Source organism: Hordeum vulgare, chromosome 4H (assembly GCF_904849725.1).
Source record: "Hordeum vulgare subsp. vulgare chromosome 4H, MorexV3_pseudomolecules_assembly, whole genome shotgun sequence".
Lineage (NCBI taxonomy): Eukaryota > Viridiplantae > Streptophyta > Magnoliopsida > Poales > Poaceae > Hordeum > Hordeum vulgare.
In genome coordinates, this window is record NC_058521.1 from 537,916,071 (window position 1) to 538,060,249 (window position 144,179).

The window sequence follows — 144,179 nt, forward strand, 5'->3', positions numbered from 1 at the left end:
TGATATTATGGGTCGTGAGACCCTTACTGTGTAATATTATGTGCGTGGCTCTTCTGAGCCTCTTAAATAAAGCTTGTATGTTTATGGTTATGTTGTGATGCCATAGATGTATCTATACATATCGGTATGCCATGCGTACGTGTGTCATACTTGATATGTATGGGGTTCGATTACCTAGCCGTGAACTTTAGTAGCACTCCTTACAGGTAAATGCCCCTTTGTGATCCAACGAGCCATGGTAGCTCGCTACTGCTCCGGACACATTGGTTGACCGGCATGTGTCCTTCTTAGCTGTTGTGTTTGTCCCCTTTGGGGAAATGTCACGCGATGTCATGGAGTCCTTGTAGCTTGCTACAACTCGTCTACATTCGCTGGTGACCGACACCTGCTTTATTGGGTCATGTATGCCTGTCCCTGTGCGGTACTGCCACTTTGGTTTATGACTAGACTTGTCGATCCGGGTTCTTTGACATTGGAATGCTAGCGACACAATTGCATACGTGAGTCAAAAGACGCAAACGGTCCCGGCTAAGGTAAGGCTGCAGCCGTGGGGTTAACTGTGCGTGAGACCGCAAAGGGATGCGATGTGTTAAAGGCTTGATTCCTATGGCTTAGGATCGGGGTGCCGACAGCGTTGGTATCAGAGCCTGACTGACTGTAGGATTACTAAGCCAAACTGGTCGAAGTTGAGTCTAGAATTGCTTTAGTTATATATAAGGGAATTGTTTGTGGAAGGGAACGTAAGACTCTTGTTCCCTCCTCAAGTTATTCTATTCTGGTCATCCTCGTCTTTTCTGCGGGAATTAAGGACTAGGTTACTCATCTTCTTCTAGGCTCGTGTTTCTGATCGGTAGATTATAGGACTACGGGTCAAGAGATATTTGGGTTTCTTTCATTCCTAGGAAAAAGGAAGTAAGTTTGATGATCAGAGAATTGAACTTGATAACTGAGTGGTTACGCTATTCCATTTTGGGTTGTCTCAAAATTTGTTTTTGAGCATTTACAACCGTTATGCTGCCCAATTTTGCATTCGGAGCTCTAGTGCTTTTGCATTACTCTCTATTTACAGATGCCTGGCCGTCCTTCTCGTCAGGTGGTACGCCTGACCAGGTGCATTCATGTGCCGGGTCATAAGGCCATGCTGGTCAGGGTGATGTGAGTGTGCGGTTACCGCTGGTACCCTGAGTACACAGTGGAGGAACAGTACCGAGACTTCAACCAGAGCCAGTACATCTACACTGTTAGGATATTTCCAGACTACCCTGGAGCTGAGGAGCCAATCCATTGGTACTATGGGTTGGGAGTCACTGTTGACATGGCAGTACAAGATGCTGCCTATTCAATGCTGACCATTATGAGGGCGAGTCATGCACTCCTGCAGAATTCAGAATTCTGCTATGTTCTGGCCTCTTAGCCTGGTGAAGAGGGATACCTCAGCGGGTTCTATTTTGATTCTTTTATGGAGGATCCACTACTGCAGTCCACTGTTGAGATGCTAGAGAACAGAGATAGGGATGCTCGTGCTCTCCGCATGGAGCTTTATGCTACCCGTGCCCGTCTGTGGACGGCTTTGACGCAGCTGGCACCGGTAGTCCAGACAGGGTACGGAGATATGGATATGTTGAACCCTGTTAGGACCCATCTTCCGGCCCACGTTGACTGGCCAACTATAGGAGGAGTCACCCCTCTTCGGGGACCCCTCTTACCACCAGTCAGGGGACCAAGGCCACATCCGTGTCCTTATGGATCCCAGGGATCTCAGGCTAGAGTGTTTCTGATCCGCAGGTTGAGCTTCCAGGTCATGGAGGTAATCTCTATGAGATGTTCTATGCGGATGCCTGAGCTGTGAGCGGAAGGATAGTATGGTAGTAGCCGTACGTTCACAGTCCTGTGTGACTTGTGAAGTATGTGTGTGATGTGAAATGAATTACGGAGGCCTAGATAAATAATGTATAGGAAGATTGTAAGCCTCTGATGAGTAGTTTCATAATTTAAGTAGTTTGCTCTTCGGTTAAGGTTATACTGAACTATGTAAGGGTGTGTATGAACCATGGTGTATATATGGCAGTTGCTTGTTACCATGCTGTTCGGATATTCATTTCCGCATTCCGTGTGTTCAGTACATTCTTAATCCATAGCTAGTATTGATATGATATTGGTCTAAGCTGTGAGTTTGTTTGTCAGGATGGTGTTCACCAGGTTGAACCGTGCCCCTGCTCATGAGCAAGGCGAGGGTAGTCAAGCGTCGCAGGAAGACCTGCCTCACCCCCCCCCTCTCTGGCGGAAGTTATGCCTGAGGCAGAGAGAAACAAAAGGGAGACCAATCGACTGTTAGAGCGTATTGAGCAGAATACGGCTCGTCAGCCTAGGAATGCTGCAGTGTCCCTCAACGACTTTGTGAAGCTGAATCCTCCAAAGTTTCATCACTCCGTCGATCCCCTCGACGCTGATGACTGGCTGTGCAGCATCTCGCGCAAGATCCGCTCTGCGAATGTTTCTGAGGCCGACAAGGTGACCTTTGCGGCGTATTTCCTAGAAGGACCCGCCAATCTGTGGTGGGAGAACTTTGAAGCTATGCGTCCTGCTGAACCAGCAGCCACATGGGCAGACTTCAGTGCAGCCTTTCGTCTGCACCATATTCCAGAGGGCCTGATGGACAGAAAGAGAGAGGAGTTATGTGCCTTCACTCAGGGCAAGTTGACCGTGGATGCCAATAGCCGCGAGTTCGGTAACCTCGCCCGCTATGCAATAGAGTAGGTTTCTACTGATGCCAAGAAGCAAGCAAGATTCCGTAAGGGTCTGAGCCCTGAGCTTCGTCGTGATCTACGCCTCCACGAGTGTGCGAACTTTCAAGCCCTCGTCAACAAGGCGATCAGTGCCGAGACTGGTCATACTGACTTTGAAGCCACAAGGAAGCACTCCCGTGACTTTGGCTCATCTTCTGGTTCCGCGTTTCCCAAACGCAGGTTGTGGGTTCCGAAGAGTTCTCTGCCTCCAAGATACACTCCGAGGCCATCCTACGTGGCGCCTCAGACGAATCAGACCAACCCTCCAATAAAAACGTATGGTGGTCCAGCTAGCAATGCTGCACCACGTGCCAACCAAGTGATATGCTACAAGTGTGGAGAACCAGGGCACTACTCCCGTGAGTGTCCTCAAAATATGGGTGCCAAGCAACCTGGAAAGTCCGTCGGGCAAGGCAAGTCGGGCAAAGCTTACTATGTGAAGCCAACTCCTGCACGTGGCCGTGTGAACTATGTGTCAGCAGAAGAAGCTGCACAGGATCCCGACGTCATACTGGGTACGCTTCTTGTTAATCATCACCCAGCGTCTGTTCTCTTTGACACTGGGTCTTCGCATTCCTTCATTTCAGAAAGTTATGCACAATTGCATAACATGTCTTTTTGTGATATGCCAATTCCATTGGTTGTCCAAACTCCTGGTAGTAAATGGCAAGCCTCTAGGATAACCTATGACAATGAAATTCTAGTAGACAGGCTAGTTTTTGTAGCCTCATTGATAGCCTTGAAATCTTCGGATATTAATATCATCTTGGGTATGGACTGGATGTCAGCTCACTATGCCAAGATTGATACTTATTCTAGAAAGGTCCAGCTTACCCATCCCTCGGGTGAGATAGTCACTGTCTCCACTCGAGTTGACAAATGCCAACTCTATTCCCTAAATGCCGACCCTCTTCCGGAACTTGAAGACATTCCGATAGTCCGTGACTTCCCGGATGTTTTTCCAGAGGAACTGCCAGGAATTCCACCTGACAGAGATGTAGAGTTTGTGATAGATCTTGTTCCTGGAACCGTCCCAATAGCCAGAAGACCATATAAGATGGCACCCCTGGAGCTAGCTGAACTTAAGAAGCAACTAGATGAGGCCTTGAATAAAGGTTTCATTCGTCCTAGCTCTTCTCCTTGGGCTTGCCCCATCCTATTCGTCAAGAAGAAAGACGGAACGGATCAGATGGTTGTAGATTATCGACCAGTTAATCTGGTCACCATAAAGAACAAGTATCCGCTCCCCAGGATCAACGATCTATACGATCAGCTCGCTGGATCCTCAGTCTTCTCCAAAATGGATTTGAGGTTGGGATACCATCAAATCAAGATCAAGAACGGGGACATTCCCAAAACGGCTTTTGTTACTCGATATGGCCAATACGAGTACACCGTCTTGTCCTTCGGTTTAACCAATGCCCCAGCTACCTTCTCTCGTCTGATGAATTCAATCTTCATGGAGTATTTGGATAAATTCGTCATGGTATACCTCGATGATATTCTCATCTACTCGAAGAACGAACAAGAACATGCCGAGCATCTAAGGCTGGTATTGATGAAACTTCGAGAGCATCGCCTTTATGCCAAGTTTTCAAAACGTGAATTTTGGTTACCAGAAGTGACCTATCTAGGTCACGTAATCTCTGGTAAGGGTATTGCTGTCAATCCCGAGAGAGTTCAAGCTGTCCTTGATTGGACTTAACCTGAATCGGTTAAGCAAGGTAGGAGTTTTCTTGGTCTAGCGAGCTATTGTCGCCGCTTTGTCGAGAATTTCTCCAAGGTTGCAAAGACTCTAACTGAAATCCTCAAGAAGGATAAAAAGTTCGAGTGGACACCACAGTGTGAGCATAGTTTTCAGGAACTGAAAAGACGCCTGACTTCCGCACCTGTGTTGCTACCACCAGATTTTTCTAAGGACTTTGTTATCTATTGCGACGCCTCGTGACAAGGATTAGCTTGCAGTCTCATGCAAGATCGTCATGTGATCGCTTACGCATCTCGACAGTTGCGTCCACATGAGGATAATTATCCCACACATGACCTTGAGCTTGCAGCCGTGGTCCATGCACTAAAAACCTGGCGACATTACCTTTTGGGTAATCGTTGCGAAATATTCACTGATCACCAAAGTCTGAAATATATCTTCACCCAGCCGGATTTGAATCTCAGGCAAAGACGGTGGGTTGAGTTGATCTCGGATTACGGCTTAGGGATAACTTACACCCCGAGGAAGGCCAATGTTATGGCCGATGCACTAAGTCGTAAATCTTATTGTAACAATTTGATGCTACAACAAGGTCAACCACATCTCTATGAGGACTTTCGGAAGTTGAATCTTCATATTGTTCCTCAAGGATTCCTTTCTACCCTGGTGGCGAAGCCTACTCTTAGGGATCAAATCATAGCCGTGCAGGCTTATGATAAGGGTATATCCTGGATCAAGGAGAATATTGCTAGCGGTAACGCTAGGGATTTCTCCATCAATGAGAAAGGTGTTGTGTTCTTTCAGAACCGTTTAGTGGTTCCTAAGAGCAAACGTCTGCGGCAATTGATCCTTAAGGAGGCTCATGACTCTCCTCTCACCATTCATCCCGGTAGTACTAAGATGTATCAGGACCTACGCCAGAGGTTCTGGTGGACTAGGATGAAGAGAGAAATTGCTGAGTTCGTTGCTAACTGCGACGTTTGTCGTCGAGTTAAGGCAGAACATCAAAGGCCTGCTGGCACCCTTCAACCTCTAGCTATTCCTGAATGGAAATGGGATAAAGTTAGTATGGATTTCATTACCGGATTTCCCAAGACCAAGAAAGGAAATAATGCTATCTTTGTGGTCATTGACCGTCTTTCCAAAGTGGATCATTTTCTTCCTGTTCGTGAGAGTATCACAGCTAGCCAGCTAGCAGAGTTATATATCTCTCGAATAGTGTCTCTTCATGGTGTTCCCCTGGAGATTAACTCGGACCGTGGGAGTATCTTTACTTCCCGCTTCTGGGAAAGTTTTCAGAATGCCATGGGGACTCACCTATCTTTTAGCACTGCTTTCCATCCACAATCAAGTGGTCAAGTAGAAAGAGTGAATCAAATCCTAGAAGATATGCTCCGAGCTTGTGTTATATCGTTCGGTATGAATTGGGAGAAGTGCCTTCCATTCGCCGAATTCGCTTATAACAATAGTTATCAATCAAGCTTGGGCAAAGCTCCTTTTGAAGTTCTCTATGGACATAGATGTCGAACACCTCTTAATTGGTCAGAAACCGGAGAAAGGCAACTCTTTGGCCCGGATATGATCCAGGATGCAGAAGAGCAGGTTCGCATTATTCGTGAAAAGTTGAAAACAGCCCAGTCTCGTCAAAAGAGCCAATATGATCGTCATCATAAGGCTGTGACCTTTGAAGTTGACGAGAAGGCTTACCTTTGGGTTACACCTTTGAAGGGTACCCATCGATTCGGTATCAAGGGCAAGTTGGCTCCTCGTTAGATTGGTCCTTTTCGCATTCTTGCCAAACGAGGAGAACTTGCCTACCAGTTGGAACTTCCTCCGCATCTTTCCAAGGTTCATGATGTTTTCCACGTCTCGCAACTCAAGCGTTGCTTTTCGGATCCTATCCGTGAAGTGGACCACGAAACACTTGATCTCCAAGATAACCTTTCAGACCGAGAATACCCCGTGCGTATTCTTGATCAAGATGAGTGTACCACTCGACGTCGAAACCTCAAGTTTCTTAAAGTTCAATGGTCAAATCATTCTGAAAAAGAGGCAACTTGGGAAAGAGAGGACCGGCTCCGACTTGAGTATCCTGCGTTATTTCCGACGACCTCTAAATCTCGGGACGAGATTCTTTTGAGTGGGGGTGAGTTGTCACATCCCTGACACCTTAATCAAGTTAGCTTTGTGCTCATGTTTTCTTTGCATTGCATCTAGGAAATTTTCAACAAGAACAAAGTAAGTGGTGAAGGAAAATTCAACGAACCCTAGACACTTCTCAAATTAAGGGAAATTCCAAACTAGTTAAAATCAATGAACCCAAAATGGCCTCAAGAAAAGTTCAATCTTTCTGATAATTCTTGAAAACAAATAAGCAATAAAGGAAACCATTTATTTTATACTCTTGGCATTTTAAATAAATGCAAAAGCTACTGGTTTCAAGTTTTAAAATTGAAATGAGAAACTTTAAGTTTTCAAAAATGTTGAAAACTTTAGGAATGATTGGATACATTCCAACTAATATTTTGATGTGTTCAAAATATTTTTTACAAACTATTTTGGGAGCTGAAATAAATAGCAAATAAATAGTTGTCAAAACAGAAACAAAACAGAAAAGAAAAGAGAAAGAAAAGAGGAAAAACCTTACCTGTCGCCGGCCCAGCCCACCAGGGGCTCCCCGGTCATCTTCCTCCTCCTGCCAGTAGGCAGGGGAGAAGATGAGCACGACGGCCGAGCCCGGCCACCTCCTCCCTGCCTGCCCGCTGCTGGAGGCCTCCAGGAGCGCCAGCACGACGCCTGCGCCTTCTTATCCACCTCCCCGCGCCTCTATCCTGTCCCCTAAGCCTCGATCGCCTTTTCCCCTCTCGGATCTCTCTCTCCCCGAAGCTCCGGTCGCCGTCGATCCGTCGTCTCCCGGTCCTCCCCGACCCTGCCGGCAGCCTCAAAAGATCCGCCGTGAGCTCCTCTTCCTGTTCCCCCTCCTTTAACCACGTTAGCCGCCGGAGCCCGAAGGACCTCGTCGCCGGCCATGTCATTGCCGTCGTTGTGGTACTCAGCTCGCGAGGCCGAGCTCAGGAATGAGCTCCTCGAGCTCTGTAGATGGCGTAGGGCCTCTCTCCCAGCTCGCTAGTCCCCTGCATCAGCACTTACGTCGATGCCCGAGCCGCAGCCGCCGCTGACCTCATCACCGGCGTGGATTTCGGTGACCACCGGGTCCAGCTCCACTCCCTTTAGATGCGGCGTTTCACTAGCTGCCCGTAGCTCTATTCTGCGCCCAAAACCGACGGCCGTAGCGCCGTTTAGCTCTCTCCGGCGAGCACTCCTCCGCGCCCGTGGTCGCCGCCGGCCATATTCCGGTGGGGGCCGACGTGGCCAACCTAACCCAGTAGTTTAAAGTCCAATCACTCACTGACAGTGGGCCCAAGGCCAAGTCAAACTCAGTTAGGGGCTGGTCAGCGCGGGATTAGCCCCTGAGATGCTGACCAGTGGGTCCCCCCTATCAGGTTTGACCTGTACAGGTCAGTTGACCTGCTAATGTCAGGCTGACGCAATAAAGGGGTTTTCCAGTATAAAAATAATTCCAGAAATGTTTAAAACTTCTAAAATTCATAGAAATTAATATGTAACTCCAATGAAAATAATTTATATATGAAAAAGTATCAGAAAAATTCAAGGAATCTGAATATGTCATTTTCAAACATGTTTGAAAATGTTACGGAACCCTAACATGTAGGTTAATGAATAAGTTAATTCTTATAAATACTTTGTAGATGGAATTTGGAAAATATTTAAATTTAACTATAAATGACATGATCAAACACTATCCTAACTACAAACCAGCAACCTAACATGTCATCCCATGCATGTTAACATCAAGTTGATCTGAGCATCAGGTCGAATCAATTAAAATGGTATCCGAGAATACCTCGTTTGAAGTGGTATTTGAACTTGATTCAAATCAACTTCAAACCTAATACATGTTAGCTATAATAATTACCATCTTGCATTCTCATGCCATGCTCATGCATAATCTTGATTGCATATGTTTGATATTGGTTGTTGTCATTCCTTTCGGTAGGCTCCGCTCCCCCGGATTCCACCGAATATCCGTCTGACGGATATTGTCACTCCTCTGAGCAACAAGGCAAGAAACCATTTTGATCATCCCGATAAATCCCATGTTCTTGCTCCTGCACTTACTTATTGCATTAGGATCAAATGCTTCAAATGCTTTTGCCACGTTAGTTGAACCCACTTCCTTTGCATGACCTATCCTTGTCACAGTAAATAGATAAACCTTGCAACCTAGCATACCTGGTAGTTTGCTTGAGCCATGATGTACCGTATCCTGCTATGCATGCTATGCTTAGAGTTGTGTATGGTCTGTCATCTGGGAGATGAACATAATTGAGAGAATGTGTTCAGAAAGCAAAGGTTGTGTGTTGAACCTGATTTGGTAAAGGTACCGGTGAAAGGCTGTGTAGGAGTACATGACGGGTTGTTTCATTGGAACCGTCCTTAGGAACTGTGTTCCGTGTATGTAATCCAAGACTAGATACTACCACACGTTGGGATACTTAATTGACCCTCTCGACTTATTAATCGCTTAGTATTCGGTCCAGGAGTTGCAAGTAGTTTCTGGTGTTTATAATCATGCTGGAGGCCGTGCATAGCGCTGACCTGAGAGGTGGGCTGTGATGCAGTAGGCAGTGGCACGGTGTACCAAGTGGCACCCGGATGGTGGGCTTGGGAACCCTGCGCACATTGTTTGAGGCCGTGGCCGAAACCTCGGCCGGACTTCCGTACGGGTTACTCTCAGATAGGCGATAAACCTGGACTAGGTACTAGTGTGGTTAACGGTCGTGGCCGACTCCCTCGCTGGGCTTCCGCTTGAAGGTTGCCGAGGTGCATGACGTGCACATGGCGATAAGTGGCGAGAGCGTGTGTGACGAAGTACACCCCTGCAGGGTTATGATCTATTCGAATAGCCGCGTCCGCGGATATGGACTACTTGGAGACATATGTTGTTCATAGATAACTTAAATGGCTACTCATAAAATTGTCAAGATAAGCGTGAGTGTCGCGGGCAGCATTTCCGTATGGAGACGGAATGATTCCACGATGGAGTATTGTTATGGTGTTAGTGGACTCGTGTGCGAGAAATCAAGTTGTCAAAATTATTTAAAAATGCAAGTTGTCTAGCCACGAGTCAAATGCTGGCTTTCCGCATGAAACCCCACCATACCTTATTGATACATTGCATGAGTAGTTAGTTATCCTAAAGTCTTGCTGAGTACCTCCGTACTCATGTTTGCTTAATAAATGTTGCAGAGGTTGCTAATGACCCTAATGGTGGGTTCTTCATAGACATAGACGACGACGAGTAGCTGGTGTCCCAGCTACGATCTGGCCCTAGGTTGGGTCTGTAGTATAGTCAGGCCATGTGCCTTCTAGTTGCACCTGTCTGTACTCAGACAATTTTAAACACTTCTGCTGGCTTGTAACTGAATGACTGCTATTATGGGTCGTGAGACCCTTACTGTGTAATATTATGTGTGTGGCTCTTCCGAGCCTCTTAAATAAAGCTTGTATGTTTATGGTTATGTTGTGATGCCATCGATGTATCTATACATATCGGTATGCCATGTGTACGTGTGTCATACTTGATATGTATGGGGTTCGATTACCTAGCCGTGAACTTTAGTAGCACTCTTACAGGGAAATGCGCCTTTGTGATCCAACGAGCCATGGTAACTCGCTACTGCTCCGGACACATTGGTTGACCGGCATGTGTCCTTCTTAGCTGCTGTGTCTGTCCCCTTTGGGGAAATGTCACGCGATGTAATGGAGTCCTTGTAGCTTGCTACGACTCGTCTACATTCGCTGGTGACCGACACCTGCTTTGTTGGGTCATGTATGCCTATCCCTGTGCGGTACTGCCACTTTGGTTTATGACTAGACTTGTCGATCCGGGTTCTTTGACATTGGAATGCTAGCAACACAATTGCATACGTGAGTCAAAAGACGCAAACGGTCCCGGCTAAGGTGAGGCTGCAGCCGTGGGGTTTACTGTGCGTGAGACCGCAAAGGGATGCGATGTGTTACAGGCTAGATTCTTATGGCTTAGGATCGGGGTCCCGACAATAATATCATGAAAAATTATTCTCAATGGCACACTGAAAGGTCACTTACTAGTAAAAAAGTGCATGCTATGGAAGAAATTAACTCTTTGACTGCTAAGATGGATGAGTTAATGAAGTTGTTTGCTAGTAAAAGTGCTCCTATAGATCCAAATGATATGCCTTTATCTTCCTTGATTGAGAATAGCAATGAAAAATTGGATGTTAATTTTGTTGGTAGGAATAATTTTGGTAACAACAATGCTTATAGAGGTAACTTTAATCCTAGGCCTTTTCCTAGTAATCCCTCTAATAATTTTGGCAATTCCTACAACAATGCTCATGGAAATTATAATAAAATACCCTATGATCCTGAGAGTAATATTAAAGAGTTTATTAATTCGCAAAAGATTTTCAATGCTTCCATAGAAGAAAAACTGCTTAAAATTGATGACTTGGCTAGGACTGTTGATAGAATGTCTCTTGATATTGATGCTTTGAAATTGAGATGTGTTCCTCCCAAGATTAATATGGATCAAACTTTGAAAGCTATGCATGTTTCCATGAATGAGAGTAAAGAAAGAACCGCCCAAATTCGTGCTAGACATGAATGGCTTAAAAAGGCGTGTTCTCGTGATGAGAATCCCAAAGATCTTAAAGTGCTTGGTGTGACTCCTATTGAATCCTTGTTTTCTAATGTCAATCTTGATGATGATGGGGCTGGATGTGAATCCACTTTGGTTGAGAAACGCCCCAATGATTCGGATTCTATTTATCTTGATGTTAAAAATACTAAAAGTGGAGTAGAGGATATCAAAACTTTAAATAGTGATGAAATTACTACTTTGGATTTCAAGGAATGTAATTATGATGGTTGCTCTTTGATTGAATGTATTTCCTTGATGCAATCCATGCTAAACTCGCCACATGCTTATAGCCAAAATAAGGCTTTTACCAAACATATCGTTGATGCTATGATGAAATCTCTTGAAGAGAAACTTGAGTTGGAAATATCTATTCCTAGAAAACTTCATGATGAGTGGGAACCTACTATAAAATTTAAGATTAAAAATTATGAATGCCATGCTTTGTGTGATTTGGGTGCTAGTGTTTCCACAATTCCAAAATCTTTATGTGATGTTCTAGGTTTCAATGAGATTGATGAGTGCTCTCTTAATTTGCATCTTGCTGATTCTACTATTAAGAAACCTATGGGAAGGATCAATGATGTTCTTATTATTGCAAATACGAACTATGTGCCCGTATATTTCATTGTGCTTGATATTGATTGCAACCCGACATGTCCCATTAGTCTTGGTAGACCTTTCCTTAGGACTATTGGTGCTGTTATTGATATGAAGGAAGGGAATATTAAATTTCAATTTCCATTAAAGAAGGGCATAGAACAATTTCCTAGAAAGAAAATAAAATTGCCTTATGAATCCTTATGAAAGCTACTTATGGTTTGAGCACTAAAGATGACAGCACTTGAATCTATTGCCTTACGCCGAGCTAAGGGCGTTAAACAATAGCGCTTGTTGGGAGGCAACCCAATGAATAAATTTATTTTTGCCTTATACTTTCTGTTTTGTTGAGTCCACACCATCATGATTCTGTTATGATTGTGTTTTTAATTTATAATTAGTGTGTGTGCCAAGTAGAACCTTTATGATTAGTTTTGGTGATAGTTGTCTAATCATGCTGAAAAAAGACAGAAAACTTTGTCCTGACGAAATTATTTTTAATTCCTATCGAGAGAGAGATTTTGAGTTGATTATTTTTGCTTCTGATTCATATGAAAATTTCCCTAATTGTCATAATTGTTTCAGAATTTTTGGGATAGCAGAGGTATACTAAATATATAGATTGCTACAGACTGTTATGTTTTTGACAGATTCTATTTTTGTTGTGTTGATTGCTTATTTTGATGAAACTATGGTTAGTATCGGGGGGTACGAGCCATGGAGAAGTGAGAATACAGTAATATAACATCAATCTAAATGTAAATTAAGTTTACTACAGTACCTAAAAAGTTGGTGGTTTGTTTTCTTATGCTAATGATATCACGAGTTTCTGTTTAAGTTTTGTGTTGTGAAGTTTTCAAGTTTTGGGTGATTTTATTATGGACAATGGAATAAAGAGTGGAAAGAGCCTAAGCTTGGGGATGCCCAAGTCATCCCAAGCCAAATTCAAGGACACCAAAAAGCCTAAGCTTGGGGATGCCCGGGGAAGGCATCCCCTCTTTCGTCTTCAATCCACCGGTAACGTTACTTGGAGCTATATTTTTATTTACCACATGATATGTGTTTTGCTTGGAGCATTGTGTATTATAGGAGTCTTTGCTTTTTGTTTTATCACAATCATCCTTGCTGCATACCTTTTGAGAGGGACATGCACTCATCATGAATTTGTTAGAATACTCAATGAGCTTCACTTATATCTTCTGAGTTAGGCAATTTAGCTCCCATGTGCTTCACTTATATCTTTTGAGCTAGAAAATTTAGCTCGCATGTGCTTCACTTATATCTTTTGAGCTAGATAATTTTGCTCCCATGAGCTTCACTTATATATTTTGAGCTAGATAATTTTTCTCTAGTGCTTCACTTAAATCTTTGTAGAGCACGGCAGTGTCATATTTTGTAGAAATAAAAACTCTCGATCTTCACTTATATCATTTTGAGAGCGCTCTCTCTAAGTAACTTGGTAATTGGCGTGTGTTATGAAATTAGTCCTAAATATGATAGGCATCCGAAGAGGATATAATAAAAACTTTCATATTCAAGTGCATTGATTAATAAGAGAAGTTTGATTCCTCACAATTAGTTTTGAGATATGGATATGGTAATATTAGAGTTATGATAGTAGGGTGTTGTGAATCTAGAAATACTTGTGTTGAGGTTAGTGATTCCCGTAGTATGCACGTATGGTGAAGCGCTATGTTATGAAGTCGGAGCATAATTGTTTTATTGATTGCCATCCGTTGTGTGGCGGTCGGGATCGCGCGATGGTTAACTCCTATCAACCCTTCCCTAGGAGTAAGCGTTTAGCACTTTGTTTCAATTACTAATAAAATTTTCGCAATAAGTATATGAGTTCTTCATGACTAATGTGAGTCCATGGTGTAGATGCATTCTCACCCTTCCACCATTGCTAGCCTCTCTAGTGCCGTGCAACTTTCGCCGGTGTACAAAACCACCATATACCTTCCTCAAAACAGCCACCATACCTACCTATTATGGCATTTTCGTAGCCATTCCGAGATATATTTCCATGCAACTTCCATCGTTCTGTATCATGACATGTGCCATCACTTTCATATTGCCATTGCATGATCGTAAGATAGCTAGCGAGATGTTTCAATGTCATACGCTAAGCTAGATCATTGCACATCCCGGTACACTGCCGGAGGCATTTCATATAGAGTCATTATTGTTCTAAGTATCGAGTTGTAAGTAAATAAAAGTGTGATGATCATCATTATTAGAGCATTGTCCCATGTGAGAAATAAAAAAAGAGGCGAAAGATGCCCACCAAAAAAAAGAGAAAAAAAAATGAAATGAAAAAAGGAGGCCAAAGAGCCCATAAAAAATGAGAGAAAAAGAGAGAAGGGACAATGCTACTTTCTTTTTCCACACTTGTGCTTCAAAATAGCACCATGTTCTTTATTATAGAGAGTCTCTTGTTTTGTCACTTTCATATACTAGTGGGAATTTTCTTTATATAACTTGGCTTGTATGTTACAATGATGGGCTTCCTCAAAATTGCCCTAGGTCTTCGTGAGCAAGCAAGTTGGGTGCACACCCACTAGTTTTTATTTTTGAGATTTCATACACTTATAGCTCTAGCGCATCCGTTGCATGGCAATCCCTACTCATTCACATTGATATCTATTGATGGGCATCTCCATAGCCCGTTGATACGCCGAGTCGATGTGACCATCTCCTCCTTTTTGGCCCACAACCTCCACCACACTCTATTGCACCTATAGTGCTATATCCATGGCTCACGCTCATGTATTCCGTGAGAGTTGAAAAAGGTTTGAGAAAGTAAGAGTGCGAAAACAATTACTTGGCCAATACCGGGGTTGTGCATGATTTAAATTCGTTGTGTGGGGATGATGGAGCATAGCCAGACTATTTGATTTTGTAGGGATAACTTTCTTTGGCCTTGTTATTTCAAAAGTTCATGATTACTTTGCTAGTATGCTTGAAGTATTATTGTTTTCATGTCAATATTAAACTATTGTTTTGAATATTATGGATCTGAACATCCATGCCACAATAAAAAAGTTACAAAGAACAAATATGTTAGGTAGCATTCCACATCAAAAATTCGGTCTTTATCACTTCCCTACTCGAGGACGAGCAGGAATTAAGCTTGGGGATGCTTGATACGTCTCCAACGTATCTGTAATTTTTGATTGTTCCATGCTATTATATTATCAACTTGGGATGTTTTATATGCATTTATATGATATTTTATATCATTTTTGGGACTAACCTATTAACTCAGTGCCCAGTGCTAGTTTCTGTTTTTTCCGTGTTTTTGACCCTTTTCAGATAAGAATATTAAACGGAGTCCAAACGGAATAAAACCTTTGGGATGATTTTTTACATAACAGAAGGGATCCAGAAGACTTGAGAACGAAGGCAGAGGGCCACGGAGGAGGCCACGATCCACCTAGGCGCGCCCCAGGGGGGCGCCTAGCAGGCTCGTGGGCCCCCCGTGCCTCCTTTTCCCTACCTCTTTCGCCTATAAATTCCGTAAAATACCCAAACGAACATAAAGAGCCACAAAAATACTTTTCCGCCGCCGAAAGCTTATGTTTCCGCGAGATCCCATCTGGGGACCGTTCTGGTGCCCTGCCCGAGGGGGATTCGGACACGCAGGGCTTCTTCATCAACACCATTGCCTCACCGATGATGCGTGAGTAGTTCACCACAGTCCTTTGGGTCCATAGCTAGTAGCTAGATGGCTTCTTCTCTCTCTTGGATCTGCAATACAAAGTTCTCCATGATCTTCATGGAGATCTATCCGATGTAACTTTCTTTTGCGGTGTGTTTTGTCGAGATCCGATGAATTGTGGATTTATGATCAGATTATCCATGGATATTATTTGAGTCTCCTCAGATATCTTATATTCATGATTTCGTATCCTTGTAATTCTCTTCGAGTTATGGGTTTCGTTTGGCCAACTTGATCTATAATTCTTACAATGGGAGAAGTGCTTGGTTTTGGGTTCATACCGTGTGGTGTCCTCACCTAGTGACAGAAGGGGTAGCGAGGCACGCATCATGTTGTTGCCATGAAGGGTAAAAAGATGGGGTTTATATCACATTGCATGAATTTATCCCTCTACATCATGTCATCTTTCTTAAGGCGTTACTCTGTGTGTTATGAACTTAATACACTAGATGCATGCTGGATAGCGGTCGATGTGTGGAGTAATAGTAGTAGATGCAGAAAGTATCAGTCTACTTGTCTCAGACGTGATGCTTATATGTATGATCATTGCCTTAGATATCATCATGACCTTGCGCCATTCTATCAATTGCTCGACAGTAATTCGTTCACCCACCATAATACTTGCTATCATGAGAGAAGCCTCTAGTGAACACTATGGCCCCCGGGTCTTTTTTACACATTATATATTCAGATCTACATACAAAAATACCAAAAATACCTTGCTGCACTTTTATTTATTTTTTTATTTATATTTACCTATTATCACTATCAGATCTCACTTTGCAAATAATCATAAAGGGATTGACAACCCCTTTATCGCGTTGGGTGCAAATTTGTTTGTTTTTGCGCAGGTGCCTTGGTGCCTCATCTTGATACTCCTACTGGATTGATACCTTGGTTCTCAAACTGAGGGAAATACTTATCTCTACTTTGCTGCATCACCCTTTCCTCTTCAAGGGAAAAACCAACGCAAGCTCAAGAAGTAGCAGAGGTGGAGGCACGAAATGCCATAGAGATGTTAAAAACTGCGGTCGTCCAGCAGGCTCAATTCTCATACAGCCGCGATCGTGTGCACTCCACGCCACAGGAAAGCCGCACAAAGAGGTGCCTAGATGATCCTCCGGCGGTTTCTAGCGACGCCCGTCGACATCAACATTAGGCCAATCTGCCAAAGCCGCCAATTCCCAACGCTCGGGCGCTTGTCAACGCTGCCCGAGCCACCCGGCAGGCTGAGGCGGAGGCAACAGCGGTTCTGGCGGGTCAAGGAGTTCCGGGTTATGTTCAACCAGCCTCGGGACATGGTGGACAATGTAGGAACATTGGAGTCCCTTGCCTATGTCTTGCCTTGCGCAACGAGCGCATGGCCAAAGACTTCAAAGGTCCCCGTAAGGTGCCCAACTACACTCCTGATCTTGAGCCGGGGCGTGGGTGGAAAGTTATGAGCTGGCCATGGACATGCTCGATGCCAGTGATGTGGTCTGCGCCAAGTACTTCACCATGATGTTGGAAGGACCGGCTCGTACGTGGTTAAAGAACCTACCGCCAAATTCTATCAACACCTCGGCAAAACTCAAGGAGCATTTTGTCAAGAACTTTCGCGGGACTTGCAAGCGTCCGATGACTATTGTACATCTCCAGCACTGTGTTCAGTGGGCGGATGAATCTGCTCATCATTGGACCCGGCGGGTCGCGGAAATCATCCACTCCTTGGACGGTATCTTGGTCGCTTAGGGCGTGTTGATTTTGGAGAATAACTGTCATTTCAAACCCCTGGTGTTGAAGCTAGGCCGCCTCAAGCGAAAGGTGCAGGATATGGGCGAGTTGATGGATACCCTCACCAGGTATGCTGAGTCAGACGGAACGAAGGATGCCGGCTCTGATGAAGAGAAGGTTAGTGAAGTTAAAAGAGGTGAACGAGGCAAGGGCCATCACCAACACTCTGGGCGTAATAATAATCACGGAGGTCACGGGAAGAGGAGGAAGCAGGATGGCGTCTCCGATTTTGTTGCGAGAACCAATGCTGGACCACAATATCAACGACGGAACACACCAGGGCGGTTTTCAAGATCGAGGCTTTACTGGGAGGAAGCCACGCAATTATGAGGAGATGCTCAAGGGACCTTTCCCCAAACACAGTACTCCAAGTGCCCCGTCTACTCATTCTTGGGAAAATTGTTTTGTGATGCTGGAGTTTTGCCTTCAGGAGTCTCACGGACATCAAGGAGGAGTAGAAGATGCCCATCAGGATCAGTTTGGCCCAGGAGGGTCACATGTCTCTTCGTTCGGTGATTTTTCTAACCCGGGGGTTCAAGGGCGAGGCGGCTCACATAACAATGGTGGACAGTCATCTGGCCAAGGCAATCAGCAGTATAATGACCGGGGAGAATTCCAGCAGACAAACAACCAGGGCGGGTTCCAGAGCAACCCTAAGAAGGTGAATGGTGGACAATACCATGTTTTTACCACGAGCTCTTGCAAGAGAGACAAGAAGGTGAGGCAGAGGACTATCAGTATGACTGAGTCGGCGGTTCCCAGATACTTAAATTGGTGTGAGCAGCCTGTGACGTGGAGCAGGGCCGATCATCCTCCCCAAATTGATAACCCTGGTGAGTTGGCATTAGTGGAGTGTATACGCTTTCTAAGGTCCTTATGGATGGAGGTACCAGCATCAATATTTTATACTACAACACCTTCCAGCGGATGAACTTTAAGGAAGAGAACTTGATGCCCTCGACCACGGTCTTCCACGACATTGTCCCGGGTAAGTCGGCGTACCCTGTTGGGCGGATTAAGTTGAATGTGGACTTTGGTGATGAGTCCAATTACAGAAGCAAGTCATTGACGTTTGAAGTTGCCAAGATCAAGAGCCCTTATCACGCTTTGTTTGGACAGTCGGCTTACACCTGTTTTATGGCCCGACCTTGCTATGTGTATCTCAAGCTTAAAATGTCGGGTCTCAATGGTACCATCACAGTCAATGGAAGCCCGAAGATAGCCCAGGAATGTGAAGAAGGGGACGCCGCGTACGCAGAATCGGCGTGTGTTGCTGAAGAGCTGAAGTTCCACCAAGCCAATGTGGATCCAGCTGACACGAGCCAGTTGAAGAGACCCATGGTCGACTCTAAACCACCCCTTAAGTTTTAACCGGCGGATGATACCAAGTAGGTGGATTTTGTCCCTGGCGACTCTTTGAAGCAGTTCACCATTGGAACTGGCTTGGATCCCAAATAGGAAAGCACGCTCATCGAATTCATCCGTGAGAACCGGAACATCTTCGGATGGAAACCTTCTGACATGCCAGGTGTACCGAGAGAATTCGCTGAGCACCATCTTAATGTAGATCCCAAGATGAAGCCGGTTCGCCAATACCTTCATCGTTTTAATGAGGAGAGGTGCAAGGCGATTGGAGAGGAAGTCGCCCGACTCTTAGCTGCTGGTTTCATCGTCAAAGTTTTTAATCCTGAATGGTTGGCTAACACAGTGCTGGTTCTCAAGAAGAACGACACGTTTCATATGTACATCGATTATACGGACCTTAACAAAGCTTGTCCCAAGGATCCCTTTGCGCTGCCCCGTATTGATCAAATCATTGATTCTACAGCGGGTTGCGAACGGCTATGCTTTCTGGATGTGTATTCAGGGTACCATCAGATCAAATTGGCCAAGGAGGATCACAAGAAGACGACTTTCATCACTCCCTTTGGTGCCTTTTGCTATGTCTCAATGCCTTTTGGGCTCAAGAATGCAGGGGCGACTTATGAGCGTTATATCCAGAACTATCTGCATAGTCAGATTGGACGCAACGTCCACGCTTATGTTGATGACATTTGGTAAAATCACAGAAGAAGGAGATGCTTCTAGGTGATCTCAATGAGACATTTGACAACCTCCGGGTCTATCAGATGAAGCTTAATCCAATGAAGTGCGTGTTTGGGGTTCCTATCGGAAAGTTGCTTGGTTTTTTAGTATCCGAGCGTGGCATATAGGCTATCCCGGACAAGATTAAGGCAATTACCTCACTCGGGAAGCCGACCAATATTAATCAAGTCCAACGTATGGCGGGTCGCATAGCAGCACTTAGTCGTTTCATAAGTCGCCTGGGTGAAAAGGCCATTCCGCTCTATTAGTTGCTCAAAAAGACGGATCACTTCGTATGGACTGATGCAGCCGACGAAGCATTTGAAGCCCTCAAAAAACAACTTGCTGAGCCGCCCGTACTGGCAGCACCCGCTGACAAGGAGTCGATGCTCTTGTACATCGCCGCTAATTCTAAGGCGGTGAGCGTGGCAGTGGTTGTTGAGCGCAAGGAAGAAGGCAAGGAATACCCGGTTCAACGGACGGTGTATTTCATTAGGGAGGTGTTAACCTTGTCCAAGCAGCGGTATCCGCATTGGCAGAAGTTGATCTTTGGGATCTTTATGGCAAGCCGGAAGTTGAAGCACTATTTTTTGGAGCACCCAATTACCGTGGTTAGTTCTGCACCCATCGGGAACATTATACAAAATCGAGAGGCTACGGGGCGGATCGCTAAATGGGCGACAGAACTTGGTCCCCATCATGTGAAATATGCACCGCGTACTGCCATCAAGTCTCAGGCACTGGTCGACTTTATCAATGATTGTACTGAGCTGCAAGTTCCAGAAGACATGCCACATAATACCTATTGGACGATTTATTTCGACGGCTCTAGGCAATTGGGAGGTTCAGGCGCTGGAGTGGTGTTGACATCTCCAAGAGGTGACAAGTTTTGCTATGTTCTACAGCTCATGTTTCCTTTTACGAATAATGCAGCTGAGTATGAAGCTTTGCTCCACGGGCTCAGGATAGCTAAGGAGATGAATTTGAGTCGAGTCAGGTGTTTGGGCGACTCAGATTTAGTGGCTCAGCAAGTGTCATGTACCTGGGATTCCAAGGATCCATTGATGGCGGCTTACACGCGAGTGGTAACCGAGGTGGCGGATTATTTCCATGGATATAAGGTTGATCATATTGATCGTCGACAGAACGAGGCGGCTGATGCCCTCTCTCGGCTTGGGTCACAGCGTAAGCCTGTCCCTCCCAATGTATTCTTGGATATTTTACATAACCCCTGTGTCAAATTGCCTTCTGAAGAATACATAGCAATTCTTGACCCAGAGTCGCAATTTGTGGCAGCCCTCAGAGCAATTCCTGGTTGGACGATACCTTACATGGCTTATCTGGCTCGAGGTGAGTTGCCATCCGATGATGTTTCCGCCAGGCAGATCGTGCGGTGATGCAAATAGATTGGTTATACACAAAGGCGAGTTGCACAACCAAAGCACTTGTGGGATTTTCCAACGTTGTGTTTCGCTAGAAGAAGGGAGAGAGATTCTCAATGAGATACATGCGGGTGACCATGGACATCACGGCGGGTCACGATCTTTGGTGTCAAAGGCTTTTCGTCACGGTTTTTACTGGTTGACGGCTCATGCCAATGCTGAAGATATAGTGCGTCGATGCGATGGGTGTCACAAGTTCGGACGCCAGGCGCACGTGCCGGCTCACGAGTTGCGCATGATCCCCATCACATGGCCTTTTGCAGTTTGGGGGCTTGACATGGTTGGTCCTTTGAAAAGGTCTTCGGACAATAAGACACATCTGCTGGTTGCGGTTGATAAATTTACCAAGTGGGTTGAAGCGGAACCAGTCAGTAACTGCGAAGCAGAAATGGTGGTCAAATTTCTCAAGAAGCTGATCTTTCGTTCTGGTTACCCTCATAGCATCATCACCAACAATGGTACTGATCTGTCTAAGGGGGGAATGATGGAGTTTTGCCAACGAGAGCACATCCAGCTTGATGTGTCTGCAGTAGCTCATCCACAATCTAATGGTCAGGCTGAGCGAGCTAAGCAGGAGATATTGCGTGGGATCAAGCCCCGGCTCATGGTTCCTTTACAACGAACTCCAGGTTGTTGGGTTGAAGAACTTCCCTCTGTACTTTGGAGTGTCAGGACAAGACCTAACAGGTCTACTGGTTACACTCCTTTCTTCCTCGTCTATGGGGCAGATCGGTTCTTCCAAGTGATATGAAGCACGATTCCCCTAGAGTCGCCGCATACGTTGAAGTTGATAATGAGCAAGCACGTCATAATTCTTTGGATGCCCTAGAAGAGAAGCGTGATTTGGTTGCTGCCCGATCGGCGATTTACTAGCAAGACCTACGTCGTTATCATAGTCGACGTGTGAAAAGTCGGGTCTTTCAGGAGGGCGACTTGGTGCTTCGGTTGATTCAAGATCATACGGGTATGCACAAACTCGCACCCGCTTGGGAGGGGCCTTTCGTTGTCAGCAGAAATCTCCGCAACGGCTCCTATTATCTGATTGATCTATGTCGTGACAAGCCAACCACGGAGGAAGAAACAACTCGCCCGTGGAACATTGCTCATCTGCGGTCCTATTATACTTAGAGCCATTGGCTCCTTACTCATGTACATACTTAGGTAATTGTGTACTCTTGACATTACATCAATAAAGTTGGCGCCCATGAAATTCGGGGTATGTGTCGTTTCAGCCCACATTTGAGCATAAGTCTTCATTGATTATTAAAATAAGTCGGCCAACAGGATAAGTCGCCATTGGGGGACTATTCAAACATGGACGCTACTTATATCAAAGAGAGTAAGTCACCTTGATACGACCACTCAAACATAGGTACCAGTAAAGCCAAAGAGTATCAAGTGCCATGATGCACGGTTCAAACATAGGCGCCTATGTATGATCATGAACGATAAAAACCGGCTTACTTGGGGGCTACCAGCTCCCAAGTCGTTTAGCAGTAATAGCATTGTCTTTTGCTATCCTATGCCCGTTTTTTATTGGTCATAGGTCATTTGGGGGCTTCTGACTCATTGAGTCCCGCCTTAATACCCTCTTGGCCAGCGAAAAATTAACGCATTACTAAATGGTTATACTGGACTGTATGATTTGTGACTCGCCCTTAAGGCCCGTGTACTCTTGGCGAGTCAATCCAAGTATTGGACCCTAAACTCCCAAGGTTAAAACATTGAGGTACTTGCGAGAGCCAGCATACGGAAAATAGACAAACCATGGGTTCACTGAACCTTCTTCCCTGAAGCTTGACTTAAGCCTGATCAACAAATCCAAATACATAAAGGTTTTTGCAAAAACCTCTTTGGGTATGATTAGAGCCTTGCAAGCCCATCTACCCTCTGTGACTCACAGAACCGGCTCATTTTACACCTTATATGGTGACTATGCTTTCGAGCAGAAGATTTAACAACAATTACTACTTCATTCCAAGGGGTGATGGTCAAGGAAGGAGAATAATACTTCTTCAACTTGCCGAACCAAGGCGACTTCTATTGCAAGGTAATGTCATGAACATTTAAACATTGAAGTGTACAAACAAAAGCAGGTTTTGGCATGTCCCGAAGCAAAAAATTACATGGCTCATCGAGGCCAGATATTTTCTATGTTACAACCCGGTGGCAAGATTTCTCTGGGTTCAATCTCCTCTGCAGCTTGAAGCTTCAAAGAGTCGCCACGCCTAAGCCACTGCCAACTCACCCTGTGCTGAGATTTCGGGGCCTTGGATCTGGAAGTTGTCCACATCCCAGGTGCAATTGATTAAGGCATGAAATTCGGCTTCTTCCATCAAGATGGTTGACGGGTCAGTGTCAGAGGCAAAAAGGGGCTTACGATGCTGAGGCGTTAGGTCCAAAGATGCAAAACTGGGAATTGCCACGCGTTTCCCCTCGTCATCGTAAGCCGCGTGGTACTTCAGCAAATCGAGGTCTTCAACAAGGCGGCTTGTCGCAGGGAGCACGTCCTTCATGCATTTCGCGTAGTCTTCCTGCGTGAATTCTGAGTCGTCATCTTTGTATTCAGGGAAGCCGACGGATATTTCATCCGGCTTAAGCTCGGGAGCATAAGCTATTGCGTGGCTCATGGCTGCCATCACGCCCTTTCACGCGGATGATTTCCTTATCTCGGCTATATGTTGAGGAATGGTTGAAAGCCGCCACAGCATGTCCTTGATGTATTTCACCGTGTCTTTGTTTCCCATACGGCCTTGATGGTTAGCAAGCCGCCATCATACAGTTATTCTGTCAGAGTGTATATGGCCTTGCGCTTCAGAACCGGATCATCTTGAAGGTTGGCGGATCGAGGGTCTATAAAGGAACAAGAGGAGTATAAGTCCCCAAGCACCTTGTGTCCTTTGCAAGAAGTGATAACAGATTTTATGAAGGACTTGCCAAAGATAGCATTGGTCATTTGAGAAATATGACGACGTAGACCAGTCAATTCTGTTGTGGCTTCCGTCAGTTGACCCTCAGCTTTTTCCGCTTGTTTTTAAGGGTGGCTTGTTCCGCTAAGGTTGACTCCTTAAAGCTCAGATAGTCCGCCCTGACCTGTCCAAGTTCGGCTGTCGTAGCCCAAGTTTTTCTTCTACTAGGGCCCTGGTGTCTTGCTGGCAGCCCAAGCTTTTTCTCATTTCGCTTAGGGATACGTTAGCTTGACTGATAGTATCCTACACAATCAAGCAAGCAGGAGCAGTGACCTTATTATTATTTGGTTGTGTTGAAAGGCGGACACACAAGTCTCAAGCATATTGCCAGCAATACACTCGACACTTGGGGGCTAATGTATTTGCTTTTCTAAAGGAAAGGTAAGTTTCATTTTATTAAGCAAGACCCGGCTCATCTTTAAAAAGATGACCCGGCCCTTGGGGGCTACAGGTTGAAGCTTTTCATTTTATTAATCAAGACCCGACTCATCTTTAAAAAGATGACCCGACCCTTGGGGGATACAGGTTGAAGCTTTTCATTTTATTAAGCAAGACCCGGCTCATCTTCAAGAAGATGACCCGGCCCTTGGGGGCTACAGGTTGAAGCTTTTCATTTTATTAAGCAAGAACCGACTCATCTTTAAAAAGATGACTCGGCCCTTGGGGGCTATAGGTTGAAGTTTTTCATAGACAAATATACAAGACCCGACTAATCTTCGAGAAGATGACCCGACCCTTGGGGGCTACATGAGGATATATAAGGCGGTTTATCGCATACATACCTCGTATCTTCTCTTCATCATATTCACTAAGACGACTTCGAAATCCCGGCTCAACGCGAGGCGGTTCAAATATCCCGCGTGAAGTTCTTCGAAGTTTAACTTCTCAATATTTGGGAGGTCAAGTCCAGATTTGCCCTTCGTCATCTTGGTGGAGACACCCCCGGCAGTATGCTTCGCCAACACATTTCGGACACGGGTCTTATGACTCGTCCCAGTAATAACGACATCATCATCTTTGGAAGAACGCCTTTGGCTCACTTCATGGGACTTGGCAGCTTGAGTTTCTCTTTGCGACTCGGCTCCACCGCCATGTCATCATTTCTTGATGGGGGAGCTTGGGCAACAGGAATGTTACTCGCGGCCGCGCCTGATACGTCTCCATCGTATCTACTTTTCCAAACTCTTTTCCCCTTGTTTTGGACTCTAATTTGCATGATTTGAATGGAACTAACCCGGACTGACGCTGTTTTCAGCAGAATTGCCATGGTGTTCTTTCTGCGCAGAAATAAAAGTTCTCGGAATGACCTGGAAATTTACGAGGTTTTTTTGTGGAATATATAAAAAATACTGGCGCAAGAATCAACTCGAGGAGTGGAGTGAGGAGCCCACAAGCCTAGGAGGAGCGGGCCCCCCTGGCCACGCCTAGCAGGCTTGTGGGGCCCTCAGGGCTCCGCCGCCTCCAACTCCAGCTCTATTTAGTCCCTTTCGTCCGGAAAACAAATCAGGGAGAAGAGTTCATCGCATTTTACGATTCGGAGGCGCCGCCACCTCCTGTTCTTCTTCTGGAGGGAAGATCTGGAGTCCGTTCTGGGCTCCGGAGAGGGGAGATCGTCGCCACCGTCATCACCAACCTTCCTTCATCGCCAATTCCATGATGCTCTTCACCGTTCGTGAGTAATCTCATCGTAGGCTTGCTGGACGGTGATGGGTTGGATGAGATCTATCATGTAATCGAGTTAGTTTTGATGGGGATTGATCCCTAGTATCCACTATGTTCTGAGATTGATGTTGCTACTAGTTTGCCATGCTTAATGCTTGTCACTAGGGCCCGAGTGCCATGATTTCAGATCTGAACCTATTATGTTCTCATCAATATATGTGTGTTCTTGATCCTATCTTGCAAGTTGTAGTCACCTACTATGTGTTATGACCCGGCAACCCCGGAGTGACACTAGCCGGAACCACTCCCGGAGATGACCATAGTATGAGGAGTTCATGTATTCACTAAGTGTGAATGCTTTGTTCCGGTTCTCTATTAAAAGGAGAACCTTAATATCCCGTAGTTTCCATTAGGACCCCGCTGCCACGGGAGGGATGGACAATAGATGTCATGCAACTTCGTTTCCCTAAGCACGTATGACTATATACGGAATGCATGCCTACATTACATTGACGAACTGGAGCTACTTACATATCTCCCCATGTTATAATTGTTGCATGATGAATGTCATCCGGCATAATTATCCATCACCGATCCAATACCTACGAGTTTTTCCTACTAGTCCTTGCTACGTTACTTTGCCGCTACTGTTGTCACTGCTGCTACTGTTACTCTGTCGCTACTTCTGTCACTGCTGCTACTGTTACTGTTACTCTATTGCTGCTACTGTTGTCATTGCTGCTACTGTTACCATTGCTACTGTTGCTATCACACTACTTTGCTAGTGATACTTTGCTGCAGATACTAAGTCTTTCATGTGTGGTTGAATTGACAACTCAACTGCCAATACTCGACAATATTCTTTGGCATCCCCTTGTGTCAAATCAACAAATTTGGGTTGAATACTCTACCCTCGAAAACTGTTACGATCACCTATACTTGTGGGTTATCAAGACTACTTTCTGGCGCTATTGCCGGGGAGGCATAACTCTATTCTCTGAGTCACTTGGTATTTACGTCTGTTGATCACTATGAGGAATCTGAGAGATCGAGTCTTGCCCTCAACTACGAGGACAGGTAAAGAACTGCCATCTAGTTTTGCACTTGATTCACCTTGAGTTATGAGTAAGTTTGCGACACCACCTCCTGCTAGAAATTCTGATATATCGCTTGTGCTTGATGATGCTACTTCTGCTATCCATGATACTTGTGATGATGCATTGCTTGATACTGCTTTGCCACTAGGTGCATTCCTTGATGCACAAATTCCTAGAGTTGCTGCTGAATGTGATGATACTTCTGAAACTGCTAAGATTATTGAAGTAGAACCTGCTATTTCGCCTGTTAGAACTAGCTCTCCTAGATATGAATTGCCTGATATGGCCGAGGTTTATGTTATGGAGGGAGAGATAGCTGAGGACTTTCTTGCTTGTAAGGATATCTATGATCTTGAGAAATGACGGCGCAAGTGGAAAGAAAAATATTTGAACGCTAGGATGAAATACGACCTGAAGTTTGCTACTTCGCCTATCTTTGTGATCGATAAGGATTATGAATTCTCTATCGACCTTGAGTTAATCACTTTGGTCGAATCTGATCCTTTTCATGGTTATGAGTCTGAAACAGTTGTAGCACATCTTACTAAGCTGCACGATATAGCCACCCTATTCACGAGTGAGGAAAAGATTCACCATTATTATATCCTTAAGCTGTTTCCTTTCTTGCTAAAGGATGATGCTAAGACTTGGTTCACTTCTCTTGCTCCTGGTTGTGTACGTTGTCCCCAGGATATGATCTACTACTTCTCTGAAAAATATTTTCCTGTCCATAAGAAACAAGCCGCCTTGCAGGAAATATATAACTTTGCGCAAGTTGAAGAAGAGAGTCTCCCACAAGCTTGGGGGAGGCTTGTCCAGCTACTGAATGCTTTGCCTGATCACCCTCTTGAGAAGAATAAAATACTTGATATCTTCTATAATGGACTAACCGATGCTTCTAGGGACCACCTAGATAGTTGTGCTGGTTGTGTTTTCAGGGAACGAAGTGTGGAACAAGCTGAGATTCTATTGAATAATATCTTGTGCAATGAGAATGCTTGGACTATTCCCGAACCACCTCTGAAGCCAACTCCGAAGAAAAGAGGTATTCTATTCCTCAGTCCTGAAGATACGCAAGAAGCTAAGAAATCTATGAAAGAGAAAGGCATTAAATATGAAGATGTCAAAAATCTACCACCTATCGAAGAGATCCATGGTCTTGATAACCCGACACAGGTAGTAGAGGTAAATTCTCTTCGTAGATTCAATGAGAGTGATATTTCTTTTGATAAACCTGCTAGCTTATGCCTGGATGAATTTGATAACTTTGTTGCCAAACAACAAAGTTTCAATGATTATGTTAGCAGACAATTGGAACAGAATGCTCGTATGCTTAGTCATTTAAGTGCTTGTGTGGACACAAACGTCAATGATCTTAAGCTTTTGAGTAAACATGCCTCTATGGTTAATACTCAAGTAGAACAAGTACTTAAGGCTCAAAATGACTTGCTCAATGAGTTGAATGACAATTCTGTCAGAGTCGTCACTAGAGGCGGTAGAATGACCCACGAACCTTTGTATCATGAGGGTCATCCTAAGAGAATTGAACAAGATTCTCAAGGAGTTAGAACCGAGGCACCTATTCATACTAGAAAGAAAAAGAAAGATGATAGGAACTTGCAGGCTAGCAAACCTGTTGCTGTTACACCTGAGAGTCCAAACAATGTCTCTGTTTCTGATGCCGAAACACAATCTCGTGATGAACATGGGCCTAATGATAAAATCGATAGTGATGTTCATGATGATGCTCAACCTAGCAATGATAAGGATGTGGAGATTGAACCAGTTGATCTTGATAACCCACAACCTAAGAATAGGAGGTACGATAAGAACGACTTCATTGCTAGGAAGCATGGTAAAGAAAGGGAACCACGGGTTCAGAAACCCATGCCCTTTCCTCCCAAATCATTGAAGAAAAAGGATGATGAGGATTTTGAGCAATTTGTTGAAATGATTAGACCTGTCTTTCTGCAAATGTGTTTGACAGGTATGCTCAAAATGTCTCCTTATGCTAAGTACATGACGGATATTGTGACTAATATGAGGAGGATACCTGAGGTTGAGATTTCCACCATGCTCGCTAATTACACCTTCAAGGGTGGAACTCCTAAGAAACTAGGTGATCCCAGAGTGCCCATTATACCTTTCTCCATTAAACGAAACTACATTAGAACTGCTTTATAAGACCTTGGAGACGGTGTTAGTGTTATGCCTCTCTCTCTTTATCGTAGGCTTGAACTGGATAAGTTGACACCCACTGAAATCTCCCTACAAATGTCCGACAAATCAACTGATTTCCCTACCGGCATTTGCGAGGATGTGCCTGTTGTGGTTGCTAACGTTACTATCTTAACGGACTTTGTTATTCTGGATATTCCCGAGGATGATGCCATGGCGGTCATCCTTGGAAGACCCTTTTTAAACACTGCAGGGGCTGTTATTGATTGCAACAAAGGCAATGTCACTTTCCATGTCAATGGTAATGAGCATACGGTGCACTTTCCAAAGAAACAATATCGGGTACATTGCATCAATGCTATTGAAAAAACTTCATCGATTCTTATTGGGAGCTTTGAATGCCCTATACCTACTGTTAAGATGAAGTATGATTTGCTTGTTGGGGATATGCACATCCCCATTGAGGTAACCTAGTGACTATTCGAAAATTCTCCGTTTTTACGCGATTCAAAAAAAGTTTGTCAAGGAGACTTGATCAACCTCATTGACGAATTTCTTTTGATGACCATGAGATGGATGAATCTGAGAGTCACAACCCTCTGTTTCAAACCTTTACCTTCGGTTGCTTAGAAGAAAAATGATAGATTTAGCTTTAGTGTCTCCTGTTTTCTGCTTTTTGCGCCCCGTAAAAAAGTGTCCCGAAAATAAAAGTTCTCCGAATGCCCTGAAAATCAAGTATGATTTTTTCTGGAATTTTTGAAACATTCTGAGATGGAGAGCTAGTCAGGGGGATGCACAAGTGGGCCACAAGCCCATGAGGCGCGGGCACCCCCCTGGCCACGCCTACCAGGCTTGTGGGGCCCATGTGTCCCCCCTCTACTTATTCCAGCTCCCATCTCCTTCTCCTACCTCCAGAAAAATTCATTCTACTGCTCAAACCCATGTTCTTGCTCTTCTTGCTGCGATTTTCGATCTCCTTGTGCAAAGCCCCATTCACCAAACTGTTTTGGGGAAATTGTTCCTTGGTATGTGACTCCTCCATTGGTCCAATTAGTTTTTGCTCTATTGCCTTATTCGTTGCGTATTTTTGCTGCCTTGGTGACCCTGTTCTTGAGCTTTGCATGCTAATTTTAGCTGGTCCCAAGTAGTTTTGATGCATGGCATGGCCTCTAGGCACTTGTAGGAGTAGTTGCTACGAGTTTCGTTGCTCCTTGTTCACTTTTCCTTAGAGTTACTAATTTTTTTAGAAAAGGAAGATGTTCAGGAGAAACTATCATGGTGGTTCCTCAAGCAAGAGGGGTCCCTGTCTCGGGATTCGGGAACCTGATCCTTACCAATCGAGGAACGCACAGGTACAACCATGTGAATGGCCTTCTGATGAATTCATGATTGATGCAGGTTTCAAAGACGAGTTTGATACACTTGTTCACAATGTTGGACTGGAATAATTCATCTCCGATAAATGTGAACAGTATACTACTCTCACTGCCTCTTTTGTTCGTAGATTCAAATTTTCAGCTGGCCGTGACACATCCGTACTGTTTGATCTCTATGACAAATCGTATACCATGGATTTAGAGGATTTCAACAGAATTTGCAAGATACCTAGTTGGGGTAGTCTCAATGATCCTCCTAAATCTTCGGTTAGAGATTTTTGCTCTAGTATAACTGTCGGAGAAACTAGAGATATTACGCAGGCTACCATGAGGAGCATTCATTTTCCTGGCTTGCATTACTTTGCCCTCTTCCTAGTTAGATGCATTAACGGCAAGATCAAGCATTGTCACCTCTACGCACCTGACCATAGTATTCTTAAGAGCACAGTAACGGGTGATAGAAGTTTCAGCATGGGAGCTATAATAGCAAGGAGGCTGAATAATAATGCTAATGAAGGGGATTTCTTTGGTGGGATCTATGCCACTCGCATAGCAAGTTTTCTTGGAGTACCCTGATACGTCTCCATCCTATGTACTTTTCCAAACTCTTTTGCCCTTGTTTTGGACTCTAATTTGCATGATTTGAATGGAACTAACCTGGACTGACGTTGTTTTCAGCAGAATTGCCTTGGTGTTGTTTTTGTGGAGAAATGAAAGTTCTCCAAACGTCCTGAAAATTTACGGAGATTATTTTTGGAAAATATGAAAAATACCTGCGCAAAGATCCACCTAAGGGGGTGGGCCAGTGGGCCACAAGCCCTGTAGCCGCCACCCCCTGGTGGCGAATGGCAAGCTTGTGGGGATCACGTGGCTCTGCCGCCCCTAATCTTAGCTCTATAAATTCACTTTCATCCCAGAAAAAATAAAAAATAGAAGATTTCGTCGCATTTGCGATACGGAGGCGCCGCCACAACCTGTTCTTCATCTGGAGGGAAGATCTCGAGTCCGTTTTGGGCTCCGGAGAGGGGAAATCGTCGCCATCGTCATCATCAACCTTCTTCTCTCTCCAATTCCATGAAGCTCTTCGTCGTTCGTGATTAATCTATTCATAGGCTCGCTGGGCGGTGATGAGTAGGATGAGATCTATCATGTAATCGAGTTAGTTTTGATGGGGACTGATCCCTAGTATCCAGTATGTTCTGAGATTGATGTTGCTACTACTTTGCCATGCTTAATGCTTGTCACTAGGGCCCGAGTGCCATGCTTTCAGATCTGAAATTATTATGTTGTCACCAATATATGTGTGTTTTAGATCTGATCTCGCAAGTTGTAGTTACCTACTATGTGTTATGATCCGGCAACCCCGGAGTGACAATAACAGGAACCACTCCCGATGATGACCATAGTTTGAGGATTTCATGTGTTCACCAAGTGCTAATGCATTGGTCCGGTTTTTTATTAAAAGGAGAACCTTAATATCCCGTAGTTTCCTTTTGGACCCCGCTGCCATGTGAGGGATGGACAATAGATGGCATGCAAGTTCTTTTCCCTAAGCTCGTATGACGACACACGGAATGCATGCCTACATCACTTTGATGAACGGGAGCTAGGCACATATCTCTCCATGTTATAACTGTTGCATGATGAATATCATCCAAACAAATCACCGACCCATTGCCTACGAGTTTGTCCTACTACTGCTGTTACTTGTCTTGCTCTGCTACCACTGCTGTTACTTGTCTTGCACTGCTGCTACTGTTGTTACTTGTCTTGCTCTGCTGCTATTGCTGTTACTTGTCTTGCTCTGCTGCTACTGTCGCTTGCTACTGTTGCTACTTGCTACTGCTGTCACTACTGTTGTTCCTTGCCACTGCTATTACTCATTACACTGTTGCTACCTGCTACAATTTTGATACGCTGGCCGAACAGACAATTTCCGTCAACTGGGCAACTTCTGGCGCCATTGATACGACAGTTAGGAATAGTCTGCCGTCAACAGATCGTTTATGACAGCGTTGTTATCATACTACTTTGATGCGGATACTTTGCTTGTAGATACTAATCTTTCAGGTGTGGTTGAATCTGACATATTCAGCTACTCATACTCGAGAGTATTCTCTCACCTCCTGCCTGGCGTATCAACAAATTCTGTCGAATACTCTACCCTCGAAAACTGCTACGATCCCACGCGCTGGTGGGCCGTCGACAACATTCTTCTAGTTTCGATTGCCGGAGAGTGCTAGCAGCATTCTTCTGGTGCCGTTGCAGGGGAAGGTCTGCTGTCACGGAGTCAGCATTTTTCTGGCGCCGTTGCCGGGGAGGTATTGCTATATTCTCTGAGTTACTTGGGATTTATATCTGCTGACCACTATGAAGAATCTGAAGGATCCAAAAACCAAAGTCTTGCCCTCAACTACGAGGGGAGGTAAGGAATTTCCATCTAGCTCTGCACTTGATTCACCTTCAGTTATGAGTAAGTTTGCAACATCACCTCCTGCTAGAAATCTTGATATGTCGCCTGTGCTTGATGATGCTTATGATGCTACTGCTAGAGATGCTATGCTTGATACTATGCCTGATGATGCTATGCTTGATACTATGCCTGATGATGCTATGCTTGATACTATGCCTGATACTGCTTTGCCTGATGATGCTAGAGATGCTATTTTGCCTAATGATGCAATGCTTGATACTGCTAGAGATACTACTATGCCTGATGTTCCACTAGGGGCGTTCCTTGATGCTCATATTGCTAGAGTTACTGCCAATGCTTGTGATGCTTCTGAAACTGCCTATACTATTGAGATAGAACCTGCTTTTGCTCCTCTTAGATCTAGCTCTCCTAGATATGAATTGCCTGATATACCTGAGGGTTACGTTATGGAGTGATAAATAGCTGAGGATTTTCTTGCGTGTAAGGATGCCTATGATGCTGAGAAATTAATTCTCAAGTGGAAGGAAAAATCTCTGAAAGCCAGGATGAAATACGACTCGAAGTTTGCCACTTCACCTATCTTTATCACCGATAAGGATTATGAATTCTCTGTCGATCCTGAGATAATTTCTCTAGTCGAATCTGATCCTTTTCACGGTTATGAGTCTGAGTAGGTCGTAGCCCATCTCACCAAACTACACGATATAGCCACCCTTTTCACTAGTGAGGAGAAGATCCGCCACTACTACATCCTTAAGTTGTTTCCTTTCTCTCTAAAGGATGACGCTAAAGCCTGGTTCACCTCTCTTGCTCCTGGATGTGTGAGTAGTTCCCAGGATATGTTCTATTACTTCTGTGAGAAATATTTCCCTGCCCATAAGAAGCAAGCTGCCTTGCAGGAAATATACAACTTTGCTCAACTCCAAGAAGAGAGTCTCCCACAAGCTTGGGGGAGGCTCGTCGAGCTACAAAATGCTTTGCCTGATCACCCTCTTAAGAAGAACGAGATACTTGATATCTTCTATAACGGACTTATCGATGCCTCTAGAGACCACCTAGATAGTTGTGCCGGTTGCGCTTTTAGGGAACGAACTATAGAACAAGCTGAGACCCTACTGAATAACATCTTGATCAACGATAATGCTTGGACTATTCCCGAACCACCTCCTAAGACAACTCCGAAGAAAAGAGGTATTCTATTCCTCAGTCCCAAAGATATGCAAGAAGCCAAGAAATCTATGCAAGAGAAAGGCATTAGATCTGAAGATGTCAAAAATCTACCACCTATCGAAGAGATCCATGGTCTCGATAACCCGATACAAGTAGTAGAAGTGAATTCTCTGCGTAGGTTTGATGAGAGTGATATTCCTTTTGACAAACCTGCTAGCCTATGCTTTGATGAATTTGACAACTTTGTTGCCAAACAACAGAGTTTCAATGATTATGTTAGCAGACATTTGGAACAAAGTACTCGTATGCTTAGCCATTTAAGTGCTTGTGTAGACAGAAATGTCAATAATTTGAAGCTTCTGAGTAAACATGCCTCTATGATTACTACTCAGGTAGAACAAGTACTTAAAGCTCAGAATGACTTGCTCAATGAATTAAATGACAACTCTGTCAGAGTCACTACTAGAGGAGGCAAAATGACTCAGGAACCTTTGTATCCTGAAGGTCATCCTAAGAGAATTGATCAAGATTCTCAAGGAATCAATGCTGATACACCTAGTCATCTTAAGGAGAAGAAAAAGGATGATAGAAACCTACATGCCAGTTCACCAAATATTGTCACGCCTGAAGAACCTAATGATATTTCTGCATCTGATGCAGAAACACGATCTGGTGATGAACATGAACCTGGTGACAATATGGATAGTGATGTTCATAATAATTCTCAACCTAGCAATGATGAGGATGTGGAGATTGAACCTACGGTTAATCTTGATAACCCACAACCTAAGAGATACGATAAGAATGACTTCACTGCTAGGAAGCATGGTAAAGAAAAGGAGCCATGGGTTCAGAGACCTATGCCCTTTCCTCCTAATCCATCCAAGAAAACGGATGATGAGGATTTTGAGCGCTTCGTTGAGATGATAAGACCCATCTTTCTGCAGATGCAGTTAACTGATATGCTCAAGATGTCTCTGTATGCCAAGTACATGAAAGATATCGTGACTAATAAACGGAAGATACCAGATCTTGAGATCTCCACCATGCTTGCCAATTACACTTTCAAAGGTGGAACTCCTAAGAAACTTGGTGATCCCGGAGTGCCCACTATACCTTGCTCCATTAAAGGAAACTACGTAAGAACTGCCTTATCTGACCTTGGAGTAGGTGTTAGTGTTATGACGCTCTCTCTTTATCGTAGACTTGAATTGGATAAGTTGACACCCACTGAAATTTCTCTGCAAATGGCCGACAAACCAACTGCTTTCCCTATCGGAATTTGCGAGGATGTGCCTGTTGTGGTTGCTAACACCACTATCTTAACAGACTTTGTTATCTTGGATATTCCCGAGGACGATGCCATGGGTGTCATCCTCGGAAGACCCTTTTTAAACACTGCAGGGGATTTTATAGATTGCAACAAAGGCAATGTCACTTTCCATGTCAACGGTAATGAGAACACAGTGCACTTTCCAAAGAAACGATATCAAGTACATTGCATCAATGCTATCGAAAAGACTTCATTGATTCTTATTGGGAGCTTTGAATGCCCTATTCCTCGTGTTAAGATGAATTATGATTTGCTTGTTGGGGAGATACATATCCTCATTGAGGTGACTTAGTGGCTATTCGAAAATTCTCCGTTTTCTCTTGCGATTCGAGAAGGTTTTGTCATGAGGACTTGATCAACCCCATTGACGGATTTCTTTCGATGACCATGAAATGGATGAATCAAAGAGTCACATACCTCTGTTTTGAGCTTTCATTTTCTGTTGCTTAGAAGAAAAATGATAGATTTAGTTTAGTTTTCCCCGTTTTCTGTTTTAGCGTCCCGGAGAAAAATACCTCGAAAATAAAAGTTCTCCGATGGTCCTGAAAATCTAGTATGAATTTTTCTGGAATATTTGAAAATTACTGGGCCTGAGAGCTGGTCTGGGGGCCTGACCAGTGGGCCACAAGCCCTGCCACCACCACCCCCTGGTGGCGGCTAGCAAGCTTGTGGGGCCCACAGGGACCCCCTCCACTCATTCCAGATCCCAACCTCTTCTTCCACCTCAAGAAAAAGTTGGTTTGCAGCTCAAACCCGTGTTCTTGCTCATTTGGCTGTGATTTGTGATCTCCTTGCTCAAAGCACCATTCTCCGAACCGTTTTGGGGAAATTACTCCTTGGTAAGTGACTCCTCCATTGGTCTAATTAGTTTTTGCTCTAGTGCTTTATCCTTCGCGTATTCTTGCTACCTTGGTGACCCTGTTCTTGAGCTCGAAATGTTGATTTAGCTGGTCCCAAGTAGTTTTAGCGAGTGATACGGTCTCTAGGCACTAGTAGGAGTAGTTGCTACAAGGTGTTGTTGGTCTTCATTCACCTTTCGCTTGAACTTCAAAAATTTCAGCAAAAGGAAATTATGTTCAGGAGGAAGTTTCATGGTGGTTCCTCAAGTAAGAAGGGTCCCCGTCTTTCTTTTCGGGAGCCCAAACCTTTTCAACTAAGGGACGCACCGGTACAACCATGTGAATGGCCTTCTGATGAGTTCATGATCGAAGCAGGTTTCAAGGATTAGTTTGATACACTTGTCCGCAATGCCGGGTTAAAAGAATTCCTCTCAGATAAATGTGAACAGTATGCTATGCTCACTGCCTCTTTTGTGCGTAGATTTAAATTTTTAGTTGGCCGTGACTCATGCATACTGTTTGATGTGTACGATAAATCCTACGCCATGGATTTGGAGGATTTCAATAGGATTTGCAAGATACCCGATGGGGTAGTATTAATGATCCTTCTAAGTCTTCGGTCAGAGACTTTGTCTCCAGTATAACTGTTGGAGAAACCAGAGATATCACGCAAGCCACCATAGGAAGCATCCATTTCCCTGCCTAGCACTACTTTTCCCTCTTCATAGGTAGGTGCATTAACGGCAAGGGTGCACATTGTCACCTATGCGCTTCTGACCTTAATATCCTTAAGAGCGCAGTAACACGTGACAGGAGCTTCAATATGGGAGCTATAATAGCAAGGAGGCTGAATAATAATGCCAGTGAGGGGGATTTCTTTGGTGGAGTTTATGCTACACGCTTAGCAAATTTTCTTGGAGTATCCATCCGTTCAAAAGACCCTCCTCTCCGTACAGTCTACCTTGATCGTGTCGCTCTAACACGCTACCAGTTCCTTGAGAGAGATCATGGATCCCTCCTACACCGCTTGATATTTAACCGGCAGCGTGTTTTCCATATTACCCTTCCTGCTCCTGCTTTCTTTGACTTTTAGGTAAAACGAAGATACTACATAACCATAGGAGAGGTAGAGGAGTATGAGAGGGAGGCGACGGCTGCTCGACTACGTGAGGCAGCTATTCAGGCAGTGGCCGCAGCACTCCCGTATAACACCCATTATGATTTTGGGTTTCGCCAGGACCATCCTTGGGAGTAGACCAAGCTAGGACAAAAGCCTAAGTTTGGGGGAGTACGTGTTCTCACCGACTTTACATTCATGCTTATGCTTTCACTTTGTTAGCCGGTGTTCACACTTTGCCACTGTATTATCCATGCTAGTTTATTTTCGTTTTCTTGTTTTGTGTCCCTTTGAGAAAACCCAAAAAGATTTTTCTTTCTTCTTTTTCTTGTTGGGAGCTTTCCCGTGTAAATAGTTTTCTTTTTCTTTGGGTCAAGGTAGAAGATATTGGTTACAATGTTTAGTGGTTCTTGCATGCATACCTGTTTAGCTTTCAAAGAGCCATATTACTTTGTCTTCTCCTTTGTGTTTGCCTGCAGATTCAGCTTAGTCCAATGCTCTTATTATTGTTCACATCGTTCGATCGTGCAAATGAAAGGCAATAATGATGATATATGATGAAGTGACTGAGACTGAAAAGCTGGTATGAACTCTATCTATTTTGTTTTTGTAAATATGACTAGCTTGTCAAACCAGATTCAGCTTTGTTGTGAGAGAACCATGTTTGCAATGACAACTTAGAGATCATAGTTTCTGATGCCATGCTTATTTAGCTGAGATTTTATAATGGTTTATCTTGAATGCCAACATAGATTTTGAGATGACTATGATGTAGTATGATAGGATGGTATTCTCCTTTGAATGATTCAAGTGGCTTGACTTGGCGCATGTTCATTCATGTAGTTGAAACAAAATCAACATAGCCTCTATGATGTTCGTGTTCATGGTGATTTATATCCTGTTCATGCTTGCATTTAATGTTAGTCAAACTCATTGCATCTTGATGACTATTGTCGCTCTCTAGTTGGTCGCTTCCTAGTCTTTTTCTAGCCTTCACTTGTACTAAGCGGAATAATGCTTGTGCATCCACTTCCATAAACCCTAAAGTTTTTCCATGAGAGTCCACCACACCTACCTATTTGTGGTATCTACCTGCCGTTTCAAGTAAATTTTCACGTGCCACTCTCTAAACCTTCAAGAAATAATATGTTTTGCATGCCCGAACCGCTCATGTGGTGACAGGGGGCTATTGGTATCTTCCATGCTAAGAGTGTTATCCTCGACATGTGTTTATTCACTGTCATTCACGAGAAAGGGGCCGGTAATTGGAATGCCCAGTTCCACGCTTAAATCGAAAACATAACTGTAAAACAAGACTCCCCCTGGATTGATGTTAGTATGGACGGTACCCGAGGATTCGGCTAGCCGTGGAGTGTGATTGATTGGTGGTGGGGGAGTTAAAACTTTACTTTTCTGTTTGGGAACCGCCTATAGCATGAGTGGCATGGAAGATATTGAGAACTCTTGGTCATTGCGTTGACAATGAAAGCATGCCACCCAAAATTATTATCTCTGTTTTCAAAGCTTGAGCTCTGGCACCTCTGGAAATCAATGCTTCCCTCTGCGAAGGGCTTGTCTATTTATTTTCCTCTTGAGTCATCCTCCTCTTTTATAAGCACCAATTAGAGAGCACCTCTGTCATTTTTATGCTTTGCTTTTGATTGATATTGAGTATGACTATGACTGGATCTTCATTGCTATGAATTACAATGTTTAGTCAGCCCTTGATCTTTGAAAGTGCTCTGCATTTATGTTTTGCGGTCTCAGAAAGAGCTAGCAAGATACCACCTATTCATATCGCTTCATGCTTGTTTTGATTGAAGTGTTGGTATTTGAAACTCATTAGTATTTGCTCGTTAGCTGATTATGCCATTGATATTAGTTTACCGTGAGACCTTTGTGTCACTTGCTTATGTGGTTAACTTGTGATCTTGCTGAAATTCTGGTTATGAGTTAGACATAGTTGCAACAACAAGATCAAACAGAGTTTGCCAAAGTTTTTCTTTCTCTCTCAGTTTGTCAACTGAGTTGCTTGAGGACAAGCAAGGTTTTAAGCTTGGGGGAGTTGATACGTCTCCATCGTACATACTTTTCCAAACTCTTTTGCCCTTGTTTTGGACTCTAATTTGCATGATTTGAATGGAACTAACCTGGACTAACGCTGTTTTCAGCAGAATTGCCTTGGTGTTATTTTTGTGCAGAAATGAAAGTTCTCCAAACGTCCTGAAAATTTACGGAGATTATTTTTGGAAAATATGAAAAATACCTGCACAAAGATCCACCTGAGGGGGTGGACCAGTGGGCCACAAGCCCTGTAGCCACCACCCCCTGGTGGCGGATGGCAAGCTTGTGGGGCGCACGTGGCTCTGCCGCCCCCAATCTCAGCTCTATAAATTCACTTTCGTCCCAGAAAAAAAAGATTTCATCGCGTTTGCGATACGGAGGCGCCGCCACAACTTGTTCTTCATCTGGAGGGAAGATCTCGAGTCCGTTTTGGGCTCCGGAGAGGGGAAATCGTCGCCATCGTCATCATCAACCTTCTTCCCTCTCCAATTCCATGAAGCTCTTCATCGTTCGTGAGTAATCTATTCGTAGGCTCGCTGGGCAGTGATGAGTAGGATGAGATCTATCATGTAATCGAGTTAGTTTTGATGGGGACTGATCCCTAGTATCCACTATGTTCTGAGATTGATGTTGCTACTACTTTGCCATGCTTAATGCTTGTCACTAGGGCCCGAGTGCCATGATTTCAGATCTGAAATTATTATGTTGTCACCAATATATGTGTGTTTTAGATCCGATCTTGCAAGTTGTAGTTACCTACTATGTGTTATGATCCGGCAACCCCTGAGTGACAATAACCGGAACCACTCCCGGTGATGACCATAGTTTGAGGAGTTCATGTGTTCACCAAGTGCTAATGCATTGGTCCGGTTCTTTATTAGAAGGAGAACCTTAATATCCCGTAGTTTCCTTTTGGACCCCGCTGCCACGGGACGGATGGACAATAGATGTCATGCAAGTTCTTTTCCCTAAGAACGTATGACGACACACGGAATGCATGCCTACATCACATTGACGAACGGGAGCTAGCCACATATATCTCCGTGTTATAACTGTTGCATGATGAATATCATCCAAACAAATCACCGACCCATTGCCTACGAGTTTGTCCTACTACTGTTGTTACTTGTCTTGCTCTGCTACCACTGTTGTTACTTGTCTTGCTCTGCTGCTACTGTTGTTACTTGTCTTGCCGTGCTGCTACTGTCGCTTGCTACTGTTGCTACTTGCTACTGCGGTCACTACTGATGTTCCTTGCCACTGCTATTACTCGTTACACTGTTGCTACCTGCTACAATTTTGATTCGCTGGTCGTTGACGGGAACAGACAATTTTTGTCAATGGGGCAACTTATGGCGCCATTGATACGACAGTTAGGAATAGTCTGCCGTCAACAGATCGTTTCTGACACCATTGTTATCATACTACTTTGCTGCTGATACTTTGCTTGCAGATACTAATCTTTTAGGTGTGGTTGAACCTGACATATTCAGCTGCTAATACTCGAGAGTATTCTCTCACCTCCTGCCTGGCGTATCAACAAATTTGGGTCGAATACTCTACCCTCGAAAACTGCTACGATCCCACGCGCTGGTGGGCCGTCGACAACATTCTTCTAGTTTCAATTGCCGGAGAGTGGTAGCAGCATTCTTCTGGTGCCGTTGCAGGGGAAGGTCTGCTGTCACGGAGTCATACCCATTCGTGAAGGAGATTCCCCGCTCCATACAGCTTTCCTTGATCGCGCCGCTATGACACACTATCACTTCCTTGAGAGGGATAATGAATCCCTCATATACCGGCTAATATTTAACCGACATCATGTTTTCCATATTACCCTTCGTGCTCCTAACTTCTTTGACTTTCAGGTAAAATAGAGATATTACATAACTAAAGGAGAGACAGAGGAGTATGAGAGGGAGGCAAAGGCTGCTCGCCTCCGTGAGGTAGCTATTCAGGGGGTAGCTGCCGCGCTCCCGTACAACCCCCATTATGATTTTGGATATCGCCCGGACCAGCCATGGGAGTAGACCAACTTAGGCCAAAAGCCTAAGCTTGGGGGAGTACGTGTTTCTCACCGACTTTATATTCATGCTTACGCTTTCACTTTGTTAGTCGGTGTTCACACTTTGCCACTGTATCATCCATGCTAGTTTATTTTTTCTCTCGCCTTCTTCTCGTGTGTTTGTCTAGTTTGAGAAAACCCAAAAAGATTTGTCGTTCTTCTTTTGCTTGTTGGGAGCTTTCCCGTGTAAATAGTTTTCTTTTTCTTTGGGTCAAGGTAGAAGATCATGGTTACAATGTTTAGTGGCTCTCGCATGCTTATCTGTTTATCTGTCAAAGAGCCATATTACTTTGTCTTCTCCTTTGTGTTTGCTTGCAGATTCCAGCTTAGTCCAATGCACGAACACTCTTATTATTGTTCTCATCATTCGGTCATGCAAGTGAAAGGCAATAATGATGATATATGATGAAGTGACTGAGCCTGGAAAAGCTGGTATGAACTCGATCTATTTTGTTTATGTAAATATGACTAGCTCATCGTTCGTGATTCAGCTTTGTTGTGAGAGAAACATGTTTGCAATGAAAACTTAGAGATCATAGTTTCTGATGCCATGCTTAATTAGCTAGGAGCTTATAATGGTTTGTCTTGGATGCCAACATGAATTTTGAGATGATTATGATGTAGTATGATAGGATGGTATCCTCCTTTGAATGATTGAAGTTGCCTGAATTGGCGCATGTTTACGCATGTAGTTGAAACAAAATCAACATAGCCTCTATGATATTCATGTTCATGGTGATTTCCTACTCATGCTTGCACTCAATGTTGGTTAATTTCAATGCATTTTGATGACTGTTGTAGCTCTTTAGTTGGTCGCTTCCCAGTCTTTTGCTAGCCTTCACTTGTACTAAGCGGGAATACTGCTTGTGCATCCACTTCCATAAACCCAAAGTTGTTCCATATGAGTCCATCATACCTACCTATATGCGATGTCTACCTGCCGTTCCAAGTAAATTTGCATGTGCCACTCTCTAAACCTTCAAGAAATAATCTGTTTTGCATGCCCGAACTAGTCATGTGGTGACGAGGGGCGGTCAGTATCTTCCATGCTCGGTGTATTATCCTTGATACGTGTTTATTCACTATCACTCACGAGAAAGGAGCTGGTAATTGGAATGCCCAGTTCCATGCTCAAATCGAAAAGATAATTGCAAATAAAACCCCTGTGGATTGTTGTTGCTTAGGTCGGCACCCGAGTATTCGGCTAGCCGTGGAGTGTGATTGATTGGTGGTGGGGGAGTCAAAACTTTACTTTTCTGTTTGGGAACCGCCTATAGTATGTGTAGCATGGAACTTGGTGAAAACTCTTGGTCATTGTGTTGACAATGAAAGCATGCCACCCAAAATTATTTATCTCTGTTTTAAAAGCTTGAGCTCTGCACCTCTACAAATCAATGCTTCCCTCTGCAAAGGGCCTATCTATTTATGTTTCTGTTGAGTCATCCTCTTCTTATAAAAGCACCAATTAGAGAGCACCTCTGTCATTTCTACGCTTTGCTTTTAATTGATATTGAGTATGACTGTGACTGGATCTTTTTTGCCATGAATTACAATGTTCAGTCAGCCCTTGGTCTTTGAAGGTGCTCTGCATTTATGTTTTGCGGTCTCAGAAAGAGCTAGCGAGATACCATCTGTTCATATTGCTTCATGATTGTTTTGATTGAAGTGTTGACATTTGAAACTCATTATTATTGCTCGCTAGTTGATTATGTCATTGATATGAGTACTTCTTGAGACCTAAATGTCATTGCTTATGTGGTTAGCTTATGATCTTGCTGAAAATCTGAATATGAGTTAGACATAATTACAGCAACAAGATCAAACAGAGTTCGTAAAAGTTTTTCTTTTGTCTCTTTCAGTTTGTCAACTGAATTTCTTGAGGACAAGCAACGCTTTAAGCTTGGGGGAGTTGATACATCTCCATCGTATCTACTTTTCCAAACTCTTTTGCCCTTGTTTTGGACTCTAATTTGCATGATTTGAATGGAACTAACCTGGACTGACGTTGTTTTCAGCAGAATTGCCATGGTGTTGTTTTCGCGCAGAAATAAAAGTTCTCGGAATGACTTGGAAATTTACGAGGATTTTTTGTGGAATATGTAAAAAATACTGGCGCAAAAATCAACTGGAGGCGTGGAGCGAGGAGCCCACAAGCCCAGGAGGCGCACCCCCCTGGCCGCGCCTAGCAGGCTTGTGGGGCCCTCAGGGCTCCGCCGCCTCCAACTCCAGCTCTATTTAGTCCCTTTCGTCCGAAAAAAATCAGGGAGAAGAGTTCATTGCGTTTTACGATACGGAGGCGCCGCCACCTCCTGTTCTTCCTTTGGAGGGCAGATCTGGAGTCCGTTCTGGGCTCCGGAGAGGGGAGATCGTCGCCATCGTCATCACCAAACGTCCTTCATCGCCAATTCCATGATGCTCTTCACCGTTCGTGAGTAATCTCATTGTAGGCTTGCTGGACGGTGATTGGTTGGATGAGATCTATCATGTAATCGAGTTAGTTTTGATGGGGATTGATCCCTAGTATCCACTATGTTCTGAGATTGATGTTGCTACTACTTTGCCATGCTTAATGCTTGTCACTAGGGCCCGAGTGCCATGATTTCAGATCTGAACCTATTATGTTCTCGTCAATATATGTGTGTTCTTGATCCTATCTTGCAAGTTGTAGTCACCTACTATGTGTTATGACCCGGCAACCCCGGAGTAACAATAGCCGGAACCACTCCCGGAGATGACCATAGTATGAGGAGTTCATGTATTCACTAAGTGTTAATGCTTTGTTCTGGTTCTCTATTAAAAGGAGAACATTAATATCCCGTAGTTTACATTAGGACCCCGCTGCCACGGGAGGGATGGACAATAGATGTCATGCAAGTTCTTTTCCCTAAGCACGTATGACTATATACGAAATACATGCCTACATTACATTGACGAACGGGGGCTAGTTACATATCTCCCCATGTTATAACTGTTGCATGATGAATGTCACCCGGCCTAATTATCCATCACCGATCCAATGCCTACGAGTTTTTCCTATGGGTCCTAGCTACGTTACTTTGCCACTACTGTTGTCACTGCTGCTACTGCTGTCACTGCTTCTACTATTACTGTTACTCTGTTGCTGCTACTGCTGTCACTGCTGCTACTGTTACCATTGCTACTGTTGCTATCACACTACTTTGCTACTGATACTTTGCTGCAGATACTAAGTCTTTCAGGTGTGGTTGAATTGACAACTCAACTGCCAATACTTGACAATATTCTTTGGCTTCCCCTTGTGTCAAATCAACAAATTTGGGTTGAATACTCTACCCTCGAAAACTATTGCGATCCCCTATACTTGTGGGTTATCAGCGCCTTCTGGAGGATCAGTGTAAGTCCCAATATCTTCATTTGGAATGTCCGGGACAGGGGCGTTTGTTTTGTCCGCTCCGTGTTTGTCAACATTCAGAGTTGACCCACCAATCTTCCGTTTCTTGGCTTGAGCACTACAAGGATGAAAGGGTCAGGATATACTTATTCAAAATATCATATGAAGAGTTCATACAACAGCTAACATCATACCCTGCGACACGAACAAGAGGTGGTGATTCGAAGGATGCTGAGTCACCAGATGAAGGAGGAGAAACCTATTATAGTCACGAAGTTTGATGAATACAAGCAAGGTTGTCAATAAAGCTTGATAATAAACGAGAAGGTACCTCATTACGACGTTTGCGGCCGGAGTATTTTTCAGGCAAACCCGCCATAAGGTCACCTGAAGAGCTATGAGTGTGACGTTTTGGAGTATATAAGGCCTTCTTCAAAAGGAAGTTAGGATCCAAGTGAGCATCTGGGTGATTCGTAGGAACTTTCCTACAAACCCGCCTTTGAGGTCTTTCCAAGGAAATACTTGAGCTAGAAGATATGGAAATTACCTCAGCCTCTTCAACATCGCTTTCCACGTCATCCCCCTGGATTTCAAGTATCTGGTTAGAACAAATATGTGATGCAACAAGAAGATGGTCAAGATATTTACCTCAGACGCGTCTTCAATATGTGGAGACTCGCCCACGACGGATAATTCGCCAACACCGAATTTGCCATTCTTATTCTTGGCAAGGGTCTCCACCCTTTTCACGGACGGCTTCACAATCCTACGCTTCCAGAAGGGTGCATTTTTCTGCAAGAGGGGAAATTAGTTCTACCAAAGAGCATAAGAATGCATAAAATTAAACGGATGAGAGGTAACTTTATCTACCTCAGGAGTAGGATTGGCAAGACAGAACGGTTTTATACCAATTTTGGAACAAAATTTTTTGGTTTCACCACATAGCTTCATCACGAGACTGTTGATTTCTTCAGTGTCAAGCATGACATTTGTGAAATGCTGAGCATTGTTCAAATTGTCGTCATACTGACACATCAGACCCTCGCGGCGACTCAGAGGCATGATCCACCATTCAATCTAGCATCGGATCAAGTCGACGCCAGTCACACCATTGACGTTCAAAGCCCTCAGCATGGGCCAAATAGATTTGTGGGTGTTTTGTTCTTCTCGAGTCAGAGGCTCGGGGAGTTGAAAATCCATTGGAAGACGATTCTCTCTGTAACCTGGTAGGGGATTTTCGTGATCCGAAGTAGTGTTTTTGCAGTAAAACAAGGTCTTCCCCGAACCTTTGGGATGGGTGGGCAAGGCGGCAGCAGGAAAGCCAGTTTCACACCGCCTCTGGATGGTGACTCCGCCAAGCTCTAAGCTAGGACCATCAGCACATTTTGTTTAGATAGAAAAATTCCCTAAATAGGGAAACAGTGGGTTCTATTCCTATGTATGCCTCACAATAAACCTGGAATTGGCACAGGTTACTGATTGAATTGGGACCCAAATCCTGAGGGTGGAGGTTGAAAAAGCTGGGGGCGTCTCGAAAGAATTTTGAGTGGGAGGAGAGAATCCTCGCTCTAAATGGTTTGCAAAAACTACTATTTAACCTTCTGTCACGCCCAAGATGCGACCCTATCCTCAATTTGGCACGAGGGCCTCGTCAGGGATAGAAGCGCACCTCGTCGTGTCGCAAGAATGCATATCGTTACAAGTACGTGTACTGAAAAAGAAGAGATATATAATAGAATTGGCTTACACTCGCCACAAGCTACATCAGAGTCACAACAGTACAATACATATACATCAAGAGTAAGAGCAGGGTCCGACTAAGGACGAAAAACAAACGAGAAAAGAAGAACGACGTCCATCCTTGCTATCCCAGGTTGTCGGCCTGGAACCCATCCTAGATCGACGAAGAAGAAGAAGAAGAAGCAACTCCAAATGAACAATCAACGTGCTCGCGTCGAGTAACCTTTACCTGTACCTGCAACTGGTGTTGTAGTAATCTGTGAGCCACAGGGGACTCAGCAATCTCGTTTCCAAAGGTATCAAGACTAGCAAAGCTTAATGGGTGAGGTATGGTTAAGTGGTGAGGTTGCAGCAGCGGCTAAGCATATATTTGGTGGCTAAACTTACGAGTACAAGAATTAAGAGGGGGAAGATCTATGCATAACGGACGTGAACTACGGTTGATCAAATAAACGATCCTGAACACCTACCTACGTCAGACATAACCCCACCGTGTCCTCAATCGGAGAAAGAACTAACGAAAGAGACAGTCACGGTTACGCACACAGTTGGCATATTTTAATTAAGTTAACTTCAAGTTATCTAGAACCAGTGTTAAACAAAGTTTCCATGTTGCCACATAACCGCGGGCACGGCTTTCCGAAAAGATTTAACCCTGCAGGGGTGCTCCAACTACTCCATCACAAATTACCACAAGCCGCATAGAAATCCTCAATCACGAAGCTCGCGATCTCGTCGGATTCCCTAGTGGAAAACCTCAACTCTGAGATTACCCAAAGCATCACCAGAATCCCAATGCACAAGATATTCCATCAAAGGTAAAACTAATCCAGCAAGGCCGCCCGACGTGTCGACGATCCCGAACGGAGCCGCGTATCTCGTTCTCAGTACACGACGGATGGGTCACACTAGGAGATACCAAACCTCGGGTTGCCCCGCGGTGGCCCTGTAGTCTGCCAATTTGGACCAACACTCATGAGGAGCACTGGCCCGGGGGTTGATTAAATTCCTCGGGTTAATTACTCCCTAGGCAGTTCATTAGTTATTAGGCAAATGTAGTACCACAGTTGGGCCTTGCCAGACTAGCTTTGATCTAAAACAAATTATCATGGGGGTCCCCGTAACAACCCCGATCGTGTTAGGAGCGCTCAATTATGGAACATAACACCGGTAGCCGAAAACTAAGCGGGCAAAGGTGGAACAAAACACCAGCTAGAAAGGCCGAGCCTTCCACCTTTTACCAAGTATATAGGTGCATTAAATTAAATAGCAATTAATATGGTGATAATACAAGGAACCCATGTTATCACATGGAAGCAACTACACCTGCAACTAGCAACGCTAACAACAGGGTTAAGCAAGCAGTAACATAGCCAATCAGTGGTTTGCTATGTCGAACAGGTTGAAGGTTTTCATGGCATTGTCGAGAGGCTGATATTTAACATGTGGTAGGCAACGAGAAATAATCGATAGAAATGGTAAAACTAGCATGGCAATGATAGTAATGGTATCTGGGGAAATGGTCATCTTGCCTGAGATCTCGCTTGGAAGAAGAACAACTCCGCAAAGTCGGCGAACCAACGTAGACGAACGGGTCCTCACATTCCGACACACTTGCGGAACTCTATCGAGACGGAGCAAACCGGAAACAAACATCAACACAAATATTCACCACACGATGCACAACATGATGCACAACCTAATATGATGCATGATCAGTTCAATAGTGCAAGGGATGTCATGGCAATTCACCTCACGCAGACACTACACATTAAGTGAAGCTCGATATGCAATGAGTAGCATATCGACGAAACTCCATGTTTAATTATTGAATTCACTCCCGTTTATTTACATGGAAATATTTAAGTGTGGTTAACATAGCAAGGGGTGAAGCGGGTGATTCTACAATTCTTCCTAGTCGGTTAACACACAGGACTTAGAACGGACGTTGCGGCACAAGAGACATGCAACACAAGATATATGCCATGAATACGTCATGCATGCAGGTTCATCACATCACGACCAAGAAGAGAAAGAAACATGAGCCGCCACGTCGAGCGAAATGGAACCATGGCGGCAAAATGGAAACAATGTCAGGGCAACGTTCCTACCCCGATACTTAACGAGATGTCGGTGCCAACGAACTGGAAGCGTGTGCGGGAACGCTAAATAAAGATGGGGTGATCCCGTTTATCGGGTCCCCATGTGTCGAGGGCACCACGAAAGTGAGACAACGTGCAACGGGCAACATAAGGCGCATACATACGATACAACTCATACATCACAAGCATTCGGTACATGACACGTTCCAATGATATACCTTCGAAGCGTGCACATGGGAGCGGTTCGGTTCGTAGCGGACGTTGTGGAAGTCGTGGTCGTCGAGGTACCCAGGTCTCGTCGACGGTAGTCGTACTCTTGGCGTCGGTAGACGAACACGGGTCTTCGGCGTCGGTTCACGGTCTTCACATCGGTAGTCGAACATGTTCCGAAGAGGGTCGGGGTCATCGAGGACGTCGTGGTACTCGGCGATCTTGTCGGTTCCATGAAGGAGGGGATGGTGCACGGGGCGACGGCAAACAGCGACAACGGCAACGCGACTACAACATCTACAGCAAGGCATCTAACAACAACAAAATGCAGCTACGGCAACTAGCATCAGCAACCGGCAGCACTGGCATGCAGCCTAGCTAGCATACTACGGCAACAACTACAGCAAGAAGCTAGCAAGCAATGGCAGCATGCATAGAAACAGCAACTAGCGCAGGCAAGCAAATACGGCAAGCAGCGGCTATGGCACAGCAAGCAACCTAGCACTAAGAAGCAAGCCGCAACTAACAGCTGCAAGAGCATCGGCCAGCGGTGCAGCAAAACAAGCAACAACAGCATGATCGCGGGGCGACAGCAACAGCAAGCAAAACGGCAGCAAGAGCAGCTAGCTTGCATCGGCAGCAATAGCAACTAGAGGCACCAGCAGCTATCGGTATGGGCAGCAGCAATCGGCCACGGCAACGGCACTAGCTAGCTGGCAGCATCTAGCAAAGCAGCAGCTACACGGCACGCACAGCAACAGCTAGCTTCAGCAGCCTACGCATCAGCACAAGAAACATGCAGCAACGCACGGCAACCAATCAGCACAGCCAGCGGCAGCAGGGGCGCGCACCGGCGGAGGAGGTCGGGGCGAGGGCGAGATGCGACGAGGGCCTGGCGGCGGCGGACCTGACAGGACGGTGGCCAGTGGGGGCTTGCTGCAGGCGAGGCCGAGGGAGGGGCGAGGCCATGGCGCGGGCACAGCTGAGGAGGTCGGGGCGACGCGCGGGGACAGAGCACGGCGGGGCGGCCAGGGAGCAGGGAGGCGGAGACCACGAGCATGACGGGGCACCGGCGCAGGAACAGAGAGGCTGGGCGGCCTACAGGCGGCGGCGGGGCATGCGGGGAGGCGGCAAGGCGGGCGCGGCGCACCGGCGAGCTTGCGGGGAACAGCAGCGCCTCGGGCAGGGACTCGGCGCACGCGAGCTGCAGAGGTCGGCGGCGAGGGGAATCGGAACGGGGGCGAGCCCAAGGCGGCAAAACAGCGGGCACGCGGGGCGCAGCGCGGCGAGGGCGCCATGGGGAGGCGAGGCGGAAGAAAGGCGATCGCTAGGGAGGACGAGGACGGTGCGGGGGGAGACGAGGAGGACCGGGACGAGGGGGCACGGGCTCCTGGCGCTAGGGAAGGGGAGGATTTGGCTTGGGTGTGGCCGGCTGGGCCTCTTCTCCTCACTCTTTGTTTTTTTTGTTTTTTTGTAAAAACAGAGAACAAACACAAAGAAAATGTTTTAACAAAATAAAAAATGCCTTTTACTCCTTTAAAAATATACCCCAACTTTAAAAAAATTGGCCATTTTTAAACGAATAAAACTAAAGCCTTTTTGAAGAAATAAATAAACCCTTTTCTTACGAAAGAATAAAATCAAACCCCTTTTATAAACAAAATGCAACTCTAATTTTGAAATGAAACAAAAGAAGAAATAAAAGAAAAACCCAAGGGGTTGCCTCCACATTTATTAAAAGGACTTTTTAAAAGAAGACGGATTTTTAAAAGGGGGGTTAAGACTGAAATCTTTAGCAAACCACAAAAACAAATAAAAGAGGAGAGGGGGGGAGTTCCTATTGCACGCAAAGACACCGAGAGCACTTGAAGCACACACACTCAAAACACCACACGCAACAGACGATGCAAGATGCTATGCATGATGCGACGATGCAAACTACATGATGATGCAACGGACAAAATATAATCACACGACGGAAACAGAAATAAAGGGGAATCTTCTCGAACGTCAGTCTCGGGCTCTCACAACTCTCCTACACTACAAGAGGATCTCGCCCCAAGATCCAAGAATGAAAGGGGGGAGAGGATGAGAAAGACCAAGAGGTAAAAACTTAGTCGCTTCTTAGACAAACGAGTGAAACCAACGATCCTTGAAGGTTGCAAAGAGATGAGGACAGATATGAGAAAGAAGAAATAATTCACGGAAAATTTCGGCACCACTTCGGTAGGAAAATGGGACAAAAAAATTGATAAGAGAGAAATAGACAATATACATAACAAACAACTAAATAGAACAAGCGGACACCATCATCTTGACAGAACAACATAATAGACCCAAAAGAGCAACATCACAATGCCTCCGGAACAAGAGAATATGAACTAGCTCAAGCGGAAAAAGAGAATGAAGAAAAGAATGACAACTATCATCACAATAGAATTGAAGAGCCTCCGGACAGAGAATTGATGTACTAGTTGGAAAACCAACAACAAAGAACAGGATAGTAGTGGGCTTATGAAAATCATCTCAACATTTATGAGGTGACAACCAACTACTAAAAGAAACAAGGATAGCTTCGGGAAACAAGACAAGCAAAAACTTTTACACCAAGAGGATACCTTGAGAACTTGGATTAATGACAACTACCATGATAGCAAAATCCATAGGAAAAGCTTTAAGTGAAATCCAGACCAAGATAGCTCAATGAAGAATCATGGGTCGAAAATATCTCATGATCATAGAATTGGTGAATTAATTATCTCATTCTAGAAAGGAGAACTCTTCTAGGCTCCTACACTAACAAGAATGCTATAATACCACCTCAAAGGATAAAGGAAGAACAAATGCATTGAAATGCAAGGGAAAGAATGCTTGAGGTTGTCCAACAGGAATGTTGAAGAACACTTGAGAAAAATCACATACTTGAAGAACCACCAAGAAGGACCTCCGTATACAAATGAATGATGCAAATATATGAAGGATGAAATAATAAGATTATGACCTTGCGAAGATTTAGATGGAGCCTCACAAAGAGATACTTGAGAAAACTTGGAACTCCGGAAAATAAAAGGTAATAACACTTGAGAAAAAGGAATTGATATTATGAGGCACCCCGGAAGAAGAACTCGGATTACTATGAACAAGAATAATAATTATGTTATGCTTATCCTTCATCAAATTAAATTGATGACAAGCAACGGATTAAGCATACAACATATTCTTCTTGAAAGAATCTTGAAGAGACAAAGAGATAAGCACCACTTGAGGCATAATTGAAGGAAGCACCGGTAAGAATTCACAATTTAATGGGAACACCACGAATTAATGGAGATACAAAAGAATGAAGAGATCATAAGCCACCTGAGAGAAGAAACTTAAACAAGGCACCGGAATAATAGAGAGACGAATGAAGAGACAACAATTGAGAAGAATTGAGGATGAAAGTTGAAAGCTGAGAACGAAAAATCTTCTAAAATGATGGCCTTCGGAGGAACGAGAAATAAAAACAACTCAGAACTGCACCGGATAGCAAGAAAGTGATACACATGATTGACAACAATTAAGATGAAGGCATAAAGCTAAAATGATGAATCTGCAAGAGAATGAACCAAGATTTGAGAGAACAACCCTTCGAATTTGCAAGCTAAGAATGATGACGAGAAACATCACCAAGGATAATGAGACACTGCGGAATAAAGAAGAATGGAAGGTTGAGCCAAACACGAGAAATAAATTCTAATAGGTCTTAAAGAAGGGATATGACTGATGAAATTCATACTTACGTCATGGTTGAAAAGAATTAAAGATCTCCGGAAAGATTACAAGAGCCAGAAAAGATCCTCGGAAAACCTGTGGGTTATGGGCCCACCCAAAGAAACCACCATTAGAAAAGATTGCTTAGAATAGAGATATTGCATCGGTACAAATGAAAACTAGATGAGGTTAGCACCTCGAAATAATTGAAAAGATTGAAAACAAGAAATACTGAGATAACTTTAATGTTTCGGATTGAAAAGAGAGGAATAAATAAACAACATAGGCTGATAAGAATTCCCAACATAGGAAAGAATTAACAAGGATGAAAAGGATAAGATGAACACGGACATTTTAATTAACTTCACCGGAAAGATGACAAGAATGAAAAAATATGACACGAATCTCCTGAGAATCTTCACAATGAATCATCGGGTAAGAGAGAAAAGAACAGACAGTGGAAGCACAATGAAAAGAAAAACTCTTGGATGAAAACTGAATCACTGAGAAAAAAGGGTGGGAGGGCGGGAAAAAACAAAGACGACGTGGGACAGATGAGATAAACTCTGGAATAAGAATAGAAAGATTGATCATACAAATATTGGAGAGGATGGAATTCACTGGAGAGAAGCACACCGGTTGGAAAAGAATTAATCATGACACTCCGGTTGACAAGAATTGATATGACAATTTGAATGAACAAAAGAATTTGCATTCTCACATAAAAATATGAGAACACCTCTTAGGAAAGATCTGAAATCACCACTTGACATTGAAGCAACACGAATTACCATATACAACAAAACAAGGGGTGAGGCTTGCAAATTAGCCAGAAGAAACTCATGAGAAAGATTTCCATTCGTTATTTTCGTGGACGGGATCGCACGGGCTCGAACCTTACAGTAGACATCAAGTGCAAGGCAGTGCACCCGGCATACGAAGCGTCCCCGAGTCGTAGCAAGCTACAAGGACTCTTTAAGACACAATGAGAACCGTTGTAAGTCGACCGTCAACAAACGAATCCACTAGATGTCGAACCCAACCTAACATCATGCATTTGTTGGAAGAGTGTCCTATAAGTAACTACTTGAATTCCCACCTAAGAATTCCCGAAATATCTGGTCATGCAATCTGGTACACGGATACAAGGAGTAATAATCACACAACTCCTATACTAACACGTCACCTGTATCACATCCGTCAACACACAACCAGAATCTCGGACCTTCATGTACAACAGACCCTCGTGATCACAACGATACAAAGTATGGCAGTACTCCCAAACAATCTGCACCAGTACTGGGCACATCGGGGTTATCTCGCCACTACTAGTATTGAAGCAATTACGAACATCCTTCATTCTGAGATACTAAGAAACCTGAATGATAACGATGTGCTCGAGAATTCCCTGGAGCTCAACTCCCCGGAAGAAAATCAAGTCAGACGGGAGGCACCAAGACAAAGCTCCGTCACATCGGCATCATATAGATTCCAAAAATATCCGCGTGATCCTAAAAAAATTGAGTGAGAACAGGAGTAGAATTAAATTATTACATCAAGATTCCTCACCAGAACATAGAAGAGGAGAAAAAAGAATCCTACTCTCCGATATAAAACTAGACTCAAAGTAGTTTTTCACTAGACTCGACTCGGCCAAGTTCGATCAATCAAGGGGGCTCCTAGGTCGGTACTGCTCTGATACCAACTTGTCACGCCCAAGTTGCGACCCTATCCTCAATTTGGCACGAGAGCCTCGTCAGGGATAGAAGCGCATCTCGTCGTGTCGCAAGAATGGATATTGTTACAAGTACGTGTACTGAAAAGAAGAGAGATATAATAGAATTGGTTTACACTCGCCACAAGCTACATCAGAGTCACAACAGTACAGTACATATACATCAAGAGTAAGAGCAGGGTCCGACTATGGACGAAAAACAATTTGAATGAACAAAAGAATTTGCATCAAGAGTAAGAATTGATATGACAATTTGAATGAACAAAAGAATTTGCATTCTCACATAAAAATATGAGAACACCTCTTAGGAAAGATCTGAAATCACCACTTGACATTGAAGCAACATGAATTACCATATACAACAAAACAAGGGGTGAGGCTTGCAAATTAGCCAAAAGAAACTCATGAGAAAGATTTCCATTCGTTATTTTCGTGGACGGGATCGCACGGGCTCGAACCTTACAGTAGACATCAAGTGCAAGGCAGTGCACCCGGCATACGAAGCGTCCCCGAGTCGTAGCAAGCTACAAGGACTCTTTAAGACACAATGAGAACCGTTGTAAGTCGACCGTCAACAAATGAATCCACTAGATGTCGAACCCAACCTAACATCATGCATTTGTTGGAAGAGTGTCCTATAAGTAACTACTTGAATTCCCACCTAAGAATTCCCGAAATATCTGGTCATGCAATCTGGTACACGGATACAAGGAGTAATAATCACACAACTCCTATACTAACCCGTCACCTGTATCACATCCGTCAACACACAACCAGAATCTCGGACCTTCATGTACAACAGACCCTCGTGATCACAACGATACAAAGTATGGCAGTACTCCCAAACAATCTGCACCAGTACTGGGCACATCGGGGTTATCTCGCCACTACTAGTATTGAAGCAATTACGAACATCCTTCATTCTGAGATACTAAGAAACCTGAATGATAACGATGTGCTCGAGAATTCCCTGGAGCTCAACTCCCCGGAAGAAAATCAAGTCAGACGGGAGGCACCAAGACAAAGCTCCGTCACATCGGCATCATATAGATTCCAAAAATATCCGCGTGATCCTAAAAAAATTGAGTGAGAACAGGAGTAGAATTAAATTATTACATCAAGATTCCTCACCAGAACATAGAAGAGGAGAAAAAAGAATCCTACTCTCCGATATAAAACTAGACTCAAAGTAGTTTTTCACTAGACTCGACTCGGCCAAGTTCGATCAATCAAGGGGGCTCCTAGGTCGGTACTGCTCTGATACCAACTTGTCACGCCCAAGTTGCGACCCTATCCTCAATTTGGCACGAGAGCCTCGTCAGGGATAGAAGCGCATCTCGTCGTGTCGCAAGAATGGATATTGTTACAAGTACGTGTACTGAAAAGAAGAGAGATATAATAGAATTGGTTTACACTCGCCACAAGCTACATCAGAGTCACAACAGTACAGTACATATACATCAAGAGTAAGAGCAGGGTCCGACTATGGACGAAAAACAATTTGAATGAACAAAAGAATTTGCATCAAGAGTAAGAATTGATATGACAATTTGAATGAACAAAAGAATTTGCATTCTCACATAAAAATATGAGAACACCTCTTAGGAAAGATCTGAAATCACCACTTGACATTGAAGCAACATGAATTACCATATACAACAAAACAAGGGGTGAGGCTTGCAAATTAGCCAAAAGAAACTCATGAGAAAGATTTCCATTCGTTATTTTCGTGGACGGGATCGCACGGGCTCGAACCTTACAGTAGACATCAAGTGCAAGGCAGTGCACCCGGCATACGAAGCGTCCCCGAGTCGTAGCAAGCTACAAGGACTCTTTAAGACACAATGAGAACCGTTGTAAGTCGACCGTCAACAAATGAATCCACTAGATGTCGAACCCAACCTAACATCATGCATTTGTTGGAAGAGTGTCCTATAAGTAACTACTTGAATTCCCACCTAAGAATTCCCGAAATATCTGGTCATGCAATCTGGTACACGGATACAAGGAGTAATAATCACACAACTCCTATACTAACCCGTCACCTGTATCACATCCGTCAACACACAACCAGAATCTCGGACCTTCATGTACAACAGACCCTCGTGATCACAACGATACAAAGTATGGCAGTACTCCCAAACAATCTGCACCAGTACTGGGCACATCGGGGTTATCTCGCCACTACTAGTATTGAAGCAATTACGAACATCCTTCATTCTGAGATACTAAGAAACCTGAATGATAACGATGTGCTCGAGAATTCCCTGGAGCTCAACTCCCCGGAAGAAAATCAAGTCAGACGGGAGGCACCAAGACAAAGCTCCGTCACATCGGCATCATATAGATTCCAAAAATATCCGCGTGATCCTAAAAAAATTGAGTGAGAACAGGAGTAGAATTAAATTATTACATCAAGATTCCTCACCAGAACATAGAAGAGGAGAAAAAAGAATCCTACTCTCCGATATAAAACTAGACTCAAAGTAGTTTTTCACTAGACTCGACTCGGCCAAGTTCGATCAATCAAGGGGGCTCCTAGGTCGGTACTGCTCTGATACCAACTTGTCACGTCCAAGTTGCGACCCTATCCTCAATTTGGCACGAGAGCCTCGTCAGGGATAGAAGCGCATCTCGTCGTGTCGCAAGAATGGATATTGTTACAAGTACGTGTACTGAAAAGAAGAGAGATATAATAGAATTGGTTTACACTCGCCACAAGCTACATCAGAGTCACAACAGTACAGTACATATACATCAAGAGTAAGAGCAGGGTCCGACTATGGACGAAAAACAATTTGAATGAACAAAAGAATTTGCATCAAGAGTAAGAATTGATATGACAATTTGAATGAACAAAAGAATTTGCATTCTCACATAAAAATATGAGAACACCTCTTAGGAAAGATCTGAAATCACCACTTGACATTGAAGCAACATGAATTACCATATACAACAAAACAAGGGGTGAGGCTTGCAAATTAGCCAAAAGAAACTCATGAGAAAGATTTCCATTCGTTATTTTCGTGGACGGGATCGCACGGGCTCGAACCTTACAGTAGACATCAAGTGCAAGGCAGTGCACCCGGCATACGAAGCGTCCCCGAGTCGTAGCAAGCTACAAGGACTCTTTAAGACACAATGAGAACCGTTGTAAGTCGACCGTCAACAAATGAATCCACTAGATGTCGAACCCAACCTAACATCATGCATTTGTTGGAAGAGTGTCCTATAAGTAACTACTTGAATTCCCACCTAAGAATTCCCGAAATATCTGGTCATGCAATCTGGTACACGGATACAAGGAGTAATAATCACACAACTCCTATACTAACCCGTCACCTGTATCACATCCGTCAACACACAACCAGAATCTCGGACCTTCATGTACAACAGACCCTCGTGATCACAACGATACAAACTATGGCAGTACTCCCAAACAATCTGCACCAGTACTGGGCACATCGGGGTTATCTCGCCACTACTAGTATTGAAGCAATTACGAACATCCTTCATTCTGAGATACTAAGAAACCTGAATGATAACGATGTGCTCGAGAATTCCCTGGAGCTCAACTCCCCGGAAGAAAATCAAGTCAGACGGGAGGCACCAAGACAAAGCTCCGTCACATCGGCATCATATAGATTCCAAAAATATCCGCGTGATCCTAAAAAAATTGAGTGAGAACAGGAGTAGAATTAAATTATTACATCAAGATTCCTCACCAGAACATAGAAGAGGAGAAAAAAGAATCCTACTCTCCGATATAAAACTAGACTCAAAGTAGTTTTTCACTAGACTCGACTCGGCCAAGTTCGATCAATCAAGGGGGCTCCTAGGTCGGTACTGCTCTGATACCAACTTGTCACGCCCAAGTTGCGACCCTATCCTCAATTTGGCACGAGAGCCTCGTCAGGGATAGAAGCGCATCTCGTCGTGTCGCAAGAATGGATATTGTTACAAGTACGTGTACTGAAAAGAAGAGAGATATAATAGAATTGGTTTACACTCGCCACAAGCTACATCAGAGTCACAACAGTACAGTACATATACATCAAGAGTAAGAGCAGGGTCCGACTATGGACGAAAAACAAACGAGAAAAGAAGAACGACGTCCATCCTTGCTATCCCAGGCTGCCGGCCTGGAACCCATCCTAGATCGACGAAGAAGAAGAAGAAGAAGAAGAAGCAACTCCAAATGAACAATCAACGCGCTCGCGTCGAGTAACCTTTACATGTACCTGCAACTGGTGTTGTAGTAATCTGTGAGCCACAGGGGACTCATCAATCTCATTTCCAAAGGTATCAAGACTACCAAAGCATAATGGGTGAGGTATCGTTAAGTGGTGAGGTTGCAGCAGCGGCTAAGCATATATTTGGTGGCTAAACTTACGAGTACAAGAATTAAGAGGGGGAAGATCTACGCATACGGAGTGAACTACGGTTGATCAAATGAACGATCCTGAACACCTACCTGCGTCAGACATAACCCCACCGTGTCCTTGATCAGAGAAAGAACTCACGAAAGAGACAGTCACGGTTACGCACACAGTTGGCATATTTTAATTAAGTTAACTTCAAATTATCTAGAACCAGTGTTAAACAAAGTCTCCACGTTGCCACATAACCGCGGGCACGGCTTTCCGAAAAGATTTAACCCTGCAGGGGTGCTCCAACTAGTCCATCACAAATTACCACAAGCCGCATAGAAATCCTCAATCATGAAGCTCGCGATCTCGTCAGATTTCCTAGTGGGAAACCTCAACTCTGAGATTACCCAAAGCATCACCGGAATCCCGATGCACAAGATATTCTGTCAAAGGTAAACTAATCCAGCAAGGTCGCCCGACATGTCGACGATCCCAATAGGAGCCGCGTATCTCGTTCTCAAGACACGACGGATGGGTCACACTAGGAGATACCAAACCTCGGGTTGCCCCGCGGTGGCCCCGTAGTCTGCCAATTTGGACCAACACTCATGAGGAGCACTGGCCCGGGGGTTGATTAAATTCCTCGGGTTAATTACTCCCTAGGCAGTTCATTAGTTATTAGGCAAATGTAGTACCAAAGTTGGGCCTTGCCAGACCAGCTTTAATCTAAAACGAATTATCAAGGGGGTCCCCATAACAACCCCGATCATGTTAGGAGCGCTCAATTATGGAACATAACACCGGTAGCCGAAAACTAAGGGGCAAAGGTGGAACAAAACACCAGGCTAGAAAGGCCGAGCCTTCCACCTTTTACCAAGTATATAGGTGCATTAAATTAAATAGCAATTAATATGGTGATAATACAAGGAACCCATGTTATCACATGGAAGCAACTACACCTGCAACTAGCAACGCTAACAACAGGGTTAAGCAAGCAATAACCTAGCCAATCAGTGGTTTGCTAGGTCGAACATGTTGAAGGTTTTCATGGTATTGTTGAGAGTCTGATATTTAACATGTGGTAGGCAACGAGACATAATCGATGGAAACGGTAAAACTAGCATGGCAATGATAGTAATGGTATCTGGGGAAATGGCCATCTTGCGTGAGATCTCGCTTGGAAGAAGAACAACTCCGCGAAGTCGGCGAACCAACGTAGACGAACGGGTCCTCACATTCCGACATGCTTGCGGAACTCTATCGAGACGGAGCAAACCGGAAACAAACATCAACACAAATATTCACCACACGATGCACAACATGATGCACAACCTAATATGATGCATGATCAGTTCAATAGTGCAAGGGATGGCATGGCAATTCACCTCACGCAGACACTACACATTAAGTGAAGCTCGATATGCAACGAGTAGCATATCTACAAAACTCCACGTTTAATTATTGAATTCACTCCCGTTTATTTACACGGCAATATTTAAGTGTGGTTAACATGGCAAGGGGTGAAGCGGGTGATTCTACAATTCTTCCTAGTCGGTTAACACACGAGACTTAGAACGGACGTGACGGCACAAGAGACATGCAACACAAGATATATGCCATGAATGTGTCATGCATGCAGGTTCATCACATCACGGCGAAGAAGACAAAGAAACATGAGTCGCCACGCCGAGCGAAAGGGAACCATGGCGGCAAAACGGAAACAATGCCACGGCAACGTTCCTACCCCGATAATTAACGAGATGTCGGTGCCAACGAACTGGAAGCGTGTGCGGGAACGCTAAATAAAGATGGGGTGATCCCGTTTATCGGGTTCCCATGTGTCAAGGGCACCACGAAAGAGAGACAACGTGCAACGGGCAACATAAGGCGCATACATACGATACAACTCATACATCACAAGCATTCGGTACACGACACGTTCCAACGGTATACCTTCGAAGTGTGCAGATCGGAGCGGTTCGGTTCGTAGCGGACATCGTGGAAGTCGTGGTCGTCGAGGTACTCAGGTCTCGTTGACATTAGTCGTACTCTTGGCATCGGTAGACGAACACGGGTCATCGGCGTCGGTTCACGGTCTTCACATCGGTAGTCGAACACGTTCCGAAGAGGGTCGGGGTCGTCGAGGACGTCCTGGTACTCGGCGATCTTGTCGGTTCCATGAAGGAGGGGATGGAGCACGCGGCAACGGCAAACAGCGACAGCGGCAACACGACTACAGCATCTACAGCAAGGCATCTAACAACAACAGCTTGCAGCTACGGCACCTAGCATCAGCAACCGGCAGCACTGGCACGCAGCCTAGCTAGCATACTACGGCAGCAACTAGAGCAAGAAGCTAGCAAGCAATGGAGCATGCACAGCAACAGCAACTAGCGCAGGCAAGCAAATACGGCAAGCACCGGCTATGGCACAGCAAGCAACCTAGCACTAAGCAGCAAGCCGCAACTAGCAGCAGCAAGAGCATCGGCCAGCGGTGCAGTAGAACAAACAGCAAGAGCATGAGCGCGGGGCGACAACAACAACAAGAAAAACGGCAGCAAGAGCAGCTAGCTTGCATCGGCACCAATAACAACTACAGGCACCAGCAGCTATCGGTATGGGCAGCAGCAATCGGCCACGGCAACGGCACCAGCTAGCTGGCAACATCTAGCAAAGCAGCAGCGACACGGCACGCACAGCAACAGCTAGCTACACCAGCCTACGCAGCAGCACAAGCAACATGCAGCAAGGCACGACAACCAATCAGCACAGCCGGTGGCAGCAGGGGCGCACACCGGCGGAGGAGGTCGGGGCGAGGGCGATATGCGACGAGGGCCTGGTGGCGGCAGACCTGGCAGGACGGTGGCTGGCGGGGGCTTGCTGCAGGCGAGGCCGAGGGAGGGGCGAGGTCATGGCGCGGGCACAGCTGAGGAGGTCGGGGCGACGCGGGGGGACACATCACGGCGGGGCGGCCGGGGAGCAGGGAGGCGGAGACCACTAGCGCGGCGGGGCACCGGCACGGGAACAGCGAGGTTGGGCGGCCTACAGGCGGTGGCGGGGCACGCGGGGAGGCGACGAGGCGGGCACGGCGCACCGGCGAGCTTGCGGGGAACGGCGGCGCCTCGGGCAGGGACTCGGCGCAGGCGAGCTGCAGAGGCCGGCGGCGAGGGGAATCGGAACGAGGGCGAGCCCAAGGCGGGCACGCGGGGCGCAGCGTGGCGAGGGCGCCATGGGGAGGCAAGGAAAAAAGAAAGGGGATCGCTAGGGAGGACAAGGACGGCGCGGGGGGGAAGACGAGGAGGACCGGGACGAGGGGGCACGGGCTCCTGGCGCTAGGGCAGGGGAGGATTTGGCTTGGGCCAGGCCGGCTAGGCCTCTCCCCCTCACTCTTTTTTTTCTTTTTTTGTAAAAACAGAGAACAAACACAAAGAAAATGTTTTAACAAAATAAAAAAATGCCTTTTACTCCTTTAAAAAGATACCCCAACTTGTAAAAAAAAGATTGGCCATTTTTAAACGAATAAAACTAAAGCCTTTTTGAAGAAATAAATAAACCATTTTCTTACAAAAGAATAAAATCAAACCCCTTTTATAAACAAAATGCAACTCTAATTTTGAAATGAAACAAAATAAGAAATAAAAGAAAAACCCAAGGGGTTGCCTCCACATTTAATAAAAGGACTTTTTAATAGAAGACGATTTTTTAAAAGGGGGGTTAAGACTGAAATCTTTAGCAAACCACAAAAACAAATAAAAGAGGAGAGGGGGAGTTCCTATTGCATGCAAAGACACCGAGAGCACTTGAAGCACACACACTCAAAACACCACACGCAACAGACGATGCAAGATGCCATGCATGATGCGACGATGCAAACTACATGATGATGCAACGAATGAAATATAATCACACGACGGAAACGGAAATAAAGGGGAATCTTCTGGAACGTCGGTCTCGGGCTAACACACCTTCGGCGGGTTGAGGTCGTACTTCCCTGGCAGGAGGTCTCCATTCAATCACCTCTTTAGGGGGCAGGACTCCCATTGACACAAACGCTACAAGGCGGCTTCATCAATATGAGAAGGAAACCAATGGCATTTCGATGGCTTTGACATAATATCCCAAGCCGGAAAGAGGTCAGCTGCATGGATACAAATGGCGGCTTATTCTAATGACTAGCAAGAAGGGACATCATAATGTTCTAAGTCGCCTAACAATGAGGGGGCGCGTAATGAGGGCGAGTCACGAAAAAGACTATGTTGACTTCATAGTAAGCCGCCGCTAGGTCGTGAAGGACCACAAACAATTGAATTTTGCTAAGTGTTGGAAGGACAGTTTTTTATCAAAGCTAGAGAACAGGATGGATTTACCAGCAGTGCAAAACGAAAAGTTAATGGCCGAAATAAAACAGCGAAGAATAGTGACGACAACAACTAAAGGGGAGACGGATTTTCATACAGAGATATCAGTAAAGTTTATGCGAGATCCATCTTGCATCCGTTCCGCTACTTTTTAAAGGAGTTTTTGCTGCATTAAAAGAAGCTAACCAACTCGTGTCGATAATGGTGGTGCGACAAACCCTAGAAGAACTCCGATGAACTACGGCATGCGACATGAGCAAATATATACAAGGAGATGAAGGCGTACCTGACAATGTCGACTCACGGAGGAAGAAGACCAGGGCTTGGCGACAATGCACTTGCTCGTGTTCACTCAAATACAGCTTCACCCAACCTTGCATTAAAGGCAAAAGCGGCTTTTGAAGAAGAAGAAGAGGATGAGGAAGAGGAGAGCTGCCCTGAAGACATGAAGTATGCTTATCATGAGCACATGGCTCTTGCGTCAAGGCAATTCTGGGGCAACAAGAGGAACTCAAGACCCACCTTCACCAAGAACAACTCAAGTGGGTTCAAACCCAAGCAACGAGTGAGGACATGCTATAACTGTGGTAATGTGAGTCACTTCGTGGCCGAGTGTCCCTATGAGAAAAGGGAAGACAACGGGGGCAAGCTCGTTCGCAAAGACAAAACCAAGTCATTCCCAATCAAGAACAACTTTGTGAAGAAACCTCAGCCAAAGGGTATGGTGGCCCTTGAAGAGTACCCTTCCGATGATAATGATGATGATGATATGGTGGCACCTGCAATTGTTGCTATTGCCACCCCATCTCCCAAGAAGGTGTCTCTCTTCAACGCCCCCAACGAGAACCACATCGCCAAGTGCCTCATGGCAAAAGGTATCGATCAGGTAACCCCCATCATTAAGACCAACATCGCTACTGCTCCTTCATTGTTGAATTGTGTTGATGATAGTGATGTTGGGGAACTTAATGAGCATGATCTTGACAAATTTCTGTGCACCATTAAGGGAGAATCCAAGAAGCACTTTGTGCTCTCTTGGAACAACTGGGTGAGGCTAATGACCTCATCGAGTCTCATGAGGAGACCATCTCCGAGCTTCAGGGACATAGTCATGACTATGCCGATGAGATTGCTGAATTATCTATTGCACTAGAAAAGGAACGCAATCTACGTTTGGCTCTTGAGGAGTCATACAACGATGACTGCGCTAAAATGCAAAAGAAACTAGATCATGATATTGTTCTTACTCGTATGCTTAAGTCTGAAAAGTATGCTTTTGGGGTTGGCCATGACAGACTCAACGTGGAGTTTGACACACTTGACAAGGCTCACAAGGTCTTGAAAGGTGTTCATTACTCTCTGAAAGAGTCTCATGATCAACTCCAAGCAAAGCTTACCAAGGAAATCTCTACTTGTCCACCCTTTGTGTTAATTGATAATGCTTGTACAACTAACCCTTGTTGTGAGCATGTACATCTTGTGGAGGAAAATGCCAAGTTAAAGGAGAGACTTGAGAAGGGCCTTGTGTCATGCATACAAGGCGAGAAGAGCCTGAACGACCTCTTGAGCAATCAAAAGGGTGTTGTAGGAAAGGAGGGACTTGGACTTACCTCCAAGTCAAAAGGAAAAAGGAGGAACAGGAACAAACGACCCCCTACCCTCATGGACATCTTTGTCAAAGAGGGCGAAGGGACTCAGAAGGTGAACAGGAACAAGGTGGACGATGGTAACGTCAAGAAGGGCAAAACCATTCCTACTAACACAGCCGGCAAACTCAATCCTTCCTATGTTTTATGTCGTGCTGGTGATGGGCATGTTTATGCCAGATTTATTGGTTCTTACTATGAGTCCATTGAATGGGCTATTTGGGTTCCTAAGACCCTTGTCTCTAACATTAAAGGACCCATTAAAAAATGGATACCTAAAACCAAGCCTTGATCTATTGCAGGAGTTTTCTTCTGGTGGGGTGTCATGGTTGCTCGATAGTGGAGCAACAAATCATATGACCGGAAGCAAGGACTTAGTGGCGGATGTGCATCCTTCTCCATCTATGCCCACCCATGTCCAATTCGCCGATGCATCCTTGTCAAAGGTATTGGGATTTGGTAAGGTGGTAATCTCTCAAGAGTTATCTATTGAGAAGGTCGTGCTTGTTGAGTCTCTTGCCTACAATCTACTTTCGGTTCGTCAACTTGCAATTATGGGTTTTTCCACTTTCTTTGATCTTGATACTGTGGTCCTCTTGTGGAGCAAGACTCTTAAAGTAGCCTATGTTGGATATGTCGAAAATGGTCTTTATGTGGTGAAATTTTCAAAGCGACCCACTAAGACTGCGACTTGTCTAATGGCTAAAGTTGATGTGGTCTGGCTTCAGCATCGCCGACTAGCTCATGTCAATATGAGATCTTTGCAAAGTCTTCTCAAAGGGGACCATATTCATGAACTAACAAATGTGAGTTTTTCTAGAGATCGTGCTTGCAGTGCCTGCATTGAACGAAAGATTCATGAAACTGCTCATCGTCCAACGACTCTCATTTACACTAAGAGGCCATTGGACCTCCTCCATATGGATCTTTTCGGTCCTCCATCATTTGATAGTCTTTGGTGATTGTTGATGACTACTCAAGATACACCTGGGTATATTTCTTCAAGAGGAAGAGTGAGACTCAACAAACTGTCATCAACTTTGCTAATGAAGCTCAACGTCAACATGAAGCAAAGATTTTGATGATTAGAAGTGACAACGGCATCGAGTTCAAGAACTACACCTTGGATGAGTTTCTAGGTGATCAGGGAATAAAACATCAATATTCAGCACCATATACCCCTCAACAAAATGGCGTGGCGGAAAGGAAGAACCGGACTTTGATGGATGTTGCAAGAACAATGATGGCGGAATTCAAATCTCCATATAACTTTTGGGCTGAGGCCATCAACACAGCATGCCACGCGTACAATCAGCTCTATATCCGCAAAGGCTTGAACAAGACTCCATATAAGATTCTCACCGGAAACAAACCCAATCTCAAGTACTTCCGGGTATTCGGTTGTAAGTGTTTAATTCACAAGAAAGGTGCACGTATAGCTAAATTTGAATCTAGAGCACAAGAGGGCATCTTTGTTGGTTATGCTACAAACTCTCATGTGTATCGTGTCCTCAACAAGTCCACCGGACTCATTGAGGAGACGTGTAACGTGGAGTTTGATGAAAATAATGGCTCCCAAGTGGAGCAAAGTGGTATTTGTGATGTAGGTGATGAAATTCCTCCCCAAGCCATAAGAAGAATGGGGATTGGTCAAATACTCCCCATTGAGGAACCCCTTGTGGCCGAAGGAGAAGGACAATGCTCTACTCAAGTGGAGCCATAACCCTCACAAGCCCCACACGCTTCCGATGAAAAAAGAGAAGACCCTCGACAAGTTGAACAAGCTCAAGGTCAAGATCAATTGCCCAACGATGGTGATATCTCCCATGATGTTCAAGCACTTACCCAAGGTTCCGAACCTGCTCAAGATCAAAATCAAGTACAACTACAAGATCCAGACCAAATAGAAGCACAAGATCAAGATCAAGAGCAACCACAAGTACAAGGACAAACAAGTGAACCTGCTCAAGTCGAAAATCAAGTTGATCAGGATACTGTCTCGCAATTCCCTTCTGCAGCACCAAAAGCCGGTGTCAAGGGAGGTTCAAGACGCAAGGGCAAGCAAATTAAACAAGTCGATGCTCCCCAGTTATCCAATGAAGAACTCTTGGAGCGTCGAGCAGCCAAGATTGCGAACAAGCTGAGAGTCAAGTCACATCTTATGAAGAATGTACTTGGCAGTTTAAAAAGGGGAGTATCCACCCGTCAACAGATTTGGAATTATTGTGAGCATCACGCGTTTGTTTCATATTGTGAACCTCAACAGGTACACGAAGCGCTCGATGATGAGGATTGGCTTATGGCCATGCATGAAGAACTCAACAACTTCGAGCGTAATCAAGTCTGGGATTTAGTGCTAAGACCAAAGGAGGAACATAATGTCATCGGGACCAAATGGATTTTCAAAAACAAGCAAGATGCCAATGGGATTGTGATTCGAAACAAGGCAAGATTGGTGGCTCAAGGCTACTCCCAAGTCGAGGGTATCGACTACGGTGAAACCTTTGCCCCTGTTTCTCGTCTAGGATCTATTCGCATGCTGCTTGCATTTGCTTCTCATCATAATTTCAAATTACAGCAAATGGATGTGAAAAGTGCTTTTCTTAATGGTCCTTTAAATGAGTTGGTCTATGTCAAACAACCCCCGGGATTCAAACATCCCAAGCTCCCCAATCATGTGTACAAACTTAATAAGGCACTTTATGGCCTTAAATAAGCCCCACGTGCGTGGTATGAGTATCTTACTGAGTTGTTACAAGATCGTGGGTTTGAAATTGGGAAGATAGATCCCACTATTTTTACTAAGAGGGTTAAAGGGGATTTGTTCATATGCCAACTATATGTTGATGATATCATTTTTGGTTCTCCTAACATTTCTTTCAATGAAGAATTTGTTGCACTAATGACCGAGAAATTTGAGATGTCCATGATGGGAGAGTTGAAGTTCTTCCTCGGATTCGAGATTAAACAAGGCTTAGAAGGGACCTTCATCAAACAAGCCAAGTACACTCAAGACATGCTCAAAAGGTTCGAGCTCGAAGATGTCAAGCCGGTCAAGTTCCCCATGCCAACAAGATGCAAGCTTCACAGTGATCCCAATGGTAAAGCTGTGGATCAAAAGGTATATCGCTCCATGATTGGATCCCTCCTTTACCTTTGTGCATCTAGACCAGATATTATGTTGAGTGTAGGGATCTGTGCACGGTTTCAATCCGCACCAAAAGAAAGTCATTATATGGCTGTTAAGCAAATCTTTCGATATTTGGCTCATACCCCAAACTTTGGTCTATGGTATCCCAACGGAGCAAACTTCAACCTAGTGGGTTATTCTGACTCAGATTGGGCAGGAGATTGTGTGGAGAGGAAGTCAACTTCTGGAGGATGCCAATTCCTTGGTCGCTCACTGGTAAGTTGGTCTTCAAAGAAGCAGAATTGTGTCTCACTATCATCCACCGAAGCTGAGTATGTGGCAGCTGCAAGTTGTTGTGCACAGTTGCTATGGATGAGGCAAACTTTAAAGGATTACGGTGTCACTTGTGACAAAGTGCCTCTTCTATGTGACAATCAAAGTGCTGTCAATATTTCCCTCAATCCGGTGCAACATAGCAAGACCAAGCATATTGATATTCGCCATCACTTTATTCATGAACATATCAAGCTTGGTGATAATGAGGTTCACTTCATCCACACTGAAGAGCAACTTGCAGATATTTTCACTAAGCCCCTAGATGAAGCAAGGTTCCGGGAGTTAAGGCATGAGCTAAATATCACTGATTCAAGTAATGTGGATTGAAGCTAGGCACTTTGCACCTCACTATGCATTAGATCTTGTTCTAGATGTAGGCATGGACATAGGGGGGTGTTGTTCTCTCAATGAACTTTCCCTCCCCCCATTATGCATAAATTGATCAAGTCTTTCACTTTAGCCATTACTAAATGTCACTTGTGCTTCAAAGATGAGCGTTGGTCATGAACCCAAGGATAATTCTTTGCGGTGTCATACCTTTGCCTCAAACATAGGTGGCCTCGGCCACCGCCCCCACCTTTCTCTCATATGGAAGAAAGGATACATAATGACTAGTCAGTATATCTTGCTGGTGCTATCTTTTTATTACACTGACTAGTCGTTGCCCACGTCTTTTTCATGGAATCCTATGTCTCGTTGTGCCATTTTGAGCGGTACTACCGCCAGGACGCCAGCAGTACTACCGCCAGGGGTAGCGGTACTACCGCCAGGACCCCAGCAGTACTACCGCCAGGGATAGCGGTACTACCGTCACGACCCCAGTCTACCACGACTTGACTAGGGCTTGTAGGGATGTCTCAAGGGGGAGCGGTACTACCGCCAGGACCCCAGCGGTACTACCGCCAGGGGGAGCGGTACTACCGCCAGGACCCCAGCGGTACTACTGCTACAGGCAGCGGTACTACCCCTAGGTCAGCGGTACTACCGCTAGGACCTCGGCGGTACTACCGCTGGCCCGTACCCCTTAGGCTTTATAAAGGCGGGGGAGCCCGTTTTTTCTGCCATCTTTCTTCTTCCTCGTGGCTCTTCCTTCCTCTACCCCGAACTCCCCCCATTTGGATCTCTATCTGTGGAGCCCCTTCTCTCCCTTGAGTTGGAGGGTTTGCTCCACTCCTCCTTCCTCCATCAAGTGCCATGGACACCGGTAAAGCTTCTCCCTTTATTCTCTTGATTGGTGTTTTCTTGTTCTAGGGTTAGGAGCTTGGTGATTTAGATCCATGGCTATGGTTTGTGCTTTGTTCTTGGATGGAACGAAGGAGATATTCTAGGGGAGTGTAGGTCCTATGATTCATTGCTTTTATCATGACATGCCCTAGGTTCTTCATATTTTAGATCAAGTACTTTTTCTCTTATTTTGGATTAGATCTAAAACTTGAATCCTCTTGACTAGGCATGTCTCTATCTAGATGTTCTTGAGGTCCTCATGTGATTAGGGCTATGGTGGTTCTTGTAGTGATTCTATGCAGTAGCCATGGCCCTCGTAAATCCAATCTAGCCGTTCTTATGGGTCTTTCTCTATTCAGATCTGAAAGTCAACCCCCTAGCGGTACTACCGCCAGCCTGGCGGTACTACCGCTAGGACCCGAGCGGTACTACCGCCAGGGGTAGCGGTACTACCGCCAGGGGTAGCGGTACTACCGCCAGGAGGATATTTTTTCGCTTTGTTTGGCAATGTGAGTTTATTCTTATGCTTCTTTTTGCTCATTGCCTTGACTCCTCCTGTTGCTCTTTTTCGGTATGTATCCTGTGTGGCACAGGTGGTGCTCGCCGCTCGAATCCCCGCGGGACACCCAACCAAAGCAGTATCGCACTCCAGATGCTCCAGAGGGCTCCGCCACTTCCGGTCTGAATCCCAAAAAGAAGTCTTTCAAGGAGACAGCTCACAAGACCAAGGGGATCAACGTTCGCATTATGCCCCTAAGGAGTTTCTGTGGTTCCACACCCGCAATCACTATCTAGAAGAGAAGGCTCAGATCAAGAATGTCGAGCATGTTTGGTCACGGGATCACTACATGATCTATCGTGACATCATCAAGCACTTCAAGAAGATGTTTGTTCCAGTATAGTGGATTGACTTTTCTCACCTTCAGCGGAACCTGGATTACTTTGGTGAGGCTCTCTCTTTGATTGACAAGCTTGGCATTAAGGAGATCATCACTTTCAAGCACGACTTTGATCCAGATGTTGTGGCCCAATTCTATGTCACTGTTCACTTTGCACCTGATGACGAGCGCACCATGACTTGGATGACCGGTACTCAGAAGATGACAGGTTCCTGGTCAGAATTCATGAAGCTTCTCAAGGTCGACTTTCAGGAAGATGAAACTCCTCTTGGGTTGCGTCCTCATGCTCCATCTTCATCTACTGCCACCCCCAAGGATAGGCTGCAACAACTTTATGTGAAGAAAGGTGTGCTCCCCAAGCATCTGGATATCATGCATCGGATCTTCAGCAACACTCTCTTTCCTCGCATTGGCAACTTTGACGAGGTGCATAGTCATCTAGCTGAGATGCTTCTGCTCTGTGAGGAGGCTAAGACTATGGAATCTGCCCCTCTCGATATTGCCCATGTGATGTTCAATGAGCTCTGGAACTGCATCATGAACCGCAAGGTTCCCATCTACGGGCCCTACTTGTTTTCCTATATTCGCCAGAGGTAGCACGAAGTCTATCTGATCGATGAGTTCCCTATTCAGGCTGATTACTTTGTGCATGATCCTATCAAGCTCTGTATCAAAGACAAATGGGCCAACCCATCCACTTTGTCTCAGCACATGGACACTGACACAGAGACTGCTGCTGAAGGAGGCCCCGCTTCTCAGTCCCACTCTTCTGCTATGCCATCTTGGGCAGTGAAACTGAAGGATAAAATGAAGACTCTCTTCTGTATGCAGGCCAAGGGACAGTATCAGTCTCATGTGGCCCAGAAGGAGAACCGTCATAGGCACAAGCGTGTCTTGAGGACACTTGATGTTGATATCTCCAGCGGCTCAGAGGACGACATCACTCCAGAGTCTGATTGGATGCGGGCTCAAGGTTATCAGTGGTCTGATGCAGAGGAGGAGGCGTCTGAGGAGGATAATGAGGAGGAGCAGGACGATCCGGATGCCACAGACGAGTCTGGGGCTGATGAGGATGTGGAGTGACCACCTGTGTCGTTAGGTGTGCCCCTTTTTGGTGTCTTGTGCCAAAGGGGGAGAGAGTCTAGGAGCTGGATTTGCGCTTTGCTTTAGCTTTGCTTATCTCTATTGTGTTTGCTTTGAACTTGGTTTGCTCTTATCTGCTATCTTTGCTTTGTGTGATGTGAGACTTGGACTATTGTGAGACTTATTTCTATCATATGTTGTGAGTCATATGCTCCTTAATTTTCTCTACCACTATCTTTATGTTCACATGCTATTCACTGTGCAAATCCGGTATTGTCATCAATCCACCAAAAAGGGGGAGATTGTTAGGACATATTTTATGCCTAAGTAATTTTGGTGATTGATGACAGTACCGCAAAGGACTAATCATGTGTGTTGAGATTTCAGAGAACACATGTCAACGGCACAAGACGACTCGCCCCCCCCCCTCCATGGAACAAAAGCACGGTGTACTCTACGATTCTCTTTCTTTGAGGCATAGGAACGTCGTACTATTAAGAGGGGACCCATAGTGGAAAGGTTTGGGTGGAATCAATTTTGCACGCACACACTTTATCTCCTTTTCCTTTCCCTGCAACTTTGGAGTGGCTCCCGCCTATGGTTTATCTCCTCTAAGCAAAAAGGTCTCCCAGCGGTAGTACCGCTGGGCCTAGCGGTAGCACCGCTGGAGCTGGCGGTAGTACCACTAGGGCCCGCTCGCCCTAGCGGTAGTACCGCTAGTGCTGGCGGTAGTACCACTATGCTGGCGGTAGTACCGCCCCTGGTCAGCGGTAGTACCGCTCCAGGAACTTAGTACCGCCTTCCTAGCGGTTGTACTTCGTCTGAATTTTTGCGAAGACTTTCTTGGCGGTGGTTGGCCCGGTAGTGCATCTGCACTAGCAGGGGCCCAGCGGTAGTACTACTGCAGCCAGCGGTAGTACCGCTGCAGCCTAGCGGTACTCGGGCTGTGAGTGGGAAAACGGTTGGATTTCCCCCCCCCCCTCCACTATATAAGGGGTTCTTCTTGCTCTATAACCCTACCTTTGACCCTCCCAAGCTCCATTGTTGCTCCCTAAGCTCAAAAGTGCCCGATCTCTCTCCCTAGCCAATCAAACTTGTTGATTCTTTAGGAATTGGTTGAGCAGGCCTAGATCTACACTTCCACCAAGAGAAAAGTTGATTCCCCCACCAATCCCTTGCGGATCTTGTTACTCTTGGGTGTTTGAGCACCCTAGACGGTTGAGGTCACCTCGGAGCCACATTCCATTGTGGTGAAGCTTCGTGGTCTTGTTGGGAGCCTCCAAGCTTTGTGTGGAGTTTGCCCCAACCTTGTTTGTAAAGGTTCGGTCGCCGCCTTCAAGGGCACCTATAGTGGAATCACGGTACCTCGCATCGTGTGAGGGCGTGAGGAGAATACGGTGGCCCTAGTGGCTTATTGGGGAGCATTGTGCCTCCACACCGCTCCAATGGAGACGTACTTCCTATCAAAGGGAAGGAACTTCGGTAACACATCCTTGTCTTCATTGGTTCCACTTGTGGTTATCTCTAACCTTTACATTGTGTATGCTTATGTTGTTGTGTATCTCTTACTTTTCTTAGTTATCTTTGTTGTTAGCATCATATAGGTTCACCTCTTTGTTGTCATTTTAGTGAACCCTTATGTTGCTTACCCTAACTTGCTAAGATTAATTAAAAAGTGGTCATTGCCTATTCACCCCCCCCCCTCTAGTCAACCATATCGATCCTTTCACCTAGGCATTTCCTGAAGCGGTAGTACCACGAAATGAGCGGTAGTACCGCTTGCGCGATAGTACCGGCCATGTCTGAGTGGTAGTACCGCTTCTTTCACAGGAACAACCCAGCCCAAACAACGATAAAATGGTTAAAACCTAGATACTTCAACAAGGACAAAAAGATAATATACTCCAAGGGAGTAAAGATACACACAAAGGAAGAGAAACAAGACTGAGATTTACGCTCCAATCGAAGAAGCTGGTAAAAAGCAAATGTCTCACGAGGAAGGGGCGGTGACCGAGGCCAAATATGTTTGAGTCAGTTGGTATGGCACCGCGAAGATTTTAATCTTGGGCCTAGTACCAATCAACATGAGCAAAGTGAAAGACTTGATCGGTTTATGCATAATAGGGGGTAGGAGAGTTCATTGGGAGAACAACACCCCCCCCCCTAATTTCATGCCTACATCTAAACAAGTTAGTATGATGAGAGTGGTGGGGTGTGCCAATTTCCATTCACATTGCTCAAATCAATGATATTTAGCTCATGCCTTAACTCGCGAAATCTTGCTTCATTCATTGGCTTCATGAAAATATCTGCAAGCGGATCATTAGTGTTGAGGTAAATGAGATCTATCTCCTCACGCTTGATATGATCCCGGATGAAGTGGTGATGAATACTAATGTGCTTCATCTTGCAGTGTTGAACCGGGTTATTGGAGATCGAGATAGCACTTATATTATCACAATAAAGAGGCACTTTGTCACATGCAACACCGCAATCCTTTAAAGTTTGCCTCATCCAAAGCAACTGAGCACGACAACTTTTAGTAGCAATATACTCGGCCTCGGTGGACCGGAGAGAAACACGGTTTTGTTTCTTGGAAGACCAACTTACCTGAGAGCGACCAAGAAATTGGCAACCTCCGGAAGTAGACTTCCTCTCCACACGGTCTCCTGCCCAATCCGAATCTGAGTATCCTATAAGATCAAATGAAGCACCTTTGGGATACCATAGGCCAAAGTTTGGGGTATGAGCTAAATATCAAAAGATTCACTTGACAGCCACATAGTGAATTTCCTTAGGTGCGGATTGAAATCATGCACAAATTCCCACACTCAACATAATATCTGGTCTATATGCACAAAGATAAAGCAAGGAGCCAATTATAGAGTGATATACCTTTTGATCCACAGTTTTACCATTGGGATCGAGGTCAAGATGGAAGTTGAGAGGCATGGGAGTGTTTGCCTTGGCTGGTTCAAGGTCATCCATCTTTAACCTTTTGAGCATGTCTTGAGTATATTTTGCTTGATTGATGAAGGTTCCTTGACTTTGTTGCTTGACTTCGAATCCAAGGAAAAACTTCAACTCTCCCATCATAGACATCTCAAACTTTTTTGTCATTAGTGCGGCAAACTCTTCATTAAAAGCTTTGTTAGGAGAACCAAAGATAATATCATCAACATATAGTTGGCATATAAACAAACTCCCTTTGACCTTCTTAGTAAAAAGAGTGGTGTCAATTTTCCCAACTTCAAACCCACGATCATGTAACATCTTGCTAAGGTGCTCATACCACGCACGTAGGGCTTGTTTAAGGCCATAGAGTGCCTTATAGAGAACATATACATGATTGGGGAACTTGGGATCCTCGAACCCGGGGGTTGCTTGACATATACCAACTCCTTAAGGGGACCATTAAGAAATGCACTCTTCACATCCATTTGATATAACTTGAAGTTGTGATGAGAAGCAAATGCAAGCAACATGCAAATAGATTCAAGGCACCAGCAGCTATCGGTATGGGCAGCAGCAATCGGCCACGGCAACGGCACCAGCTAGCTGGCAGCATCTAGCAAAGCAACAGCGACACGGCACGCACAGAAACAGCTAGCTACAGCAGCCTACGCAGCAGCACAAGAAACATGCAGCAACGCACGGCAACCAATCAGCACAGCCAGTGGCAGCAGGGGAGCGCACCGGCGGAGGAGATCGGGGCGAGGGCGAGATGCGACGAGGGCCTGGCAGCGGCGGACCTGACAGGACGGCGGACGGTGGGGGCTTGCTGCAGGCGAGGCCGAGGGAGGGGCGAGGCCATGGCGCGGGCACAGCTGAGGAAGTCGGGGCGACGCGCGGGGACACAGCACGGCGGGGCGGCCGGGGAGCAGGGAGGCGGAGACCACGAGCACGGCGGGGCACCGGCGCGGGAACAGGGAGGCTGGGCGGCCTACAGGCGGCGGCGGGGCATGCGGGGAGGCGGCAAGGCGGGCGCGGCGCACCGGCGAGCTTGCGGGGAACATCAGCGCCTCGGGCAGGGACTCGGCGCACGCGAGCTGCACAGGCCGGCGGCGAGGGGAATCGGAACGAGGGCGAGCCCAAGGTGGCGAAACGGCGGGCACGCGGGGCGCAGCGCGGCGAGGGCGCCATGGGGAGGCGAGGAGGAAGAAAGGCGTTCGCTAGGGAGGACGAGGACGGTGCGGGGGGAGACGAGGAGGACCGGGACGAGGGGGCACGGGCTCCTGGCACTAGGGAAGGAGAGGATTTGGCTTGGGCGTGGCCGGCTGGGCCTCTTCCCCTCACTCTTTGTTTTTTTTGTTTTTTTATAAAAACAGAGAACAAACACAAAGAAAATGTTTTAACAAAATAAAAAATGCCTTTTACTCCTTTAAAAATATACCCCAAATTTTAAAAGAAAATTGGCCATTTTTAAACGAATAAAACTAAAGCCTTTTTGAAGAAATAAATAAACCCTTTTCTTACGAAAGAATAAAATCAAACCCCTTTTATAAACAAAATGCAACTCTAATTTTGAAATGAAACAAAAGAAGAAATAAAAGAAAAACCCAAGGGGTTGCCTCCACATTTAATAAAAGGACTTTTTAAAAGAAGACGGATTTTTAAAGGGGGGGTTAAGACTGAAATCTTTAGCAAACCACAAAAACAAATAAAAGAGGAGAGGGGGGGTTCCTATTGCACGCAAAGACACCGAGAGCACTTGAAGCACACACACTCAAAACACCACACGCAACAGACGATGCAAGATGCCATGCATGATGCAACGATGCAAACTACATGATGATGCAACGGACGAAATATAATCACACGACGGAAACAGAAATAAAGGGGAATCTTCTGGAACGTCGGTCTCGGGCTCTCACAACTCTCCTACACTACAAGAGGATCTCGCCCCAAGATCCAAGAATGAAAGGGGGGAGAGGATGAGAAAGAACAAGAGGTAAAAACTTAGTCGCTTCTTAGACAAACGAGTGAAACCAACGATCCTTGAAGGTTGCAAAGAGATGAGGACAGATATGAGAAAGAAGAAATAATTCACGGGAAATTTCGGCACCACTTCGGTAGGAAAATGGGACAAAAAAATCGATAAGAGAGAAATAGACAATATACATAACAAACAACTAAATAGAACAAGGGGACACCATCATCTTGACAGAACAACATAATAGACCCAAAAGAACAACATCACAATGCCTCCGGAACAAGAGAATATGAACTAGCTCAAGCGGAAAAAGAGAATGAAGAAAAGAATGACAACTATCATCACAATAGAATTGAAGAGCCTCCGGACAGAGAATTGACGTAGTAGTTGGAAAACCAACAACAAAGAACAGGATAGTAGTGGGCTTATGAAAATCATCTCAACATTTATGAGGTGACAACCAACTACTAAAAGAAACAAGGATAGCTTCGGGAAACAAGACAAGCAAAAACTTTTACACCAAGAGGATACCTTGAGAACTTGGATTAATGACAACTACCATGATAGCAAAATCCATAGGAAAAGCTTTAAGTGAAATCCAGACCAAGATAGCTCAATGAAGAATCATGGGTCGAAAATATCTCATGATCATAGAATTGGTGGATTTAATTATCTCATTCTAGAAAGGAGAACTCTTCTAGGCTCCTACACTAACAAGAATGCTATAATACCACCTCAAAGGATAAAGGAAAGAATGCTTGAGGTTGTCCAACAGGAATGTTGAAGAACACTTGAGAAAAATCACATACTTGAAGAACCACCAAGAAGGACCTCCGTATACAAATGAATGATGCAAAGATATGAAGGATGAAAGAATAAGATTATGACCTTGCGAAGATTTAGATGGAGCCTCACAAAGAGATACTTGAGAAAACTTGGAACTCCAGAAAAGAAAAGGTAATAACACTTGAGAAAAAGGAATTGATATTATGAGGCACCCCGGAAGAAGAACTCGGATTACTATGAACAAGAATAAGAATTATGTTATGCTTATCCTTCATCAAATTAAATTGATGACTAGCAACGGATTAAGCATACAACCTATTCTTCTTGAAAGAATCTTGAAGAGACAAAGAGATAAGCACCACTTGAGGCATAATTGAAGGAAGCACCGGTAAGAATTCACAATTTAATGGGAACACCACGAATTAATGGAGATACAAAAGAATGAAGAGATCATAAGCCACCTGAGAGAAGGAAACTTAAACAAGGCACCGGAATAATAGAGAGACGAATGAAGAGACAACAATTGAGAAGAATTGAGGATGAAAGTTGAAAGCTGAGTACGAAAAATCTTCTAAAATGATGGCCTTCGGAGGAACGAGAAATAAAAACAACTCAGAACTGCACCGGATAGCAAGAAAGTGATACACATGATTGACAACAATTAAGATGAAGGCATAAAGCTAAAATGGTGAATCTGCAAGAGAATGAACCAAGATTTGAGAGAAACACCCCTTCGAATTTGCAAGCTGAGAATGATAACGAGAAACATCACCAAGGATAATGAGACACTGCGGAATAAAGAAGAATGGAAGGTTGAGCCAAACACGAGAAATAAATTCTAATAGGTCTTAAAGAAGGGATATGACTGATGAAATTCATACTTACGTCATGGTTGAAAAGAATTAAAGATCTCCGGAAAGATTACAAGAGCCAAAAAAGATCCTGGGAAAACCTCTGGGTTATGGGCCCACTCAAAGAAACCACCATTAGAAAAGATTGCTTAGAATAGAGATATTGCATCGGTACAAATGAAAACTAGATGAGGTTAGCACCTCGAAATAATTGAAAAGATTGAAAACAAGAAATACTGAGATAACTTCAATGTTCCGGATCGAAAAGAGAGGAATAAATAAACAACATAGGCTGATAAGAATTCCCAACATAGGAAAGAATTAACAAGGATGAAAAGGATAAGATGAACACGGACATCTGAATGAACTTCACCGGAAAAGATGACAAGAATGAAAAAATATGACACGAATCTCCTGAGAATCTTCACAATGAATCACCAGGTAAGAGAGAAAAGAACAGACAGTGGAAGCACAATGAAAAGAAAAACTCTTGGATGAAAATTGGATCACTGCGAAAAAAGTGTGGGAGGGCGGGAAAAAACAAAGACAACGTGGGACAGATGAGACAAACTCTAGAATAAGAATAGAAAGATTGATCATACAAATATTGGAGAGGATGGAATTCACTGAAGAGAAGCACACCGGTTGGAAAAGAATTAATCATGACACTCCGGTTGACAAGAATTGATATGACAATTTGAATGAACAAAAGAATTTGCATTCTCACATAAAAATATGAGAACACCTCTTAGGAAAGATCTGAAATCACCACTTGACATTGAAGCAACACGAATTACCATATACAACAAAACAAGGGGTGAGGCTTGCAAATTAGCTAGAAGAAACTCATGAGAAAGATTTCCATTCGATATTTTCGTGGACGGGATCGCACGGGCTCGAACCTTACAGTAGACATCAAGTGCAAGGCAGTGCACCTGGCATACGAAGCGTCCCCGAGTCGTAGCAAGCTACAAGGACTCTTTAAGACACAATGAGAACCGTTGTAAGTCGACCGTCAACAAACGAATCCACTAGATGTCGAACCCCAACCTAACATCATGCATTTGTTGGAAGAGTGTCCTATAAGTAACTACTTGAATTCCCACCTAATAATTCCCGAAATATCTGGTCATGCAATCTGGTACACGGATACTGTTGGGGAACGTCGCATGGGAAACAAAAATTTTCCTACGCGCACGAAGACCTATCATGGTGATGTCCATCTACGAGAGGGGATGAGTGATCTACGTACCCTTGTAGATCGTACAGCAGAAGCGTTAGAGAACGCGGTTGATGTAGTGGAACGTCCTCACGTCCCTCGATACGCCCCGCGAACAATCCCGCGATCAGTCCCACGATCTAGTACCGAATGGACGGCACCTCCGCGTTCAGCACACGTACAGCTCGACGATGATCTCGGCCTTCTTGATCCAGCAAGAGAGACGGAGAGGTAGAAGAGTTCTCCAGAAGCGTGACGGCGCTCCGGAGGTTGGTGATGATCTCGTCTCAGCAGGGCTCCGCCCGAGCTCCGCAGAAACGCGATCTAGAGGAAAAACTATGGAGGTATGTGGTCGGGCAGCCGTGAGAAAGTCGTCTCAAATCTGCCCTAAAAGCCTCATATATATAGGAGGAGGGAGGGGGACCTTGCCTTGGGGTCCAAGGGATCCCCAAGGGGTCGGCCGAGCCAGGGGGGAGGACTCTCCCCCCCCCCCCAAACCGAGTTGGACTAGGTTTGGTGGGAGGGAGTCCTTCCCCTTTCCCACTTCCCCCTTTTTTTTTCTTTTCTCCTTTGATTTTTATCCTTGGCGCATAGGGGACTTGTGGGCTGTCCCACCAGCCCACTAAGGGCTGGTGTGGCTCCCCAAAAGCCTATGGGCTTCCCCGGGGTGGGTTGCCCCCCCCCCCCCCGGTGAACTCCCAGAACTCCGAAAACCTTTCGGTAATCAAATGAGGTCATCCTATATATCAATCTTCGTTTCCGGACCATTCCGGAAACCCTCGTGACATCCGTGATCTCATCCGGGACTCCGAACAACATTCGGTAACCAACCATATAAATCAAATACGCATAAAACAACGTCGAACCTTAAGTGTGCAGACCCTGCGGGTTCGAGAACTATGTAGACATGGCCCGAGAGACTCCTCGGTCAATATCCAATAGCGGGACCTGGATGCCCATATTGGATCCCACATATTCTACGAAGATCTTATCGTTTGAACCTCAGTGCCAAGGATTCGTATAATCCCGTATGTCATTCCCTTTGTCCTTCGGTATGTTACTTGCCCGAGATTCGATCGTCGGTATCCGCATACCTATTTCAATCTCGTTTACCGGCAAGTCTCTTTACTCGTTCCGTAATACAAGATCCCGCAACTTACACTAAGTTACATTGCTTGCAAGGCTTGTGTGTGATGTTGTATTACCGAGTGGGCCCCGAGATACCTCTCCGTCACACGGAGTGACAAATCCCAGTCTTGATCCATACTAACTCAACTAACACCTTCGGAGATACCTGTAGAGCATCTTTATAGTCACCCAGTTACGTTGCGACGTTTGATACACACAAAGCATTCCTCCGGTGTCAGTGAGTTATATGATCTCATGGTCATAGGAATAAATACTTGACACGCAGAAAACAGTAGCAACAAAATGACACGATCAACATGCTACGTCTATTAGTTTGGGTCCAGTCCATCACATGATTCTCCCAATGACGTGATCCAGTAACAAGCAACAACACCTTGTTCATAATCAGAAGACACTGACTATCATCGATCAACTGGCTAGCCAACTAGAGGCATGCTAGGGACGGTGTTTTGTCTATGTATCCACACATGTAAATGAGTCTTCATTCAATACAATTATAGCATGGATAATAAACTATTATCTTGATACAGGAATTATAATAATAACTATACATTTATTATTGCCTCTAGGGCATAATTCCAACAGTCTCCCACTTGCACTAGAGTCAATAATCTAGCCCTCACATCACCATGTGAATTACATTGTAATAAATCTAACACCCATACAGTTCTGGTGTCGATCATGTTTTGGCCGTGGAAGAGGTTTAGTCAGCGGGTCTGCTACATTCAGATCCGTGTGCACTTTGCATATATTTACGTCCTCCTCCTCGACGTAGTCGCGGATGAGGTTGAAGCGTCGTTTGATGTGTCTGGTCTTCTTGTGAAACCTTGGTTCCTTTGCTAAGGCAATGGCACCAGTGTTGTCACAGAACAAGGTTATTGGATCCAGTGCACTTGGCACCACTCCAAGATCCGTCATGAACTGCTTCATCCAGACACCCTCCTTAGCCGCCTCCGAGGCAGCCATGTACTCTGCTTCACATGTAGAATCTGCTACGACGCTTTGCTTGGAACTGCACCAGCTTACTGCACCCCCATTAAGAATAAATACGTATCCGGTTTGCGACTTAGAGTCGTCCGGATCTGTGTCAAAGCTTGCATCGACGTAACCTTTTACAACGAGCTCTTCGTCACCTCCATACACGAGAAACATCTCCTTAGTCCTTTTCAGGTACTTCAGGATATTCTTGACCGCCGTCCAGTGATCCACTCCTGGATTACTCTGGAACCTACCTGCCATAGTTATGGCCAGGCTAACATTCGGTCTAGTGCACAGCATTGCATACATGATAGAGCCTATGGCTGAAGCATAGGGGACGGAGCGCATATGCTCTCTATCTTCATCAGTTGCTGGGCACTGAGTCTTACTCAATCTCGTACCTTGTAACACTGGCAAGAACCCTTTCTTGGACTGTTCCATTTTGAACCTCTTCAAAACTTTATCAAGGTATGTGCTTTGTGAAAGTCCTATCAGGCGTTTTGATCTATCCCTATAGATCTTAATACCTAGTATGTAAGCAGCTTCTCCTAGGTCCTTCATAGAGAAACTTTTATTCAAGTAACCTTTTATGCTCTCCAAAAACTCTACGTTGTTTCCAATCAGTAATATGTCATCCACATATAATATTAGAAACGCCACAGAGCTCCCACTCACTTTCTTGTAAATACAAGATTCTCCAACCACTTGTATAAACCCAAAGGCTTCGATCACCTCATCAAAGCGTTTGTTCCAACTCCGAGATGCTTGCACCAGTCCATAAATGGATCGCTGGAGCTTGCACACCTTGTCAGCATTCTTAGGATCGACAAAACCTTCGGGTTGCATCATATACAACTCTTCCTTAAGGAAACCGTTAAGGAACGCCGTTTTGACATCCATCTGCCAGATTTCATAATCGAAAAATGCAGCTATTGCTAACATGATTCTGACGGACTTAAGCATCGCTACGGGTGAGAAGGTCTCATCGTAGTCAACTCCTGGAACTTGTGAAAAACCCTTTGCCACAAGTCGAGCTTTATAAACGGTCACATTACCGTCAGCGTCCGTCTTCTTCTTAAAGATCCATTTGTTCTGAATAGCCTTGCGGCCCTCAGGTAGTATCTCCAAAGTCCACACTTTGTTCTCATACATGGATCCTATCTCGGATTTCATGGCTTCTAGCCATTTGTTGGAATCTGGGCCCACCATTGCCTCTTCATAATTCGCAGGTTCATTGTTGTCTAACAACATGATCGATAAGACGGGATTACCGTACCACTCTCGAGCAGCACGTGATCTCGTCGACCTGCGTGGTTCAACAGAAACTTGAACTGGAGTTTCATGATCATCATCATTAACTTCCTCCTCAACCGGCGTCGCAACGACAGAGGTCTCCCCTTGCCCTGCGCCACCATCCAGAGGGATGAGAGGTTCGACAACCTCGTCAAGTTCTATCTGCCTCCCACTCAATTCTCTCGAGAGAAACTCCTTCTCGAGAAAAGTTCCGTTCTTAGCAACAAACACTTTGCCCTCGGATTTGAGATAGAAGGTGTACCCAACCGTCTCTTTTGGGTAACCTATGAAGACGCACTTTTCCGCTTTGGGTTCCAGCTTTTCAGGCTGAAGCTTTTTGACATAAGCATCACATCCCCAAACTTTAAGAAACGACAACTTTGGCCTTTTGCCATACCACAGTTCGTATGGTGTCGTCTCAACGGATTTCGATGGTGCCCTATTTAAAGTGAATGAAGCTGTTTCTAATGCATAACCCCAAAAAGATAACGGCAAATCAGTAAGAGACATCATAGATCGCACCATCTCTAACAAAGTACGATTACGACGTTCGGACACACCATTACGCTGTGGTGTTCCAGGCGGTGTTAACTGTGAAACAATTCCACATTGTCTTAAGTGAGTACCAAACTCGAAACTCAGATATTCACCCCCACGATCAAACCGTAGGAACTTGATCTTCTTGTTACGATGATTTTCCACTTCACTCTGAAATTGCTTGAACTTTTCAAATGTTTCAGACTTGTGCTTCATTAAGTAGACATAACCATATCTACTTAAATCGTCAGTGAAGGTGAGAAAATAACGATATCCGCCGCGTGCCTCCACGCTCATTGGACCACACACATCGGTATGTATGATTTCCAACAAGTCACTTGCACGCTCCATTGTTCCGGAGAACGGAGTCTTAGTCATCTTGCCCATGAGGCATGGTTCGCACGTGTCAAGTGAATCAAAGTCAAGTGACTCCAAAAGTCCATCAGCATGGAGTTTCTTCATGCGCTTTACACCAATATGACCCAAGCGGCAGTGCCACAAAAATATGGCGCTATCATTGTTTACTCTAACTCTTTTGGTCTCAATGTTATGTATATGTGTATCGCTATCGAGATTCAATATGAACAATCCTCTCACATTCGGTGCATGACCATAAAAGATGTTACTCATAGAAATAGAACAACCATTATTCTCAGACTTAAAAGAGTAACCGTCTCGCAATAAACAAGATCCAGATATAATGTTCATGCTCAACGCAGGCACTAAATAACAATGATTTAAGTTCATCACTAATCCCGATGGTAGTTGAAGTGACACTGTGCCGACGGCGATTGCATCAACCTTGGAACCGTTTCCTACGCGCATCGTGACTTCGTCTTTCGCCAGCCTTCATCTATTCCGCAGTTCCTGCTTCGAGTTGCAAATGTGAGCAACAGAACCGGTATCAAATACCCAGGCACTACTACGAGAGCCGGTTAAGTACACATCAATAACATGTATATCAAATATACCTGATTTTTCTTTGCCCGCCTTCTTATCTGCCAGATACTTGGGGCAATTGCGCTTCCAGTGACCCATACCCTTGCAATAGAAGCACTCTATTTCAGGCTTAGGTCCAGCCTTGGGTTTCTTCGGCGGATTGGCAACAGGCTTGCTGCTCTTCTTCGAATTGCCCTTCTTGCCTTTGTCGTTTCTCTTGAAACTAGTGGTCTTGCTCACCATCAACACTTGATGCTCTTTACGGAGTTCAGACTCTGCGACTTTCAGCATCGCAAACAACTCGCCGGGAGACTTGTTCATCCCTTGCATGTTGTAGTTAAACACAAAGCCTTTGTAGCTTGGCGGCAGTGATTGAAGGATTCTGTCAGTGATAGCTTCTTGCGGGAGTTCAATCCCCAGTTCAGCTAGACGGTTTGAGTACCCAGACATTTTGAGCACATGTTCACTGACAGACGAGTTTTCCTCCATCTTGCAAGCATAGAATTTATTGGAGGTCTCATACCTCTCGATCCGGGCGTTCTTCTGAAAGATAAACTTAAACTCCTGGAGCATCTCAAATGCTCCATGACGCTCAAAGCGACGTTGAAGTCCCGGTTCTAAGCCATACAAGACTGCACATTGAACTATTGAGTAGTCCTCCTTACGCGCTAACCAAGCGTTCTTAACATCCTGATCAGCCATAGCGGGTGGTTCATCTCCTAGCGCAGCATTAAGGACATAATCCTTCTTTCCAGCTTGTAAGATTAGCTTAAGATTACGAGCCCAGTCTACAAAGTTGCTTCCATCATCTTTCAACTTAGCTTTCTCTAGGAACGTATTAAAATTCAGGATGACACTTGCGTGAGCCATGATCTACAACACAAATATATTCAAAGTGGACTTAGACTATGTTCAAGATAATTAGAGTTCAACTTAATCAAATTATATGCTAAACTCCCACTCAAAAAGTACATCTCTCTAGTCATTTGAGTGGTTCATGATCCACTTACACTATCCCAAGTCCGATCATCACGTGAGTTGAGAATAGCTTCAGTGGTAAGCATCCCTATGCTAATCATATCAACTATATGATTCATGATCGACCTTTCGGTCTCATGTGTTCCGAGGCCATGTCTGCACATGCTAGGCTCGTCAAGCTTAACCCGAGTGTTCCGTGTGCGCAACTGTTTTGCACCCGTTGTATGTGAACGTTGAGTCTATCACACCCGATCATCACGTGGTGTCTCGAAACGACGAACTGTAGCAACGGTGCACAGTCGGGGAGAACACAATTTCGTCTTGAAATTTTAGTGAGAGATCACCTCATAATGCTACCGTCGTTCTAAGCAAAATAAGGTGCAAAAAGGATTAACATCACATGCAATTCATAAGTGACATGATATGGCCATCATCACGTGCTTCTTGATCTCCATCACCAAAGCACTGGCACGATCTTCTTGTCACCGGCGCCACACCATGATCATCCATCAACGTGTTGCCATCATGGTTGTCGTGCTACTTATGCTATCACTACTAAAGCTACATCCTAGCAAAATAGTAAACGCATCTGCAAGCACATATGTTAGTATAAAGACAACCCTATGGCTCCTGTCGGTTGCCGTACCATCGACGTGCAAGTCAATATTTCTATTACAACATGATCATCTCATACATCCAATATATCACATCACATCGTTGGCCATATCACATCACAATCATACCCTGCAAAAACAAGTTAGACGTCCTCTAATTTTGTTGTTGCATGCTTTACGTGGTGACCAAGGGTATCTAGTAGGATCGCATCTTACTTACGCAAACACCACAACGGAGATATATGAGTTGCTATTTAACCTCATCCAAGGACCTCCTCGGTCAAATCCGATTCAACTAAAGTTGGAGAAACCGACACTTGCCAGTCATCTTTGAGCAAAGGGGGTTACTCGTAACGATGAAACCAGTCTCTCGTAAGCGTACGAGTAATGTCGGTCCAAGCCGCTTCAATCCAACAATACCGCGGAATCAAGAAAAGACTAAGGAGGGCAGCAAAACGCACATCACCGCCCACAAAGCCTTTTGTGTTCTACTCGAGAAGACATCTACGCATGAACCTAGCTCATGATGCCACTGTTGGGGAACGTCGCATGGGAAACAAAAAATTTCCTACGCGCACGAAGACCTATCATGGTGATGTCCATCTACGAGAGGGGATGAGTGATCTACGTACCCTTGTAGATCGTACAGCAGAAGCGTTAGAGAACGCGGTTGATGTAGTGGAACGTCCTCACGTCCCTCGATCCGCCCCGCGAACAATCCCGCGATCAGTCCCACGATCTAGTATCGAACGGACGGCACCTCCGCGTTCAGCACACGTACAGCTCGACGATGATCTCGGCCTTCTTGATCCAGCAAGAGAGATGGAGAGGTAGAATAGTTCTCCGGCAGCGTGACGGCGCTCCGGAGGTTGGTGATGATCTCGTCTCAGCAGGGCTCCGCCCGAGCTCCGCAGAAACGCGATCTAGAGGAAAAAACTATGGAGGTATGTGGTCGGGCAGCCGTGAGAAAGTCGTCTCAAATCTGCCCTAAAAGCCCCATATATATAGGAGGAGGGAGGGGGACCTTGCCTTGGGGTCCAAGGGATCCCCAAGGGGTCGGCCGAGCCAGGGGGAGGACTCTCCCCCCCCCAAACCGAGTTGGACTAGGTATGGTGGGAGGGAGTCCTTCCCCTTTCCCACTTCCCCTTTTTTTCTCCTTTGATTTTTATCCTTGGCGCATAGGGGACTTGTGGGCTGTCCCACCAGCCCACTAAGGGCTGGTGTGGCTCCCCAAAAGCCTATGGGCTTCCCCGGGGTGGGTTGCCCCCCCCCCCCGGTGAACTCCCGGAACCCATTCGTCATTCCCGGTACATTCCCGGTAACTCCGAAAACCTTCCGGTAATCAAATGAGGTCATCCTATATATCAATCTTCATTTCCGGACCATTCCGGAAACCCTCGTGACGTCAGTGATCTCATCCGGGACTCCGAACAACATTCGGTAACCAACCATATAACTCAAATACGCATAAAACAACGTCGAACCTTAAGTGTGCAGACCCTGCGGGTTCGAGAACTATGTAGACATGACCCGAGAGACTCCTCGGTCAATATCCAATAGCGGGACCTGGATGCCCATATTGGATCCCACATATTCTACGAAGATCCTACGTTTGAACCTCAGTGCCAAGGATTCGTATAATCCCGTATGTCATTCCCTTTGTCCTTCGGTATGTTACTTGCCCGAGATTCGATCGTCGGTATCCGCATACCTATTTCAATCTCGTTTACCGGCAAGTCTCTTTACTCGTTCCGTAATACAAGATCCTGCAACTTACACTAAGTTACATTGCTTGCAAGGCTTGTGTGTGATGTTGTATTACCGAGTGGTCCCCGAGATACCTCTCCGTCACACGTAGTGACAAATCCCAGTCTTGATCCATACTAACTCAACTAACACCTTCGGAGATACCTGTAGAGCATCTTTATAGTCACCCAGTTACGTTGCGACGTTTGATACACACAAAGCATTCCTCCGGTGTCAGTGAGTTATATGATCTCATGGTCATAGGAATAAATACTTGACACGCAGAAAACAGTAGCAACAAAATGACACGATCAACATGCTACGTCTATTAGTTTGGGTCCAGTCCATCACGTGATTCTCCCAATGACGTGATCCAGTTATCAAGCAACAACACCTTGTTCATAATCAGAAGACACTGACTATCATCGATCAACTGGCTAGCCAACTAGAGGCATGCTAGGGACGGTGTTTTGTCTATGTATCCACACATGTAAATGAGTCTTCATTCAATACAATTATAGCATGGATAATAAACTATTATCTTGATACAGGAATTATAATAATAACTATACATTTATTATTGCCTCTAGGGCATAATTCCAACGGATACAAGGAGTAATAATCACACAACTCCTATACTAACCCGTCACCTGTATCACATCCGTCAACACACAACCAGAATCTCGGACCTTCATGTACAACAGACCCTCATGATCACAACGATACAAAGTATGGCAGTACTCCCAAACAATCTGCACCAGTACTGGGGACATCGGGGTTATCTCGCCACTACTAGTATTGAAGCAATTACGAACATCCTTCGTTCTGAGGTACTAAGAAACCTGAATGATAACGATGTGCTCGAGAATTCCCTGGAGCTCAACTCCCCGGAAGAAAATCAAGTCAGACGGGAGGCACCAAGACAAAGCTCCGTCACATCGGCATCATATAGATTCCAAAAATATCCGCGTGATCCTAAAAAAAATTGAGTGAGAACAGGAGTAGAATTAACTTATTACATCAAGATTCCTCACCAGAACATAGAAGAGGAGAAAAAAGAATCCTACTCTCCGATATAAAACTAGACTCAAAGTAGTTTTTCACTAGACTCGACTCGGCCAAGTTCGATCAATCAAGGGGGCTCCTAGGTCGGTACTGCTCTGATACCAACTTGTCACGCCCAAGTTGCGACCCTATCCTCAATTTGGCACGAGAGCCTCGTCAGGGATAGAAGCGCATCTCGTCGTGTCGCAAGAATGGATATCGTTACAAGTACGTGTACTGAAAAGAAGAGAGATATAATAGAATTGGTTTACACTCGCCACAAGCTACATCAGAGTCACAACAGTACAGTACATATACATCAAGAGTAAGAGCAGGGTCCGACTATGGACGAAAAACAAACGAGAAAAGAAGAACGACGTCCATCCTTGCTATCCCAGGCTGCCGGCCTGGAACCCATCCTAGATCGACGAAGAAGAAGAAGAAGAAGAAGCAACTCCAAATGAACAATCAACGCGCTCGCGTCGAGTAACCTTTACATGTACCTGCAACTGGTGTTGTAGTAATCTGTGACCCACAGGGGACTCATCAATCTCATTTCCAAAGGTATCAAGACTACCAAAGCATAATGGGTGAGGTATGGTTAAGTGGTGAGGTTGCAGCAGCGGCTAAGCATATATTTGGTGGCTAAACTTACGAGTAAAAGAATTAAGAGGGGAAAGATCTACGCATACGGAGTGAACTACGGTTGATCAAATGAACGATCCTGAACACCTACCTACGTCAGACATAACCCCACCGTGTCCTTGATCAGAGAAAGAACTCACGAAAGAGACAGTCACGGTTATGCACACAGTTGGCATATTTTAATTAAGTTAACTTCAAATTATCTAGAACCAGTGTTAAACAAAGTCTCCACGTTGCCACATAACCGCGGGCACGGCTTTCCGAAAAGATTTAACCCTGCAGGGGTGCTCCAACTAGTCCATCACAAATTACCACAAGCCGCATAGAAATCCTCAATCATGAAGCTCGCGATCTCGTCGGATTTCCTAGTGGAAAACCTCAACTCTGAGATTACCCAAAGCATCACCGGAATCCCGATGCACAAGATATTCTGTCAAAGGTAAACTAATCCAGCAAGGTCGCCCGACATGTCGACGATCCCGATAGGAGCCGCGTATCTCGTTCTCAAGACACGACGGATGGGTCACACTAGGAGATACCAAACCTCGGGTTGCCCCGCGGTGGCCCCGTAGTCTGCCAATTTGGACCAACACTCATGAGGAGCACTGGCCCGGGGGTTGATTAAATTCCTCGGGTTAATTACTCCCTAGGCAGTTCATTAGTTATTAGGCAAATGTAGTACCAAAGTTGGGCCTTTCCAGACCAGCTTTAATCTAAAACGAATTATCAAGGGGGTGCCCATAACAACCCCTATCATGTTAGGAGCGCTCAATTATGGAACATAACACCGGTAGCCGAAAACTAAGGGGCAAAGGTGGAACAAAACACCAGGCTAGAAAGGCCGAGCCTTCCACCTTTTACCAAGTATATAGGTGCATTAAATTAAATAGCAATTAATATGGTGATAATACAAGGAACCCATGTTATCACACGGAAGCAACTACACCTGCAACTAGCAACGCTAACAACAGGGTTAAGCAAGCAATAACATAGCCAATCAGTGGTTTGCTAGGTCGAACATGTTGACGGTTTTCATGGCATTGTTGTGAGGCTGATATTTAACATGTGGTAGGCAACGAGACATAATCGATGGAAACGGTAAAACTAGCATGGCAATGATAGTAATGGTATCTGGGGAAATGGCCATCTTGCGTGAGATCCCGCTTGGAAGAAGAACAACTCCGCGAAGTTGGCGAACCAACGTAGACGAACGGGTCCTCACATTACGACATGCTTGCGGAACTCTATCGAGACGGAGCAAACCGGAAACAAACATCAACACAAATATTCACCACACGATGCACAACATGATGCACAACCTAATATGATGCATGATCAGTTCAATAGTGCAAGGGATGGCATGGCAATTCACCTCACGCAGACACTACACATTAAGTGAAGCTCGATATGCAACGAGTAGCATATCTACGAAACTCCACGTTTAATTATTGAATTCACTCCCGTTTATTTACACGGCAATATTTAAGTGTGGTTAACATGGCAAGGGGTGAAGCGGGTGATTCTACAATTCTTCCTAGTCGGTTAACACACAGGACTTAGAGCGGATGTGACGGCACAAGAGACATGCAACACAAGATATATGCCATGAATGCGTCATGCATGCAGGTTCATCACATCACAGCCAAGAAGACAAAGAAACATGAGTCGCCACGCCGAGCGAAAGGGAACCATGGCGGCAAAACGGAAACAATTCCACGGCAATGTTCCTACCCCGATACTTAACGAGATGTCGGTGCCAACGAACTGGAAGCGTGTGCGGGAACGCTAAATAAAGATGGGGTGATCCCGTTTATCGGGTTCCCATGTGTCAAGGGCACCACGAAAGAGAGACAACGTGCAACGGGCAACATAAGGCGCATACATACGATACAACTCATACATCACAAGCATTCGGTACACGACACGTTCCAACGGTATACCTTCGAAGCGTGCAGATCGGAGCGGTTCGGTTCGTAGCGGACATCGTGGAAGTCGTGGTCGTCGAGGTACTCAGGTCTCGTTGACATTAGTGGTACTCTTGGCATCGGTATACGAACACGGGTCATCGGCGTCGGTTCACGGTCTTCACATCGGTAGTCGAACACGTTCCGAAGAGGGTCGGGGTCGTCGAGGACGTCCTGGTACTCGGCGATCTTGTCGGTTCCATGAAGGAGGGGATGGTGCACGCGGCAACGGCAAACAGCGACAGCGGCAACACGACTACAGCATCTACAGCAAGGCATCTAACAACAACAGCTTGCAGCTACGGCACCTAGCATCAGCAACCGGCAGCACTGGCACGCAGCCTAGCTAGCATACTACGACAGCAACTACAGCAAGAAGCTAGCAAGCAATGGAGCATGCACAGCAACAACAACTAGCGCAGGCAAGCAAATACGGCAAGCACCGGCTATGGCACAGCAAGCAACCTAGCACTAAGCAGCAAGCCGCAACTAGCATCAGCAAGAGCATCGGCCAGCGGTGCAGTAGAACAAACAGCAAGAGCATGAGCACGGGGCGACAGCAACAACAAGCAAAACGGCAGCAAGAGCAGCTAGCTTGCATCGGCACCAATAGAAACTACAGGCACCAGCAGCTACCGGTATGGGCAGCAGCAATCGGCCACGGCAACGGCACCAACTAGCTGGCAGCATCTAGCAAAGCAGCAGCGACACGGCACGCACAGCAACAGCTAGCTACACCAGCCTACGCAGCAGCACAAGCAACATGCAGCAAGGCACGGAAACCAATCAGCACAGTCGGCGGCAGCAGGGGCGCGCACCGGCGGAGGAGGTCGGGGCGAGGGCGATATGCGACGAGGGCCTGGTGGCGGCAGACCTGGCAGGACGACGGTTGGCGGGGGCTTGCTGCAGGCGAGGCCGAGGGAGGGGCGAGGCCATGGCGCGGGCACAGCTGAGGAGGTCGGGGCGACGCGTGGGGACATCACGGCGGGGCAGCCGGGGAGCAGGGAGGCGGAGACCACTAGCACGGTGGGGCACCGGCACGGGAACATCGAGGTTGGGCGGCCTACAGGCGGCGGCGGAGCACGCGGGGAGGCGACGAGGCGGGCACGGCGCACCGGCGAGCTTGCGGGGAACAGCGGCGCCTCGGGCAGGGACTCGGCGTAGGCTAGCTGCAGAGGCCGGCGGCGAGGGGGATCGGAACGAGGGCGAGCCCAAGGCGGCAAAACGGCAGGCACGCGGGGCGCAGCGCGGCGATGGCGCCATGGGGAGGCAAGGAAAAAAGAAAGGGGATCGCTAGGGAGGACGAGGACGGCGCCGGGGGGGAAGACGAGGAGGACCGGGACGAGGGGGCACGGGCTCCTGGCGCTAGGGCAGGGGAGGATTTGGCTTGGTCCAGGCCGGCTAGGCCTCTCCCCCTCACTCTTTTTTTTCTTTTTTTATAAAAACAGAGAACAAACACAAAGAAAATGTTTTAACAAAATAAAAAAATGCCTTTTACTCCTTTAAAAATATACCCCAACTTTAAAAAAAAGATTGGCCATTTTTAAACGAATAAAACTAAAGCCTTTTTGAAGAAATAAATAAACCCTTTTCTTACAAAAGAATAAAATCAAACCCCTTTTATAAACAAAATGCAACTCTAATTTTGAAATGAAACAAAAGAAGAAATAAAAGAAAAACCCAAGGGGTTGCCTCCACATTTAATAAAAGGACTTTTTAATAGAAGACGAATTTTTAAAAGGGGGGGCTAAGACTGAAATCTTTAGCAAACCACAAAAACAAATAAAAGAGGAGAGGGGGAGTTCCTATTGCATGCAAAGACACCGAGAGCACTTGAAGCACACACACTCAAAACACCACACGCAAGAGACGATGCAAGATGCCATGCATGATGCGACGATGCAAACTACATGATGATGCAACGAACGAAATATAATCACACGACGGAAATTGAAATAAAGGGGAATCTTCTGGAACGTCGGTCTCGGGCTGACACACCTTCGGCGGGTTGAGGTCGTACTTCCCTGGCAGGAGCTCTCCATTCAATCACCTCTTTAGGGGGCAGGACTCCCATTGACACAAACGCTACAAGGCGGCTTCATCAATATGAGAAGGAAACCAATGGCATTTCGATGGCTTTGACATAATATCCCAAGCCGGAAAGAGGTCAGCTGCATGGATACAAATGGCGGCTTATTCTAATGACTAGCAAGAAGGGACATCATAATGTTCTAAGTCGCCTAACAATGAGGGGCGCGTAATGAGGGCGAGTCACGAAAAAGACTAAGTTGACTTCATAGTAAGCCGCCGCTAGGTCGTGAAGGACCACAAACAATTGAATTTTGCTAAGTGTTGGAAGGACAGTTTTTTATCAAAGCTAGAGAACAGGATGGATTTACCAGCAGTGCATAAAAGAAAAGTTAATGGCCGAAATAAAACAGCGAAGAATAGAGACGACAACAACTAAAGGGGAGACGGATTTTCATACAGCGATATCAGTAAAGTTTATGCGAGATCCATCTTGCATCCGTTCCGCTACTTTTTAAAGGAGTTTTTGCTGCATTAAAAGAAGCTAACCAACTCGTGTCGCTAATGGTGGTGCGACGAACCCTAGAAGAACTCCGATGAACTACGGCATGCGACGTGAGCAAATATATACAAGGAGATGAAGGCGTACCTGACAATGTCGACTCGCGGAGGAAGAAGACCAAGGCTTGGCGCGGGAGACGAACGAAGGCGGAATCCGTACATCGGAGAGGTTCGCCGGAGAAAGTACGGCGGTGGCGCGTCGAGGGATGAACAGCCCGAGGAGGAAGAAGACGAGCTAGGGTAAGAAGTGAAAAAGATTCCCTATCGGTATTTAAAGACCGGAGGGGGAAATGGAAACGGCAGGCGCGGGAAACAAGGAAGCGTTGTAAATCTGGAATTAATGGCGCCTCGATTTTTGGCCTATACATATAAGATTGAAAGGAGCCGTTGGGTGTCGTCATGAAGATTCCTGGAATTACGGAGCAAGTGACGTCATTACTCCATGTGGCGGAAAGTTGGAAAAAAGTTTACAAGCCGGCAATTGTTCCGTTGGGAATAAGATGACGTTCCATTTGAGCCACGAGAGGTTAAAATAAAATCTATTTACATGAATAAATTCATGTCAATCTAGGGCCTAATGTTGGGGATATTACCCCGTTATAAGACCAACCCTATGGGGCCGGGTCGGGATAATGGCGGCTCTACCCCTATGGACGAGATGGGCTACTATTAAGAAGCGGCAGGCGCCAGATGAGAAGGTTGGCCCAAGACTCAGCGAAGGCGACTTGCGACCCTTGTGGGGAAAGAGACACCAGAAGTTTCCTTGCATGGAAAACAAGGCGAGTCAGAGATAAACCGGCTAACGAATTGTAACAAGAGTTTGACTCTTGTAAACCTAGAGTCTCGACATGTATATAAAGGCGGGTCTCTAGGGCTGATAGGGTTAAGTTAACATCAATCGAGAGCTAGGACAGGCGAATCCGCACCATTGTAATCGATTCCCACATCAATATACACAAAGCAAGACGTAGGATTTTACCTCAACCTGAGGGGCCGAACCTGGGTAAACTCGTCTCCCATTTCCCGATCAACCCCTTTGAGTCGCCACATAGCTGTGATGGCTCCATCACCAAGTCCTTTCACAAGGACATCTGTCGTGACAAAACCACGACACCAGGTATCCTCGATGAGTTTTGACAGATATGACCCATAGATGGGCACCTCCCGGTCTAGAACCGCAAACCAAAGCTGCTTCCACATGATGTGGGAAATATCCAAAGTAGAATTGCAACCCTTCTCCTTGATGCATAGAAGCAGAAGATTCACAAGATAGGAGTGAACGTGATCCTTGTTTCCAACCCGAGGAAACCGGGTGTTGCGAAAGGTGCAATGCATAATGTCCAAAAAAGGAATAAGCTCAGTGTGAGTACCCTTTCCAGTCTTGACTATCTTGGAATAACAAACAAACTTATTCTTGTGAGTAGGCATATCCTCAGTGTGTGGCCTCAGTCCAATGGGCTCATAGAGTCCACGATCTTCATAGCCCAAAGAGTTCATGAATGTTTTCTAGTCGGAGCGCAGAACTCTGTCATCTGTCATCCAAGACAAGTGGCATTTCTCATCAGCGTGAAAGTGAACCGTGGCATAAAATTGAGTCACAACCTTGCAATCGAAATTCTTATTGAAACCGATGATGGGGACCAGACCCGATTAAGCACACAGAGCCCAGGCTTCAAGAAAGTAGGCAGTGTGGGGATTGTTTCCCATGTGCTCCATGTCGATGGACTTGCCATCAGGCAAAAACAGATTGGTTCTGTTCTTCAGGATCCCTATAAGAATGAGAGATTGCTCCTTGGTCCAGAAGGGACGACCAACCATGTTCTCGTCCTGAGGTTGACGGTAGGGTTTACACTTGTGGAACTCCATAAATTCAGCATTTGTCATTTCATCACGGCCTTTGGGAGCCTTCTTCTTGAGGACACTCCACTTCACCTATTGCTGAGGTTGATTGGAACTACCACTGGCCCGGGCAACTTCACACGCACAGAACCGCTTGGAATCACCAGCCCGACCAGGATTCACGCGACGAGGAGGGGCGGAGGAACCATCACCTGGAACTCAAAGAAAAATAGCGAAAATGGACAAGACACGGGTGAATTCCAAGCAACAAACAAAAAAGCAAGAAATAGAAAGGCCCCAGAACAACAAAAACACGAAAAGAGAGGTTCTGGAGTACAAGCGGTAGTACCACGTTACGGGAGCGGTACTTCCACTTGCACTGTAGTACTGTTCACTCAGCAGCGGTACTACCGCCCGGGCGGCGAAAACGCTTCCACTGCACTGGAATGGAAGAACCGGTGAGAAAAATCTCACATTTATGAAGACAATCGAGAGTACACTATACATGGAAACAAATTTTGACCTACTCGCGCCTAGAATCCGCTAAAATTCGGAGAACACCTGATGCATTTCCCTAGAACAAGATGTGAAAATATAAAGCCGATGGGAAAAGAACACGGGCAATACCGGAGTCCATGGCGCAAGGTGGAGAGGGGGATGAGCCTCTCCGATCGGAAGAGCGAGGAACGGAACACAGAGGGAGATCCGAAGTCGGTCTGTGGGGGCATTCTAGTCGCATGTGGGAAGGAGAACGAGAGGTAGGAGGAGAGAATGGTTATGGGGGAAGTTATAACCCCCCTGCCCATCTCGTAACCCCTGGTGTTAGGACATATTTTATGCCTAAGTAATTTTGGTGATTGATGACAGTACCGCAAAGGACTAATCGTGTGTGTTGAGATTTCAGAGAACACATGTCAACGGCACAAGACGACTCGCCCCCTTCCATGGAACAGAAGCACAGTGTACTCTACGATTCTCTTTCTTTGAGTCATAAGAACACCGTACTATTAAGAGGGGACCCGTAGTGGAAAGGTTTGGTGGAATCAATTAAGGAAAAAGGTCTCCCAACGGTAGTACCTCTGTACCTAGCGGTAGTATCGTTGGGCCTAGCGGTAGCACCACTGGAGCTGGCGGTAGTACTGCTAGTGCTGGCGGTAGTACCGCCCCTGGTCAGCGGTAGTACCGCTCCAGGAACTTAGTACCGCCTTCCTAGCGGTTGTACTTCGTCGGAATTTTTGCGAAGACTTTCTTGGCGGTGGTTGGCCCGGTAGTGCATCTGCACTACCACGGGCCCAGCGGTAGTACCGCTGCAGCCAGCGGTAGTACCGCTGTAGCCAGCGGAAGTACCGCTAGGCTCGGGCTGTGAGTGAGAAAACGGTTGGAATTTTTCCCCCACTATATAAGGGGTTCTTCTTGCTCTATAACCCTACCTTTGACCCTCCCAAGCTCCATTGTTGCTCCCTAAGCTCAAAAGTGCCCGATCTCTCTCCCTAGCCAATCAAACTTGTTGATTCTTTAGGAATTGGTTGAGAAGGCCTAGATCTACACTTCCACCAAGAGAAAAGTTGATTCCCCCACCAATCCCTTGCGGATCTTGTTACTCTTGGGTGTTTGAGCACCCTAGACGGTTGAGGTCACCTGGGAGCCACATTCCATTGTGATGAAGCTTCATGGTCTTGTTGGGAGACTCCAAGCTTTGTGTGCAATTTTCCCCAACCTTTTGTAAAGGTTCGGTCGCCGCCTTGAAGGGCACCTATAGTGGAATCACGGTACCTCGCATCGTGTGAGGGCGTGAGGAGAATACGGTGGCCCTAGTGGCTTATTGGAGAGCATTGTGCCTCCACACTGCTCCAACGGAGACGTACTTCCTGTCAAAGGGAAGGAACTTCGGTAACACATCCTCGTCTTCATTGGTTCCACTTGTGGTTATCTCTAACCTTTACATTGTGTATGCTTATGTTGTTGTGTATCTCTTACTTGTCTTAGTTATCTTTGTTGTTAGCATCATATAGGTTCACCTCTTTGTTGTCATTTTAGTGAACCCTTATGTTGCTTACCCTAACTTGCTAAGATTAATTAAAAAGTGGTTGTTGCCTATCCACCCCCCCCCTCTAGTCAACCATATCGATCCTTTTAATTGGTATCAGAGCCACGTCTCTTTATTAAGGGTTTCACCACCCGAAGAGTATGGAAGATGATGAGGGAGTTCCCCGTGCGCAAACCGAGGCCATGGACTTGACTTCGATCACAAGGGACGACTTGAATACGGCTATGGCCGCACTCAAGACGTCCTTGACGAACGATGTCAAGACCATGCTTAAATAGTTTATTGAGGGAATTAAAAGTTCTCCCGAACCGGCGTTGGTGGTTAAACCCACCAACACGAATTCGGAGGCCAATTCCTTTAGGGAAACGACTAAAGGTATGCAACCTTCCCCTCCTCTCGAAAATGATGGAAATGAGACTTATGCATCTGTTCCACCACCCTTAGTCTATGGAGGACCGGTTCTCACACCGCGTCTTAATCCTGTTGGTCCTCCTCCTAAGCTTGTAAAAGGTGATTTTGCTAACTGGGTATTTTCTATTAAGTCTCATTTGAATTAAAGCTCAACAAATTTGTGGAGAATCATCGAGCAAGGCTATTATCCCCATGACCCAAGCAACCTCACTCCAAGAGAAGAAGCGGACAATCAATATAATCATTCTGCATTGTTTATTCTCCAGTCCATAGTGCCATCTGAAGATCTTCCTCACTTGCGTCCCTTCACTTTGTCCAAGGACTGTTGGGATCACATTATGGTGTTGTACAAGGGAAGCTCAAGCATTCAACGGTCCAACTATGAAGCGGTACTTGATAAGGCCGATGAGTTTGTGATGAAGGAAGACGAGGACCCTCGGGATCTCTATCGAAGGGTGACTGCTATTGTTGTGGCACTCAAGGACCATGGGAGCAAGGATGTGGATGATACATGGGTCAAGCGCAAGTTTCTCAAGGCCATCATGCCTTTCAATAAAGCCATGTCATCTGTCATTCCCCAACGACCAGATTTCTACTCCTTGTCTTCCAGTGAGGTGTTGGATGAATTCATTGCAATGTCAATCATGAACGAGACAGCTGACAATGCACTTGCTCGTGTTCACTCAAAGACAGCTTCACCCAACCTTGCATTAAAGGCAAAAGCGGATTTTGAAGAAGAAGAAGAGGATGAGGAAGAGGAGAGCTGCCCTGAAGACATGAAGTATGCTTATCATGAGCACATGGCTCTTGCGTCAAGGCAATTCTGGGGCAACAAGAGGAACTCAAGACCCACCTTCACCAAGAACAACTCAAGTGGGTTCAAACCCAAGCAACGAGTGAGGACATGCTATAACTGTGGTAATGTGAGTCACTTTGTGGCCCAGTGTCCCTATGAGAAAAGGGAAGACAACGGGGGCAAGCTCATTCGCAAAGACAAAACCAAGTCATTCCCAATCAAGAACAACTTTGTGAAGAAACCTCAGCCAAAGGGTATGGTGGCCCTTGAAGAGTACCCTTCCGATGATAATGATGATGATGATATGGTGGCACCTGCAATTGTTGCTATTGCCACCCCATCTCCCAAGAAGGTGTCTCTCTTCAACGCCCCCAACGAGAACCACATCGCCAAGTGCCTCATGGCAAAAGGTATCGATCAGGTAACCCCCATCATTAAGACCAACATCGCTACTGCTCCTTCATTGTTGAATTGTGTTGATGATAGTGATGTCGGGGAACTTAATGAGCATGATCTTGACAAATTTCTGTGCACCATTAAGGGAGAATCCAAGAAGCACTTTGTGCTCTCTTGGAACAACTGGGTGAGGCTAATGACCTCATCGAGTCTCATGAGGAGACCATCTCCGAGCTTCAGGGACATAGTCATGACTATGCCGATGAGATTGCTGAATTATCTATTGCACTAGAAAAGGAACGCACTCTACGTTTGGCTCTTGAGGAGTCATACAACGATGACTGCGCTAAAATGCAAAAGAAACTAGATCATGATATTGTTCTTAGTCGTATGCTTAAGTCTGAAAAGTATGATTTTGGGGTTGGCCATGACAGACTCAAAGTGGAGTTTGACACACTTGACAAGGCTCACAAGATCTTGAAAGGTGTTCATTACTCTCTGAAAGAGTCTCATGATCAACTCCAAGCAAAGCTTACCAAGGAAATCTCTACTTGTCCGCCCTTTGTGTTAATTGATAATGCGTGTACAACTAACCCTTGTTGTGAGCATGTACATCTTATGGAGGAAAATGCCAAGTTAAAGGAGAGACTTGAGAAGGGCCTTGTGTCATGCATACAAGGCAAGAAGAGCCTGAACGACCTCTTGAGCAATCAAAAGGGTGTTGTAGGAAAGGAGGGACTTGGACTTACCTCCAAGTCAAAAGGAAAAAGGAGGAACAGGAACAAACGACCCCCTACCCTCATGGACATCTTTGTCAAAAAGGGCGAAGGGACTCAGGAGGTGAACAGGAACAAGGTGGACGATGGTAACGTCAAGAAGGGCAAAACCATTCCTACTAACACAGCCGGCAAACTCAATCCTTCCTATGTTTTATTCGTGCTACTGATGGGCATGTTTATGTCAGATTTGTTGGTTCTTACTATGAGTCCATTGAATGGGCTATTTGGGTTCCTAAGACCCTTGTCTCTAACATTAAAGGACCCATTAAAAATGGATACCTAAAACCAAGCCTTGATCTATTGCAGGAGTTTGCTTCTGGTGGGGTGTCATGGTTGCTCGATAGTGGAGCAACAAATCATATGACCGGAAGCAAGGACTTAGTGGTGGATGTGCATCCTTCTCCATCTATGCCCACCCATGTCCAATTCGTCGATGCATCCTCGTCAAAGGTATTGGGATTTGGTAAGGTGGTAATCTCTCAAGAGTTATCTATTGAGAAGGTCGTGCTTGTTGAGTCTCTTGCCTACAATCTACTTTCGGTTCGTCAACTTGCAATTATGGGTTTTTCCACTTTCTTTGATCTTGATACTGTGGTCCTCTTGTGGAGCAAGACTCTTAAAGTAGCCTATGTTAGATATGTCGAAAATGGTCTTTGTGTGGTGAACTTTTCAAAGCGACCCACTAAGACTGCGACTTGTCTAATGGCTAAAGTTGATGTGGGCTCGCTTTAGCATCGCCGACTAGCTCATGTCAATATGAGATCTTTGCAAAGTCTTCTCAAAGGGGACCATATTCATGGACTAACAAATGTGAGTTTTGCTAGAGATCGTGCTTGCAGTGCCTGCATTGAACGAAAGATTCATGAAACTGCTCATCGTCCAACGACTCTCATTTACACTAAGAGGCCATTGGACCTCCTCCATATGGATCTTTTCGGTCCTCCATCATTTGATAGTCTTTGGTGATTGTTGATGACTACTCAAGATACACCTGGGTATATTTCTTCAAGAGGAAGAGTGAGACTCAACAAACTGTCATCAACTTTGCTAATGAAGCTCAACGTCAACATGAAGCAAAGATTTTGATGATTAGAAGTAACAACGGCACCGAGTTCAAGAACTACACCTTGGATGAGTTTCTAGGTGATGAGGGAATAAAACATCAATATTCAGCACCATATACCCCTCAACAAAATGGCGTGGCGGAAAGGAAGAACCGGACTTTGATGGATGTTGCAAGAACAATGATGGCGGAATTCAAATCTCCATATAACTTTTGGGCTGAAGCCATCAACACAGCATGTCACGCGTCCAATCGGCTCTATATCCGCACAGGCTTGAACAAGACTCCATATAAGATTCTCACCGGAAACAAACCCAATCTCAAGTACTTCCGGGTATTCGGTTGTAAGTGTTTAATTCACAAGAAAGGTGCGCGTTTAGCTAAATTTGATTCTAGAGCACAAGAGGGCATCTTTGTTGGTTATGCTACAAACTCTCATGTGTATCATGTCCTCAACAAGTCCACCGAACTCATTGAGGAGACGTGTAACATGGAGTTTGATGAAAATAATGGCTCCCAAGTGGAGCAAAGTGGTATTTGTGATGTAGGTGATGAAATTCCTCCCCAAGCCATAAGAAGAATGGGGATTGGTCAAATACTCCCCATTGAGGAACCCCTTGTGGACGAAGGAGAAGGACAATGCTCTACTCAAGTGGAGCCATAACCCTCACAAGCCCCACACGATTCTGATGAAAAAAGAGAAGACCCTCGACAAGTTGAACAAGCTCAAGGTCAAGATCAATTGCCCAACGATGGTGATGTGTCCCATGATGTTCAAGCACTTACCCAAGGTTCTGAACCTGCTCAAGATCAAGATCAAGTGCAACTACAAGATCCAGACCAAATAGAAGCACAAGATCAAGATCAAGAGCAACAACAAGTACAAGGACAAACAAGTGAACCTTCTCAAGTCGAAAATCAAGTTGATCAGGATACTGTCTCGTAATTCCCTTCTGCAGCACCAAAAGCCGGTGTCAAGGGAGGTTCAAGACGCAAGGGCAAGCAAAGTAAACAAGTCGATGCTCCCCAGTTATCCAATGAAGAACTCTTGGAGTGTCGAGCAGCCAAGATTGCGAACAAGCTGAGAGTCAAGTCACATCTTATGAAGAATGTACTTGGCAGTTTAGAAAGGGGAGTATCCACCCGTCAACAGATTTGGAATTATTGTGAGCATCACGCGTTTGTTTCATATTGTGAACCTCAACAGGTACACGAAGCGCTCGATGATGAGGATTGTCTTATGGCCATGCATGAAGAACTCAACAACTTCGAGCGTAATCAAGTCTGGGATTTAGTGCTAAGACCAAAGGAGGAACATAATGTCATCGGGACCAAATGGATTTTCAAAAACAAGCAAGATGCCAATGGGATTGTGATTCGAAACAAGGCAAGATTGGTGGCTCAAGGCTACTCCCAAGTCGAGGGTATCGACTACGGTGAAACCTTTGCCCCTGTTTCTCGTCTAGGATCTATTCGCATGCTGCTTGCATTTGCTTCTCATCATAATTTCAAATTACAGCAAATGGATGTGAAAAGTGCTTTTCTTAATGGTCCTTTAAATGAGTTGGTCTATGTCAAACAACCCCCGGGATTCAAACATCCCAAGCTCCCCAATCATGTGTACAAACTTAATAAGGCACTTTATGGCCTTAAATAAGCCCCACGTGCGTGGTATGAGTATCTTACTGAGTTGTTACAAGATCGTGGGTTTGAAATTGGGAAGATAGATCCCACTATTTTTACTAAGAGGGTTAAAGGGGATTTGTTCATATGCCAACTATATGTTGATGATATCATTTTTGGTTCTCCTAGCATTTCTTTCAATGAAGAATTTGCTGCACTAATGACCGAGAAATTTGAGATGTCCATGATGGGAGAGTTGAAGTTCTTCCTCGGATTCGAGATTAAACAAGGCTTAGAAGGGACCTTCATCAAACAAGCCAAGTACAGTCAAGACATGCTCAAAAGGTTCGAGCTCGAAGATGTCAAGCCGGTCAAGTTCCCCATGCCAACAAGATGCAAGCTTCACAGTGATCCCAATGGTAAAGCAGTGGATCAAAAGGTATATCGCTCCATGATTGGATCCCTTCTTTACCTTTGTGCATCTAGACCAGATATTATGTTGAGTGTAGGGATCTGTGCACGGTTTCAATCCGCACCAAAAGAAAGTCATTATATGGCTGTTAAGCGAATCTTTCGATATTTGGCTCATACCCCAAACTTTGGTCTATGCTATCCCAACGGAGCAAACTTCAACCTAGTGGGCTATTCTGACTCAGATTGGGCAGGAGATTGTGTGGAGAGGAATTCAAATTCTGGAGGATGCCAATTCCTTGGTCGCTCACTGGTAAGTTGGTCTTCAAAGAAGCAGAATTGTGTCTCACTATCATCCACCGAAGCTGAGTATGTGGCAGCTGCAAGTTGTTGTGCGCAATTGTGATGGATGAGGCAAACTTTAAAGGATTACGGTGTCACTTGTGACAAAGTGCCTCTTCTATGTGACAATCAAAGTGCTGTCAAGATTTCCCTCAACCCGGTGCAACATAGCAAGACCAAGCATATTGATATTCTCCATCACTTTATTCGTGAACATATCAAGCTTGGTGATATTGAGGTTCACTTCATCCACACTGAAGAGCAACTTGCAGATATTTTCACTAAGCCCCTAGATGAAGCAAGGTTCTGAGAGTTAAGGCATGAGCTAAATATCATTGATTCAAGTAATGTGGATTGAAGCTAGGCACTTTGCACCTCACTATGCATTAGATCATGTTCTAGATGTAGGCATGGACATAGGTGGAGTGTTGTTCTCTCAATGAACTTTCCTTCCCCCCATTATGCATAAATTGATCAAGTCTTTCACTTTAGCCATTACTAAATGGCACTTGTGCTTCAAAGACGAGCGTTGGTCATGAACCCAAGGATAATTCTTTGCGGTGTCATACCTTTGCCTCAAACATAGGTGGCCTCGGCCACCGCCCCCACCTTTCTCTCATATGGAAGAAAGGATACAAAATGACTAGTCAGTATATCTTGCTGGTGCTATCTTTTTATTACACTGACTAGTCGTTGCCCACGTCTTTTTCATGGAATCCTATGTCTCGTTGTGCCATTTTGAGCGGTACTCATGCTCCATCTTCATCTACTGCCACCCCCAAGGACAGGCTGCAACAACTTTATGTGAAGAAAGGTGTGCTCCCCAAGCATCTGGATATCATGCATCGGATCTTCCGCAACACTCTCTTTCCTCGCATTGGCAACTTTGACGAGGTGCATGGTCATCTAGCTGAGATGCTTCTGCTCTGTGAGGAGGCTAAGACTAAGGAATCTGCCCCTCTCGATATTGCCCACGTGATGTTCAATGAGCTCTGGAACTGCATCATGAACCGCAAGGTTCCCATCTACGGGCCCTACTTGTTTTCCTATATTCGCTAGAGGTGGCACGAAGTCTATCTGATCGATGAGTTCCCTATTTAGGCTGATTACTTTGTGCATGATCCTATCAAGCTCTGTATCAAAGACAAATGGGCCAACCCATCCACTTTGTCTCAGCACATGGACACTGACACAGAGACTGCTGCTGAAGGAGGCCCCGCTTCTCAGTCCCGCTCTTCTGCTATGCCATATTGGGCAGTGAAACTGAAGGATAAAATGAAGACTCTCTTCTGTATGCAGGCCAAGGGACAGTATCAGTCTCATGTGGCCCAGAAGGAGAACCGTCATAGGCAAAGCGTGTCTTGAGGACACTTGATTTTGATATCTCCAGCGGCTCAGAGGACGACATCACTCCAGAGTCTGATTGGATGCGGGATCAAGGTTATCAGTGGTCTGATGCAGAGGAGGAGGCGTCTGAGGAGGACAATGAGGAGGCGTCTGAGGAGGACAATGAGGAGGACTAATCATGTGTGTTGAGATTTCAGAGAACACATGTCAACGGCACAAGACGACTCGCCCCCCCCCTCCATGGAACAAAAGCACGGTGTACTCTACGATTCTCTTTCTTTGAGTCATAGGAACGTCGTACTATTAAGAGGGGACCCGTAGTGGAAAGATTTGGGTGGAATCAATTTTGCACGCACACACTTTATCTCCTTTTCCTTTCCCTGCAACTTTGGAGTGGCTCCCGCCTATGGTTTATCTCCTCTAAGAAAAAAGGTCTCCCAGCGGTAGTACCGCTGGGCCTAGCGGTAGCACCGCTGGAGCTGGCGGTAGTACCACTAGGGCCCGCTCGCCCTAGCGGTAGTACCGCTAGTGCTGGCGGTAGTACCACTGTGCTGGCGGTAGTACCGCTCCAGGAACTTAGTACCGCCTTCCTAGCGGTTGTACTTCGTCTGAATTTTTGCGAAGACTTTCTTGGCGGTGGTTGGCCCGGTAGTGCATCTGCACTACCAGGGGCCCAGCGGTAGTACTACTGCACCAGCGGTAGTACCGCTGCAGCGTAGCGGTACTCGGGCTGTGAGTGGGAAAACGGTTGGATTCCCCCCCCCCTCCACTATATAAGGGGTTCTTCTTGCTCTATAACCCTACCTTTGACCCTCCCAAGCTCCATTGTTTCTCCCTAAGCTCAAAAGTGCCCGATCTATCTCCCTAGCCAATCAAACTTGTTGATTCTTTAGTAATTGGTTGAGAAGGCCTAGATCTACACTTCCACCAAGAGAAAATTTGATTCCCCCACCAATCCCTTGCGGATCTTGTTACTCTTGGGTGTTTGAGCACCCTAGACGGTTGAGGTCACCTCGGAGCCACATTCCATTGTGGTGAAGCTTCGTGGTCTTGTTGGGAGCCTCCAAGCTTTGTGTGGAGTTTGCCCCAACCTTGTTTGTAAAGGTTCGGTCGCCGCCTTCAAGGGCACCTATAGTGGAATCACGGTACCTCGCATCGTGTGAGGGCGTGAGGAGAATACGGTGGCCCTAGTGGCTTATTGGGGAGCATTGTGCCTCCACACCGCTCCAACGGAGACGTACTTCCTGTCAAAGGGAAGGAACTTCGGTAACACATCCTCGTCTTCATTGGTTCCACTTGTGGTTATCTCTAACCTTTACATTGTGTATGCTTATGTTGTTGTGTATCTCTTACTTTTCTTAGTTATCTTTGTTGTTGGCATCATATAGGTTCACCTCTTTGTTGTCATTTTAGTGAACCCTTATGTTGCTTACCCTAACTTGCTAAGATTAATTAAAAAGTGGTCATTGCCTATTCACCCCCCCCCCTCTAGTCAACCATATCGATCCTTTCACCTGGGCATTTCCTGAAGCGGTAGTACCACGAAATGAGCGGAAGTACCGCTTGCGCGATAGTACCGACCATGTCTGAGTGGTAGTACCGCTTCTTTCACAGGAACAACCCATCCCAAACAACGATAAAATGGTTAAAACCTAGATACTTCAACAAGGACAAAAAGCTAATATACTCCAAGGGAGTAAAGATACACACAAAGGAAGAGAAACAAGACTGACATTTACGCTCCAATCGAAGAAGCTCTTAAAAAGCAAATGTCTCACGAGGAAGGGGCGGTGACCGAGGCCAAATATGTTTGAGTCAGTTGGTATGGCACCACGAAGATTTTAATCTTGGGCCTAGTACCAATCAACATGAGCAAAGTGAAAGACTTGATCGATTTATGCATAATAGGGGGTAGGAGAGTTCATTGGGAGAACAACACCCCCCCCTAATTTCATGCCTACATCTAAACAAGTTAGTATGATGAGAGTGGTGGGGTGTGCCAATTTCCATTCACATTGCTCAAATCAATGATATTTAGCTCATGCCTTAACTCGCGAAATCTTGCTTCATTCAATGGCTTCATGAAAATATCTGCAAGCGGATCACTAGTGTTGAGGTAAATGAGATCTATCTCCCCACGCTTGATATGATCCCGGATGAAGTGGTGATGAATACTATTGTGCTTCATCTTGCAGTGTTGAACCGGGTTATTGGAGATCGAGATAGCACTTATATTATCACAATAAAGAGGCACTTTGTCACATGTAACACCGCAATCCTTTAAAGTTTGCCTCATCCAAAGCAACTGAGCACGGCAACTTGTAGTAGCAATATACTCGGCCTCGGTGGACGGGAGAGAAACACGGTTTTGTTTCTTGGAAGACCAACTTACCTGAGAGCGAGCAAGAAATTGGCAACCTCCGGAAGTAGACTTCCTCTCCACACGGTCTCCTGCCCAATCCGAATCTGAGTATCCTATAAGATCAAATGAAGCACCTTTGGGATACCATAGGCCAAAGTTTGGGGTATGAGCTAAATATCAAAAGATTCACTTGACAGCCACATAGTGAATTTCCTTAGGTGCGGATTGAAATCATGCACAAATTCCCACACTCAACATAATATCTGGTCTATATGCACAAAGATAAAGCAAGGAGCCAATTATAGAGTGATATACCTTTTGATCCACAACTTTACCATTGGGATCGAGGTCAAGATGGAAGTTGAGAGGCATGGGAGTGTTTGCCTTGGCTGGTTCAAGGTCATCCATATTTAACCTTTTGAGCATGTCTTGAGTATATTTTGCTTGATTGATGAAGGTTCCTTGACTTTGTTGCTTGACTTCGAATCCAAGGAAAAACTTCAACTCTCCCATCATAGACATCTCAAACTTTTTTTTCATTAGTGCGGCAAACTCTTCATTAAAAGCTTTGTTAGGAGAACCAAAGATAATATCATCAACATATAGTTGGCATATAAACAAACTCCCTTTGACCTTCTTAGTAAAAAAGAGTGGTGTCAATTTTCCCAACTTCAAACCCACGATCATGTAACATCTTGCTAAGGTGCTCATACCACACACGTAGGGCTTGTTTAAGGCCATAGAGTGCCTTATAGAGAACATATACATGATTGGGGAACTTGGGATCCTTGAACCCGGGGGTTGCTTGACATATACCAACTCCTTAAGGGGACCATTAAGAAATGCACTCTTCACATCCATTTGATATAACTTGAAGTTGTGATGAGAAGAAAATGCAAGCAACATGCAAATAGATTCAAGGCGAGCAACAGGAGCAAAGGTTTCAGCATAGTCGATGCCCTTTACTTGGGAGTAGCCTTGTGCTACCAATCTTGCCTTGTTACGAATGACGACACTGTTTGTATCTTGCTTGTTCTTAAAGATCCACTTAGTTCCAATGGCATTGTGGTTCTCCTGAGGTCTTGGCACCAGATGCCACACTTTGTTGCGCTCGAAGTGATTGAGTTCATCATGCATGGCTTCAACCCAGTCCATGTCTTCGAGCGCCTCTTGTACCTTTAGGGGTTCAATATGAGAAACAAACGCATGATGGGCACTAAAGTTTGTTAATTGACGACGAGTGGTTACCCCTCTCATTTAGCTTCCATAGACATTCTCCAACTCATGAGAATTCTTTATGATCTTTTAACCATTCCTGGGAGCATGTATTTCTCAAATATCCTCATGGGTAAGCTGAGGAGGAGCGTTTTTGAGACCTTTACTGCCTTTGCGGGCTTGATCTTGATCTGGAGCTTGGTCTTGATCTTGAGCTTGCTCTTGATCTTGAGCATTCTCGAAGGTGTGAGCTTGATCAACGACATCACTTGGTGCAGCACCATCATGAGGTTGATCTTCTCCTTGATCTTGATCACAAGGTTGAGGGCCTTCAGTTAGTTCTTGTGACAGCCCGAGACCGACGCTCCAGAAGATTCCCCCTTTATTCCGTTTTCGCCGTGTGTCTATTTTCCTTTGTCGCATCATCATTGCATCATGCGCATCATCTGCATTGCATCGGCATCTCCGTTGCCGCCAGTTTTCAAAAGTTGCATCCGTTGTTAGTTGCCGGTTCTCGTCGTTGTTCGTTCTGAGCCCGTTCACACACGCACGCGCCCGTGGCATCGTCAAACCCTGTTTTAAAAGTGTGTTGAAAACTTTCTCTGATCGGGGTGAAACTTGGCATGCGGTCGTAATTAGTTATCGCTAGGCCGCCTGTCGAATTTTGTCGCGATCGGAGTCCATCTGGTACCCGAACGGTCGAACGTAGCGGCACCGTATTCGGTCTATCGTCGGACGTTTCCGGTATTTTAAATCGCGTTGCCGCGCTGCACCGTTTCCTCTCTTCCCTGGCTAACCTACTCTACATGGCCACTTAGCCCGTCCCCGCATGCAGAATTGTTTCCGGAACGAAATTCCGCTAAAGCTAGCCCCCCATTTGTCTATTAATAGACCTCCCCTTCCATTTTTGCCTCTCCCTAACCCTACCTCGGGATCCACGCCCCCCAAACCGTAGCCTCCCACCTCTCTCTCTCTCCTCCCACCAGCCTCCAGCCGCCGCGGGCCCGCCCAGGCCCGTCGTTCGCCTGCGCCTTCGCCCGAGCTCGCCGAGGTCGCTGCCGTGACGCGCCGCCAGCAACACCCGTCGAGAGGAGAACGACGAGCATGTGGGCTCGCTCGCGTGGCCACCAGTTGGGCCAGCGCCCTGCCTCCCCGCGGCCTAGACCTAGCATGGGCCGGCCTCGCCTCCCGGCCCAACTCGCCCCTCTCCACTTCCTCCATCCGGCGCCGACCGGCCTGCCTCCCTTGCCGACCTGGGCCAGGCCCAAGGTGAGTTCCCCCCGGTCTTCTATTCCTTTTTCGCCTAGGTGGAGAGTATGCTAAGTTGCGCCCCCTGTAGCCCATCAAATATTAGATTAGGCCCGGTAGTTGTTTTCCATTTTAGGAATTTTCGGAATTATAATCAATTCCAGAAATTAGACGTTTAATAAAAAACCCGTAACTTTTAAACCGCTTTGTCGGATCGCGATGAATTAGATATGTATTTGGTGTAGTTTTGCGCGTAGAATCCGATTATAAAACTTGCATTTTATTTGACGTCGTTTAGTGTGCCATATGCCTAGGTTTATGTGATGTTTAGATAGGATAGACGCCCGTATTTATTTTTCGCGCAAGACCGTATAGCCCGAATGCCGTAATAGAAATGTCCATGTTTTAGGAACCATTTTTTCATGTATTTTAGAGCGGTCACTCGTATTTTTGCGTGTAGGGTTTGCCGCTAGTTTATTTTCCCGTGTTTAGGTTATTTTCTCGCATTTACATGTGGTAAAATTTTGTTGTTGCAACCCCACATATTTTATATGTTTCCGGGGTAGAAAAATCCATGGGATTTTTCTGTGCAATTATTTTTAGCTTTTGAGCAAGTTAGTTCGCGCGATATTTTGTCATGTTTCCCTCTTGTTTATTTCGTAGGATTTATTCCGCGCTCCGTTTGATTAAGTTGTCAACTAGGGAGTTGTTCTTGGGTGTTTAGACTAGCCCCTGGTATTTTTGGTTGCAATAGAAATGCATGTTTAGGTGTGGTTTTCTTGCTCTCAAGTTGCTAGAAATAGTGCTGATTTGGAGGAGCTGAAATATTTCCAAGTCTGGAATCTGTTATATTTTGTTGTTGTCTTGTCTTGCTTCTATCTTGTGATCTGTAGCTCTTTTGAGGTTGGTCCAATGGAGTTAGTTGTAGCCCTTGTGTTTCTCTAGCATGTTGTGTATTTTCATGCCAATTGGAGTCATGTAGCTATAGGTTTTGCTGCTGTCAATATGGCTTCAGATCGAAAACTGCACCTTCATGAAGTGTAATTTTCACTAAGTCTGAAATAGTGTGTGAGATGCCATTTTGTGCCTTCTTTCCAAGTGTTCCATGATGCCATGCTAGTTCTTGTTGGTTGTATGTTGTAGTGCTTCTTACCCTCTTTCGTTTCATGCCTTGGTTGATTATATTTGAGTTGTGTAGCTCGTAGTTGTGGGGTGTAGGAAATGCTATGTGGCTGATTTTGGCAGATTGTAGTGATTTCTTGTTTTGCTCGTAGTTGTTCATCCGTAGCTCCGTTTTGATCATGTCCTACATGAAACTTGCTTATAATCTCGTGTAGTTTCATTTTCTCTTGCTGGTTGTATGTTTTGAAGTGCTCGTGACCGTCGTTGCACACATATTGCATTCATGTCATCATATCTTGTGGTGCTAGTATCTTTTGAACCGTAGCTCCGTTGGACATGATCTCTATGTGTAAATTGCTTGTCTCAACGCGTAGAATCACGTGAACCTATTTGTTTTGCTGTTTAACAACTAATTAAAGGTGTTAGTCCAGATCTGGACAGAATTGTAAATTAACATGTGAGGTCGTTTCGGAGGTGCTATATGACATTTCCGACCTCATTTAAAATGCCTAGATAGATAGTTTAATTGCGCTTCACCTCTTTCCATGTTTAACCACATTTAATATTGTCATGTATCTAATCGGGATAGAACTAAATAATTAAACATGGAGTTTCGTCAATATGCAACTCGTTGCATATTGAACTTCACTTAATGTGTAGCGATTGTTTGTCGTGAATTGTCATGTCGTGACTTGTATGTATTCAGCTGCTCATGCATCATATGTGTTGTGCATCGTGTGGTGAATATCGTGTGTTGATTTGGGTTCCGGTTTGCTTCGTCTTGATAGAGTTCCGCAAGCGTGCCGGATTGTGAGGACCCGTTCGACTACGTCAGTTCGTCTTCTTCACGGAGGCATTCTTCTTCCAAGCGGGATCTCAGGCAAGATGACCATTTCCCAGATACCATTACTATCATTGCCATGCTAGTTTTATCGCTTCTATCGATTATGTCTCGTTGCCTACCACATGTTAAATATCAGTCTCTCAACAATCCCATGAAAACCTTCAACCTGTTCAACCTAGCAAACCACTGATTGGCTATCTTACTGCTTGCTTAACCCTGTTGATAGCATTGCTAGTTGCAGGTGCAGTTGCTTCCATGTGAAAACATGGGTTCCTTGTCATATCACCATACTAATGCTATTTAATTTAATGCACCTATATACTTGGTAAAAGGTGGAAGGCTCGGCCTTTCTAGCCTGGTGTTTTGTTCCACCTTTGCCCCCTTAGTTTCGGCTACCGGTGTTATATTCCATAATTGAGCGCTCCTAACACGATCGGGGTTGTTATGGGGACCCCCTTGATAATTCGTTTTAGATTAAAGCTGGTCTGGCAAGGCCCAACATTGGTACTACATTTGCCCAACATAATAATTCTGTTAAATTGAAATGCATAGGGAGTTAGCGCTACCCGAGGAGTAATTCTACATAATACAGGGAGGGCCAGTGCTGGTCCAAAACTAGAGCCGTTTGCGGGGCCAACCTGGGGCAACTCGGGAGATTTCTATCAGGCCACCGTACGCTGTGCTTATCCGTCGTGTCCTGAGAACAAGATACGCGGCTCCTAGCGGGATCATCGACACGCCGGGCGGCCTTGCTGGATTAGTTTTACCTTTGACAAGATATCCTGTGGATCGAGATTCCAGTGATGCTCTGGGTAATCTCAGAGTTGAGGTTTTCCACTAGGGAATCCGACAAGATCGCGAGCTTCGTGATTGAGGATTTCTATGCGGCTTGTGGTAATTTGTGATGGACTAGTTGGAGCACCCCTACAGGGTTAAATCTTTCAGAAAGCCATGCCCGCAGTTATGTGGCAACGTGGAAACTTTGTTTAACACTCGTTCTAGATAACTTGAAGTTAACTTAATTAAAATATGCCAACTATGTGCGTAACCGTGAGTGTCTCTTTCGTGAGTTGTTTCTCCGATCGAGCACACGGTGGGGTTATGTCTAACGTAGGTAGGGGTTCAGGATCATTCATTTGATCATCAGTAGTCACGTCCGTTATGCGTAGATCTTCTCCCTCCATAATCTTGTACTCGTAAGTTTAGCCAGCAAATGTATGCTTAGCCGTTGCTGCAACCTCACCCATTAAGCTTTGCTAGTCTTGATACCTTTGGAAATGAGATTGTTGAGTCCCCTGTGGCTCACAGATTACTACAACACCAGTTGCAGGTTCAGGTAAAGGTTACTTCACGCGAGCGCATTGATTGTTCATTTGGAGTATCTTCTTCTTCTTCTTCATCGATCTAGGATGGGTTCCAGGCCGGCAGCCTGGGATAGCAAGGATGGATGTCGTTCTTCTTTTCTCGTTTGTTTTTGTCCGTAGTCGGACCCTGCTCTTATTCATGATGGTTATGTACTGTACTGCTGTGACTCTGATGTAGCTTGTGGCGAGTGTAAACCAATTCTATATATATACCTCTTCTTTTCAGTACATGTACTTGTAACGATATCCATTCTTGCGACACGATGAGATGCGCTTCTATCCCTGACGAGGCCTTCGTGCCAAATTGAGGATAGGGTCGCATCTTGGGCGTGACAAGGTGGTATCAGAGCAGTACCGACCTAGGAGCCCCCTTGATTGATCAAACTTGGCCGAGTCGATTCTAGTGAAAAACTGCTTTGAGTCTAGTTATATATCGGAGAGGAGGATTCTTTTTTCTCCTCTTCCATGCTCTGGTGAGGAATCTTGACGTAATAATTTAATTCTACTCCTCTTCTCACTCAAAAAATTTTAGGATCACGCGGATATTTTTGGAATCTATATGATGCCGATGTGATGGAGTTCTGTATTGGTGCCTCCTATCTGCTTTGAGTTTCAGGGGAGTTGAGCTCCAGGGGATTCTTGAACACATCGTTATCATTCAGATTTCTTAGTATCTCAGAACGAAGGATGTTCGTAATTGCTTCAATACTAGTAGTGGCGAGATAACCCCGATGTCCCCAGTACTGGTGCAGATTGTTCGGGAGTACTGCCATACTTTGTATTGTTGTGATCACGAGGGTCTGTTGTAGATGAAGGTCCGAGATTCTGGTCGTGTGTTGACGGATGTGATACAAGTGATGGGTTAGTATAGGAGTTGTGTGATTATTACTCATTGTATCCGTGTACCAGATTGCATGACCAGATATTTCGGGAATTCATAGCTGGGAATTCAAGTAGTTGCTTATAGGACAATCTTCCAACAAATGCATGATGTTAGGTTGGGGTTCGACATCTAGTGGATTCGTTTGTTCACGGTCGACTTACAGCAGTACACGTTGTGTCTTAAAGAGTCCTTGTAGCTTGCTACGACTCGGGGACGCTTCGTATATTGGGTGCACTGCCTTGCACTTGATGGCTACTGTAAAATCGAGCCCTTGTGATCCTATCCACGAAAATATCGAACGGAATCTTTCTCATGACTTTGTTCTGGCTAATTGCAAGCCGCATCCTTGTTTTGTTGGAATATGGTAATTCAAGTTGCTTCGATGTCAAGTGGTGATTTCAGACCTTTCCAAGAGGTGTTCTCATATTTTTATGAGAGTATTAATTCTTTTGCTCTATCAATTGTCTTATCAATTCCTTTCAACCGGAGTCATCGTATCAATTCCATTCAACCGGTGTGCTTCTCTTCAACTGAATTCAATCTTATCTAATTTTGCAAGATCATTCTCTCTTTTATGCCAGAGTTCATCTCATCTGTTCCAAGTCGTCTTTGTTTTCCCCCGCCCTCCCACCCTTTTCTTCAGTGATTGAATTTTCATCCAAGAGTTTTCTTTTCATGGTGCTTCCGCTGTCTGTTCTTTTCTCTCTTACCCGGTGATTCATTGTGAAGATTCTCAGGAGCTTCATGTTCATCCTTATTCAGTCTTGTTATTTTTCCGGTGAATTCAATTTAGTTGTCCGTGTCATCATATCCTTTTCGTCCTTGTAATTCTTTCCTATGTTGGAAATTCTTATCAGTCTTCTTGTTATTCATTCCTCTCTTTTCTATCCGGAGTGTTAAAGACATTTCAGTAGTTTCTCATTTTCAATTCTTTTAATTATTTCGAGGTGCTAACCTCATCTAGTTCTCTTCATACCGGTGCAATATCAATCTTTCCAGCAATCTTTTCAACGGTGATTTCTTTGAGTGGGCACATAACCCACAGGTTTTCCCCAGGATCTGTTATAGCTCTTGTAATCCTCCGGAGATCTTTAATTATTTTCAACTCTGACGTAAGTATGAATTGCATCAGTCATATTCCTTCTTCAAGATCTATTTGAATTAATTCTCATATTTGGCTCAACCTTTCATTCTTCTTTATTCCGGAGTGTCTCATTAATTCTTGGTGGTGTTCTCCTCCTCATTCTCAGCTTGCTATTCGAAGGACTGTTTCTCTCAAATCTTGGTCTATTCTCTTGGATATTCGTCATTTCAACTTTGTGGCATTATCTTGAATTGTTCCAATCATGAGTAACCCCTTTCTTGCTATCCGGTGCATTTCTGAATTGTTTTCATTCTCGATCCTCCTAAGGCCATCATTTCAGAAGAATCTTCGTTTTCAGCTTTCATCTTTCATCCTCACTTCTTCTCCATTGTTGTCTCTTCGTTCGTCTCTCGATTATCCGGTGCCTTGTTCAAGTTTTCTCTCAGGTGGCTCATGATCTCTTCATTCTCATGTATCTCCATTCATTCATGGTTGGCTCGTTCATTTCAATTCTCACCGGTGTACTTGCAACAATTTTTATATTTTGTGCTCATATCTCTCCTCAATCATTTCAAGAAGATTAAGTGGTATGCTAAATCCGTTGCTTGTCATCAATTAAACTTGATGAAGGATAAGCATAACATAAATCTTATTCTTGTTCACAGTAATCTGAATTCTTCTTTCGAAGGGCTCATGATATCAATTCTTTTCTCAAGTGCCTATCTTTCTTTTCCGGAGTTCCAAGTTTTCTCAAGTATCTCTTCGTGTTGCTTCATCTAAATCTTGGAAAGGTCATAATCTTATTCTTTCTACCTTCATATCGTTGCATCATTCATTTGTATACGGTGGTCCTTCATGGTGGTTCATCAAAGTTTCAATTTGTTCTCAGGTGTTCTTCAAGATTCTTGTTGGAGAACCTCAAGTATCCTTTCTCTTGCATTTATATGTGCAATTGTTCTTCCTTTATCCTTTGAGGTGGTATTATAGCATTCTTGTTAGTGTAGGAGTCTTGAAGATATTGCCTCTCAAGACGAGATAATTAAACCCACCAATTCTATGATCATGGGATATTTCAACCCATGATTTCTTCATCGAGTTATCTTGGTTTGGATTTCACCTAAAGCTTTTCCTATGGATTGTTGCTATCATGGTGCTTGTCATTAATCTAAGTTCTCAATGTATCCTCTTGGTGTAAGAAATTGTCCATATCTTGTTTCTCCCAATCAATCCTTGTTTCTGTTGGTGGCTCGTTGTCACTTCATTAATTTGAAAAGGTTTCCATAAGCCCACTACTATCTTGTTCTTTCGTTGTTGTTTTCCAACAACTACGTTCATTTCTTCTTGCAAGGATGCTTGCCAAGTTCATTGGAGTTAGTAGTTGTGATTCTTTTCTTCATTCTCTTCTTCTGTATGAGCTAGTTCCTATTCTATTGTTCCGGAGGCATTGTGTTGTTGATCTTTTGGGTCTAGCTTCTTGTTCTGTCACGATCATGGTGTTCCCTTGCTCTATTTACTTGTTTGTTATGAATATTGTGTATTTCATCCATCTTATTGAATTTTTTGTTCCATTTTCCTACCGAAGTGCTGCCGAAATTTTCCGTGAATTCTTGCTTCTTTCTCATATCGTTCCTCATCGCTTTGCAGCCTTCAATGATCGTGGTTTCACTCGTTTGTCAAAGAAGCGACTAAGTTTCACCTCTTCTTTCTCATCCTCTTCCCCTTTCATTCTTGGATCTCTGGGCGAGATCCTCTTGTAGTGTAGGAGAGTTGTGACAGCCCGAGACCGACGCTCCAGAAGATTCCCCCTTTATTCCGTTTTCGCCGTGTGTCTATTTTCCTTTGTCGCATTATCATCGCATCATCTACATTGCAGCGGCATCTCTGTTGCCGCCAGTTTTCAAAAGTTGCATCCGTTGTTAGTTGCCGGTTCTCGTCGCTGTTCGTTCTGAGCCCGTTCACACACGCACACGCCCGTGGCATCGTCAAACCCTGTTTTAAAAGTGTGTTGAAAACTTTCTCTGATCGGGGTGAAACTTGGCATGCGGTCGTAATTAGTTATCGCTAGGCCGCCTTCGAATTTCGTCGCGATGGGAGTCCGTCTGGTACCCGAATGGTCGAACATAGCGGCACCGTATTTGGTAGATCGTCGGACGTTTCCGGTATTTTAAATCGCGTTGCCGCGCTGCACCGTTTCCTCTCTTCCCTGGCTAACCTACTCTACACAGCCACTTAGCCCGTCCCCGCGTGCGGAATTGTTCGATTCTGACCGCGCGGTTGGATCCGGAACGAAATTCCGCTAAACCTAGCCTCCCATTTGTCTATTAATAGACCTCCCCTTCCATTTTAGCCTCTCCCTAACCCTACCTCGGGATCCACGCCCCCCAAACCCTAGCCTCCCACCTCTCTCTCTCCTCCCACTAGCCTCCAACCGCCGCGGGGCCGCCCAGGCCCATCTGGAGCCCGCCGGGCCCGAACCGCCGCCGCCTTGCCCGAGGCGCCCCGAGCCAGCCTTGCTGCTGAGCTCCTCCCGAGCCCCCGCCGGAGCCCGCGCCTCGAGCCGCCACTGGTACCATGCCGTCGGACCCCGTGCCAGATCCGGCCGTCTCGGGAGCCTCGCACCGCCGCCAGAGCTTCCAGCCCCAGTGCAGCACCCACCGCAGAACTTGACCCGTCGCCGGCCTCCCCAGGCTTCCCCTCGAAGGATCTGAACGACGCCAGCCGGATCCGCCGCCCGCCGTTCGCCTGCGCCTTCGCCCGAGCTCGCCGACCCTTCCTCGCCGAGGTCGCCGCCATGACGCGCCACCAGCAACTCCCGTCGGGAGGAGAACGACGAGCACGAGGGCTCGCTCACGTGGCCACCAGTTGGGCCAGCGCCCTGCCTCCCCGCGGCCCAGACCCAGCGTGGGCCGGCCTCGCCTCCCGGCCCAGCTCGCCCCTCTCCAGTTCCTCCATCCGGCGCCGACCGGCGTGCCTCCCTCGCCGACCTGGGCCAGGCCCAAGGTGAGTTCCCCCCGGTCTTCTATTCCTTTTTCGCCTAGGTGGAGAGTATGCTAAGTTGCGCCCCGTGTAGCCCATCAGAAATTAGATTAGGACCGGTAGTTGTTTTCCTTTTTAGGAATTTTCGGAATTATAATAAATTCCAGAAATTAGACGTTTAATAAAAAAACATAACTTTTAAACCGCTTGTCGGATCGCGATGAATTAGATGTGTATTTGGTGTAGTTTTGCACGTAGAATCCGATTACAAAACTTGCATATTTATTTGACGTCGTTTAGCGTGCCATATGCCTAGGTTTATGTGTTGTCTAGATAGGATAGACGCCCGTATTTATTTTTCGCGCAAGACCGTATAGCCCGAATGCCGTAATAGAAATGCCCATGTTTTAGCAACCATTTTTCCATGTATTTTAGAGCGGTCACTCGTATTTTTGCGTGTAAGGTTTGCCGCTAGTTTATTTTCCCGTGTTTAGGTTATTTTCTCGCATTTACGTGTGGTAATATTTTGTTGTTGCAACCCCACATATTTTATATGTTTCCGGGGTAGAAAAATCCATGGGATTTTTCTGTGCAATTAGTTTTAGCTTTTGAGCAACTTAGTTCGTGCGACATTTTGTCATGCTACCCTCTTGTTTATTTCGTAGGATTTATTCCGCGCTCCGTTTGATTAAGTTGTCAACTAGGGAGTTGTTCTTGGGTGTTTAGACTAGCCCCTGGTATTTTTGGTTGCAATAGAAATGCATGTTTAGGTGTGGTTTGCTTGCTCTCAAGTTGCTAGAAATAGTGCTGATTTGGAGGAGCTGAAATATTTCTAAGTCCGGAATTTGTTATATTTTGTTGTTGTCTTGTCTTGCTTCTTTCTTGTGATCTGTAGCTCTTTTGAGGTTGGTCCAATGGAGTTAGTTGTAGCCCTTGTGTTTCTCTAGCATGCTGTGGATTTTCATGCCATTTGGAATCCTGTAGCTATCGGTTTTGCTGCTGTCAATATGGCTTCAGATCTAAAACTGCACTTTCATGTAGTGTAATTTTCACTAAGTCTGAAATAGTGTGTGAGATGCCATTTTGTGACTTCTTTTCCTAGTGTTCCGTGATGCCATGCTAGTTCTTGTTGGTTGTATGTTGTAGTGCTTCTTACCCTCTTTCGTGTCATGCCTTGGTTGATTATATTTGAGTTGTGTAGCTCGTAGTTGTGGGGTGTAGGAAATGTTATGTGGCTGATTTTGGCAGAGTGTAGTGATTTCTTGTTTTGCTCGTAGTTGTTGATCCGTAGCTCCGTTTTGATCGTGTCCTACATGAAACTTGCTATGAATCTCGTGTAGTTTCATTTTCTCTTGCTGGTTGTATGTTTTGAAGTGCTCGTGACCGTCATTGCACACATATTGCATTCATGTCATCATATCTTGCGGTGCTTGTATCTTTTGAACCGTAGCTCCGTTGGACATGATCTCTATGTGTAAATTGCTTGTCTCGACGCGTAGAATCACGTGAACCTATTTGTTTTGCTGTTTAACAACTAATTAAAGGTGTTATTTCAGATCTGAGAATTGTAAATTAACATGTGAGGTCGTTTCGGAGGTGCTATATGACATTTCCGACCTCATTTAAAATGCCTAGATAGATAGTTTAATTGCGCTTCACCTCTTGCCATGTTTAACCACATTTAATATTGTCATGTATCTAATCGGGATAGAACTAAATAATTAAACATGGAGTTTCGTCAATATGCAACATGTTGCATATTGAACTTCACTTAATGTGTAGCGATTGTTTGTCGTGAATTGTCATGACGTGACTTGCATGTATTCAGTTGCTCATGCATCATATGTGTTGTGCATCGTGTGGTGAATATCGTGTGTTGATTTGTGTTTTCGGTTTGCTTCGTCTTGATAGAGTTCCGCAAGCGTGCCGGATTGTGAGGACCCGTTCGACTACTTCCGTTCGTCTTCTTCACGGAGGCATTCTTCTTCCAAGCGGGATCTCAGGCAAGATGACCATTTCCCAGATACCATTACTATCATTGCCATGCTAGTTTTGTCGCTTCTATCGATTATGTCTCGTTGCCTACCACATGTTAAATATCAGTCTCTCAACAATGCCAAGAAAACATTCAACCTGTTCAACCTAGCAAACCACTGATTGGCTATCTTACTGCTTGCTTAACCCTGTTGATAGCATTGCTAGTTGCAGGTGCAGTTGCTTCCATGTGAAAACATGGGTTCCTTGTCATATCACCATATTAATGCTATTTAATTTAATGCACCTATATACTTGGTAAAAGGTGGAAGGCTCGGCCTTTCTAGCCTGGTGTTTTGTTCCACCTTTGCCCCCTTAGTTTCGGCTACCGGTGTTATGTTCCATAATTGAGCGCTCCTAACACGATCGGGGTTGTTATGGGGACCCCCTTGATAATTCGTTTTAGATTCAAGCTGGTCTGGCAAGGCCCAACATAATAATTCTGTTAAATTGAAATGCATAGGGAGTTAGCGCTACCCGAGGAGTAATTCTACATAATACAGGGAGGGCCAGTGCTGATGGTGCTGGTCCAAAACTAGAGCCGTTTGCGGGGCCAACCCGGGGCAACTCGGGAGATTTCTATCAGGCTACCGTACGTTGTGCTTATCCGTCGTGTCCTGAGAACGAGATACGCGGCTCCTATCGGGATCGTCGACACGCCGGGCGGCCTTGCTGGATTAGTTTTACCTTTGACGAGATATCTTGTGCATCGGGATTCCGGTGATGCTTTGGGTAATCTCAGAGTTGAGGTTTTCCACTGGGGAATCCGACGAGATCGCGAGCTTAGTGATTGAGGATTTCTATGCGGCTTGTGGTAATTTGTGATGGACTAGTTGGAGCACCCCTGCAGGGTTAAATCTTTCTGAAAGTCGTGCCCGCGGTTATGTGGCAACGTGGAAACTTTGTTTAACACTGGTTCTAGATAACTTGAAGTTAACTTAATTAAAATATGCCAACTGTGTGCGTAACCGTGACTGTCTCTTTCGTGAGTTCTTTCTCCGATCGAGGACACGGTGGGGTTATGTATAACGTAGGTAGGGGTTCATGATCATTCATTTGATCATCAGTAGTCACATCCGTTATGCGTAGATCTTCTCCCTCCATAATCTTGTACTCGTAAGTTTGGCCAGCAAATATATGCTTAGCCGCTGCTGCAACCTCACCACTTAACCATACCTCACCCATTAAGCTTTGCTAGTCTTGATACCTTTGGAAATGAGATTGCTGAGTCCCCTGTGGCTCACAGATTACTACAACACCAGTTGCAGGTTCAGGTAAAGGTTACATGACGCGAGCGTGTTGATTGTTCATTTGGAGTTGCTTCTTCTTCTTCTTCTTCATCGATCTAGGATGGGTTCCAGGCCGGCAGCCTGGGATAGCAAGGATGGACGTCGTTCTTCTTTTCTCTTTTGTTTTCGTCCGTAGTAGAACCCTGCTCTTATTCATGATGGTTATGTACTGTACTGATGTGACTCTGATGTAGCTTGTGGCGAGTGTAAGCCAATTCTATATATATACCTCTTCTTTTCAGTACATGTACTTGTAACGATATCCATTCTTGTGACACGACGAGATGCGCTTCTATCCCTGACGAGGCCTTCGTGCTAAATTGAGGATAGGGTCGCATCTTGGGCGTGACAGTTCTACGGAAGCGTGTGGGACTTGCGTTGGTGATGATTCCACTTGAGCGGAACATTGTCCTTCTCCTTCTGAGACAAGGGGTTCCTCAACGGACAAGAAGTGTCCCACACCCATTCTTATTTTGGCTTGGGGAGGAATTTGATCACCTACATCACAAAGACCGCTTTGCTCCACTTGGGAGCCATTATTCTCATCAAACTCCATGTTACATGTCTCCTCAATGAGTCCATTGGACTTGTTGAGGACACGGTAAGCACGAGAGTTTGTAGCATAACCAACAAATATGCCCTCTTGATCTCGAGGTTTGAATTTAGACAAACAAGCACCTTTCTTAAGAATGAAACACTTACAACCGAACACCCGGAAGTACTTGAGGTTGGGCTTGTTACCGGTAAGAATTTCATACGGGTCTTGTTCAAGCCTTTGCGGAGGTAGAGCCGATTAGATGCATGACATGCGGTGTTGATGGCTTCGACACAAAAGTAATACGAAGATTTAAACTCCGCCATCATGGTTCTTGCTGCATCCATCAACATCCAGTTCTTCCTTTCCGCTGGACCATTTTGTTGAGGGGTATATGGTGCATAGTATTGATGCTTGATTTCTTCATCACTCAGAAATTCATTTAAGGTGTAATTCTTGAACTCGGTGCCATTGTCACTTCTAATCATCAAAGTCTTTGCATCATGTTGTAACACCCTGTTTTTAACTCTCCTGACTAATTTGACTTTTCTCAAAAATCAGGACCAACTAATTTTTTTTGTCAATGCTTGTGATGCTTGAAGTGACTATTGTTTGCTTGCTTGCTTGTATGCTTGTGTTTGATTCTCAATAATTCATGTTACCCTCCACACTCACCTCCTTAGCCCAAAACTTCTGCATAATGATCATGCCATGTGTTTAGGACCAGAAACTATTTTTACCAAATATTATTTTCACCAAAAAGCATTTCTTTGAATTAAGCTTTCAAAACCCCTAAGATGGGAACTACAAGTCCTCAAATTAGGGAATTTATTTTGCACCAATTATTTTATTTAAAATCTATTATCAAAATGGCTTCCCAAAATCACAATATTATTATTTTAAAACTTATTTTACTATTTTATTTAAATGCCTTTCTTTGAGGCCACAAATGGTCTCTTATGAAGGAAAATTATTTTTATTGCTTTCAAAATATTTAATAAATTTAGGGAAACTCAATGGACATATACATTCGATATATATGAGTTTCAAAACATGATCATGTTCAAAATATTGGGCAAACCCTTCCGAAACCCTTCCTGCCTATTTCAAGCTTTTGGAATATTTCTATAAGAAATATTCTCCATTAATTCCTGTAAAAATTCTAGCATGTCACATATTATATATGTGATGATCTTGACAAGTTTCGTCTCAATCCAAGTTGATTTGCTTCCCCCAAATTATTCTAAAACCTTATCTGTCCAAATCCAAATTTGAGAACCTCTACATTGTCAAGTGTCTCCAATTGTGCTCAAATTTGGTAGACATGTTCTGATACTCCAATAATGCATCTACACCAAGTGGTGCACCAAGGAGAATAAAATAACTTGTCCCAAGCCCCTCAAAACCCTCTTTGTTGATTTCTGACTTTGGGAAACTTTACATTATAAAGTTTCTCCAATTGACCCCAAACTTTTTGGGCATGCTTTAATGCTGAAGTAATGCCCCCCGCACCAAATATTGGATTTGTGGGAATTAATCTGAATAACTTTGTAAGCAGAAGGCCACTTCTGCCCATTTCATGGGTTTCCAAGTCTACATTGGAAACCTTCTCCACCAAATCCCAAATATGGTGTCCAAGCTTATTTTCATATATTATTTGATCATGTTAAGTTTCATATCAACTGAAGTCCATCTGGTATCCCTAACACTCATCAAACACCTTGTGTGCACTCACTAAAGTGGCTACTTTGGTCCCTTCCACTTTTACCCTTGAGCTCAACTTTCTGCGACAGCTCCATATAGTTACATTGTACCTCCAGTAGCATTTCCATGACCTCTGGTCAATTATTGGAGAGAGGCTCCATGTAACTACCTCTCACTTTTATCCTTGGATCACCATTTTTACCCCTCATGTCCCACTTCTCCTTAAGACAAAGCCCCCACCTCTTTCCAGAGGGTCCCTAGCATCCCAAGGCATCATTTCAAACCAAGTTATGACATGCTCATGTGGGGAAAATGAGAAGCACATCTACAAGTTGAATCCTGGATGAAATGTAGCCTTGTACAACAAGTACTAGCTACCCTCATATGCTTGAGCTCAAACATGGGAGTGTTGTAGTCCTTGCATATCCAACACCGCCACACATAATTTTCCCCCATGACTTCCCCTATGAAAATCATTTTTCTTAGCTCCAAGTTTGCTGCTACAAACTTGACCTCAGTCAAAGACCATTCAAACTAACTCCACTAGAGACAAAACTCCTCACTCACCCTCCAGATAACATGCCCCACATCCGAGACACCTTTGACTGGTCAAGCTGCTGGTGTAGGCCCAGGTGGCCATGGTGACCACCACCCTGGCATGCAAAACTGGTGCTCTGCACCTTAACCTTGCCCACAGCTTAAATCAGGCAGCCACTCCATGTCCCAGCATGTCTCAACATCTCCTTTTGACCGTTCCAAGAACTCCCCATCACCAGCTAGCTTCCAAGCTCCTTCTGGGGCGTGTGGCATCCATGCACAGTGAGCTCCCGAGCTCTCTCTCCCTTCCCCTCTCTTATCCCTTCTCCCTCGAGCCACTACTCCTCCTACATCTCTCCCCCTCTCCCTAGTTCACGTGCAGATCTCCCCCTTGAGCCCCCTCTCCTCCCAAGCTCATTCCTCCTTCCATGGCCGGCATGGACACTTTCGGCCATGCTCGCGTCCACGCTCGTGCCAGCTCCTCCTCCCTCCCTCTCTGGTTCGTGGTGGACCCTGCACCACCGCAGCTCCTCCCCCTCCTTCCTCTTTCCTCCTGGTGGCCAGAGCGCCGCTCCCCATGGCCACCCGTCGCCTTCCTCCGTCGTGGTCAGGCTCCCGCTCTCCCCGTTGCTTCCCCGGTGGAGCTATGGACTCAGGCGGGTGTGGCACGCCTCCCTGAGCGTGCAGGTGGCCAGGGCCCCACCGGAGGCGGCCGGTGACGTCGAGGGCAGGGGCCGGTGCGTGCTCGGCTGGGCTCCCATGCCCTCACATGGCCAAGCGAAAGGTGGGAGAAGGGCCTGCCAGACGGGCCCGCCTGTAAGCCACACACCAGTCGGGCCCCTGTGTTAACTGGCAGCGCCCTGGCTGGTGGGCGTTTCCCTTGCGTGGACGCGCACTGAGGAGAATACGCCTTTGGCGTCGCCCTTTGCTCGCAGCCCAAGTTGCTGGGCCGGCCCACCGTCTACCCAGCGCCCTGAGCGCGTTATAACCCTTCTGGTAGCCTTTCTTTTGTTTTTCCTTTGGCAAAAACTTCAAAAGCATCTAATAAATTCATTTTAACTCCAATTTGGTTGATTCAAAATTCTGCAGGTCCCAAAAATCAAGATCTATCCACAGGTGTGCTTTGCACATTTTTTCAGACAAGTTTTATACTGTATTTATATTTAAATACAAATTTGGGGTGCTTCTAACCCCCTTTCAAGAATCCTAGAGGATTCAAATCCACTCCAAATGGAGTGATTCCAAATTCCAGAGCCTTCTAATATCATCCCTTTTTTTGGAGGCATAGCCAACATTTTTATTTGGCATATTTCTGCTGCAATAAATAAATAGATTGATGGGGTTATACTCCTAGGGTAGGGTCATAGGCCTTCCCTGTGGGGCCTACCCAGGGACTACCCTTCATTAAGGACAAGGCCCTTAGTCAGTTCCGACTGGATTAAGGACTTCTCATCATCCAGTCGGTGACGATTCCTCCATCGTCCAGTCGGAGATGAGCATTCGGAGCGTATCAAGCTCACCGACTGGATTCCACTCTGTACATCGTCACCCCCCTGGAGGGCAACGGTCGTACGTTTCCATATGCCTTTATTAGCATTTAAGACATACGTTACCTGTAATGTATGCAGTTATTCAACACTACTCCACCCCTGCGCACCAAACCGTTGTGAAGGGTAGCGCACTCTATATAAGCCGCCCTTCCCCATTGATGCAGGGGTTAGCAATTCACTGTAATCCATATTCCACTCGACAACAAGCTCCCAAGAGCACTGAGACGTAGGGCTTTTACCTCCACCGTAGAGGGGCCTGAACTCATACAACCTCGCCGTAGCTAAGGCTCTGCCCATCCTTTCGTACCCTACACATCTACTATTAGACTTATACCCACGACAGTTGGCGCCCGACTACCCTTCATTAAGGACAAGGCCCTTAGTCAGTTCCGACTGGATTAAGGACTTCCCATCATCCAGTCGGTGACGATTCCTCCATCATCCAGTCAGAGATGAGCATTCGGAGCGTATCAAGCTCACCGACTGGATTCCACTCTGTACATCGTAACCCCCTTGGAGGGCAACGGTCGTATGTTTCCATATGCCTTTATTAGCATTTAAGACATACGTTACCTGTAATGTATGTAGTTATTCACCACTACTCCACCCCTGCGCACCGAACCGTTGTGAAGGGTAGCGCACTCTATATAAGCCGCCCTTCCCCACTGGTGCAGGGGTTAGCAATTCACTGTAATCCATATTCCACTCGACAACAAGCTCCCAAGAGCACTGAGACGTAGGGCTTTTACCTCCACCGTAGAGGGGCCTGAACTCATACAACCTCGCCGTAGCTAAGGCTCTGCCCATCCTTTCGTACCCTACACATCTACTGTCAGACTTATACCCACGACAGTTGGCGCCCAACGTGGGGCAGGCGTCTAAGCGGCTTCCGGTGAGTTTGCGACTACATCTTTTCATCATGTCATCCTGTGGATATCTGAGCATGGGTCACGAGATCCTCTTCGACACTCTCTCCTTCATCGTCGATGATTCAGCATGGCTCCGGGATGCCCCTCTCGACGTCGAGGCGCTCCCCAGTCGCGGGGCTACGCACTTCCGTGCCGGCGCCCGCGGTATTCTTCTTCTCCAGCAGTCGGCTCCGGTGTCGACCTACGCCGCCATCACGCGCCGCAACAAGCGGTCCCGCCGTCCGAGGCTCCAGCGTTGGGTGCAACACGCTCAGGCGCGCCAGAACGCGTCCGCACAAGTGGCGGTCCTAGAGTCGGTTGTGGTTGCGCCGCCGTCCCAGCGCTCGGACTCAGTTCCGACTGAGTTTCCTTCCGAGTACTTGGGTCGCGGGCCTGCAGCTGAAGTGCACATGGCCAACTCCCATGAAAGTCCCCGCCAAACTGGCCGGAACGAGCACGAGGTCGGCGAAACATCCGGCGCTCGCCGTCAGCCCCGCCGTTCTGCCAGTCGGCACACTCGGTGGAGCAACGTGGAGGTGTACCGCACACCCGTCCTCAACCTGGTTGTCGCCGCCAAGATAGCAGATTCTCTCCAGCCGACTGATTCAGAGGCTGGCAGAGGGATCGAGCAAATCCGTGCCCTGTTGCACTCGGCGCAGCAGCAAAATTCAGCGGTCTCCCAGTCGCACAACAGGATTCACAATAGTTATGTTCACGCGAACACGCATCGGTCCGTTCACAGCCCCGGTTCTCATCAGCGACACAGGGGAGGCAGCCGTTCCATGAACCCCGAAGATCGTCGCCGCTCACGCACCCCTCCGCGGGGTGGGCCCTATGGGCCCCGACATCATGATGATCGGCGTTCGGTCGGTGACACTTATGATCGAAGGCCCGACGCGAGAGGGCATATCGCCCAGAGGAGGGTCGACAGGGGCTGAGCCCACCGCGATGGTCATGATATGGACCGTCCAAGTGGAAGCAGGACCATCGTCTCTGGCCCCGAGTGTTTCAGTCGAGCCATCCATTCGGCTGACATCCCTCCCAACTTCCGATTGGCGACGGGGATCAGCAAGTTTACAGGAGAATCCAAGCCAGAAACGTGGCTGGATGACTACCGAGTGGCAGTCCAGATCGGAGGAGGGGACGACCACGTCGCCATGAAACACCTCCCTCTAATGCTCGACGGCTCGGGCGAGCATGGCTGAACCAGTTGGCTCCCTCAAGCATCTACAGCTGGGCAGATCTGGCCCGAGTCTTCATCAGGACCTTCGAAGGGACGTGCAAACGCCCTGCTGGCCTCGTGGAACTCCAGCACTGTGTCCAGAAGCAGAATGAGTACCTGCGTGATTTCATTCAGCATTGGACGACCCTCTACCATACGGTGGAGAACGTCACAGAGCACCAAGCAGTCTGCGCCTTTAAGGCAGGCGTGCGGTACAGAGATTTGTACCTGAAGTTTGGTCGAACAGGCGACATCTCCATGAGTAAGATGATGGAGATAGCGGCACGCTATGCAAATGGCGAAGAAGAGGACAGCATTCGTAGCGGCAAGCACAAAGCAGTCGCCGTTGGATATGGGAACGGCACTCAGAAGCAGAAGCAGAAAGCTCCGTCCACTCCGCAGGCAGAGGCCGCAGCCGTTACCAATGCCAAGTTCAAGGGCAAAGGGAAGGCTCAGTTCATCCCCAAGAAGAAGCAGTTCGGAAACCCCATCCTGGACCAGTATGTCCAATTCACACGAAGATGGATGAAGAGAGCAACGCCATATATCTGAAACATACCACTTGGGAATGTCGCCTCCTGATCCAGGGATTCGGCGAAGGACAGTCGAGTGAAAAGGGCAATGAACAGGATGAGGAAGACAAGGAGGATCCGTTCCCCCAAGTCCATGCAACATTGATGATTTTTGCTGATGTTGAGAGCAAGAGTCGACTGAAGCTGGTGAACAGGGAGGTGAACATGGCCACGCCAACCAACCCGACGTTCCTCAAATGGTCTCAGACTGCGATCACCTTTGACCAGTCGGATCATCCAGCACACGTACCCACCCCAGGGAGGCAGGCTCTGGTCGTCGACCCGGTCGTGGAAGGAGTCCGACTGCGCAAAGTCCTCATGGACAGCGGCAGTGGCTTGAACATCATGTACGCTGACACTCTCAAGGGGATGGGCATTCCGATGTCCAAGCTTACGAGAGCAGCATGCAGTTCCACGGAGTCGTCCCTGGACGAAAGGCCAAGTCACTCGGCCAGATCGCGTTGGACGTCATCTTCGGCTCCGACAAGAACTTCCGCAAGGAAAAGCTGACGTTCAAGGTGGTGGACTTCCAGAGTGCATACCACGCAATTCTGGGCCGCCCGGCGTATGCGCGTTTCATGGCCCGTCCATGTTACGTGTACCTGAAGCTGAAGATGCCAGGCCCAAAAGGTGTGATCACCATCACAGGCAATCGGCAGCGGGCCGAGGAGTGTCTGCAGCAGGGATCGAGGATCGCCGATCAGCAGATGGCTGTCCTCGAGCTTGACGAGTACAAGAAGACAGTCGACCCCGCTGACTTGATGCGTTCGAAGAAGCCAGCTTCGGAGTCCACATTCCAGTCGGCGGGAGAGACGAAGAAGGTCAGCATCCACCCGACGGACGACACCGCTACCTTGACGAACATCTCCACCACCCTCGATCCTAAATAGGAAGCCGAGCTCACCCAATTCCTCCGTGAGAACTGGGACATCTTCGGATGGAAGCCCGCTGACATGCCAGGTGTACCCAGGGAGTTGGCTGAGCACCGACTGCATGTGGATCTCGCCGCTCGGCCTGTCCGAGAACGCCTACGTCGGTCCGCCGCGCACAAAAGGAAGGCAATCGAAGAAGAGGTGGCTAAACTTTTGGCAGCCAACTTCATTCGCCAGGTACACCACTCCGAGTGGCTCGCTAATGTTGTCATGGTGCCCAAGAAAGACAAGTCTCTCCGAATGTGCATCGACTTCAAGCATCTAAATAAGGTCTGCCCGAAAGACCATTTTCCTCTCCCCCGCATCGATCAAATTGTCGATTCGACTGCGGGTTGCGAGCGGTTGTCATTCCTTGATGCCTACTCGGGCTATCATCAGATCCGTCTGTATGGCCCCGATGAATTAAAAACAGCCTTCATCACCCCATTCGGGTGCTTCTGCTACATCACTATGCCATTTGGTTTGAAGAATGCAGGAGCAACCTTTATGCGCATGATCCAAAAATGCCTCCTCGACTAGATCGGTCGGAATGTGGAGGCGTATATGGATGATATCGTAGTCAAGTCACGCAAAGGTTCTGACCTGCTGACTGACTTGGCAGAAACATTCGCCAACCTTCATAGGTACGATATCAAGCTCAATCCAGCCAAGTGTTCATTCGGCGTTCCCAGCGGAAAGTTACTCGGTTTCTTCGTTTCCGAAAGAGGGATCGATGTCAACCCCGAAAAGATCGGGACCATCGTCCGAATGGAGCGGACGGTCAGAATACACGATGTTCAAAGACTCACAGGTTTCCTAGCGGCTTTGAGCAGGTTTATCAGTCGACTCGGCGAGAAGGCACTTCCTTTGTACCGACTCATGAAGAAATCAGATACTTTCGAGTGGACAGACGAAGCCCAAATCGCATTCGACGACCTCAAAGTCCTACTTTCCACCCAGGCGGTTCTTACTACTCCGCTAAGTAAAGAACCCCTTCTTCTGTACATCGCGGCTACAAATCAAGTCGTCAGCACTGTTCTCACAGTCGAACGGGAAGAAGAAGGCAAAGCATACAAGGTTCAGCGGCCAGTGTATTATGTCTCTGAAGTCCTGACTCCTTCCAAGCAGAGGTATCCCCATTATCAAAATCTTATCTACGGGATATACGTGACTGCGAAGAAGGTGGCTCATTATTTTCAAGACCACTCGGTGTCCGTCGTTTCTGATGCCCTGTTGTCGGAAATCCTACACAATCGGGACGCATCAGGCCGAGTGGCGAAGTGGGCAATGGAGATGTTATACTGCGACATCAAGTTCGAGGCCAAGAAAGCTATAAAGTCTCAAGCTCTGGCTGACTTCATAGCAGAATGGGTAGAACAACAGCAACCGACCCACATCTACTCGGCTCATTGGACGATGTTCTTCGATGGGTCCAAGATGTTGAATGGCTCCGGCGCTGGCGTTGTGATCATATCGCCAAAGGGCGACAAACTCAAGTATGTCCTGCAGATACACTTTGATTCCTCCAACAACGAGGCAGAGTATGAAGCTCTCCTTTATGGACTGCGCATGGCCATCTCACTCGGCGTCCGTCGCCTGATGGTCTATGGCTATTCGGATTTGGTGGTCAATCAAGTGATGAAGGAGTGGGACGTCAGGAACCCCACCATGACCACGTAATGCAATGCAGTGAGGAAGCTCGAGAAAAAGTTTGAAGGTCTGGAACTCCACCATGTTCTGCGACTGAAAAACCAAGCAGCTGATGAGTTGGCAAAACTCGGATCCACTCGAAGACCAGTCCCGAGTGACGTCTGCCTCGAGCACCTCCACCTGCCCTCAGTTAAAGAAGATCCCTTCACAGAGGAACCAGTACAACCAAAGAGCTCCACAGATCCGACTGAAGTCGAAGTCCCTGCTGTGGTTGATTTGATCATGGAGGTTCTTGCTATCATCCCCGATTGGACTGTGTCATTTATTGCATACATCGTGAGGCAAGAATTACCAGAAGACGAAGTCCAAGCAAGACAGATCGTCCGAAGGTCAAAGTCATTCACTGTCATTGATGGCCAATTGTACAAGGAAAGCGTTTCAGGCGTCCTTCAACGATGCATCTCCCCTGAGGAGGGACAGTTGATCCTGGAAGAAATTCACTCGAGAACCTGCGGTCATCACGCCTCCTCAAGAGCAATCGTCGCCAACGCATTCAGAGCTGGTTTCTTTTGGCTGCAGGCGAATGAAATGGCGAAAGATATGGTCGACCGATGTGAAGGCTGTCAGTTCTACTCTAACAAGTCCCACAAACCAACATCTGCGTTGAAGACAATTCCTCTTGTTTGGCCGTTTGCAGTATGGGGATTAGATACAGTCGATCCATTCAGGACAGGCCAAGGGGGATTCACACATCTGTTGGTGGCAGTCGACAAGTTCACAAAATGGATTGAAGCCAAGCCCATCAAAAAGCTCGACGCCCTTACAGCCATCAAGTTTGTCAGGGACATCATCTCCAGATTCGGGGTACCTCACAGCATAATCACTGACAATGGAACAAACTTTGACACGGACAGATTCAAAAGTTTCTGTATAGGCCAAGGTATCCGAGTGGATTTTGCATCTGTGGCGCATCCCCAAACAAACGGGCAAGTAGAGCGGGCGAATGGACTTATTCTGCAAGGTTTGAAGCCTCGACTCCTGCGAGAAGTGGGGCATGCCGCCGGCGCATGGGTCACCGAGCTGCCTTCGGTGCTTTGGGGTCTCCGCACAACCCCAAACAGATCTACAGGGCGATCCCCGTTCTTCCTCGTTTACAGAGCAGAGGCAGTCCTTCCGAGTGACTTGCTTCACAACGCTCCACGAGTTGAACTCTTCTCCGAAGCTGAAGCAGAGCAAGCAAGGCAAGACGGAGTGGATCTTCTAGAGGAGGAGCGCGAGATGGCACTGACTCGCTCAACCATTTATCAACAAGATCTACAGCGTTTTCACGCGCGACACGTCAGGAGTCGTACATTCCAAGCAGGCGACCTAGTGCTCCGAGTGGATCAGCAGAGACCTCACAAGTTGGCTCCCGCCTGGGAAGGACCCTTCATCATCTCCAAGGTGCTGAACAACGGAGCATATCGACTCTACAACCTCGACAGGGAAACGGATGAGCCGCGAGCATGGAACGGAGATCTCCTGAAGCGCTTCTACACGTGACCGTCGACTGAAGCAATGTAAAGAACAAGTATCGTTGAAGTAATACAAAGCAAATTCAGTTTTTGCAGATTCAAAATTCTTCCGCGGTCGCAGACTCCGGTCTCAAAAAAAAACTTAGCCGCGATCCAGAATCGCCTAAGTACAAACTTTCTCCAAGTGTGCACTAAACGTCGCACTCGGGACTTAGCTGCGATCAAGAATCGCCTAAGTACAAACTTTCTCCGAGTGTGCACTAAACGTCGCACTCGGGGACTTAGCTGCGATCAAGAATCGCCTAAGTACAAATCTTCTCCGAGTGTGCACTAAACGTCGCACTCGGGGACTTAGCTGCGATCAAGAATCGCCTAAGTACAAATTTTCTCCGAGTGTGCACTCAACGTCGCACTCGGAGACTTAGCTGCGATCAAGAATCTCCTAAGTACAAACCTTCTCCGAGTGTGCACTAAACGTCGCACTCGGGGACTTAGCTGCAATCAAGAATCGCCTAAGTACAAATTTTCTCCGAGTGTGCACTCAACGTCGCACTCGGAGACTTAGCTGCGATCAAGAATCACCTAAGTACAAATTTTCTCCGAGTGTGCACTCAACGTCGCACTCGGAGACTTAGCTGCGATCAAGAATCGCCTAAGTACAAACCTTCTCCGAGTGTGCACTAAACGTCGCACTCGGGGACTTAGCTGCGATCAAGAATCGCCTAAGTACAAATTTTCTCTGAGTGTGCACTCAACGTCGCACTCAGAGACTTAGCTGCGATCAAGAATCGCCTAAGTACAAATTTTCTACCAATTGTGCACTAAACGTCGCACTCGGGGACTTAGCTGCGATCCAGAATCGCCTAAGTACAAACTTTCTCCGAGTGTGCACTAAACGTCGCACTCGGGGACTTAGCTGCGATCCAGAATCGCCTAAGTACAAACTTTCTCCGAGTGTGCACTAAACGTCGCACTCGGGGACTTAGCTGCGATCAATAATCGCCTAAGTACAAACCTTCTCCGAGTGTGCACTAAACGTCGCACTCGGGGACTTAGCTGCGATCAAGAATCGCCTAAGTTCAAACCTTCTCCGAGTGTGCACTAAAACGTCGCACTCGGGGACTTAGCTGCGATCAAGAATCGCCTAAGTACAAACTTTCTCCGACTGTGCACTAAACGTCGCACTCGAGGAATTAGCTGTGATCAAGAATCGCCTAAGTACAAACTTTCTCCGAGTGCGCACACTCGGAGACTTAGCAGAACCTCATTGAGGCTCATGTAGATGTCAAGACAACTGACAATTACATGAGTAGCAGAACCTCATTGAGGCTCATGTAGATGTCAAGACAACTAACAATTACATGAGTAACAACTCGCTCCGAGTATGACCTTATAGTCGCACTCGAAGACTTAGCCGCGATCACGAATCGCCTAAGTACACAATTGCCTTCTAGTGTATCCTACAGATCCACTCGGAGACCAAGCAGACCCTCAGTGAGGCTCATGCAGATGTCAAGACAACTGACAATTACATGCTCCGTGTGTTTGCCATTGGCTTCACCAAGAAACGCCAAACAAAAACCACGAGCTCAAATCGTGTCAACAACTCTTTGGCAAAGGAAGAGCAAACGATTCGATTCAAATTCAAAGTTTGTCTAAAGATAGTTGGTTCGGTGTAGATCAAGCTTATCCACACCGAAACACAAATGTGACGGCCAACAGCAGTGGCCAAAGTTTCATACAGATACCACTCGGCATACCGAAGTAAAAAAGTTTTCTCAAGACTCATCAGGACTGGCACTGGGACTGGCAGGCTCCACGAAAGTGTCCAGGTCGATCCCGTCTGCGATGCGAGCTGCGCTCTCAAGGAAGGTCTCCATGAAATCTTCGAATCGAAGCTTCTTCGTGTTTGCGACCTGCAACGCCTTTAGCTTCTCTTCGCGAGCCTCCTTGCAGTGCACTCGGACCAGCGACAGCGCCACGTCCGCACCACAGCGAGCTGCAGACTTCTTCCACGCCTGCGCTCGGTTCGGGACCTCCTCCAGCCGAGTCATCAAACCTTCCATCTCGTGCCGAGACTCGTCTTCGGGCCATAGCTCCTTGTCGATTCGGCCGACGACCTCTCTCAGTCGACCGATGAAAGGTCCCACTTTACCCAGGCGAATGTGCGCTCGGAGCATATCTCGATTGGCGTCCTCGCCGAGTGGAACGTTCAGAATAATCGACCGTTCCACGTCAGCTGCTTCAGCCTCAGCGTCCATACAAAAATCTGCAAAGACAAGACGAGCAGCAAGTAAGCGCAGAATGAACTACACAGTCAACAAACACTCGGAAAAACAGAACTTACCACCGAGAAGCGCAATCATCTGCCTTGCCCAGTCACTGACGTACTTCTCTTGTGCTATGCACCGCCTGTTCAGCACCTGCATCTGTCCCATCAGTTCAGTTCTTTGTTTACCCATCTTCTCCACTTCGGCAACCAATGCCTTGTTTGCTTCACGAGACTCCTCCAAGGACTTCTCTCGTTCAGCCAGAACACCCTTCATGCCAGCCAAGGCAAGCATTGCTACATCCAGTTCCGCAGCAAACTGAACCTTTTCAGCTCTCAGAGTTTCGTACGATGATCCCATCTCGCAAGTCTTCTGCAAGTCAGCGTCAAGAGATGATCAGACAAATTCAACAAGAACAACAATATAAACTCAAAGTTCTTCAGACCCCTGCCGATGCAAGCAGTCGACAGCGGCCTCGGGGACTACACCCAGTGGGTTCACTAAGAGTGACCCCACTGGCATGACGCTCAAACAGGTCCGCCCTATTGAGATACACAACAAAAAACAAGCCTATGAGGCTACTACTACCGGACCTGAGTAAAATTACTCTCGGGGACTAATCCAGTCGGTGCACTCGGAATGCCCCCACCGGTAACAGTCGAACAGATTAGTTTTGATCTGATCAAGTTAAACGAAAATTTATATAAGACAACTGCCGGTGCAAGCACTCGACAGAAGTCTCGGGGACTACACCCACTGGGTTCACTAAGAGTGAACCCACCGCAAACTAAACATTCGGTATCCGAGTATCTGGCTTAAACACCCAGTGGATTACAAGGGGAAAGCAAATACTTACTAGCCCACTTACTCGGATATCGTCCCGAAGTTCCAAGCTTCGCTTGTACACAGACGCTATGGAGTCGTACGCTTTCTTGGCATCACCCACCATCAGTTCCGCCTGCACCATGGCTTCCTTAGCAGCTCCCACCTGATCCTTCGGGAGGCGCCGGGTGTCGTACTGGACAGTCGGCAGACCTGGCACCCCAAGAGACTCCTTGGGCATCCCAAGTCCTGCTCCAGTCGGTTCAGCAACGACGAGCGCCGTGTCAGTCGACGGCATCGTCTCAGTTGGCGGCGCTTCCATGGCAGGAGTGGTAACAGACGGAATGGCCTCAATGACAGGCGCCGCAGCTTGCTCGGACCTCTTCTCATCGTCATCCTCCACATGGATCACCTCTGAAGAAAGCCCGACCAAACGATGTGAGACCAAAAAGGACAAGACCAAAGACAGAATTTGTGAAACAATAATGTAAGCTCTTGGAGTCGCCACGACGTACCTTGCTGGGACGTGACAACATTGTCCGTATCCATGGGATCATCTTCCTGGCGCGGCACAGAAGTGGCGGAGGTGGCAGCTCTGTCAAGTTAAATTCATTCGACCGATAAGCATGAGTTCAATCAAATACTGGAAGAAGACAGAAGAACAATGCACTTACGCTGAGGCGACGGGAACGACGATCCTCATCCGCGGCAAAGCCTTCCGAGGTTTGGATCCACTCAGTTTGGCCACCTTAGAGGGATGGCCCGCGGGCTCAGCAGCAGAGTCCCTAGTCCTCTTTGTGCTCCGAGCACTCGGAACCACGGGAGCAGCTGGTGAGGCACTCGGAACCACAGGAGCGGCTGGCGGAGCACTCGAGGCCGCTGGAGGAGCCGACGGAGCCACGGGTTCGTGGCGGCGTTTGGTTCGAGGCTCTGGGGGTGGGTGTGGCGAGTTCTGCTCCTCATCTTCCCCCTTTTCTTCTTCGGACTCCTCCTCCGTATCCCCACTATCGGAGACGTACTCGGCGCTCTCCACACTGCCCTCCTGGCTGCCTTCCTCCTCCTCAGCCGGATTCCCGTTCGAGACAGGAGAAAACCAGTTGGTCCACGCCTGCACGAGATACAGTCGACAACATGAGACGTCAGACAGTAATACAAGAAAAAGCGATAAATCTAAGACAATTGGGTGCACTCGACAAGTTATACTCACCTCATTCGGAGGAGGGTTGTCCGCGCGGAAGGGCTTCACTCGCCGAGCTCCTCTGGGATTATCGCAGGCGCCTGTGATGTTGAGGACCCACGACGCCACCGTCTCCCCGGTCACGCACTCGGGGTTAGTCCGAGTGGAGTCCTCAGGCCCCGTGTAGTGCCACATGGCGTGGTGTCGAGCTTGCAGAGGTTGGATACGCCGACCCAGAAAAACCTCCAGCAAATCTATGCCAGTGACTCCCTTCCGGACGACCTCTACAAGCTCGTCGACCAGAGGCTGGATTTGGATCTTCTCCATCTTCGTGAGCGCGAGTTGCCTAGGTGGAGTCGGTCGGTCTAAGCTAAAAGGTGGAAGTCCGGTGGTGGCATTCGGGCTAGCAACGTCGTGGCAGTAAAACCAAGTCGACTGCCAGTTCCTAACGGATTCAGACAGCTGAAGAGCGGGATAGCTACTTTTACTTTTCTTTTGGAAGCCTAAGCCTCCGCAGAGCTGGAGGAGGTGAGTTTTGTCATCCGACTGGCTCAGCCTTTTTATGGTTTGGGACCTAGAAGAGAAGATGTGCTTAAAAAGCCCCCAATGGGGAGGACAGCCGATAAAGCACTCGCACAACACGACGAAGGCAGAGAGATGGGCTATTGCGTTGGGGGGGAAATGGTGGAGCTGCGCCCCGAAGTGGTTCAGTATACCTCTGAAGAAGGGATGAGGAGGAAGAGAAAAGCCTCGGTGCACGTGGCTGAGCAACAAGATGCGCTCCCCTTCCTAGGGCGCCGGCTCGGTCTCGCCCTCCGTCGGCAACCTCCACGTCTTGTGCTGGATCATGCCATGCTCCACCAGCTCCAGCATGTCCTCCTCCATCACCGTGGAGGGGAGGAAATCCCCCTGGATCCAACCCGCCGGCAGTGCTCGCTATCGCCGCTGAGCAGGAGCCGCCGCCTTCCCCTTCTTCTTCCACGCCTCGAGCTTGCTCGTCTGCCCCTTTGTCATGGTGGAGGCTGCAGACCCGCGGAGGAGAAGGAGAAGGAAAGAGCTTGAGATGCGCAGGAGGTGGCGAGAGAAGCGGGACAAGTGCGAGCTATCAGGCGAGCGTAACGAAAAACCCTCGCCGTAGAGGTTTAAATAAGGTTCCGACTGGGTCACTAGCAGGTGGCCCCGAAATCTTATCCCCCGACCGGTCGCTCCGATATTAGTGGGGGAGATGAAGGCGCAGAAATTGAGGCGACAAGAAGATAAAATGGATGTCGTCACCCCCGCCGAGCGCGCGGCTACCGAAATTTGAGGATCCCGGAAAATCCGCCGCTGTCAGTTGACTGGTCACGTCAAAAGATACCACGGAAGCACTCGGTCCCTGATGGTTCGTTTCACAAATACATCCACTCAGATCACTAGTCAAGAAGATAAAATGGATCGAGGCAAACAACGCCAAAGTAGCATCCGTACCAGTCGGATCCGTACTCCAAGCATCGCTTCGTCGTTTCAACCCCAATCCATTCGGGGACTAATGATGGGGTTATAGTCCTAGGGTAGGGTCATGGGCCTGCCCTGTGGGGCCTACCCAGGGACTACCCTTCATTAAGGACAAGGCCCTTAGTCAATTCTGACTGGATTAAGGACTTCCCATCATCCAGTCGGTGACGATTCCTCCGTCGTCCAGTCGGAGATGAGCATTCGGAGCGTATCAAGCTCACCGGCTGGATTCCGCTCTGTACATCGTAACCCCCCTGGAGGGCAACGGTCGTACATTTCCATATGCCTTTATTAGCATTTAAGACATACGTTACCTGTAACGTATGCAGTTATTCACCACTACTCCACCCCTGCGCATCGAACCGTTGTGAAGGGTAGCGCACTCTATATAAGCCGCCCTTCCCCACTGGTGCAGAGGTTAGCAATTCACTGTAATCCATATTCCACTCGACAACAAGCTCCCAAGAGCACTGAGAAGTAGGGCTTTTACCTCCACCGTAGAGGGGCCTGAACTCATACAACCTCGCCGTAGCTAAGGCTCTGCCCATCCTTTCGTACCCTGCACATCTACTGTCAGACTTATACCCACGACATAGATCCCTTTTTTCTATTTATCCAATATTGTAAAATCCCTAGAATATTCACCTCAACTCCAAATCCACTGAAACAACTTCCTAAATATTTCTAAATTATGCTTTATTAAATGAGTGCCTCCACTCATTTTTATCATGATATTTTTTCTGTACGCTTCTATATGGATCACCTATTCTTCCTTTCATCCATTCAAAATTCCCTGATGATCCAAATCTCCTATAGCAAGCTTCAGGTATTTTTCTTATGACCAGAGAGGTCCAAGAAAAATAAAACTTCCATTTACATAGCACTTTTACTTCTGCTTGTTGTGTGGCTTACTGTGCTTGTTTCCGACGATAGTTGACGGAGTAGACACAGTACTTGGAGTTGGATCGGAAGACCTCGAAGACCCCGAGGACTTATGAGAGCAGAGGCAAGCAGCCCTTTGACCATGTCTAAGCATATGTTATATTGCATGCTAGTAGAGCAATTATTCCCGTTGCATATGATCATAAGAATTCGTAAATCATCGATATGATGTTACCGATGGCTCCTCCAGAGCACTTACATTTTGAGCATGATCCTAGCACCTATGAGGATCACACTAATACCATGTTGACAAGTAGAGCAAAGCATAGTAGAAGCATGAGCATGATGATGGTAAATATCAAAGGTTTATGAAAACCCCGTCGGGTGCCACTAATGCCCGAGGGTGATGATGAGGTAGGTGGCCACTTTTGGAGAAGTGGTGCACCGGGTATATTTTGGTGTGAGTGGTTTCAGAAATGGGATTAGATTTATGATCTGTCGACCGTGCCAACCTTACATGTGCGACCACGTTACCCCTTTATGGGACGGGGCTTTGTTGATTACTCTGGTTGGTGCTAGCAAGGAGCCACATTACTAGTGGCGGGAGTGATGTGTGGTCACTCTCGTGACGGGGTCGTGCCAGGTAGGACGACTATGCCGTTTTTACGTGTTCCAGGCACATCGTTGGTCCCCACATGGATGATACTGTCCAGAGTCGGTGCTCGTAAGACGTACATTATGTGGGTTGGGTACCAATCGAGTGGACCTCTTTGTCTAGTATCATCAGGGGAAAGGCATTGATCGGGTACTTACCTCGGGTATGTTATATACCGCGAGTCGTGGATGACACGGAAGTTTCTCGAATCTCCTCGGTACAGCGTACAACCTATGCAGAGTGTAAAACTATTCGAATAGCCGTGTCCACGGTCAAGGACAGTTGGGTAATCCTGCTTAAACTACGTTCAGTCATTTTCGCATAAACCAAGTGTGTGTGTGTGTGTGTGTGTTTAATGGTGTTAACTGAGAAAGAGTTGATATGACCAAGTTCGGTGACTTGGCATAACGGGTGAACCCGGAGTGTTTAGCCTACATCAGATGTTGATATCTGTAACCTATTTTTCTAAATACCATCTCGCTCAAGTTGCATATCCATCTATGATCATGTTTACTGTTAAGTTGCTATCCACCAATATTGCATATACTTGCTATCATACCAACTCCATTATCCGCATGATGGGCTGGTTGCGAGTACATTCAAAGTACTCATTGGCATGCCACTGGTTATTTCATTGACCAGGTATGAGAGATCAGGAAATGGTGAAGAGCACCTTGGTGACATTACAGCGAACTAGGACGCTTCCCAGTCAGAATGCCTGTAGGTTAAGGCTGATGGCATGGGTTCACGCTTTCGACCAATATTTCCGCTATTAGTCAAGTTTTCTGTGTTGGCCCTCAAGGCCCTATATATGTAAGACTTGACCGCAATGGTCATTTATTGTATCAAATGGTATGTATGGATGTAAGACTCTTGTTATTCAGTTTATGTGTGTTCGGTGAGCATTGATCTCTGGGATCACTGAGCACGTTCATTCGGCGATCTCGGCTCGTAAGTCGGGGTCCCCACAGAGCTGGTATCAGAGCCATCTTGACTGTAGGAAGCCCTTAGTTAGCATGGACGTTAGTTAGGACAAACTGCTTTTCAGACCTTGAAAAGGTACTTGCAAAACATGTATTTTCTCACCTCTCCTAAATTTTCAAAGGAAGCAAGGTTTTTGCCTTAGCAGTCCCACTATTATTTTCTTGACACTCCTCATCTGCTTCTTCAAAACCTGCAAATGGCCACTAGCACCTTTATGTCTGGCCACGGGATTACTTAAAATCCTCTTGGGCAACTTGGAAGGAAGCAATCTTTCCAAGCAACTACCCATGTACTAAAGGACAATGATGACGGCGCTACGACCAGACGGCACCAACAGAAGTACCTCCATGAGGAACAAGGACATCGTGACCCAGAAGATGGCAACACCCTCTACACTGTTCCAGAGTGATGCCTCCTTCACCTACGATGAACATGACGTAATATATGCAAGGCCATGATCTGCATCGCTAATAGAGCGACCTTGTCTATATCAAGATTGTGTCGACCACCACCGGTGGATGAGAACCTCGCCATTTGGTCCGCCTCACCCTAGTAAGCAGGAAAATGGTTCTCCTCATCCCCCGTTCTAGGTGTCGATATTGTGATCAACGTGACTGACGGGTCAGAACTCTATCATGCCTTGCTAATGTCATTGCATAAAGGTCGTCCACTTACAACTCTCGACACCTTGGAAGGCAAGAAGACAATGACAAGATTACAAAGACAACAGAAGATCCTGTCAACGACAGCCATGAGGAATCACCTTCGTAGGCAACTCACCACACAAGAAGTCATCAAGAATTCTTTTAACTCAACCCGAGTCGTTTCTCCGAGCAACAACAAGAGATGTGGCAACACCATGAGAAGGTCCAGAAGACTTAGCGGACTCCTCTCCGGAGCACGAAGCAAGCACGAATGTCGAGTCCAGGAACCCTAGGGTAGGATGAGTCATGAATCCCCTATGCAAAGTCAAGTCCGTGAAATGGTTCGGATGGAACCATGTTGTGTGTTGCTTGTTTTTTATTGATTGTGCTTTGATATAAGTCGCACTTTTTCTCTAGGCAACAAGCATGCAGATATATCACCTGCCTCATCTTGATGTTTGAGTTGACCTGCCAACACTTGTTTGATTGCACTTACACTATAGCATCCCTTAGGTACTCTCCTCTGTGCTGCTACTCTCTCTCACCCTTCTCGACAACTGAAGACGAGCAAGACAAGATGCACCAGGGGTCCACTTCGACAGACAACCGAAACTGAAGACACTGACTGTGCCAAGCTTAACCACACGCAACCATAGGAGTTATGCTTTCCCTCAAGATTAGAAACCCTCCCTAGCCCAGACTAACCTCCGCAAACCTTTTCGGCTCAAATTTCTGGTCACGTGTCTAAAACACGGATTTGCCAGAACACCTGTCGAGCCCCGATAAAACCCTTGTTTAGCACCTGGTTCTTTAAGGGGCGAGTGATCACAGTGAACGAGAATCCTTCATTCTTAAGCTAGCACCATAACCCTGATGTCATATGTAGGACCGTTCTCGGATTTAAAGAATACTAGACTATGGTTTGTTGTGGTGATGATGTGTATCTTGAGGATATAGCTAGACTATCCTGGTGGATCATAATAAAGGTAGATGAACTTGGTGGAACAAGTTGATATAGTAGCATAACCTATATGTTCCTAGAGTAAATTCGGATTCAGTAGGACGATTATGATCGTGAGCAATAATTCTTGGTGGTATAATTGACTTTAACAAGTAGTTGATGTGGTTCGATGCTTTTGCCATAATGACTTGGAGTATCGAGTGAGAGTTCTTATTGGACTTGAGTTTTGGATTTAAATAGGTAGTCTCAATAGAGTATCGATGATGACAAAGACCACATGGTTCGGAGTAAATTGGATTTAGCCCGATGATCTCGATCATGATACCATGTTTCTCGGTGGATAACAAGTAGTAGTAATTGGAGTTGTAGAAATGACTTACAACCTGGATAAGCATTGCCTTGGAGATTAGTTGGCCATGACATTGGAAGTTGGTGGATATAGTACGACGTAATCCTTGTGGTAATATGTGAATTATGAGGACTCTAAGTGATCCTCTAGAACCCCATCAATATCGGATTTGTAGGAGTGATGGGTCCAGTGGTGATCGGCCGGATTGATGGATCACTTGATCGGATTCGTAGAAAGGAAACAAGATGTTGGATTGGTATACTAAGTGTTTCCTTAATATAGAAATGCAGTACCCTGCCCATTGGATGACCTAGCTTAGCACTTGGATTCGTTGTGTCATAATTCAACCTCAGCAGCTTGTATGCTCTCCCGAGGATTTTTACATAGAGATGCATGAGTAACGTAGTTATAGTAAACCTATGAGATTTAGGATAAGGTCTTCCCTCAGACCTCGGAATTGACTAGCATGAGCGGTGTGGAGTTGACTTATGTGAGAAGATATCTTAGATGTAATAGGGTGATTTTGTCTAGAGTGAGAGGTCGGACTATTGGCATCTAAGGAATGTGCTTAGAGAGAAGATGGTAACTGTTTGCCCACATTCTAAGTTCCTTCAGACCCTAAAGCTTCACCCATTCATAAGGTGGTCGGATTACGACCATAGAAAACGACTCTAAGTCGTTGGAATATGGCCAGTACTCCGCCCGACCACCACCCATCATGTCCATGGCGAACATGGGCATGAAGGACTAGGTCATGTTGGACCACAAACCTCTCGGCTAGTGACCGCCCATAGCAAGTCCCTGCTCTCCTCACATGTCTCATAAGCACTATGCTTATGCGATGCTTGGGAAAATATGTTGTTATCCTCACGGATGACATACTTATTCGCCCGATAAGAGGATGAACACCTTAGTCCTGTTTGGACGAGCCCCGGGAACGCCATGCCCCTCGAGAGTGAGGTGTTATCTCGAGAAGGTGGGCTTCTCGGAGCAACCTCAAGGCAGAGGAAGTCTATCCTACCCAAGACAAGCCAAAGAACCACCATGGTTGCTAAACCACGACAATGAAGAACAAGCAGAAGACGTCAACCACCGATCCTGCACCAACTACATCAACAATGTCAAGAAGCCTCAATGATTCAAGACGATGAAACCTTCTGGACAGCGAGGGAAATCAGAGAGCCTCTTCTTGGTCCAAATCAAGGACGAGAGTCCTAATTAGATCATGGTGAAAACTTGCTAAAGGTGATTCACCGCTTGCCGAGCCGCAGACCTCGGGAGTGGATGACTGGCCTATACTCTTGGGTAGCCAGCTCATCTAGAACCCCTCGTGAACCTTCCCAGATTGTAGGACCTGTTCTGGACTCGGAGTCTCCGAGCTTAGACTCATGGGCGAGACCCAACCCACACCCTTTCACGATAAGCCTTCGAAAACCACTGCAACACCCTCGAGGATGAAGACCACATGCGACCATAGCTTGTCTGCCTTAAGGGAGTCAAGGACTTCCTTGTCAGCACGAAGCTCTGCAAAGATCTTGACCGTACGTTCTAACACGATACATCTAGATGTCACTAACCAGCATGAGCAACCCCGAGACAAAACCCATACACACTATCTTGCCACGTATTCCGACCTGGGAATGCACTTGCAAGCTAGAACCTTGCACGAACTTAGTTCACCAAGCCCTTGACCCTCAGTCAAGCCTAACTTATTTCCAGACCCCGCTCATGATTAGGCAAGGACGTGCAGAGCATTCGAAGCTGTATGATCAAGCACCTCAAGACCCTCAACAACAACATGGGGACATGAAGACTACCTCCGACTCAAGATTCTGTATCTCTCCAACCACTAGCCTAGAAATCTCGGGGACGAGATTTTCTTAAGGGGGTAAGGTCTGTAACACCCTGTTTTAACTCTCCTGACTGATTTGACTTTTCTCAAAAATCAGGACCAATTAAATTT